Genomic DNA, 144,179 nt, shown 5'->3' on the forward strand with positions numbered 1-144,179 from the left:
ACGCCCTCACCTGCTTTCAACCTGGACCATCAGGCGTCTGAGAACCAAACGGACTCATTTCTATCACTTCCTTCTGTTATTGTGAATTGTGTTCCCTTTCAACTGAAGTCTCTCCTGAAGTAAACTTATAATATATGAATGTAGAGGCTGCAACAAATTTCAATTTGCAAATTGCTTTCTTTGAATGTTACTTTTGCAAACAACAATTTCAGTTCCAATTATTAAGGAAAAAAATATCACATCATCCCCGAATTAAACTCACTTTATTGTAGAAAAACAACAACCAATATTTCCCTAATCTTGAACTGACAATGTTTTCTTTTTTTAAACATTCAGTGATGCAACCCATTTAAGGACATTTTCCAGATCCCTGAAACACACACACACTCATATTCTGGTGAAAACAATATAAATAATTTCATGCTAAAATCTACCTATGGACTTTAACACCTTTTAGTAAGCTATTTACAGTTTGCTGGAGAAATTGACTGAAAATGTAACAGTAAGTTGAACCTTCATGTATGTTAGGAGATGGCAGGGAAAAAAAACAATGAATGAAAAACAGAGAGAAAAGCGTTGGAATTACTTCATCACACAAGCGAATGGAAACTATCAGTGACATAATTTCAGACGCCTCGGTCACAATAGCTGTGCAGCTGTTTATCGTCATCATGTCAAGTCTTGACAACTGGTGCCAAAACAATTTGAAAGTGACAAACTTGACTGGATGTCCATTTAACAGTGCACGGCATAAAAAAAAAAATGAAAAGAATGCTTCAACACCAGAGGACAAACAGTGCAGGACGTTAATGACACCATTCAAAGAAACACAGAAGCTACAGCGAAGCTAAAAGCTTTCCTGCTTTCACACACGGTTACGTTACTTTATCCTCCTTCCTTTTAATAAATAACTATCTCAACTGCCACCTTCCTGTCTCAACTATGGGATTTGTGGATCCTGAGACTGGAAAATCGTATGGCTTGCTTAACTATAGCCTAGTTTGAGGGATGATGTATGCTATATACAGGATATTGCCTCTACCATGGAAACAAAACACTAGTGTGGATAAGTCTCTTAAATGAAAGTTTGTTGTCACACTAAAAGAGTGAATGAGGAGGGTTCGAACAGACAATTACTACATTAATGTTCCCTTTGTTGGAATAGCAAGAAAAGTCTTAAAATAAATACTTTTGTTAATATATATTGAATAATTAAATATTGTAAAGAATGGAGCTTTAATAGGGCAAAGACAGTTGCTAAAAATAATGAAAAGAAATGACAGAAATGTCTTGGTACTGTATAGCAACAAATATATTGTCAGAGCCAGGTAGGCTGTCATAAGTCATTGTTTAACTAAATGATTAAAATCTACAGTTGCACTATTTGAATGTTGATCCTGATTCCAGTCCTGGTGTTATGGATATGATAAACCACTTAAAGGTCTTAATGCAACCAAGATATACAAATCCAAAAGTAGCGAAGGCTTCATTTCAGACACACTTTTTGTTTTGAGTCAGACGTTGAGAAATAAAATGTTAAAAAACAACAGATGTTCAACATAATGCCCTAAAGACTGTATAAAGTCATGATGAATGGCCATGAACAACGTGTGCGATATCAGCATCTGCCATTTCACTCATGAAAACAATGACGACAGCTCACATTACTGTAACAAAGAGATTGCTCGATATAATGAATGTCTTACTTTGCTTTGTACCGTCACTAAATGACGCAAACAGCACTAACAAGCAGATTTAAGCAAAGATCACAGACAAATGTTATGTAAATGTTCTGTACCTGACTAAAGAAAAACACAACGTATAAAATCCTGATTCACGTCAAGAAAAAGGAATCAGAAGCTGAACAGGTTTCATCTTGTGTCATGCTGACTGCAGAGATTATGCTTGTGAAGGTTTACTACTTAGATAAAAGTAAAACTGTGAGTCTCTATGATGGCAGGAATTAGTTCATGATTTGCTGAGACCCTTTTGTATCACTTACAGCACCTACTGAATGTTTTTAACAGTGTGGTATGACACAAAGAAAACTTAACCCAGAGAAAGAAACCGTCCATATTATCCATCACTGTTGATTATATGGGTCCTTTCCGTGGTTTCCCTTGTTATCAAACATGTTTTTTTAACAAATTCACTGACACCAACTCCTCCAGCTATTCTGGACTTGCGTTTAGAGTGGCCGTTGAATTGAAAATGTATTTATACTCAACTTAAAAAGATCTTTGAAAATAACAGTTGCAGAACATGTAGTGATTCCTGCCACAAGCATTTAATAACCAGTACTCGACTTCAAACCATTTGAAAGAAAAAAAAATGAACAGTGAACACAGTACATAGGATGAACGTGTTTGCCCTGAGGCACTTGGTAGTGGCTGATAAAAGAATTAAAAACACTACCTTTCCAGTAAAAGAAGCTCTGAAGATGGTCACAAAAGTACTCATACTTGCATTCAAATTGTCAATTTGAAAATAATGCACACGTGTGAGAGACCACCTACACTGACAATCGTGATCATTCTAGTGTTCGTCTAGAGTCGTAGTGTCTATTACAGTAACAATGTTGAATAGTAAAAATGCTACAGAGAAGGGTATAAGCACAATGTAGGGAATGAGTGAGAGGCAACTAAGACTTATGTATGTTATGTTTTTTGGGTCGGGAGATAAGAAAGAGACCAGAACAGATGGCCAGAAGGCTAGAGGAGGGGAGGAGGAGAGACATGGGAGCTGGACATCAACATGGGAAAATCCTACTGGGGATAGTTGTTCTGTTGCCGGCGCTTCGCCGACCTCATTTTCTCAAAGCGGGACTCCATTTCCTCGAGGACTTTGGGGGTGTACCTTACTACCAGCTTCACTGTGCCCTGAGCTGCTTTGAGGAGTTCCACAGCTTTCTCATGGTGCTCGCCTTCAACACTCTGGGGGAAAAAAAACAGATATACTGTAATACAAGACACAGACATACAAGATTATTTTATGACTTTATAATCAAAAAGATATATACCATGGGTAATTGTTTATCTCACGATGCACTCAATATGTAGGAAGCAACAGTATTGCCTCAGTATTTTACAGGTACTGGGTATAGATGAACTGAATTGGATCAGTGCATCCCCAATGAGCTGTACACAAACTGAAAATGAAATGCATGCCACACTTTGTATGTAGTGATTCTGTGAATTCAACGTACCACCCCATTAACAGAGAGAAGCTGGTCGCCTCTCTTCAGGCCGCCATGACGGTCAGCGATGCCTCCTGGGATGATCCGTGAGATGTAAATAGGGGAATTTTGCTCCTTTCCACCCATGATGTTGAAACCAAGACCTTCTTCCGTCTTCGGCAGTTCCACCACACGTGGATGTGAGTGACCCTCACTCGCTGCAAAAGCTGCCACAGTAGCCTACGAATGAACAAGTAGTGATGTTAAAAAACAAATAGTTTGAAATTAAGAGTAGTTAAAAGGCCAGCTCAAGTCAAATGCTTGTATGGGAGATGACAACTTGGATGACGAGGGTCTACCTTGGCTGTTGCGTTGGCCCTGACCTCAGGACTGCTGTTGATGTCCACCGTTTCATACACATGTTCATACACCTGAGGAGACATTGTTGGGACAATATGTCATCACCACATCTCAAAGCAATCACATCAAATTCAGCCTTTCAAGTTTAACATCACAAGAGAAAACAGGAGGTAAGTGTTGTAAGAACAGCAAAGACCACGTCTCACTTCTCTGACAGCGTTACAGAATTCACTCTGTAAGACCCTCTGCAGCGCCTGCAGCTTCTGGGGGGGCACTTCCCCCGTCCTCTGGAGCTTATCAAGCAGTTCAATGGCACGGTTGATGTCTGTCAACGAGAGCAGAAATAGCACCATCAAGGTTTTCACTACTCTGCAAATAGAAACATTTAACACTGGACACACACACACACAACACTGGAAACTATCTATTAAAAGCAAAACTGGAATAAGCTTGTTGTCAATTAACACGTTTTTAATTAGTTGGAGACTAAATTTATCTTTTCCTTCAAAACACATGCTCTGATTAAAAGGGATTTGTCCCTGTGGAGAGAGTTGTCTTGACTTGGATAAAACAGTGTTGTTATTGCTGGGTGACATGGACCAAAATTCTATCTAAATAAAAATTGACCTAACAGTTAATATTGATGATTATCACATTAATATTTATTACAAGTTTAAAGATGGATTTTTGCTTCGGAGTGAAGGTTGTGGTTTAATCTCTTCCCAAAGAGCAGAGAATGACAAACACTTGATACACAGCAGAACCTTTTTAATTGTATCACTATACAATGAACCTGTGTTATATATTATCAATTAAAATTATAATGCAATAATTTTGTATACGACTTTATTTCCCAGCCCTAATTGTTATGAAGCAACCCACAACATATCACGCTTCATATTTCATTTCAGACGAATCATTAAGTCATTTTCCTCAAATTTTCTGTCTGTATTTTAATCTATATTCCATTTGTGTCCCTTGTGTCTGCGAATTGCTAATGAGATCAACCTTCCTCAATATTTCCGTAGATCCAGAGACTCGCAGATGATTATTAAACGTATGTATGTTTGTGTAAATCTGGGTTTTCTCTGCTGTGTTAGCAGACGCAGCAGATGCTAATGTCAGTGTTGCGTTATAAGATCGACTCAGGTTGAATAAACAATGCACTGAATTCCTCCTGCTCATCATCGCTGCTAACGACGATGGAGGCGGTGGAACTAAGTGAATGGAGCTCAGTGTGTTCGCTGCTGACTCTCATCGACCCTTTAACAAACCAGCTCGGTTCACTCCCTGTTTTAACTCATATTAGCCAGTTAGCTGCTGCGCAAAGTGAAGCGATATAACAGCAGAAACTGACGATAAAAATAGTTCGTTGCCAAAAAATACACGCAATTGACCAAAGCCGTTAAGTTGTCAGTAAGACATTGTTAGTGCAGTAAAATGTGGCTAAATAATAACGTATGCAGCCCGAAAGAACAACAATCAGCTGCATTAAGCGAATGGTGGCTAAGCTAGGCTAACGCCTCCCTGCTATCACAACAAATATTCCTGAGCTAACTCTAGCTAGCGCATTAACTTTACCTCTTTCCAGCCGCACAGGCTCCCCGAGCGATGCCATCCTGATGAGGTGAGGCTGTTTGGTGTCAGGTAGACGTTGCGTTAAACGCTAGATGTGGGGAAACTAAAGTTGGTAATCCTGGCTAACCTTACGCGTGCTTAACTCGGGCGATAAATCAGATAAGCCAAGTTAGCCGGCTAGGCTAGCTGCCAGTGTCACGGTGCGTTCACTAATCCTCGGAAAGGGGATGATAACCCCCGAGCTCAGCGTGTTATTTATGGCAGGAGCTGGATGTTCACGAGAGGACACTGAATGCATCTTTTGTAATTACTGTGAATCAGTGTTTAAACTATTGGTTCAGAATATTTTTTTAAATAAATCATAACGCTAATAAGAAAACGTATTTATACTATTAATACAAAAGTAAAGGTTAAGTATGTAAGATTTAGCTGAAAGGTATCTTTGGCAGAAATTGACAATAAAATAATCCTTGTGATGTTTTCACGAGAGTGTTTCATCTCAATTGTACGAATTGTTGTTTTCCTTACTATAGAATGAGCCCTTTATATTTAAATACTTTATATTTACATCAGGAGCGGGTTCTCTCTACGGAGGCTGCCATGGTTTTTACAGTAGCCTTGACTAGACAAACTAAACATCTTTTGAGTCTTTATGAGAACTGAAGACCACCATAGGTTCTCTTTCATGTTTGGAGGGGAAAGGTGATTTGAGGAGTATTCAGCTGCAACATGTTTAGATATCTCTAAATTATACACACTGAACCTTTAATATATAATACATATCCCTATATGATAGTTTCACCCATATGGCCTTGTGTAGTCGACAAATCAAAGTTATTTCTATTCTTGATGATATATATGTAAATCCCCACACACACACGGGACATGGGGTGGTATGTCTATCTCAAGCGGGTCCTTTACCAGAGGCCTGGGAGTTTGAGGGTTCTGCGCAGTATGTTTGCAGTTCCTATGCCTGAGCTTTAGATGTTGTAACTGTGATCTACTGGCTGGAGCCACTCTCCTAGTTTGGGGCTCATTGCCTCTAATGCACCTACAACCACATGTATCACATTGAATTTCACCCTCCACATCTGTTGTAGCAGTTTTTTCAGCCCTTGGTACTTCTCGATCTTCTCGTGCTGCTTTTTCCTGATGTTACTGTCCGCTGGGATTGTGACATCTATCCATGGCCTTGTGTAGTCGACAAATCAAAGTTATTTCTATGCTTGATGATATATAGTTTATTCTCTATACTATACTATACTATACTATACTATACTATACTGATACTGTTTATAAGTATAAATATAATATAATAATAACCTTTCATATTAAAAGTTGGATATTTCTGTGACTTGGGTGTACATTCGGTTTACTGAAGACATTGAACCTGGAGAATGTGGAAAGCTCATCCTTGTGTTTTGTGTTCAGTTCACTCAGTGTTCTCATTGACCAGCATCCAGGAAAAATATGTCATCGGGTGTGTGATCCCAGTCTTGAGTCACTATTCAACAATCAATAAACCCAACAATATGATGTGTGTTAGAGGATCATTCATTCAGCAGCTGCTCTCATCCTCCTCAGGAATTGTTCCTTTATGTATTATGTGTATTGGTGACCAGGAAGCAGTAAGAAGCTTCTCTCCTGTCACCTGGGACGTTCAACCTCTCTACTGCTCTCTGCTGGTTGGCTGCTGCACATCTGGAGGCTGTAGCAATTTGCTGCTGCACTGCTCTGTGTGGCCTGAATCATTCAAACTATACAGAATCACTTCTGTTCTGACCACACCCAGTTGGTGAGGACTCTCTGGAGCCTCTTGACGGCTGATGAAATATACCTGCTGGGACGTCACTGACTGGGGTGTGGCCGGACGCAGCAGCCATATTTGCCCTAAAAGGCCCAATGCTTGTTTGCTCAAGTTTTTATTTCCTTTCTTCCTGTTTTTGTCTTCAAGTTTCAGTTGTAGGCTTGAGGAATTACTGAATGATAGTTGATTTATGATTATAAGAGACAATATGGTCTGGCCTGTAAACATAGACTTCACCCTGGCTCAAATACAGATGGTGATTTCACCAGTCACTGTTCCTCTCTTAAGTAATTGGAAGATAAAGTTTTCTATTACTTAAGCTTTGTTCAACAAAAACACCCCAATATGTCTGCTCATGATAAATGGGGCAGCTCAGAGAACCTCGTCTAAAATGCGTCCCAGAAGGTTTGATTTATTGTTCTGTATTTTGAGGAGGAAGGAATTATGGCTGCTTCTCTTCCCATAGGATAATAAAATGACTTAGGGTAATCTTCTTTCTTATTTGGCTTGTGCGGCCATGATGAGAAACCTAAGTACCCTTTGTTTGGAGATTTATGAGAGTGGGTCATCTGAGATACTGCGTGCTCGTCATCTTCCTCCGACTCTGTGTTTATCCTCCACTTTTGTATAATAAAAGTAACTCGCAGCATCTTCGTCTCGGGCTTCTCAGGAGGATCCAGATAAAACAGAGGAGAAAGTGGAGCATCTTTTTCTTCACTCACAAAAAAAGATTCCTCTATTCAGCAATCTGTTTCCCCCAAATCTCCCAAAGTGCCAGATCTGGTTCTCCGCAGAGGTCACACTTACCTTCAGGTTGATGAAGGAGAAGTAAAATGAGGCGGTTGGATCAGACGAACCACAAACACAGCAGTAACGGAAGGTCTTGTTTCTGCATTTTCATATATCACCGCTGAAATATGTGATATTTTGAGTAAGTGTGGAAGTGAAGTCAAGCAGATTTTATTGTTGTCTTGATGCAACTTCAAACTGTGGAATGTAGACTTGGCAAGCACGGGGCTCTGTCTACGTAATGATGTAATGCAATAAGTTATAGTGTGCTGGAGGCAGTATTGATATGAGGCCGAGTCAGTGTTTTATAACCCCGACGCCAAACCGGTTACCTGGAATGGCTTCTCCTCGGGATCACAGTGAATGTTCTGCCGCGTAAAACCTGTGATGATAGTTCTTTTGTAAGAGATTTAGAAATGGGATTATCGTGCACTTATAACAGAAAAGGTGGGTGTATATGTTTTTAATGTACGCTAACGTGTGTGGGGGGGAAGTCCACCACTGTCAAAACTCAGGCATAATTCATGTGCAACGCTAGCCTACTGGTACCTGTCCATGCTTGTATGTGTAGGTGTTTTTCTTGTGACTCTGAATTCTTGTATTGCAGCTGGAGTCATGATATTAATAATAGATCAATAAAGCTGTGAACAGCTGTGTGTAAATACCTAAGAATCAAACTACATAAGTCTGTCGTCAAGCGATGTGCTGGTGGGAGCAATGAGTGGTTTGATGGCATTTTCTACTTTGTTCCTCCTTAACATAACAGTAAAAGCTCCTGCATATACGACGTCCCCACCCACAATGCCGTCTGTATTGTTTTCCCTGCATATTACCCAATAGAGTCAGTCCCTTGCTATAATATATTATTTGCTTACCGTGAGAACGATGTGAAACAACTTTTTCATGGAGCAGAGTTTGTGCACGTTCATGCGTGTGTATGTGTGTGCCAGGCCTCCTCGTCCCTGCCTGCCTTTCTGTATAATAAAGTTTATCCTACCTAAAAATGCACTGTTGAAACTTTATCGACATTGATTTTGTTTTTCAGTTGCCTATAGTCATTTTTATTTCTTCAAATATTTCAGTTTAATATTGCAAACAACTTCACAACATACAAAATGAATAATATTAACCCAGAAACATGTCAATGAATAAATTTTATATATATATATATATATATAATTTTTTTATATATATCTTGTCCTCTGGTGGGGATAAAAAAATAAACAGCAAAGCTTTGACAACAGCACCTTGACATAGTATGTAATTTCAACATTACCTTGAGAAGTTTAGAACAGTAAACAGATAAATTACTTGAGAGGAAAGTTGTTTTCTGCTGAATATGTAAACGGAATGTTTTTTTTGGTCAGCATCATATCCTTTTTTTTTTTTGTTAGTGGAGAATTTCTCGATTCACAATTGAAGCAGCATGCAAGCTTTTGAAGATGGAACCGTCCTCTCTCATTCCTTGCCTGTTTTTTTTTTTTTCCTTCATTTTTTCTAATTCTTGGCAACGTAAACAAATCACAATGTCTTGAGGAATGTGATATAGTAATTTAAACTGGGCGCAAATGACTGATCAGATTTTTTTTAATTGTTTACAAGGTCATGAATATGTTCAATAAATAGACTGTAGTATCACTTTTACTGTATAAACTTCATCTTTTTTTACATGCAGTCCATAAAATTTTCATTTGACGGAATAATTTACCCTGTTATGTATATATACAAATAGATATTTTCTCTTTATTCTCTTTTTTAAACTCTTCAATAAAATCTATACATTTTATACACTATCTCCCTCTTTTAATGGTCAATGTGCATACACATGAAGTGTCTATCCTTATAAACCGCCAGCCAATCTTCTTTTTGCTATCCATGGTAAGCGCTCGCACGTAGGACTGGGTTGTCCTGCATTGGGAATTATAATGCCGCTTGTCTATTCCTCTGCAGCCCTCCTTTGTGTACCCCATGGGGTTGCATTTGGTCTCATAAAAGTACTGCTTCAGTTGGCCATTGGGGACAGGGACCTTTTCCATTACGGTAACTGGCTGCCCAGACATGTCTATTGCCGTCTTTTTATCCACAGCTGTCACCCACTGGCTAATACTGTCACACACACTGAGCTCTCCACGCCGTGAGGGATCGGAGTGTCGCCGCACCCTCATGGACATATTAGCGGCATCCAGATAGTTTTTGTATTCCTCCAGGAGAAAGAGCAAGGGCGGCTCCAAAGGCACTTGGTTGCTGATCATCACCCGTGAGTCGTACAGGTCGACATCCTTGCTCTCCGCGTTGACCACAGAGGACGGGCCCCCACCTCCCTGGCTCTTATCAGGCCCCTGTCCCAGCTGTGCCGCCTCGCCCTCCACCTCCAGCAGCTCCTCTATCACTTGCTCAAACGTGTCTGTGAGCGAGGGCAGTTCCCCACGCTGGCCTGGCCCACCACCACTCTGTGGAGTCCCATGGCCTCGTGCGGCCGTCGCAGCAGCGCCCAAGTAGCCTTCCGTCCGATGGCCCCGCATGCCCGGGGCGTCTCTCAGGGGCGCAGCTCTCATGCAACTGAAGTATGAAATAACCATAGTAAGGAACAGGATGGTCATCACTCTTCTAACCTGGTGGAACTGGAGGAGGAGACAAAGACAGAGAACAAGAGGGGAGGAGAGGGGGAGAGAGAGAACAAGACAGTTAGTCAAAGAGCATCTTCAATGAAGTTAGCTTATACTTGATCAATAATGCAGCATGTGAGCCTCTCCTCTTATTTACACCCTCTCATCTTTCTTTGAAACCCCAAAAGAGAGCCAGTAGCTTTGAAAAAAAAGAAATCACAAAATGTTTTTATTAAACTGATATTGGCGCAGTGTCATCGGTGTTTGCAAACTGTTTGCAAACTGTAATCGTTCTGTTCCTATGTGAGGTCTGGCTTAGATTTTCTTTCGTTGGCAGCGACGCACGAAAAGCTGGTTGGAGCATCAGAGAGATTGTTTATTACAAAAGATAAAAATCACACGAATAGATCCTCACAGGCTTGATGTTATTTATGAGCCTCTTTTTACTGGTGTGTTAAACTGTAAACTGTGTGGTTTATTTCTACAGGGTGAAAGGATGTGTAGTTTTATAGTCAGGACAAATTTCCTTCTTATCTTATCTTATCTTACCCTATCCTATCTTATCTTATCCTATCCTATCCTATCTTATCTTATCTTACCCTATCTTATTTTATCTTATCTTATCTTATCTTATCTTATCTTATCTTATCCTATCCTATCTTATCTTGTCTTATGTTATCTTATCTTAGCCAAACTTCTTCCATCTCTCACACTCTGAACCATTGAATTGTCAGTTTTGAAGGCTTTCCCCTCAATTTTTTTTTTCACCTTATTTACGACATGTTGGATTTCCATAGTCTTAGACTTCCTGTATATTAGGGCAAGCAGTTACATGCATTCTTACTTGGTATTTTGATTTTAAAAATGGACAGGTGGGAAATAAAAGATGTGTTTTGGGCTTCCAACCATGTGAGGGTGAGCTGTGAGCTGCCTGTATTCAGACATGTGTTTGCATAGGGTTAAGTTGGTATTCCTGTTTGTTCTGCTTGTTTGAAGAGCTCAGGTTTTATCTTTTGTCTTTCACTTTACCCCACGAACCAAATCGCCATTAGCATCACACAGTGAACCTGCAGCACTCACACACTGCCTGAGTGGGAGATGTTGTGTTCAAGTCAGCTCAGACAAACGGTGCTGCAGTATTATTTCTGGAAAAAAAAAAATTAATAATAAATATATATATATATATATATATATCGCTCTGTGCTCGAAAATAAACCTCAGAGTCGTGAATGGGAAGCAGGAGGTTCGCTGAGGGACACTGTTTGTGTGTTTTTTTGGCAGGTGGATGGCGAGAGCACCGCAGGATGAACTAGAAAGGATGTCAGGAAGGGAAGTGAATGACAGAAAGATGTGTCACACTCTCCCCGCACTGTAAAGTACCAGTCTCGAGCAGCTCACAAGATCAGCACAGCACCGCCAAGGAGAAGCAGGAGGAGGAGGAGGAGGAAGGTGGGGGGGAATGAAAAGAAAAGGATGAGCCAGGTGGAACCGAAACACTGAACATACATCCTTAACCAGCGAGTCGCCTGAGCACATATACGCATCCCTTACCTTTGTGGAGCTCTAGGATTCACAGAAGTCAGTGAATCGGTAGACATCCAACGGCCAGAGATATAAAAGCAACCATAATGAAAAAGAAAATCTAGATCTCGCTTTCCACTGAGGCTCATGTAAAAATAGCCCGGCCGAGGCTTTGACTGCACTCTGCATATCCCAACCTGATACAGGAAAACACACCCAGCAGAAAACACACACACACTCGCACACACACTCTCCTGCCCCCACTCAGAATGGACCTTTACAGTACAGGGAGGAGCGTAAAACCCCTGCACCTTAAAATGCATTTGTTTCGCTCTTAATTGGTATCTGGGGCCGTGGCTGCAATTAACCAACACCACGGCGACTGCCATAGAGATATCTGCTCTAAAAATAGATGTGCTGGGAGTCTCGCAGTCTCTATTCAAAATATCACATCCTTCTTCTTAATGAGCCACTCATTCCCCGAGCTCGGTGACGCGCTGCTCCGTGAGTGTGAGAGTGTGCGTGTTATGAGGGTTGGGGGGGGGGGGGGGGGGGGGGGGGTGCATGGGGAGGGGCTGGCTTGTGTGTGTTTGCAGGGGAGATGTTGTGAGGAGGAAGGTGTGTGTGTCACCAACTAACACAACAATGAGGACAAAGCAGTGAATTAGTAGCTGATTATATGTATTTTTAATTAAATATTGTCAATAAAAAAGCCCATTTTCACTGCAAAAAATTGAGACCCCCGCAGTGCTGCTGAGGTTTTGCTTCCATGCACGAGGATTTTCTGTGCAGGCTTCCCAGCACACACACAGACACACACACACACACACAAAGAAAAGGTGTGTAGGTTTACGGGATGAGAGGCCCCCAGTCACGAGCTTTTACGCGTAGGATGCATTTAGGGCTGATATTATTATCAGCATCAAATGGTTCCACTTCCACACGAGGGAGATGAAGGCAAAGAGGGCTGATTACTGTCAGGCGTCAAACTTCATGCTGGAAATGGTGCAGACGAGGAGTGCTGCATCTTCCGTAACAGACCACAGGGGTAATATTGCAGTAGCAGGGGGTGGAGAGAGAGTGCCAGCGTCATTTCGCAGCATAACAACCACAGATGACGTCTCTTCCAGGTCTCCATAGGGGAGAGGGATGGAGGGGTGGATGGGGTGGAGGGGGGGTAATGCCACTCAACGGTGTGCAATTGCATGCCATTCCCCCGGGTATCCTCACACCGGGAACAACAAATGATTTTATTTCTATCTCTGTGATTTCCTGTTTCCATCAGGACAATCAATATGGCTTATGCTCTCAATCAACATCCTGTTAAAATGCGATAAAGCCAATGAATCATTTAATTGCTATGGGACCGGCGGAGAGGCTCTGGCTTATATATCTACCACGGGCTAAATGTGACAACCGATTGGTTTGCTCTTTGTTTTATACATCCAGCGAAGAGAGAGAGAGAGTTTATGTGCACTGCTGGATTTCGCAGTTAATAAAAAAAAATAAAGTGAGTTAACACAATGAGCAGGAATATGGAAGCAGGAGAGGGGGGCAACATATGGAGGAATGTCTGCAGCAGAATCGACTCCTTTGGAGTTTGCGCACCATCTCGACCCGCTTGTGAAAGCGTCCAACGCGAGGAGGTGGTGGTAGATTGTTCAGAATGTGCATTTCGGAAATGAAAGTCGGCTTCATAACAACTATCAAAACCTGTCGCATAAAAGAGCTCACTCTAAACACACATCCATCCCCTCAGCCATGAATACTGCGCTGATAACCTGGAGTGGAGATGAAAAGAGGCCCTGCCGCTTCTCAAATACGCCTTTCATTCATGACAACACACCTAGAGCCCGGCAACAATAGGAGCAGGTGAGTGAGTGTGTGTCTACTGTTTGACGTCTCTGGATGACCACCTGTTCATCTGCTTTGAGAGCGCGCCTGTATGGCACGGATCTGTAACGTACCCTGCGCGTTTACTCTGTGCGCCAGGTGGGGATTAAAGTGATAAATGTCTCCTTTTGACAGACGCTGAAAAGTTCCTCTAAAGGATGAAAGGACAGGCAGGGCCCGTGTTGTTACACACTCACTAATGTTCCCCCGGTCTCCCTCCACATGTCCGCGCACTTTATGGCTTCATCATCACCAACGACGTCTTAGAAACAGTTAGAGGGCGAAATAAACATCAGACGAGGGGGGGAGGTGGAGGATGGAGAAATGCTCTAGCCTCGTTTTAATAGAAATGTGTGACCTGCAGGAACATTTGTTCTCCTGCCTCCACCACTTCTCCCGGGTGGGCATGCGTCTTTGTTTGATTCCTGCACAATGTGCAGTCGGGCCCGAGTTATTTACCTAGCAACGAGTTTTGTCATGTCCAACGTGTGCCAAATACTCAGCTTGAAAGAAACACATGCGGCACATGATATGAAACATTTTCTTCTCCCCGAGGACCCCCCTGTGCGCCACAATGTGCAGCACTTAACTAAGGCATTCGGATTTGTCTGCAGTATAATGGCTGACACATGTGGAAGCTTGCGTCTTCTCCGAGATCTGTTTTCAATCTGACACCGGTTCAGAGCACGTTTAGTAATAGATGAGCATTACTGAGGGATTATACCTGCAGCCTCTAGGCCGAGCACAGCCACCGCCACAGAAAGCCCAGGGTTCAGCCGGCTGCTGAGTGATTTATGCTTCCCACACTGAGTCCCTCCCAGCACTGTGCACAATGGAAACACATGCAGCTTGGTAAGATTCACAACTGATGCTAATGTAAGGCCTTTTATGTGCAAAACTCCACACTACATTGCATTAATGTGGAATTTTGTTATTCCCCCGTGTCCAATTGAACCCACGGATCACTAAATCTAAAAAAACCTGACAACTGAAGTCACACCAGCAGACCTGCAGCTGCAAATCCACGGCGCTGCAGTCCCCCCACATATCCACTAGATGCCGTGTGAGACCGTGGAATAATGAGAGCTCCTTCTTTTTTTCTGCCTTCCACCCATCTCCCTTTCCCTCCCTCCTGGAGATAGAGAGACAGAATGATAGATAGATATCTAGACAGGCACACAGGCAGACAGACAGAGAGACAGACAGATAGACAGACAGACAGATAGATGGATAGAAAAACATATCCTACGTTGTTTTCCAGGACGCACAAGCATTTTGTTGTTGTGCGTAATTGTAAATTGGCCATAAACTTGACTTATATGGTATTTAGTCACAACTCAGAGGAGGAATTTGGCTCCAATTTGCATTTTTCGGAAAGAACATCATTAACTCATCATTACACCACCATTCATCCAGTCTTCGTGCATGCAGCTGGTTCTTGGACAAGATATTCTCAAACTAAAGCTGCTATACATGAGCCAGTTTTTTTTTTTTTCGTCTCCCACCGATCTATAAATGGGACTTTGTTTTAATCCACGTTTCATTCTGTCCAGTGGTGTGAAGTTATTCAGTGCGAGGAGTGTGTGTGTGTGTGTGTGTGTGTGTGTGTGTGTTGGCCGACGTCGCTGGGCGTTTAGGTCTCAGGTTTCCTATAAAGTCTTAATGAGTTCATCAAAGTTTTTCCCCCCTCCTCTCCAAAACAACAATGCAAAAAAACTGTCTGCAGTGTGTGTGTGTGTGTGTGTGTGTGTGTGTGTGTGTGTGTGTGTGTGTGTGTGTGTGTGTGTGTGGAGGTTAGATGAGCACATATATAGACTAACACCCTAAACAAAGAGTTTGTTCATGAGCATAAAGTTAAATGTTGAAACGTGGCTGACGCATGACGCAGGGACACGCTGGATTGTCTCCAGTTCGCTACTTATACGAGAAAATACTAATAACCACAAGTCACATTTGCTGCAGGCTGCACTAATCATGATGAAACAACTGTGTGTATGTGTGTGTGTGTGTGTGTGTATGTGTGTGTGTGTGTGTGTGTGTGTTCCACCAGATTACATCTGCTGAGCCTGTGCTCTCCACTGGAAACCCAATCAACATAATAACTCCCGTTTTTTATTAATGAACGGGAGGATAAGGTTACGCATATCCCCTCTCGGGCTGCGGCGCTGTCTGCTCGCTGGATAACCAGACTTGATCGAGGTACTTTTAGACACCCCCCCACCCCCACCACCATCCTCACCCCCTCCCAACACCTCACACACACACACACACACATATAGTCTATACACACACATACACATCTTTATATTTTCCCCCCAAACAGCAGCAAACCGCCAAAGTGCTTGAAACAAACATTTAAAAAATCGTGCGTAAAACAAACAAACAAACGAACAAACAAAAACGAACGAAACCGAACACATACCTCTCACTGCCCAGTCGTAAAACAGACCATTCAACAGGACAGTAGTGTCATCTGGGATGTTTTGGACAACTCCCCGAGTAATTTAACTTAAGCGATATTTTCCTCCCCGTGCGCCCTCCCGACCAGCTTCAGGATATCTCTTCAGCTTTGGAGCAAATAGATTAAATTATTGATGGTGGAAATTGCATGGCTGAGGTAATGCACTCCCATGGCTGCGCGGCTCCTTTGGAGATCATCGTCTGAAGCTGAAGTTGTCGCATGCTGGAACGCCTCAGCAGCAGCAGCAGCTCCACGGGACCACAGACCTCTGGAGCTGGAATGAGGAGCCTCTTTGCAACTACAGTAACTTTACTACACAATGACGCTGCAACATGTGACCCGCCGCTGGCTGACTGGTCGCCACCAAACTCCTGTTTAAACAGCCCCGAGGCGGAACTATTAATGCGCGTCCAGTGTGCGTTATGCGCTTTGGTTTGTCCGCATACCGCGCAGCCTGCATCAACACCACAGTGTCTCACGGTATATAAAGCAGTCTGAGCTCTTCCGTATTTCGCTCCCTGAAGTCAAAGAGGTGGCATATTCTGTCTTCTTTCTTTTTTTGGAAGGTTTTGCGTAACAGCGCGTCTCCGGCAAGTCGTGATCCACCGCCTGCCATTTAGAGATGCCCTATTTGTGTAAAATTAGATGTTCAGGGAAATAAAAATACGCGTTTCTTGTGCTGGTCTGCAGATAGTGAGGAGCCGAGGTGATTTATATCAAAATGAGCCACAGGGAAGAGACAAAAGTAGGTTATAGATTTGTGTTTGAACACCTTCGCTATTTCATCATTTTGGGCAGTATGAGTCTTCCTACATCTATTTTATAGATCCTTCATATAGCCCAGTAAAATCTCATCCTATATACACTGTATACTGTGTATAATGTATTCTGATATGTGTATGATGTACTTTGTATACAGTGTATAATGTACTATATGTATAATGTACTCTGTATACTGTGAATAATGTGCTCTATGTATAATTTACTTTGTGTATAACGTGCTGTGTATACTGCTTACACTGTGTATCACGTAGCCTATACGGTGTACACTGTGTATAATGTACTGTGTATACTGTGTACACTGTGTATAAAGTATCTTAATGAGTAATGTGTGTACATTTCTATCAAATCCAAACCATCTGAATATGAGCTCAGAGGAGGTGTTATCATTTTGCTGCTGTAACATGTGAGTGGTGCTAAAACATTTGGATGCCAACGGGCACTGGAGACGAACAGAGACGTGAACTTACTGGAAACAATTGTGCGTCTCCTTGTTTTTAAAGTGAGCCATCTCCACAACAGATGGATGACTCCCCTGCAAGTGCTCTGCAATGTAGTAACCAGCTTTCACAGGTTATTATTACCAAATGTCAGCCAAACAAACGCGTTCAAATTACGTACACAGAGCTCACTCAGAGAACCAAACTGCTCTGCTTGTTGACACTCAGTTCCCCCTCACCGGGGACGAACCGGGGACAATTAAATCCCCATATAATGTAGAATTCAAATAAAGATGTCAGTGGAGCCACAACCTTTCAATAGGTGATGAACGTTAGGAAAGTCCACCTCTGATGAATACAAGAGTGAGCATAATGGGGAAATAGCGGCTCATTATCCTTGTGACTTGGCCCTGGTCCAGAGCAAAGATTTATTGTGAAGTGTTTGCGTTATTGCCATCATGATTCTTCCCTGCACGAGCTTATGAGCTGGAGAGCTCTTGTTTGGCATGTAGCAGTATGGGAGTGGATGCACACACCTGCTTAATGAGTCACTCCCACCTCCAACACACCCGGGGATATGCCAAGATAGATATAGCCCTCCCCGAAGGCCCACAGGAGGTGAGGGCAAACTCTGGATGACAAAGAGTTGCATCAGCAATCACTGAGCGACATGACTCCAAAGAGGATAGAAAAAAATGCACACTGCACAAGGGGGCTGTTCCAAACAAGTAATTCATAAATAAATCACTTGGCATCTCATTAGAAGAGCAAAAACAACAACATGGTCCCTCTCATTTCTGCAAATACTGCACAACTGAAGGTGGTGTATCAAGAGGACTCTTTGGGCTGGCACGTGTCTGAGGCCTGACGGACTGAATTTGTGAATGAAATTAGTAAAACGTCCAAGCACAAAGGAGTTGTGAGCAGTGTGAGGATCTTTCAGACTCAACTGAATCCAACCAAGGGTCAAGCAGAGGCATGACGGCCCCGGCCTGGCAACCAGGAGTCTTTCTGAAAACTGCTAAAGCACTAGGTCATCGGAACTGAGGTGTACGATTTCTTTAGGTTTAAGATTTCTCAATACGGCGCCGGTGACAATGACTTCAAACCATCTGAGGTGTTCGGTTGAAACCTTTTGTCTTTTCATGTTGTGTGGCAAATTTCTACAGATTTTCATCACCTGGTTCACGGCCACACACATATAAATCACATGTGTGCTGTAGGAGTCGGGTCGGTCTCCTCTCACATCTTCCCTGCTCACAACCTTTTCTCCGTTTGTGCTGCAGAAAGAAAGAAACCTCCACAGGAGCTGACAACACGACACACTTGTATAACCTTTCAAGGCTTCCTCTTGCCAAATGCAGCACGATGCTGACAGGTCCGCACTGCCGAAAGCTTCACTTAACAAGTGGAATTATGCCTCCTTGTGCAAGAGAGGAGCCATGTAACTTTGGCGAAATGACATTTTGTGAAATGTCATTTTCACTGGGGATAAAGGAAGGCGACGAGGGTATTTTGATGAAAGTGAAATTGCATTCCTCCCCGAGAGGAAAACACGTCAACTGAGAAAACATTTTGTATGAGGTGGGATGACGTCAAACAAAAGACGAGGCGCGAGCTGGAGAACAGTTGAGAAAACTCCAGACTGGGGAACGTAAACGTAAACTTCTTCTCTAATCAGATGCTGGAAGGACGAGTTAATACCATCCCTCCTGTGATGACTATAACCTTTATTGTAATCATCAGGCAGACACAGAAGACCAGTCTGCTAAGCTTCATACATATACGCACTGCTCCTTCCACATCCTCACACAGATGATACATTATTTCTACAGTGGCACAGATTGAAAATCACTCCACGGGCTATTAATCCTCTCTCTGTCTCTTTTCTTGGCTTATACCCCCCCCTCAACCACCTCACACTCTCACCTCTTCCTCCCCCCCACAATCCAATATCCCCACAGCATCAATAACCTTTGCATGGTTATTGAACGCTGCTGAATGAAAACACACTAATCACGCCGCAAAATTACTTGGAAACGCTGAAATGTTTGTCCAAGTCCAAGTCACAAAAAGAAAAAGGCATTTTTTTCTTTCATTCGCTATGTACAAGGAGGCTGCAGGAAACTGAACCAATGGTTTCATGTGACAGATCCTGCCACCATGTGCTAATATACAGACACTACAGATATGTGTTTTAAAGGGAAATGAGGGAAATGACACATTGGACCAAGTTCTAACTCAATCTGAACCTGAGTCACTTTCTGAAGAGCTAAATTCATGAATATATTGATACACACATGATTTCTGGAAGTTGCTTGTATTCAGTGGTGTGCTGTAAATTCACATGCCGAGAGACACTTGAATGGTTTGTCGGCATGACCGAACATTTCCTCACACACACATGCGTGCAAACGTGCGCGTGCACACACACACACGCGCGCACGCAGAGCATCATGAATGCTTGTGGTCCCGCAGTGGTCGGACACATAAAAAGTCTTTCCAGTCAGATGAACTCCATCACACTGTCACTGCTTATTAATAACTCATCGTGGGATCCATCACTGTAAAACCTCAGTCACGTCACTGTGACGAATAACTGATAATTTAAGGTTAAGGAGGGAAAAAAAAGGTTCAAGGCTTCGCCTCCTGCCAGAACTTGTTTAAGCAAGCCTGTTAATTGGATGAAGGTGTCGGTGATGAAGATGATGGTGGTGACTAAAGTAGCAGCGGTGAAGGTATAAGCCTACATCTCCATGATGATGAAGATGATTAATATTCGCTCTAAATATATCGTGACGTGCACCTCGCTGTGAGTCCACATTTCCACCATCTATAGCCCCCTAAATAATCAATAGCCTATATTTATCAGTTCTATCAGACACCAGCCTGGATAAATAGTTATTATTACATTTCATGTGGGCACAGCGCGATCCGAAATCGACATTTATTAAAAACAAATAGACGATTTATAATAAAACGAGCTTAATTGAAAACCTGATTTTTACCAAATCCATTTAGCTCCCAAAGTGCAGGGATTGATCGCAACGGGAAAATGAGACACAAAGGCCATTTACAGAGAAAACACACGTTAGCTTTTTCAAGAAAAACCTCGCATATTATTACTGTTATCTTTATTAGTGCTAAATTAAATATTTTTCGTTAAAGAAATAGGCCTACCGACAGAATTTCATCTTTTTTTGCAGAGAAACCTACCATCAGGTTTGTTATTGACGCCCACCCCAACTCTGCAGAGCTGAGAGTGCAGAGACAGAGAGAGAGAGAGAGAAAGAGAGGGAGAGAGAGAGTGCAGAGACATAGACAGAGAGTGAGAGAGAGAGAGAGAGAGAGAGGGGGGAGATTCTCGGTAAAGATAACACACGCGGAGACGCACGCACACAGGCGCGGGCGCACGCAGACGCACGCCCGCACACAAACGCGCGCAGCCCCATTTAAGGACTGATCCGCTGACGTACATTGCAGAAAAGTGCTATAAAAAAACCTTCATACATACAAAGTGTGTCGTGCCACCCCACAGACCCCTCCTAAACCGCCTCCGCTCATCCCTCCTCCTCCACCCAACACGCCCACGCCCACACCATAATCCCACGTCTCAGTCGAGAGAAATAAATAATAATAATAATGATAATAACAAAAATACAGCCAGAAAACCGGCGATCTGCAGAGAAAATACCACGTTTATCAACAGATTCAGCGAGAAATCTCCTATTCTATCTATGAACAAACAGGATAATTATTTTCTTGACGTTTTTTTTTACCTTATAATAACGAAAACCTTCCTCGTTTCGTTGTAGAAATTATTCATCGCCTATAATTTGAGCCATAAACGGGTTTGTTGCTTTTAAAAGGCAGAAACGTGTCTTATTACGGAGGTTATTGCGACGCAGCAGCGCTTTTATTATTAAAGGATGTTTTTTATGAATGTCGGGCAGCCTGGTGTAAGTAATATGATCTATTTTGGTTTCACTGTCATATAAAATGAGGGCTAATAGGCTGTAATGTGCAGAAAGCGATCTGGGTTAGGTTTTAAAAACAAATGACGGCAGAGATAATTTCAACGTAATTCCAGGATTTACTGGACACGTATTTTTTTGGGGGGGGAGAATTTATTAGAGGACGCAGCGTGTAAGAGGAGACCTGATTAAAAACAGTGGGCGTTATAGGGGCTTTTCTCTCTCTCCTCCTGCAGCCGCTTCGTCTTGGATGAGAAATCTGAAATCTTTGACCAGAGGAGAGAGAGACAGGGAAAAAGAAGACGAGAGAGAGAGAGAGAGAGAGAGAGACAGACACAGAGGGAGAGAGAGAGAGAGGAAATAGACAATATCCAGCGCTTCTGCATCGGTGCAGGACGATTTTTTTTAAGGCTACAAGTCCTTCAGGAGAGCGCAGAGAATAAAATCCCACAGCAGATCCGCGTGATCATCATGTACATCTATATAACAAGCATCACGTGACAGGTTTTTTTTTAAACAAGAAAGGGAGAAATAAAGAAAGACCAGAATCGATGCCACCCGCGCAACTGCATATCAAGCCATCTCATCTCTCTCCATCACATTCAGCCATAACATCTGTCAGTGGATGCACTTTGACCACGCCCATCTTTATTGTAATTTTACACAGGAATAACACACACACACGCGCGCGCACACACACGAACACACACACACACAGCTGTTCGTATGTTTCCTCTTAAGCAACACAGGCTCCACACATGACAATGAGCTGCAGCGGAATTAATAATCAATGAATCTTATTATTATCAATATTATTATTTTTATCATCATTATCACATATGCGATGTGCGCGTTTTACAGGTCGACACACGCGCGTACACACACACAGCAGCAGGAGCCGTGCATCATGGACAAAAAAGAGAGAGAGAGGGGTAGGGTAGCAGGTGAAGTGAAAAGCACCTTATGAATGAAACCGTGGAGCGGTCGTAGTAAAAACACAAGTGATTTGATGGCGATGACGGGAGGTGGGGGGGCGATGGAGAGAGGGAGAGAGGGAGAGAGAGAGGGAGAGGGAGAGAGAGAGAGAGGTAAAGAGTATGTATAGGGCTATTTTTGGTCGATACCTAAAAAAATAAAACAAAAATCAAGAGGGTTTGATATGAAGACAGAACATGAAACATACAGCACAGGAAAGATGGAAAAATAACGATGGATAGATGGAAAGATAGATAGATAGATAGATAGATAGATAGAAAGATAGATAGATAGATAGATAGATAGATAGATAGATGGATAGAAGCACCAGTTTAGTCCAGTTCGTGCACGCGTGGAAGGATCACTGCAGCGTCTTTAAGTCCCATATTGCGAGCATGATTAGGCACAACGCAACGATTACGCAAATTATATTGCAGCAGACACTGTTCGGAAACTCCAGAAAGAAACAGAAAAAAAAGGGAAACGCAAAATAAATCCCAAGCACGAAAAACACGAGTCCCAGTTTCTCACAAACCCTGAATGAATGAATGAATGTGTCACGCATCCATATTTATTTTTCAAATGAATCTAGGTTATTAATCCATTTTTTAGAAAACAAGGAATACAAAATATCTACGGGATCACCTGGATCGGGTTTCATTCCGGTTATTTCGCTCACCGGTGCCCCACGTTTTGACGCTGTGCCGGGGCGAGGAGGCTGCATGCACGCTGCCTGCTGTGGTTCTAATAAGTTGATTTTTTGCGAGAGGAGCCAGAAAGAAAAAAAGGGGAGAAAAAAAAGCCCCCAGCGGATAAAAAAAGACGACAGGAACCAAAAAGAATGACATGGAAACAATGGGATTGTGCTCTTACCTTCACAAGCGCTGACAACCACTACGCAGCGTGGTTAGATCTCCGCGGCCAAGACTTGCATGTCCAAAAGTTTAACGCAGTGTGGGGGGGCTTATAGGTTAGTGCACCGAGGATGTGCCGCGCGCAAACAGCACCAGACCTCACATTTAAACTTTGGCACTGCTTTTTACAAAAAAAAAAAAAACCTAAACAAGCTCCTAATGTCTTTGCTTTTTCTATTTTGTATTATTCTCTCTTTGAAAAAAAAAACCCACTTTTATTTCCCACCACAGGCTTCCTTTAGAATAAGCTTACCAAAAGTTGAAAACAAAAACAATCCCAAGGCTTTTTCTTTAAGTCAAACTGGGGGACTGGGAAGGAAAAAAAGGAGCGAGGAAGAGAGTTGGCGTCCACTCGGTGTTTTTTTAGTCCACGCACGACTCCGGTGCCTCTGTCCAACGTGCTGAAAGCATCACACACACATGCAGCCGGGGGAACTCAAAAAAGAGGGGGCCACGAAAATATCTATATAGCCTACTTTTGTTTGAGTGCCCACTTTGTGATTGTGCTGCCGATTCCCCGCGTCTCGTCACGTGTATTATTCGCCCCCTTGCCAAACCGAGTCCTGTTAATATTTGATCACATGTTAGTCGGACATTTCCTTCCAGATAACAGCACCTATATCACCAAACGCCGGCTCAATCCAGCGTATAGTCGGTGCCAAATTACAACCCGGCACCGCTGGAGAACACACCGATCCCCATTGTTCCTTACATTGCCACGCGTATACGGCAAGTGTCACGGCAGAGTGGCACATGTTGCTTTTTTTCTCTGTACAAAATAAAGAACATACATACATACATGCATAAAATATAAAGCCATCACTGCTTACACACACGCACAGCCCTCCTATAGCCTCCATTCCCAGTATCCACACATTGCGCACAGACACAATGTAATATTTCCTTACCTCTCTCTCACTGTACCGGCATATCCTCAGCCCAGAAATGCCTCACAATCGTTTTCCCCCCTCACACCAGCCTTGTCAACATCAGCCTCAACCAGACACGGGTCTCGATCACTGACTTTCTCAAGTAGCCACTGAGTCCAACCCTTCCAGCAATGCGTTGCCAGACTAAACAGCATCCACGACTATTTACCGGCATAATCATCACCCCGCTTTCTTTTTTAAATACGCCGTGTGTTCCCATTGCTTACTTACCATTTTCCCCCTGCGCTGTCCTGGAGATACAAGTGTCTTAATATCCACTCACTCCAACAGATGCTGGTAGGTAATGTGTCTTGTTTGAAGTCATCATATGAGAACTTCTGCTGTGCTCAGTAGATCGCCCACCACTTCGCCTGACTTATGAATCTAATAACCCTTTGCAATATCGGCCGTGCTTAAAACTCTGCTCAGTGCAAGGCAACACCTCGGCGGCTCTACAGTAAGGAGACAAATATCAACAAGGCTGCGTTGTCAGAAAAGAGCTTCAACACATATACGTAACACCCTCGCCCGGACAACGCCATTAGGGGTCTTACGTGATTGAAATAAGCGACGGCAAGTCCAAGTTTGCGGGGATACGCGAGTCCCCGCGACTGATGGCTGCGCTCAGCGGCTCAGAGCTTTAAATCGGCACCGAGCAACAACGACAAGAGACATACAAACTTCTGAGACTGATCCGTATTCACGTGTTTGTGCAGAAAAAACCCGACTCCCTCTTTGGCGAAGGGCCATATAGGCCTATTACGCATTCGCACAGCTGGTCATTTAGATGCCTCCATATTACGCGCGCAATGCACAGCCCGGGTCGCCCTTTTTTACCCAGACAAATAGCACATTATAACAGCGCCCCTGTGTTCGCCTGTCAAGTTCTCCAGGAACTTGTTGCTGCTCAAAAATGACCCCCCACCCTCCAGCAACCCCCCCCCCCCCCCCCCATGCGCCCTTTTGTTTGAATTGGCTGCACCACATATACATACACATGTATACTTACGTAGTCAAATTCTGTTAAAGTGTTGCGTTCTTTCCCCACCAAAAAACAGACACAGCCGAAATCACACAGAAAAAAGTTAATCCACGTCCTCCAGAGCCGCAATCACACAGCGAGCAGCAGCAGAGCCAGGGACTGTATATACTTTTTTTCGAACAAGAATATCTGGAAGTTCAAAGGCGAAATCTGTTTTCAGTAAAATTCCATCAGTTGCTCTGCCAACACTCAGCCATCTGATTGTTATGCAGTGACGAAGCGCTGTGCTTGCAAGTGAAGCCCCAAATGTACTAAGTAACATGAGTAATAGGTGATATTTGCCTGACTCTTTGCCAGCATCCCCAAAAACTTTCTCGAGTGTTTGAGAGGAGGGACAAGGGAAAAAAAACAACCGAGTGTCATTCTCGTGGTATAAATGACTTTTTGGTCATAGTTTATGGAAATCACGCTGCGTGGGCAGGCGCGTTATTGGAACCTGGAGGCGTGCGTCTGCAAGGAGACAATAGCTGACAAATCCTTGGACTTTCTCTGGCAAACACAAAAAAGCTGCTCGTGGAAGTGTTTTGGGCAACTCTGGCATTCAGACCCCACTGCTCTGCATGAGGCACAGTTTGCCTCCTGCCTCTGTATATGTGAATCACGCGTGAAAACACTCCCTTTGTCACCATACATACACTGATGGATGCACTTGTGTAATTAAAGACAAAAAAAAAAAAAAAAACTCCATCAGAGGGAGAAGATTCAAGTTGTTGTCAGTGTCACTCATCAATATTGTGGCAAAACTTCCAACACATTCAAAAGTCTTTCCTTGGCAAATTAAGTTGGTTCTAATTTGGTCTGACTACGCATGTACTCTGTCATCTTATGCCTGTAGAGGCAGTGGCAAGAAAAACTTCATTTCTTTGCAGTCTGCGTCGACACATTTCTGCCGTAAAGACACAAGATGGCATAATCAGATAAAATTAGAAGCGTGTATTTATCATATGGTTATCACTTGCCAGAAAAAGATGCACTTTCCCATGTACCATACAGTCAACAAGTGCTGCTGAGCCGGAGAGAGTCACACATGGCTTATTATCCTTGAAATCCCTCCTCTTCTAAATGTAGGCTTTTCACACGGTTGCCACTCAGTACAGGCTATACTAATAAAAAACGGCGTGACGTAGAGAGAGAGGTAACACGTATCAGCTGGGCTACACAGCATGCCGTGGATGAACAGTCCCACTTCATTTGCCTCACACGATTAAACGCTCAGGATGTGCGTGTCCCCATCACCTCTCGGACTCCTACCATCGTCCTACTCTCGGTCCTTTCTGCCTCCTGACGTGGTTACTTGACTTGCTCCTACTTGTGATGTTGTTAACACTTCCTCTGCTCCCACAGCTTTTCGCAGACTCTGTTACTGACTCATGCTCGTCCCTTTTCCACTATCCATGCCCTCCCCCGCACTCTCCACCACAATATCTTATGGCTGACTCCCGAGGTCACAGATCAATCACTACATCCCCTGGGCTGCATATGATTGCATGGCATTTTGCTCTGTGGTGTGCCAAGATACTTCACCTCTTGTTGAGCGTATACTCTCAGAACTTTTTTCGTGTTGAGTGGACTGTATTTTGGCACGGGGAGTGTGACGCCGACGGGGTTGCACTGCGGGGCAAAGTCGGAGAGGAAAGTGCACGACTGAAGATCTATGTGGCCTGTGAAAAGAGACTGGGATTGATATAGATATTGATGATCAGTAAGCACAGCAAAGTAGAAGTGTGACGTAAGAGAAAGCTCTTCGTCGTTACTTCCATGTTCGCAACCTGCCTTTAAGATCCTGTGTGATTTTATCCAACCTCTCCCGAGTCTGAAAATTAATCCAGACTCCATCCTTTCAAATGACAACTGCACAAAATCACTCACTAAAAAGCCATTTCTACGCTGCAGCCACCATAGCTCCATGTTTACATCTGCTAATCACATTTGTGCCCTGCCTGGTCTCTGGAATCATTACTAAAATGCAGAGAGCCAGCCTAAAATTTTGAGTCTATCAGCACTTTCCTCCCCCTCGCCGTAATGACAACTATTAGGCGAGGATGGATCCAGTCGGGGCGGTGTGTATCATTACTCTGTCTTAATCTTTGTTCCATAAATATTGATAACAAGAGCCCCACGTCATGTGCTACTAGCACCTGCTGTTAAAAATAGAAGGCCCACTGATGGCAGGTTATCTCTTACTGTCAGATCCCAGTGTATCTTCCCCCTCTCATACCTCTTGTATCTACAGGAAGTTGAGCTCTGGGACAAACAAAAGAGCAGACAGAAAACAACAAATACTCTGATTACACAGCAGCAAATCAATCTACTGCACCTCTTGTCTCTCCTAAGTGTAGATCGTAGAAAAAAAAGAAGAAAAAGAGAAACGGCCTCCTCTGCAAAGTCTTGATTCACTGACAGAAAAACATAATTTCTTTAAAAAAATCTAATGAAGGAGTCACAACAGCTTAATCCAGTTACCCTGTTGACAACGTGCTTCATGCTGTCCATCTGTCATTCTGTCGAACGGCTTCATAATATTTCTGCGGAGTGTGGAATTAATTATCAGGTTCGGCCGGTGACTCAGAGCTCAGGTCTTCAGAAAGTAATGCAGCCCCGTAAATAATCGCCCGGCGCCGCCATACTTCACGATGATGGCGAGTGCTGCATTTGTGCTAATTTTGCCGTTCTATGTATAGAGTGACGGACAGTGTCGGGATGGATGATATCTGGGCGGCCCCGGTGGCTTAGAGCAGGGGCTGAAATTGAAGCCAATGTGCTGGCGTGATATTGAGGGGTTTCTATCTGTCTTTTCCGCGTACAGTGTGATCCGTCCTCTCCCGGCCATCTTTCACCAGTTAAACACCCAGCCACTATGTAAACACTGTCTTTTAGTGCCTGAGGGGAGAAATCTAGAGCTCTGGGTGTGACATGTAAGTGCATTGATCTCCTAACTTTGACTAACCTCCTGACAGCCCGGAGTGGCGGATGCTGCCTGTCTGCCATTAGCTTTATGATTGCCTGGGTGAGACAGGTAATCTGGGCCTGCCACTGGGCTGAGAGGCTGCCAAACAGCATTGGTCAACAAGGTGAGTAAACATAAAAAATGAGATTTTAATTATGTAGAATACCTTGGATATGTTTCGAACACAGGAATATGGATCCCAACTGGTCTCGGATCAAATATCGCCCCAGGAAAGCGACTTATTCACGCCATGAATGAATGCTGTGCACTGTAATTGTGCAGCGCGGTGCAGCGAGATGGGATTGTTGTGTGAGTGTTTGTGTGAACTCAAATGTGTATGGAGTGGTGCGAATTTGAATAGACGTATTTGCATCTTGTTGCTTAGCCAAAGGCATTATTAGTTCCCAGAAGTGGTGACCTGAAATTTTGCATGCATGGCAACTCTGCGAATGGTGGCCCCTTCATGATCGGCCAAATACTGCACAGTAGAAGTGTGAGGCACTGACCTTCAATGCAGCACATATATGTAACACACGCTGGCAGAGATGTTCACATTGCATGATTGTCTCTGCTTCCCAGATTCTCTGCTGAACTCTACGAGGAAAAGGAGAGACAATAAAAATGAATTTATTTCTGAATTTAGAGTTTGATGGCTCAGTGCCTTTGGTCATAAATATTCAAACCATAGACTAGACTGTATAAAAAGATGGACGACATGACGGTTTCCAAAAATGAAGCCGCAGCATGTAAATCGCCCCCTTGTGGCCGGCTGCAATATAGTTTTCAAACCCTGCCTCCTCTGTGTTAGTGGATGCGACATGAATTAAACTAAAAAGTCAAGGTAAACCTCAAATGAAAGATGTCATTTGAGGTAGTTCTTATCACACTGATGTATGTTCAGGTGATCATGTGTCTCATTATTTGATGCTATAAAAATGGGGTGAAAAATATGAAGGACAGCTGAGACTGACTCACGATTGGTCGAGCAGGTGTATTGCTGGAGATGCGTAGTCGATCTTTATATACAGTCACCATCAAACCATAGACTGTATTTAAAGTCTGTGTCGTGTCTCCACTTCCTCCCACTACGCAGGCAGCAAGCCAAAATATCTGGGATACGAACGCTGTAATCTCGCACGGGTTACATCATTTTAACCAATGTCTGCGAAGTAGCCATTGGGGGATGTAGCCCCGTATGTTCAACTAATCGCGATCAGCTACCTAAAAACTACCTAAAAATAATAGAAATTTTGGTCTCTGACCAAAAATTATTTTACGTGTACTTTGACTTTTTAGTCTCGCCCATTTTCCATCCACTAACATGGAGGAGGCCAGGTTTGTGTCCTATACTGCAGCCAGCCACCAGTGGGCAATCAAGATGCTTTGGCTCCACTTGTGGGGGAGCTGTCATGTCTTCCATCTTCATATACAGTCTATGTTTAAACCCATTTGCCTAAAACACTGCCTCCCACTGCAATGTAACAAATAAATGACTGAAAACAGACATGACGGCGGTGAACCCTGTCATGGTTTTCTCCACTGGACAATAAGATCACAAGCTCCTTTCACTTTGCAGGTAAAAAAAAAAGGGCTCCCCTCTTATCTTCAAATTGGACAGAATATTTTGTCCCAATGTACATTTGTAGCACCACCACCCACCATTGTAAACACCTTGCTGTCAAAGCCAGTGTAAGTTAACTTAAAATATAGTCAAGGACCACAACCCAGAAACCTCATATCGGCACTGCTCAGGCTTTAAAACTAAATCAATGTTTTTATGTAAAAGCCCTATTTTCTGACCCCCATAAAATGCCTATGTGATTAAAATAATCTTTATCGGCTTAAGCACTTGTCGGCGCCCAGGAATGAACAGGTCAAGTGTATGAGCTGTTTTACTGTCATCTGATATAAAGGACATCAACAGCGGTAGCAGCAGAGGAGGCGGAGGATTGTGACTTGGAGGCTGGCAGTTCAAATCCCTGGACTGGCTGACGAAAACTGTGTGGGGAAGTAACACTGTGCTCGGCCTCAACAGCAACTGTCAAAATGCTGTTGGACAGAGTCACTGAAGTCCCAACTGTTCAATAACACCAGTGTAAGACTGTGACAGTTCACTGGGCAGCTCCCAGGAGCGTGAAGTCTCCTCACCTCGTCTTGTTAAATGGATGATTTTAGGGCGTTTCACAGCTTGAAGCCTGGATCAAGGTTCACGTCTTTGTTGCATTTGATCCAGTTAGTTTGGGTTTCACATTGCAATTCAGCTTGAGGACTACAGGCTTTTGTATGACATACGCACGGTACGTCTGGTCAGCATCCCCTGGGCTGCGTCTGCCTACACTTGATGTTGATTGTTGGTGTGTTGTCAATTCAGCGGGTTGTAGTCTTTCCCTCTCAATTGAGAAAATGAATTAGCCGATTCATTTTGTTCATTTCAAATATTATGTCGTTGGAGGTGAAGACCACAAGCAATCCTTCAAGCCACTTCCTGACCGAGACAACCTCTCTTGTCGTTGGTCTGAGGAGTCGTCTGAGGCACCTTCACACCTGTTATTGTGGTTTGGACTGAACTGGTTAGTTTGAAAGTTAAGACTAAACAAGGCAGGAGTGAAAGAGTTGTGTTGTCTATATTTGGAACAATGGTTAATGTCTATAGTTTGCTAATCAAACATGGATCAGTCAGTTTTTATCTACAGGCACCTAAACAGATTGTTCTTCTGGAAGTAAAACTTTAAAGTTTAAGGTTAAAAGTATTCAAACTCTCTAATGATAATATTAAGGACAGCCACAGTATTGATGTGGTTATGGAGTTTTCACATAATATTATTCAAACTGAATGTCAATAAGTGAAAGTAAGGTAATATCCTAAAATACACTGTAAAAAGTTTAAAATAAAAAAATTTAACATCAAGACATAAAGTGACAATTAGATAACTTTGGATGTTCTGGTGAGTGGATTTTGTAACTTTTAACTTAACTCCGCTAAGCTAGGTTAGCTAGCTGCTGACTGTGGCATTGAATTTACAGATATGAGAACGTTAGACAAAACAAGTAAGTGAGTATACAGCCCCAAATGGTGCTCTATTCTTTTAAAAATTCAAATTTTAACCACTACAATTTTGTAATATGTCTAAAAGCTCCAGAAACGCTACTTTGTAATGAGACGTTTTTGTAGTTTTTACAACTCTCGACTAAAAACGTCAAACTTCGTCACTAGGTCAGGTGATATTTTTTCATATCTGAACTACATGGCCCCAAAACTCCACTTCCCCTTGCTACCCGAACCCCTTCCCGGTACAATATATTCAAACGAGATTCCTCCATTACAGTTGACAGACAGACAGTAGGCACAAAGTTTAAAATAAAGGTCTTAAAGGGAATAAAAGCTTTGCCGTGAATGGTGAGGGGATTGTTAAGGATAATACAAAGGAGTGGGATTTCTGGTGCATTTGTCTGCGAGGGATACCCCAGCCAAAGTTTCTCTAAACATCAAAGGGCCGCTGCAAATAAAAGCACACTTGTCAGGGGCGAACAAACTGCCTCCTTTGTGCCTTCTACCAGCCAAATTCAGACGCACAAAGCCTTTGGATGTACAACACTGCAAAGAAGACATACTATTCACATGACATGCTTTGCTCTCTGGTGGTTTGCTGTGCGCTTTTGTCTGCCCTGACCAGAACAGATATATAATATCACTGGATCAAAATCCTTTCAGACCCTTTTACTCCCCGTTAAAGACTCCCATTACACTCCCTCCCCCATACACTCCTCCACCATTCTTTCTTTTCTTAAACAAAGTAAACTTGATGCAGCCAGATAACACTTGCAGCCCTCAGGCCTAATGCCCAAAAATGAGTCTCAGGTTCATTCAGGTTTTTTTTTCTTTCCCCCTCGTACAAACTGCGGTCAGACTGGACACGTTTCACCGTTGCCTCAGGAAATCTTTGTCCTTTTCGGTTTTTCCATTTCTATAAACATCTGTCACCTGCATCTTTTACATGTCTGTGAAATAAATCACTATCACTTTGGAAGTTTCTCCGCATGCCAAGGAATAAATATACGGAGAAAGTAGTTTTACTGCCCACACACACTGACTCACAATTACACACACCTGAATCACAAACAACTGTGCGGCTCCTTTTTTCGTCATCCAACTACAAACTGAAAAAAACTAAAAAAAAATGTAATTTATTTTTATTATGTTTTTTTGCAACTAATGGTTATTTTTATTATCATTTCATTTAATTGATTGCTGTCTCAGGTAATGATTTGTGAAATTTATATGAAATGAGAAATGTCCATTCAGTTTCCGGTAGAGACAAGTTGATGTTTTCAGATCGTTTTTTTTTTGTCTGATCAAAATTTCAAAATGCAGACATTCACTTAATATCTGAAAAAATCTGCCAATCAATGAATCAATCATCTAATTGTTTCATATCTAATTTTAATATTTTATTTCAAGATGTTTATTTCAGTGTATTTGCCCCAAACGTGGTTTGTCTTAGTAATGATTTTATTATATTTTGTATGATTTTTTGAGAAAAGTATATTATGTCTTTTACAGACATTTCTCTAATCTTTGGTTGATGTAATCTGGATGGTTTTACAGATTCAAAGCTCCACATCAGCCTATCGTTAATAACTAACTAAATGAAAATGTAAAAAAAAACAAAAAACATGTTAAAATACAGCAGAAGCCAATAAATTATTTACCGAGATAATCTGTAATTTATAAATCCGACACATAATACATTTGCTTTAGTTAAGTTATGAAAATGCATAATGAATAATACCGTTTTCACCATAACTATTATCACAGCGGGTTCTAGCTGCCTTACAGAGCAATTACACTTCCTGCCAGTCTTTATTATTGACTCCTTTCATAATAACTACACATTTACACCTTAAAAACTAATTTCTAAGGAACACTTAACTATTGATTGGCTGCAAATATTAGTAAAAGCCCAGTATGGTCACTGGAGAAGGGAGCTCTTTTTAATTGTTATGTGTGTGTGACTAAGAGTGTGGTCTGATTTCAATGGATTTTAGTGACACTGAGCTATTTTTGCCTCTTCTTCTTCTTCTTTAAATCTGAGAATAACGTCAAGGAACACCTGAGGCACCATGGCGAGAACCACTGCCTCACTTTGCCTTAAGAGATTTCAGTGTATTGAATAAAGCGAGTCTGTGAGTGAATGCAATGACTCATCACCAGGGTCATTTGCCTTTCACTGCAAATGAGTGTGGGTGTCTGACTAACTTGCAGTTATAAGCTGGATATGTTTTTTTAATCATTGGAGAGAGAGAGAGAGAGAGAGAGAGAGAGAGAGAGAGAGAGAGAGAGAGAGAGAGAGAGAGAGAGAGAGAGAGAGAGACCTATGTACAGTGAGTATATGGAAGAGAGTGAGAGAGTGTGTGTGTGTGTGTGTGTGTGTGTGTGTGCCATGAGAGACAAAGACTGAGGGCCACATTTGGAGTCTGGAGCCACGTGTTTTACTTATCAAACTGGCGCGTCAGCCTGGAAGTGCAGTTTCCTGTCATCTGGCAGCGAAGCCCCTCTGTGTGTCAGCAGTGAAGCATGCCTCGCTCCCACATGCAGTTGAGGGAGAAGCGTGCACATAGTGGGAGGAGATATTATAAGTGCGGTTATTTGTGCTTTCTGACGGATTCCTTAAAGTTGAACTACACGACTGTGGATGACTGTTATCATTAGAGTCATTTAAAGTTAAATGGTCTGTATTTATATAGAGCTTTTCTAGTCTTGATGACCACTCAGAGTGCTTTTACAGTACAGGTTATTGCCATTCACTATGGGCAGCACTTTCTCTATGAGGGGCATCCCGGGGTTCAGTATCTTGCCCAAGGACACTTCATCAGGCAGATGGGGCATTTGCCCTTGCTAGATTTTCCAGGATTACCAAGCCGAGCTTTAACACACAAAGGTGTTGTCGAACACTGAAAAGAAGCTGTCAAATTATTGATGCTTTCAGAAGAGTTGTCATATTGACATGTAATAAAGTGTTGTATCACATTGTCATTTCCACATATGTCAGTAGTGTTAAAATGTACAATAACACTCAAGTTTTTTTTTTTAACCAAGAGATATTAGAGCAAACAAACTTTACAATTTCCACTAAAGTTATTGTTGGACCCTTCTGGTAAGCCTGTGAAAAGATGTGATGTTAACACTATGCAGGTACACACACTATCACATCCTGTATGATAGAAACTGCTTCACTTCTCCTTCAACCACAAGTGCAGTCTTTTTTTTTTTCACACTTCACCAGAAATATCCAATAAATTGTCAGCTAAGTGTAGACTGGAGAAGAGACTCAAAATTAATTTCCTATTGATGTATTGATCCCAAAATGCAATCCCTGCTCTCCCTCAAGTGTTTGAGTCTGTCCCACCAAGAACAATGACGGCAATAGTTGTTTCAGCGAGTGCTCCGAAAACAGTTGTTTCTGTTCAAGTGGCAAAGTCCTGCAGTGGCCGACACAAGTGCCATTTACACCGAGGACGAGTCCTCCTCACTTTTAAAAATGGACACTTTTGTGTCCATTTTTAAAAGCATAATTTGATAAACAGCTTGCATCATGAAATGTCAGCTAACTGATTATCAAGAGGCATTCTCAATGGTTCTACATTTGAAATAAAAGGCTGCCATACCGTACCAATATTCCCCATGGATCCATTCAGTAGCTGTGTCTCGACTCAGGGGCCACATCCTTCAGGGGCTACATTTGAAAACCCTTTCAATTTGAAAGAATGAGACGCTTTGCCAAGAAAGAAGAGTAGGCTCTGCTGTTAAACTGAGCTTTTTGAAGGGCAATATCCTCTGATGGTACTTCAGAAAGTCCAAGAACAGAACAGGTAATTCTGAATGGAATTCAAATATAGAGCTGTCTTCTCACATGGGCTCACTCGGACATTTGTTTAGTACGGGTACTAGGAGTTTTTAGTAGGGGCTGGGAGGAGAAACTCTGGAGAATCTCGTCAGAAAATGTCCCGAGCAACTGACTTGGACATTTGCGTCATCACACACACACACCTCTGGATAATTTCAGGAGATTATCTGGAGTTCAGCTTCACCTTTCTCACTCACATTCACACCTTTAGAGTTTTCCTTTGGCCTGTTGGAAGAATCCGGAGTACCCGGAGAAGACCCATGAACACACAGGGGAGAACATGTAAACTCCACACGGGAAGACCCCAGGCAAACCGGCATCTGAACTAGGAACCGTCTTCCAAAAAGGAAACACAGCTCTACTCCTATTATTCACCTAAAGACAAGACACAGTCTTAGGTTATGGCCACTGGTAGTTAGGATCGGAGAAGGACATAAAGGACACATTTTGCCACAGGGATTAATAGAGTCCAATTTAAATCAAAGAAATCTCTACATAGAGTAGCAGTCACGGAAGCGTCACTTAAGCTACATCATCATCGGGTGGAGAATCCTCCCCAATGGTGACAAACTTCAGAATACAAACGGCACAGAGACAAAGCACAGAACAACAGGATGCTGCGAGCTGAATGAAGAACGAGTGAGTATTCAGCGGGCGTTGGGAGCACGCAGGTGTGAAGGGCTCCCGGGAAAGAGAGATCATTTGAATGTCTGCATATTCCCAAACCATACTAAAGAGGTGGAGTCATCCATCCACTGGGCGTGCAGCGTTTCCTGGAAGTTGCGGTAAAGGGTAATGAGCATACACTCATGCACTGTATAATACCAGTAGGTTTGGGACTTAACCCTGTCTCCATGGCAATTGCTGCAATGATGACAAATTTTCTTATTCAATAACATTAACACGGGAGGATCTCTTACACCGTGTGCCTCACAGTCAGAACACAACAGGAGCGGTTTGTCAGAGTTTGCAGTCGGTGGGTTCAGACTGGAAGTCAGCCGAGTACTTCAGTGGACTCTGCGAATGGTGAAATGTTTATTTGCAAGGCTACCTGCGCCGTACAGCTCATTCTCCCGAGGATGAGTCATCCACAGGCTACATACGGCACATTTGAGGTGGGCTTTGGCTAAGCTCCTGAAGGAGAATGTAGAGGGGCAAAGAACACTGCTGAGCCATCACAGCTGTACTGATTTTCTGTCACATTGTTTCACAACTGGAGACATTACCTGGTAAAGGAAACTGTAAATCTCACCCATCCCCCCACGGTAACCACTGCACAGGGTCCTGTCAACAGTCAGGTCCTGTGTGTGTATTGATAAAAGCGGAGCCGGGTATTTGCTGCCACATTTTGTTTTTGCTACTAAAAATTTGTTTGCCGAGACAGATTACAACGTACAAACTGCAACAAACGAGGATGCAAAACAAAGGCAAAGCAAACTTCTGTTGTAAAGCATCATGGAAAATAAAGCATCATGGAAAATAAAGCATTGTTTGGTCACATTTGACTGATCTTAAGAAACATTTAGTGATTTTCTCTTTCTCTTCTTTTCTGTACATGACAGACTGTAAACATACAATGTCCTTGAGGAGTGATGTCTGACATTTTCTCAAATGAAACTCACTTCTCCGTTTCTTTATCTTTTTTCTTTCTGTTCTTTCCTTAAAGACAAAAGTGAGCACACTTTACAATATGGCATGTTTTTGTGAAGGATCATCCGAGGCTCCTGCTGCTCACGGAATCTGCTCCAACAACCTATTAACGAACTTGTTTTCAGTGAAGATTAAGCCAATTGATTCAATATTTGCTTGATTGATTAAGTGTTTGGTTCATAAAATGGCAAGAAAATGCCAAACACCATCACAGTAAGAAGCCTGACACAACCTCTGCAATTAATCCGAAAGACCAAAAATCTGAGAATAGCAGCGCATGAAATCAAAACTAATAAATTTGCCTTCATTTTACGAAGACAGACCAGGTGATTGATCGGCCAGCTCCAGATTTAATCTCTGTAAAGTTGTAAACTATCCAGGCTTACCTTATCCAGAATCAGTTTGTTTGCCTTTTGAGCTCGAGTATATCCAACAAACGTGCTCCAATTAAAGTTCGTTTTTCTCTTCCTTTTGTTTCCCTCAGTCAGATTTACTGGAAACAAATGGACGTGGTGTAAACAACGATCTTCCCGTCCCTGCTTTAAATGACAAATCCAGTGTGCATCCCAGGAATTTCCATAACCCCCATTTAAATATTTGCATTAAGCATCACGGGACGGGACGATGAGCAGGAGCCTGTGTCTCGCTTATGATGCCGTTTCCTGCTAAATTCGACATTAACCTTTCAAATGTTTTCTATTTTTTTTATCTTCTTGTTTTTTCATTGAACAGAACTATCTACTAACGCATAAAGTCTGAGTCCAAAAAAGGAAGCGTGGAGGAGCATAAAATAATAAATACCGAAGCTGCTCTTGACAAATATTTAAAGCACTACTTGAATCTGAAATATTCATCTTCATTTTTCTGCATGTTCACACCAACATTACACAGTGGGCGCATCCGGCCTGTGCATACCTATCGTCAGGTGACATTTACATGCAATTTTAAGGCTAACAGAGGGAAAAGAAAAGGCAAAAAGCGACACTATTAGTGGTGAAAGGACAGACAGTACTGGAGGTCAGCTCTGTGCGAGTCATTCCACCGTGACATATTGCTTTAAGATATCAGGTCATCTAATTAGACAGGGGACGAAAAGTTCACAGCTGTGACGTGCTGCCTTGTGGGAGTCGGGAACATTGTAGGAGGGATCGCATGCGTATATTTGTATGTGATTATCTGGGTCTCTCTTACCGGAGAGAACAAATGTAAAGGCCCTTTTCAAACGCTGGATCTACAAAAAGGAACGCTCTAAATTTCATGTAGGTCAACACGAGAGGTGTCTTGAATAAGAGTCGTTTTTTTAAAGAATAAAATTCCAAGTAATTACATCTGTGCTTTTTTCCACATGTGCCTTAGTGTGATGGTGTGTGGTAGGGTGAAGGTTTTATTTACATGTAGAATCAATGTTTTCAATCAATCTTATCTGTTGTCTATGTTTATTGCCACTCATCTGTGACGCTGCATGAGATTCAGTAAAGGCCATTTCCCCTGTAATCAGAAGAGAACAACACAACTGTAAAATCTAAACTCCTGTGATTGTAGTAACCCGATGACAATGAATTCAAATCGCTCTGTCTTCAGGGTGAAATGCCATCAAAGTCTGTGTGATCTTTGTTTAACAATACAGAAATAGAGTTAACAACTTTGTGACGCATTAGCACAGAGGTGTTTTTTTTTTTTTTTTTACTAACAAATCACAACACATAGCATGTAATGTCTCTCATGGAGGCAAGATAAAACAATGGGTCCGACATGATCTGAGATTCTACCTGCAGTTGCTAAGCAACACCCACCTCCAACCTCTCGATCTGTCCCATTGGTCAGCAGGAAAAACGCACAAGGCGCCCCATTGGCTAATAGAAAGTTAATAAACTTTAGCCAAGACCTGCCTCCCTGTGTGCGCACACACTCTCCCCCTCTCCATCCCTCCCTCTCTCCCTCTCCCTCTCTCTCTCTCTCTCTCTCTCTCTCACACACACACACAAAATGAAGAGATTCTTGTGAATGAGAGCATGAGAGGGTGTCAGTGCTTGCGCAGTACAGTGCTGATATATGCATTGAGCTCCTGAGCTAAAAATAAAGATCACACTGAACGCTGTGCCACTGAAAGTTGCAAGACTGAATTCAAAGTGACAAGTCTGGTTCTCTCCAGACAGAGCAATGAGGTCCCACCCTCATCATAGATACATGCAGGAGGTATTTTTTGACATTTGTTTTTTAAGTCCTGGAGTTCTAATAAAAGCTCGTTCACAGCTATTCACATTTGATCTGGCTAAAAATGCATCGTCGGAAAGCCTGCGATGTTTTTGAAAATACGATTTAAAAGTGTTGTTCAGCTGTGGTTCCTGAACCTTTTTACCAGCTGCGTCAGCATATGGCTGCTGTTGTTTTTTTATGTTGCGAGTCTGCGTGTGTCATCACGGCAAAATGAGGTCCTGGAGACACCCACTGTAGCAGGAACTACCCCGGAGGTGGGTTTTCAGTGCTTTGGAGGGTGTTTGTCTACGGACAGATTTTGTCACCACATCGTCACAACCATAAAAGATGCCGTCACAAAACATCCCAGGTGTGCAGTTCAGATCGTAATAAAGGCCGTGATCAATTGTGGGTAGCTCAGCTGAGCTGGTTAAGCTTTGTGTGAACAATGCTCGAGTGTGGGTTTGAATCTCATCTTCACCTGTCCTGAATTTCCCACAGGATCAATTAGGCTTTTTATCGATCTGTGATGGGCGTGGTGTGACCCATGACTATTGAGTAAAATATAGTACTACTGAATACTCATGGGTGAGAACGTCAACATGTTGACGGGAACGTAGCTTGCGTGTGTGAACCCATCACAAGACGATCTCTAACGTTTCCCTAAAGCCACATCAGATGAGCAGTAACCCCTCACTGACAACCCAGTCATGTGCTTATGAATGGTTCTTAAACTGGTGTGATGTTGTTTAACACCATTTATCACATAAAAGTGGACATTGTTATATTTTTTCTTACATTTGAATTGTCGTTTGTCATTTCTTGACCCCACCCCCCCAGGTTTTAAAGACCATAATGATTGAAATTCAAGACCTAAGTCAAGTACGACAGATATAAAGGAACATTGGATCAATTACTTACACTTTCCAACAATTACTTCGTTTACCTCAGAAACATGACAGAGACTGAAGGTATCCATAGTCTTTCCCACAGATAAGCTGAGCGTACTATGATAAATTCTGACCAGGGTGTTTGTAAGCTTTCAGTTACCAGTTTGTATTTTATTTAAATTTCTCAATATAAATAACCCCTGTCAACAAAACAAAAAGCCACAACAACAAACCATAAACAACACAAGGGGGAAAAACAACATAGGTCCCCACAACAAACAGAGCAACTACAATTCAAAGTGTGACAGAAGAAGTGTTAATTGAATGTTGACATAAATAGGACCTACCGATAGATAAGACTTTAAAGGCCTAAAATTCTGATGTTTTTATACTTTTTAAGACACTGTGGAAACCCTGTTCATGGAACCACGGCTTGTGAACATTTTAGCAGTATTTGTTAATTAATACATTAGTAAAAATAAAATTTGAATAATACATAAATATGAGTAATTATTAATATTTAAACCCACCTAATGACTAAGCAAGAAATGAAAAGACTAATTGGAAATTGTTATTTTTTCTTAATGTGAATCTTTGAGATTTTGAAGTAATGACAGCACCTGTTTCAGGACTGAATGTTGGATGTCTCCATACCAATCTCTCCTCAATACAAATCAAATGTTTGCCTTTTTGATAAGAAAACTAAAAAGTGATCAATGTGAGATGTGCTTCAAGTCACAGTGAGTCATAAAAAGCAACTTTACTTTTTGACTCTGTTTTTCCATCTTCCCTGAGCCTGTCCCGACGTCACTTATGTCTAGTGTTGGCACATCTTGAAATGCAAACTTAATTTAAGACCACAATCACACTTACAGTAACAGCAACTAAAAGTGGATTTATTTGTTGAAAAACATTGATTCAGTTACAACCAGTTTCATTGTGGATTATCTATAACCCCCATGTTGTGCAACTGTACAAGAATAAAAATACAATGACAAATAAAGACACAAACTTCTCAGTGCAAAGCTGATTCCTTCTTTTTTTCAGCCATATCTGCATTTGAAGTCATGTACAGTCTACCTCTGATAATAGCTGCCCTGTGAAATATCGTCACCTACGAGGCAGATCACTGTTGAAGAGAATAGCTGCAGTAGGTAAGTACAAGTAAAACATCCGGAATCCACAGGACATGTTTTATTTCTCGCAGTCTGTACATGAGTATTTAAAATTATATCTTAAAATCTATGGGTAGGCTTAGAAATAAAAGACTGCAAAAACAGATGACAACAACTATACATTTATATACAGTGAAATAACATTTTACTGTGGTGTGATGCTGAAGTTAAGAGTGAGAAAACAATACAACTTACACATTCCATGTTACTATGTTAGTACTTATGCTGGAGAAACCTACACAATAGATGGCTTCTTTAGGTTTTCAGAGGAAAAGGACTAGAGAAGATTCATTGGGATGGAAGAGAGTGGAGAGATGGTGGGAGTGTCCATAAAGACTGAGTTTGAAAAGTTTGACCATGTTGCTTCACATCCGCCTGGCCACTTTTTTTATCTGTTGGGAAGTTCTGTAGAAAAGGGACTTGGATTTCTGAGGTTCGAGGAGGTTGAGATTTCCCTCAGAAACGCTCCTCACAACTCTACCTGGCTTGTTTTCTTCTGAACCTGAGAACAGACACCAAACAGCTTCAGAAAATACTCAGACCCCTTCACTTTATGTTGTGGATGTAATTGTAAATGACTAAAATGTACATCTTTACCCATCAATCTACACTCTGTAACCCACGATGACAACGTGTATTTTTTTTGCCAATGTTATAAAAATAAAGTATTCACACCATTATTTCAGTACTTAACAGAAACAATTTTAGCTGTGATTATGGCTTGGAGTCTTAAAACATTTGATTTAGTGGATCATGGTCTTTTTCTTTAAAGTCTCAAACATATGGGCTTTAGCGATTCTGTGATTAACTGACTGGAAGAACTGTGTGTTTAGAGAGAACTACAACTCTATCTATCTTTGATAGTAAAGGCAGGTGTTCCCCAAGGATCTAATTTGGGACAAATTTTATTTTCTATGGACTTAATGATGTTGCTGTACGATTAGGAAAAAAGTAAACATAAACCATTATGCAAACGATACAGTGCTCTTCCATGGCTAGTAAATTCAGTTCACCACAGGTGAGCTCTGATCAACTTCCACGCACATCTCATGGGAAATTAAAGCCAAAAGGATGAGGTGCCACAGCAAAGGGTCTAAATGTGTTTATCAGAGTTATCAGTTTTTGAATTTTAACACATTTTTTGTAATGTTTTTAAAAGTGCGTTTTCACGTTTTGATAGTTCGAGGGTAGATAGATGGTCAAAAATCTCAGTTTCATCCATGTACAATAAAACATAAGGTATGACTGCATTTTTAAGATATTTATTTGATTTTCAAATTTTAGGGTAAAAAAATACAGTTTTAATCTCACTATCTCACAAAGTGATGAATTAAAAACATAATACATTATGGATTATGAGACATAAAAAACATAATTATGGTCGCAATAAAAAAAACATACATTTGTGCTCTTGATGATAGTCTACAGTGTTAATTATAAACACTGTGTGAGGATGTCTTCTTCAGCTCAGTTGTCCTGTGTTGACACTTACCAGCAAACCGATGCACTCTGAGGGGTCTCTGGGCCACCGAGGGGTCTTTCTTTATACGCTTTGGTGCAGAGAGATCCTGAGTTATCTCCTCTCTGATGCCGTTTCATTGAATAAAAGAGAGGGAAAATAGAAAAAGTTATTAGATCTCAACCAGCATCAAAAGTTCATCATCATCTAAACTATCAACTTGATGTAGCTATTAATTTTGGTAATCTTTTATATTTTGTAGTCATAAAATGTGCCTAAGCAGAGTGAGTAATCCACCGCCAGCACCTTCAATGACATTATTTACACGAATCTAGGAAAACTTACCGATTAAATTTACGCTTTCCTTGCGCAGCAGACGTCAATGCCATGTATGTCGGCTTGACTCGTCTGATCTCTTGTAAAGACGGAATCTGCTGTCTATGGAGCAAAGGTTCATGTTACCACGACATTTCAAGTGTTTTCAAAAATAACAAGTAAAAAAAACAACAATAAACAGCTTTTAACTATAGCATTTTGTTTCTGTTGTATTGCAAAAGCTACGTGTATTGAACTTTTTTATATTAGATTCCTCATTACAGTAAACTGGCATTCAGAAATTTGGATATGAAAAATGTGTTCGTCTCTCAAATGAATTTGACACAGGTATAAAATATGTAAACCCGTGTTTTAGTGTTGCTTGCATGTGTTTGTCTTGCGTATGGATTTGACAAGTTGCATAAGGCGTCTCCCTGAATTATCAGTTTGTAGGTAAAAATCCTTTAGCAGCTTCATACTTCTTGATGTTCAAATCACTTTTACAAGAACAATAAGTGGATAGGTTCAAGCACGAAGGCCAAACCCAAAGTGAACACATTCTATTGCAGGACACAGTCACACAACACCAGCAATTTCGAGACCAAACATGTGATGGAGTCCTACGAGCTGAAGGTGGCATCTAAAAACACAACGTAATGGATTGTTTGGAAAAACGTGGTGAAATCTGTATAACCTGAAATTGCCATATGTAATTAACCCTCCACAGGTCTATACATTTGTTTTACTGGAGTTTCTGCCCCTAATCTCCCTGCTCACCACCGTAAACTTGTTCTGCTTCTGCTGTCCCTGTCTGCTGCACTTTGCTTGAACTCTGCCAGGGAACTGCCACTCACCCACCTTGCAGTTTTAAAAATTCATTTTCTACATTAGCCAGGGTAAAATGGACTCACCGAGTTTAAAAAAAGATATTGAGTCTCTTACTCTAAATTTGTCGTCTTCTTTACAGCGCCCTCTACATAGCCTGTGTATTGGTCTTAATATTTACAAAAGGTTTTGTTTTGTCTTGATAAAAGAGTTTCCCTTTGGGATTTGACTTGTCTGTTGCAGACCAGCTTATCAACCAGATGCTCTCATAAAGTCTGATTATCCCCGAGCTTTAGTCTCTGAGGAAAACATGTCCTGAATGTTTGTGGGGTAGCACAGATATTGTCCAACAAATAAAATGATCCACACTCAACATCTTAATGTGAAGCCTCCTCTGCTGGGAACGTCAATCACCAACACAAAGCCTTTCTGCTGCAGTAGCTCCAAACGTTCCCTGTTTTGTTTCCCACTTCCAGCTGAAGACACCAAGGAGCTGCTCAGCTGACTTAAACCTCTTGACCCAGTGTTCCAGTCTGGAAACATGCCACTGGTGAGAATAAATACTATTTGCACTGCAGTCTGTGTCTTGTTTTGAATACCGTTTAGGGGATTTACCACTTCTGAATGGTTTAGTCACCAACAAGACTGTCACACAGGATCCTCCAGTTACATTGAAACTTTACAGGGAAAAGTTTTGAGTCAAGAGAGACCTGAATGAGTTCTGAACCATTAAAATGACTCAATAGATATTTTTCTTTTACTTAAATAAATAATTTCTTCGATACATTTATTAAATACTTCTATGTACTGTACAGACGAGTACAGTGTGGTACAGGAACTGTCCAGATTAAAAAAGGCATTAACACTGAACCATTCAATCATTGTGCTTTTTTTCCAATCATTCCTTTTAGAAGGAATAGTGGTTTAATTTATTTAGTGACATGTTAGTCTCTGACCTTTAAAAGCAAACAGCCGGTAACAAAAAATTTAAGTGTAGAGGATTTCCTGCATCTTTTATGCCATTTAAATTTTCCTACTCTAACATTTCTCTCTTATTCCTTTGTCTGTACAAGTGCAGCCCAGAGAAAATGATAAGAAGTAGATAAAAACCTAAGAAACACAAAAACATGAGTACTACATCAATTAGTAATTTACGTTTGGAAAACATCCAAGAAAAGGCTTTGTTTCAAACTGTAATCATGCTTATCTTGCTCACTGATCGTTCTGCATCGCTCTCCCTGGTTAACTCTCCAGTGCTGAAAAGTGCATGTTGAGATAAATTGTTTGGTGAACAAGAAAGTGAGACAGTTGGTTCTGATAGATTGTGGCATCTGTTACAGTTTATCTCCCTGAACTAACCATATCAAAATCTATGTCTGCAGCTAAATTGTGATGTTATATCAGTTTTGGGTTTTTGTTGTGACAGCAGTATTTTCTATGGCGTTTCCCAAAGTGTTCTCAGTTACCATGGGTGTTTCGTATGGACTTTCCTGTTTATGCAGAAAGAAGTATACAGTTCTGTAGCAGTAAATTGTGGCGTAACCACAGGAGTGCAGTAGGCAGTATGCCCATGTAGCAATGCATTCAATGTGAAAAAAAAAGAAAAGAAAAGGCTGCACCATATGGACCAGCAAGAGAACCAATGAACTGTGTAGAGTCAAGAGAACTGTAATCCACATTACAGGCCAGCCTGGAAACGGATGTGTACGGTTATATAACTGACTTTAGGAGGGGATCAAATATATTCTGAGATCATGAGAAGTGTGTCGGACGGAAAGTTTTAGGTCAAAGATTTCCGTTTTGCTAAGTGTTTCGCATTGGGCTCTATTTTTGGACCAGTCAAAGTAGTATGAGTAAATAATATTTATATTTTCTAGATTTATATGGCATCTTTACACATGTGAACAGTTGTTTTTTTAATGTACTGGTATTGTCTGCTACGCAAAGTCCGGGCATAGGAATGGGGGGGGGAGCAAAATGGTAGTGGAACATCTCCAGTTATGTGATTTTAAATGGTAAAGCTCAGAAACATCTAAAAGTGTTGCTTTAAAATATGAGACAAATCCCCTGAAATCATAGAGAAAAGCAAAGACATGAATATTTTCTGACCTTTTAGTCACAATCTGCTTCCCCTCATTGGCCTTAGGAGGTTGGTGTAGTCGGCTGTGACCCGAGAAGTCAAAGGACTTGGATGGTTGACCGGTACTTCCACCGCTTAATATGATGGTTTCATTATTTGCAGTCTGATCATCATTGCCCAGAACTTCGAAGGTCATGTTGGGATCCATATCCGTGGAGGAGCTCAGCGGCAGCGCCTCAACGGTTGTTCGAGCAGGTTCTGGTGTGCACTGGAGCGGAAACATGCCCTCCTCAAACACTTGGACCTTGGCAACGGACTCAGGACTTTGTGGTGGCAGTGACGCAGACAGATTTCTCCTGATGGGCATTCTGGGATGTGGTTCTTGTTTCATGTTGGCCTGATTTCCTCTACCTAAAAATCCAAACCGTCAAAAGTTAATAAACCTAAATGAATTCTACCCAACTGACAAAAAAAAACAAAACCTTTGAAGAATGAGCGTTGTAATAAAAGAGAGTTTTCACCATAAACCGGAGGACATGCAGTATGTTCTCAATTAGCTTCTTACTCTGTGGTGGGAATCCGGCATTAACATAAACTTGTCTGCCAAAGCTACAACAGTTTTGGACATTTGAGATTTCTGTATTTGTGTCTTTTCTGTGCTTTTCTCACAGCGGTGATGTACCACACACTATCTACATACAAATCTGTTAAAAGTTTGGGTCTGTTGCTTATGCCTGGCACCATCAATCCCTGTTATACCTCCTCACTGTGCTTATACAATGCATAAGCTTTATATCAATATATATATATAGATGAAAATTATTTTGCCATATCTATTGATATTGTTTTTGCCCTATTGACAGCTGCACTTACTTCAGACAATGAGTAAATGAATTAGCCTGAAGCAGTCCTTATGTTTGATTGTACTGTCAGCAGACCAGTGGTCAGACTTTGTCTTTGACGTCCTTTATATTTGGTCCAAATCATCAAGTCAAAATGTTACATCATCTCAAGCCTCATTTGTATCTGTAACAAGCAATCTTTAAAAAACACTTATCAATTCATTGTTTAAAACGTAGGACCACATCAATCCACTTTATAAAAGAAGCAGGCCCACATCGCTCCCATAATCATTCTGTTTCTCATTCTCAATCAGTAATCAGTAAAAAGTGCCAGCTTCAGGCTAAACAGTGCAATTTAAAAATATGTCATGCCAGAGAAATGAGATGGATCATGCCCTTAAGTTACAGTGTGATCAGTAGGCTTGGATTTGTTTTGCACAGCACAAGGTAATTAAAAACTAAAGCCTCTCCTCACACAAGTTTACTAAGCCACAATGGAACTGAGAAAAAAAGAAAAGTACTGTATTTTATCAAGAAACCAGTACTTGAGGGTTTTATCTATCAGTCTGGATGTTTGTTTTTATAAATGGTGTTGTTTTAAGAAGAAAATGTATTTATGTGCAGTTATACGTGCCAATATAAGCCACTAGTTCTGTGAGATTTAACTGCATTACTGGGACCCAACACAGCAAGTATCTTTCATGTTGTCTTTTGTGGCTATGTAACTTATTCTGTTGGACTCTAATTTTACTTTTCTCTTGCACTGCTTTCTAACAGTAGGTTACCATTTAATGGCTGTAACTATAGCTATGACTAGCCAGGAACTTTTTGAGGTTTGATTCATTTTTATTGGTGCACATAACAGTGGTTGTAAATTAAACCATTTGTGAGGAACATGGGACGGCAACTGGGGAAAAAAACATTTAAGCATTCTTTCAATTAAGATTTTTTCTGTGCTACTTTGAGACTCTGATAAAAAGTCAAAAACTTCCAAGAGTTTGCACTTGAATTTAATGTTGTGAAAATGACCACTATTAAACATAAAATGTTCCATCACTCCGACCACCCTAGAACCGGCTGTTCTCCATCGAGTCAAAGGCACAATCAGAAGTGTAATTGTCCTTCTATTCATTACATTATAAGTTGTATAAACATTTATTGAAAGAATTAGCCAAGCCCCAAAATGAGTCTGCAAACAGCTTTTAAAGACGGTTTGTTAGCGGGTGAAATACCACTGTACTGTTATAAGATATCTACAACGCTGGCAAGAACATTAACAACGTAATGTTGAATTTAAAGTATGACATTTAATTGAAATGATAATGAACTACTTATTAATTTTAAACACTAAAACAGAAGTGCCAAATTATACATGGATATGTGAAATTTTATCCAGTGAGTGCTTTTGCTGTGTTCTATGTCTTCATTTAAAAGCGACAGCTGCAGAGCAGAACGGGGTTAAATCGTGGTGTCTGCATCGCATTAGGAACACGATTACACGTGTGGCATTTCCTGCAGAGGTATGGGGGTTATGAATGGGGCTAAAAGGGAAAATGCCAGCACGTAAAGGAAGTGAGAACACTTAATAGAAGAGTGAATGACTGATTTAGACATTACCCTAAATATCAAAATGCAATATTTAGAAAATGTGGGTTGGCCAGCACGTCGAGTGATAAATAGCCCTTTTCTGTGGCAGAGGAGTTGTCCCTAGCAATAAATGGCAGCAGAGTTCCTTCTATCACATATTTTTGGCTTGTAGGGGATTAATACATGCATGAGTTGCTATTTCTGGTGGAGGCTGCACTGAATTAGGGTCGCCTGGTTGCTGCTGCCAGTTTTTTATAGTGCGCCTTTTCTGGTTGGTGGAGCAGGGGAGTTTACGTCTGTTGACGTTTTTTCCTGCCCTGCTGTGGATCTGCATTTTCATGAATGAAGCTCAAGAGGGATTGGGAGGGTTAGATGCTAGACAGACAGAAAAAAGGAGGAAAAGAGGAAAAGGAAAAAGCCAGGCTAACAGACGTTTCAAGCAGAAGGGACAGAAAAAAATATATGGGAGAAAAAATAGAAAAGAGAGAGGTGAGGGTGGGGGGTTGAATAGGAATATAAAAATAACTGTAAGGAGGGGGCCGTGGGAGAAAGCTGAATGAAAAATCCGGGAGCTATTTATAAATGCATGTGTGGACATGTGATAATCAACAATGAGTTGTGGAATGAACAAATGGTCCTTCAAATAGATCCCTTTTGTGTGGTTTGCCATTATTAAGCAGTCCACAAAGAGTTAATGCTCTTTCAAAACCCCAACCCTCTCTAAAACCGATGAAATTTGATTGGCTTGGCAAGCTGCAGGGTGGAGCCATTTCTCATAACATGCTGCAGTGACTACCATTAAGAGCTGAGGAGGCAGTAAGGGACTAACAAACAGCACCAGGATAAGATCAGAGCAGTTTGTCTGAATGCTAAGTTAAAACCTTATTTATTAAAACATCCGTGCTGTTTCTCTACATAATTCAGAATCTATCAGTAATTGAGCAATACCTGATTATGCTGAACAACATGTGCAAAGCTGTAGCTCCAGACTGTAGTTAAGATGGACAGGGTGGTTTTCAAGGATGCAGGTGTGAGTCAGTGAATGCATAATTGAGGAGGGATGCACAGGAGTTATGATTTATTAGAGAGATGAACCTGAAGCTAAAATAGTGATGCAAAAACAGTTATTTAAAGACTGAATAAATGACACTGATTACACATAAATGATAATTTAGTGTTAAGCTATCGTTAAGCCTCTAAAACTAAAATGTATGTCGCATGAAGATGGGATCCGTGCCTGGGCAATGAAATATTTATATAAGGCGTTGATTCTGGATGAGCTGTGACGATTTAATAATCTTTCTACTCCTTTTATTTATTTATTTTTTACATTATTGTGATGTTTACATAAATCTTTTTGTGTCAAGCACTTTGTTTAAGGAGGGTTATGGATTGCCACAAAATGTTTAAGGCATTAATCAATGTTGTTAATAAAAATGATAATACTAATTGTTATTTCTATTATTACCACAAGTACTATTCTATTGTTTGAAAAATATTAATGAGATTTTTCAAATAGCAGATCCAGTTTTATTGCGGGTGAGTCAAATTCTGCATTTAAACTCAATTTATAAACACAAAATTATCACCACACTATTACATTTAAAGTGTGTGAAGGTTTTGCCTCTGGCGATTAGCTGACCACAAACAAATTGGCGAAGAAAAGCACAATTATGGTTGAATAACAACAAATGAAGGAATGGAAAAAAGAAACTAAAACAACTGGCTTGACTTGTAGGGTATAAAGATGGGTAGGACTGACAGACCATACAGAAAAAGTAGGGCTTCTTATTTCAGAGAGAAATAAATCATAATTAAATACTCGATCAGAGTTGACTTATCAAAATAAGTTGTGAGGAAATTTAATAGCAGTGGTGACAAATTCCCTGGTGCTTTCATATTTAATTCCCATTCAAGGAACCCGTCATCTGGAAGAAGTATTTTCTTCAAAAGTTATATTTCCCACAATATGTTTCAGTGAAATCTAGACCACCTGCAGTAAATATCATTACAGCCAATTTGAACTGCAATATTTCACAAAGGCTTATGTATTATATTTCCCCAAAGGTTCCACATGCACAGTTTTGCCTCTATTAAACCGGTTGTGAGTATTCACATAATTTTATTATTCAAGTTTTGGCCGGGACAGAATGTCTGCAGCAGAGCTATAAATCAAATTATATTACATGTCTGATTTTTATTGTGTACTTTACTGCTCTGAAGAAGTCGTTTTAGCAAAAATGCTACAAACGTGTTCAGCAAATAAAAAGCAAAACGGCAAAGTGAAAATTTAGGCTTACACAGAACCTTTTCAAATATATATAGCACAGTAAAAACAAATTTGATCCGTGCGCTCTGCTTTAATAAAAAAAACGCAGCATTGTCTCTTGAAGTATGTTTGTGTAAGGGTGATGGATGGAGTGAGTGAAAGGTGACAGGGAGATAGAAAATAAGTGAAGGATTGAGGGGTGGGAGGGATTAACAGGTATGCAGGGGGTATAGATTAATGACTACAGGATGTCAGCAAGACAGGGGGGGCAGAGGAGAGCAGATTTACCTTTTGGGGATGGAGCAGCTTTGCAAATTGATGCTCTTTTTGTCTGCCCCTCTGCACCTGAGAAAATCGTAATGAGATTCGAGGAGGAGCAACATTAGCATCTCATCAATACAACACTAAGGCTAGAAAAGCTTCTGTAGCCCTTATTAGGATTATGTAAATGTTAAATGATGACAATGTTTTACCGGTCGAGTGGAGATTTAAAGTCCACAACGTTAAATCCTTTCGTTCATCCAATTGTCATTTAATACTTTGTATAACTGACAACAAATTTAATTGAAAGTAGTAAATGTGATGTGATTTAAAACAAGCCAGCAGTGACGGAGAGGAACAGGTGTTGTTGACACCATCACAGTACATGAGTATTGTTGGCCAGCTTTGGCTCGTGCTCCACTGTCTGTCTTGGCTTATATGAAATGAGCGAACTGGTGCTGCTGGGTCATGCAGAGATGACGGTTAAAAAAAGTTCCTGGATTTTGCCTATGAGAGAGAAGAACGGCCAAGTGACATTTTCTCTCAGACTGGAAAATAATTGATATGTAATTACTGAGGTGACCTGCCTCCTCAAAAAAATGATCCGTTCTCTTTATTTTTTCACAGGAACATAGTTCTGTTCTTGTTTGAATCCTTTAAGCACAAGTGGGCGCAGTATTGGTCAGACAAAATAGGAAACATTAAAGTGGGCACCGGGACAGTGTGATGGACATTTTTCACTTCTTCGGATATTTTATGAGCTAAACCTAATTTTGCGATGCAATTAATCCCCCCCCCAAAATCTTTTAAATGCATGCTAAATAAACAAAATAAATTGGAGAAGGGTGATGACTTACTGCAGGGGCTACTCTGGTGGTATTTCAAATGTGAGAAAGACAGGACAGGAGCCAACTCGCCGTGGAGCCCAATGCTTCCCACCTCATTTGTCTTCTGTGATTCCACTCCAGTCCTTTCACCTTTCTGCCCCACCCCCTCCTGGTCTGCCCAGACCACACCTCTCTCCCTCAACACAAGGTGCTCCAGTTCGTCGTTCGCCGTCTCATCTGCTGCAGTGACCAGCCCAGCCCCCTGCAACGCAGAGTAGTGCCGACTGTATGCGGGCAACAAGATTTCCATCATTCTGAAACACAACAGAAAAATTATAGTGAGATGTGTTTTAGTTTATTCACCTGCAAAATAGCATTAATTAACTTAACCCAATGGAAATTGATTCTAGGTTTTGTCAACCTACTTCTGAATCCGCTTGTTCTCCTGATCCTGCAGTGTAGTGAGCTCGACGATCTGCTTGATGTATTGTTGGAGGTCATTTACCTGCAGCTCCAATCTGTGGCAATGGAGTTCCTTCTCTAACACCTAAAGAAGCAGAAGAAGTGAGGTCAGACAGTAAATTATATCAGCATATTAAATTAGAGGAAACTAAATAATTGTCGGGGGTCAGGATAGTAGAGGTAAGATGTTAAGTTCTGTTTTCATCGCTGTTTCATCAGACAAGCTGGCTGCTCAGGGTAAGGGAGGGGAGAAAAAAAAAAACTCTGACGTAAAGAAACCATGAAACAACAGCAGAGAGAACATTTGACCGGTGGGTGCGTCATAGTTCTGGGTCAGTTCCTGGAAGAAAGGATAAAGAAGAAAAAATAACATGGACATGGTTTTAGGTAACTGGCTGCTGTGTGAGGGATGAGTAAATGGTATTGATTTATTCTCTTCAGTGATCCATGAGTGAGCTGGAGAAATAAAATGAGCACGGTTCTAATTACTGGGAGAACAGATGGGAAGAAAACAAAGACAGTCACGACTTCAGTAGAGACACAGCCTACTTCCAAAAACAAACAAACAAAAACAAAGGACAAGCAATGAGTTTAGATGTAACTGACATTGTAACGTTTTTCTCTTGATCTAATTAGGCTGATTTGTCTTCTAACATCAACTCTAACAATTTCATCCTGTCTACAAGTTATGTAATTAAGCATCTAGCTTTACTCTCTGTTCCCTTCGCTATATCTATTGTCCAAAGTCTTACAAGAATTTATGAACCCGTGTAAGTGTGGCCACAACAATGTCAGTTAGGTAAAATAATTAGAAATTTAAATAGAATTTTAAATAACTTCTGCATGCAATTGTTACGAGTTGAAAAGTTAAAATGTCAATGTACTGTCACAACAAAAACACAAGTCTTTCAGGCCGATGTGAAAGAGTCGATAGGATCTACTTACCTCTGAAGTCTGATCATTCAACTTCACCAACTTCATCTCATTCTCGACACGATGAAGCCAGCCGTCGTTTTCCTGGAAACGTGTTTCTGACTCCCTCAGACGCTTGCAAATGTGTTGCTGCTGAGTGCGTAAGCTGGCAATCTTCCGCTCATGCTTACAAGTGGCCTAGTGAAGGCAACAACAACAAAAAAAAGGGAACTTAAGGAATATTATGAATGGACTGTATAATATTAGTATTGCATACTATTAAATCACAATAATTACAGACACAAGCAGCTATATGACAATCAGGCTTGAGTCTAGCAGCACAGATTCATTAAAAATCTTTAGTGTTCATTTGTTAAATGCAGGCAGATGCACCACTCTGAGAAAAACTCCCACACTTTGGTTTATTGTGGATAAGAGTGGACCGTTCTGCAGAGTTTGGGACCAGGATTTTTGAGGATTCACTTTTTTTTTTGAGGATTCAAGTGGCATTGGGCCTAATGCTCAAACAGCAGAGAACAGCCAGGACCTGGGGAGCAGTGACCCTGTCCTGTAGTGGCATAAATGAAAGGCTAACAACTGTAGAGAACAGAGATGTGAAATGATGACTCAGCAGCTGCTTTTCTGCGGGGTTGATGGAATCTGTGGATAGCAGTGTAAGCATCAGCTACCTTCTCCGTCTTTTCTTTGGCACAGAAAGTTTGGACCTGCAGGTTGTCCTCCTCACTGTAGCGCTGGCGCAGCTCGTTCTCCTTCAGTCGTCTCTCCAGATCCAGCTGTTCTCTCCTGATTTGGGTCCGACTTGAGAAGATTTGCTGCAGAGCTTCTGACACCCTAGAGAGAGAGAGAGAGAGAGAAAATTACACTCTTTTTCCTTTAAAAAGGGCTGTATTAGGGAATTTACATTTTTCAGGCTATACAAATTCTCTAAAAAATTATATTTGGCTGTCAGACATAATGACAATAAAAAATGTGGACAAATAGGTCAGTATGTATTTGTAACTCCTGAGGGAAAAACAATCAGCAGGCACATATGCGTAATCCATTAAAATATCTTGCTGGTGCTGTCAAAAGCATTCAGTCATTCATTAATGATAATTTTTAGCGTTGCACTTGTGTTGTTTTGGACTAAATATACTGAGAAGTGTTTTTTGCTGTCCTCTCTGATGCGCATACATGAGGGGGGCAAAATAGCCGAAGCACCTCTCAAAGTGCAATCCAATAGAACATCACAGGGATTCAAGCTAGATGTGATAAGATGTTGCTGTGCCACATGTGAGGAGCAAATTTAATTAATTACTGTGCCAGGAGTTCTTATAAACCACTTGCTCACTATGTTATCTATTGTGACAGAGTTGAGGTAATTTCCAGATTGAATGCAAGTGGATATCTAACTGAGCTAAAACAGGAGGAGAGACAGGAGAGAAATGCAGGTAAATAAGACCAGAGAGCTGTCTCTGAAATGTGACTGCACTCTTCAATGTAACTCCAGTGACGTAGGAGACGTTGTGGCCTTGCTAGACTGCTGAATTTTTAATAGTGCGAGACACGTGCAGCCTCTATTCAGAGCCTCTCACTGTGCAAGTTGTGAATTCTGATGCCAGTGAATGAAATGTGTGGGAGTGAGACTCATTCAGCTTTTCCATGTCCCCCGCCCCAACCCAAATACCCCAACCGATGCCATAGTATGTTTTTAAGACGTCTGGATGGGATGTGGTTGATCTGATTGACGTTACAGTAGGCGAATATATATATATATATATATATATATATAAAATTTCAAATCATATATATATGATTTGAAATTAAAGTGAAGGTGCTAAACACCTGTCATTATTAAAATGAAATAGTTAAACAAATGTTGACTGATACAGAGTCTTATGACTTATATACATAAGGATATGGGATAGTGGAGATTAAATTGGCATTTCTTGTCTTTGACCGACTGTTTGGAATCTAAAGCAAAACCTGATAATTTACTGAATTGGAAATCAGTAAAAAAAAAAAAAAGAGCCTTGGAAATACTGCAATATCAATTACCAGCCATATCACCCAGTCCCGCACACGCATATATACAGTTAAATATCAATGTTCAAATAGCTAATTAGGCTCTGAAATGATTTTACAGTTTTACTTCCAAAACAATAACACCAACACATAAAAGCATGAAATCATTAAAGAAAGAACCTCTTGCACTCTCTGACACCCCATGAAACGGTATGAAACTGAAGGAAAACACTACAGCAGCACAGTAGACCGATATAGATCATCTTTAGTGGAAACCAATGGGCCATCAGCTTTGGCGAAAATGGCCGTTTATTTTGACAGAAAGATGGGATTCCGAAAAACATTTATGATGAGTTTTTGATGGGACTTTTGTTATATGCACTAGTGCAGCATGAGGTCATTACTAAAGATTCAGTTTTCCAGCTAATAACAGTTTCCTTCTAGAAGGTCCAAGTACTGATTTCATGGGACAACAACTCAATGAAAGTAAAACAAACAGCAGTAAAACAAACAAGAAAGCAATCTGGTAAACCAGGGATTGAGTGAGCTGAACACCCGCTTGTATTAGCAATTTAGCTGCATTTTGCTGACAGTCCACTCTGGGAAGGTTGGCTGTCAAAAATTAAGTTTGGTGTTGTCAGCCTGTGTATACCCTCGACTACTGCAGAGTCATGTGACCAAGGAACAAATGCAGATTCTACCCTTTCACACTGAAGACAAAAAAACAGATGTTTGGTATCAACATCTGTCCTGGATGATCTGATCAAAAGTGGTCAGCGCTAAATTCCTTCTGTGTCCTCAATGCTTCTTGAGATCTGGTCTCTCAGACCACATTTGGAGGTGGTCAGACGTATGTGGCCATAATCTTTTTTCACTGTGTGAACGCAAATGTGCCCTGGGCCACATAGAGCTGCGTGCAGTGCATTCATTCACTCACTCACTCAGCCCCTCCTGACTTCTCCCGCCATCTCTGTCTCGCGCTTGAACCGACACTTTGACATCAGACTAATTCTTAAACTCAGACTAGAAATCCGAGCAGAAATTAGGATTATGTGCAGATAAAGAGTGTAAGTGAGATCCGATCATAAGTGGTCACAGGAGACACATTCAGGGTGCATCTTAATGGCAGTTGTGAACAGACAAACTTGGAGCTGTCCACTTGTAATTGGATTTCTCAGGTAGGATGTTAATAACATGTCTGAACAGGTTTTTCATCAGTAGTTTTTGTCCGTTGAGAAAGGGGCTTTAGGGACACGGTGAGATATTCAAAGATCCAGACAGAGACTGGAGTAGAACTGCTGATCCTTCACATGAGCCACTTCACCAGGAGATAATGTTTTTCTTTTTTGCGCCTGTCACGTGTTCACACATCGACTTCTCCTGGATTTCTACGGACTATATACTAGGAGGCCAGGCGGATAAAGTCCGTAGAAACTGCAGAGCTTCTCACTCGGAATTCGCGTTCACACATGCACCTACTCCAGAGTCCAGTGCATGTCTGAAAGCAGCTATGGACAGGAGCCAGTCGAGGAGGTTGGGGTGTCTGATAAGGATGCGCCATAGATGGCTCCCTGTGGAGGTATTTCAGGCATGTTCAGCTGGTAGTAGACCCAGAGGCAGACCCGGAGAACACTGAAGGGATTATATATCCCATTTGGACTGGGAATGCCTTGGGAACCCTCCAGGAAGAGATGGAGACAGTGGGCAGGGAGCGGAGTTAATTTCATAAAGTATTTTTAGATTTCGTCTTAGACCCGAGATAAAAGTCTGGAAAGAGGCAATAACATGATCTAGCGAAGCTCTGAACAACTACTACTGACCAACAGACGTTCCAGCTACAAATAATCCTCTATATTATGTAATATGCATTTTAAAAACAAGTGCACCTCATCGGGTATCAAGTGGTCAAGTCGTGTGTGCTTTAACATTTAATGAAATGTTACTGGCATACTGTACATGTATGTGTGAATCAATAACAACATTGAGCTCTTATTACTTTATTAAGCCATATGTTTGTTATAAACACTTAATTTAAGAACTAAATGCAATTTCATAGTGATGACAGTACTGCTTATCCCATTGAGAATCAACACCCCAGACTTAAATGATTTTCCCTGCATGGTTTATTCATAAGAGCTCTCTAAAAATGTGCCATATAAAACAGTTTTGCTGCCACTGTCAGGGTGTAAGCACATGTGTGCCTCTGTATTGTAGAAAATTATGAAATAATAACGTTATTAAACGAACCAGTAGAAACAAGACAAAGCTGTTATAGGCTCAAACAAAAATGGCAAATAAAAGTTGTCTATTTGAATATAATACTTGATTCCTTCAACCAATATCACCATATCTAATTACACCTCATACAGCCTGGGCCACTTCAATATAAATTGTAAGGGATAAGGCCACCAGAACCACTAACAAAACCACAGGTCCCATGAATGTGCCACTGGACAATTAACTGACAATCACCGGCTATGTGCTGTGTCGGTCTGCAACCAGTGCCTGTATTCCAATTACACTGTTTACAATTTAACTGGTTTGAATAAAGACACAACCACTGTCTCAAGCAACACTCTGGTTCACACTCATGTGTTCGCTTACCCTTTGAGCTCAGCTGGTTTCTGAGAAGAGATTGTGTTGGAAGTCCCAGGCACCATGTTGTTCTCCTCGTATTCTTTTAGTTTTTTCTTCAACTGGAGAATCTTTCGAAATGAAAAATACAAAGAAATAAAAGTCAGAAATGAATATTAAGTATTACAACTTTCCACTGGATTTTGTGGATTTGTTTTACTATGCAATGGTTGTTTCATATTACCTCTTGCCGTTGCTTCTCACATATCACTGCATACTGGCCAATGTGACTGTCCAGGCTTACAACATTACTCTTGAGCTGATAGGTAATGATAAAGAGAACGATGTCGTGGTTTAAGAGAAATTCATCAATTTACAGTCCATGATTCACATCAGTATTATTACAGTTGACAACTATGAAACAATACAACAACCTAAATACTAACCGTTGACTTTATCTCCTTGGCCCTGTTGGCATATTTAAGTGTGTTGTGGGTGTCATCATATGACTTGGATGAGGGGCCAACATTGGCAATCATGACCGTTCTGCAGTTGCCTCCCAGGGAGTCCTTCAGTATCCGTGTCAGCTTGCTGTCCCTGTACGGTATGTGAGCTTTCTTGCTCTGAAACAAATGAGAACAATGCACATAAGCCACAGAAATAAGACAATTTTTAACGATTTAGGTTCAATTGAAGTATAAACAAACAGGTAACTCAAAAATTATGGGAAATCACAAAAACGCATCAGATAATTTGAGAGAAATAAAGATAAAAGCACAACTGAAACTTGGTTAACAATGCAAGTAGCAAAAACATTAGTTACATATATAATTGACATGTCAGCAAATTAGGGTGGGAATCATTAGGCAACTCACGATTTGATTCTGATTCAGAGGGCTTCTATTCAATGATAAAATGATAATTGATGCATTTCGATGCATCAAAGAATTGTATTTTTAGAGATGACTTTTTTTTTTTTTTATCCCTGTGTGACTATTAGAGGTGTGCATCTTCACAGGCCTCGTGATTTTTCGCTTTAACAAGTATTAGACTGACAAGTGGGCTGTAAGTTACAAAATAATGAAAATAATTTTCAATAAAAAAATAAATCATACTACATACAGTGGTCAGTGCTCTCCACATAGATTTGACATTCATTCAGTTTAGACTTGTGTGCTGCATCTTTAGCCTTTACTGCATCTTGGCAGCATCGAGGCGCATTACTCCGCCGGTCAACAAGAGATTCTTCTCCTCTGCTCTTTTCTAATCACTCACACTTAGAGCTGATCTTTATATAAACCTGCTGAATTCATATTTAGGCTCCTGGATAAATAGGACGTCACTTGCTCTGCAACAATGAAGTTAAAAAAAACTGATAACCACATGTATTTAGTTATTAATCGATGGCATTGGATCATGAATCTGGATCTTTCCGGTCCCTTTAACCCTGCCGTTCCTGGCTGGGCTCGTATTGTGTTATGTGGAGCAGATGAACTACATGTGCACGTGTTTAAATATGTGCCTCATAAACTCTGGAGGTACTTTTCAGGTCCTAATAACTTCTGATTAGTGTCTGTGATTATTGTTAAAGTGTAAAGTGAGAGCAGGTCAGCAGGAGAGTGGAGGGAGGACACTCAAACCGGAGACTCCGACACGGTAAAAGACGCCCGGACCTTAAATGTTTGTTTGTCCTGGTCCTGAGGCAATGGTGGTCATAATTATACAGCGGTGGGACATTCCAAAAAAATGTACGCAACGGAAAACATGAATCGATTATGTTCTGTCTCTGCATTGATGCAGAGTTGTCTATGTCCGCAAGAATCGAGAATTTCCCCCACCTCTACAGCCAAAATATGTATTCTAGAGTGCTGCAATTTTCTGTCCAAACTCGTCCAAGCACGAGAGGAAACAAACCCGACAATCATTCTTATTTTTATGTCCAAACCCAACCTAAGACGGGGGTTTTCCTAAGCTACAGGCAATTGGAATGTAAAAAAATCACGTAGCTAGCCAAGCTAACGTGATCAAACCTGACCCGATAATGAATACAATTTCATCATTTTTGTTCGTCCCGATGGGCAACATTTCTACATTTACTATAACTATGTAAAATTTTACTGTGAGGTAGATACAGATTTGGTGATTATGGGCAAAATCTAGTGTGTCCACTTTATACAACATTTTCAGAAAGCCCAATTTTTGAAGGTGAGAAACAATGGCCATGTGTCGATGGAAGATCAACAAGGAGAGAAGTGATGTGTCGTAAAATGTATCTGCATTGGCTTGGACATCGCCTAAGGCAAACAACTTTCAACAAAAAAAAACTCTGCAGCATAGCATGAGGATGACATACTGAACAGCGCAGACAGAAGGAGCAGACTTTCTCCTCACTCATCGAAAGGCATGTCAGCCCAGACACAAGTGGGGACATTCTTTCCTGTAAACAATGGTCACAACATGAATTCCTTGTCTGCCAACAGTGTTCACTGGACCACCAATAACCATGTGGATTGGGTGGGGGAGCAGCGGGGATCAGTGGTTGGCCTTGTAGCCAGAACAGATCAAACTATTCCAAGACTGCAACACTCAAAAAGAGTGAGTAGGGTAAAACAATAACAAGTGGACAGTGTGTATGAAAGAGCACAGTTTTACCCCAAGAATGAAGTAACCTGTTGAGGAGGGATCACATTTCAACATGGCTGTGTTACATTTGCAAAGCACTTTCTAAATGCATGTGGCCCGCATGCGCCTCATCCCTGGAGAGTGGTGTGTAAAATGAGAAGACTGCTTGACAGGTTAATGTATGCAACTGGAATGAATTAATACCCAAATACTGAGTTGACTCTCAACTTCCCAGGCGCTCTGTTTTATATGGAGGTCAGTGAATCATGTCCTAAACCTATAACCATAATAATCTTAAGACCATGATGGAAATCCACCTGTTCGCTGAGGATTTGCTGAACAAATACTAGCATAGAAATGTAATATAGAAAGATATAACTTTTACTCTGCTAATAGTTTGTGATCTGTGTAAAACTCTGCACATTCACTGTACTTGAGCACCGTGTTTGCAATGCAATGTAATCAGTGTCCATCTCTGGACCCAGTATAGAGTATATGTAGGTTTACATAAACTCACTTTTGGGTCAGCAAGGGCGTTGATAACATTTCCAAGGGCAAGGAGTGAGCGATTGATGTTAGCACCTTCCCGCATGCGTGCCCCTTTGGTGTTGGTGGCACTGGCTCTCTCCGAGCCTGCCAGATCAATCAGGCTCATCTTGGCAACACAGGCGTTTGGGTTGAGGCTGGCAGTTTTGTCCTGCTGTCTCAAATATATCTGGAAAAAGAACAACAGTCAATTAAAGACAATTAAAAGGCCAAAACTGTGATGCATTGTTAGACAACGTTCCCACAGCTTCTCAAGCATCAAGTTCAAGGCATTTTCAAGGGTTATTCAGGGCCATTCCCCTCAATTTAAGGATCCAATGAGGCATAGTTTGAGACAGAGATTAATTACTGGTTAATTACGGTTAATAAGATTTTTATGGGAGCTAGCAGGCTTTACAGATGCTCACAGATAACACTTAAAAAGAGAGAGGCTTGAATATGTGAACACTTCTCAATTGTGCTGTGATGGCAGACTAGGTGTCTGGCTTTTCTTACACAGCACAGCAAAATACTAATATTGTGTAAGCTTGTGGACAGAGACAAAGACATACTAATGAGCTGAAGAGTAGACAGACATGTAGACTTTTTACTTATGCTAAGGAAAAGGATATCAAAATACATTCAATTTCTATTATTGCACGAAACATGTAAATAGAACCACTTTCAATGTTCCATGTTTATCTATGTCTTTTTTCAACCCCCCCCCCCCCCCCCAAATTCATAAACTTTAAAGGGTTTAAATTTGGGATAATTTAAATACTAATTATCTTTAAGCCAAATATATGAATAGTTTGCAGTCAAGCTTTTGAATGCAAGTTTCTTCTCTCCTGGCTTTTATTTCATGACACCATGATTTCTTTAGGATGGGATTGAAATACCTGAAACACAGCATGGGACCGAGAAGAGGTGGCATTCATATCAGTGGGGTGCTGTGTTCTGTTTCGATTGCCAGAATCCAAAGCTTCAAGAATGTGCTCTGCAGTTTTAGGCTGTAAAAAGAGAATAGATGGTGTGAGTCAGTGAAAGGAACCATCACAGAGCATCCGAAAAAGACACCACCAACAGAATGTCAAAAAAACAGTAATTGTTTGTAAAGGTAACCTACTTGTATACAACAGTAATTGGATTGTACTTTTAGAAATAACTTTATTGGCAGATTTGATCAATTTCTCTGTTACTTGAGAAAACAGCCAGCATAACATCTTACAGACTACCTGCATAATTGATGCCACCACAAAGGTCAAGTTTCAGTTCAAAAAGTTCACACAACCTTTAGTTATTAAGAGAAAGACAATCGCTAGAGAACATTTGCTTCCTGAATACCATCTCCTTTTTTGTCTGAACACATGACATGCATTTTTAGACATTGGTGCTTGTCTTTCTTGACGAGACAAATAGTTTTCTAGTTTAAAAATGACATTATATATTGCAAAGGTAACTGAGAGGGCCTGTGATAAATTGATGTTGTAGCAACAGCAGTATTTACAGTGAATAAGCCCTATGATAAAGCAGTGTGTTACTACTAACCTGATGCAATGTAAGGCCCTGAACAACCACTCCCTTAGTACCGTCGTCTCTAACTGCAAGGGGGCCTACGTTAGCCAACAGGTCTCGGATCTGTTCATTGTAAACCTGTAAACGGACAACAAATATAACAGCAAATTCATTAAAACCATCCCAAGAAATTACTCAGGACACAAATTGTTAAGTTAAGACTCTGTACAGGATTGAGTAAACACATAAAATGTTTTAAAGCTATTAAAACAACATAACTGCTGCAGTGCCTGAAGGCAAAACCAATGTGGTTCACTTTCCAAATAGAACCACTGAAACCCTTCAGTTAGGGTCCAACACAAAAGTAAAGGTGATGCTCTAATACAGAGAAGAAAAAGAACCAAACAGACGGACAAACTATAATAAAAATAAAAAAAACACTTATATTCACCTCAAGATATGAGAATGCAACAGCAAACTCCTTCTCCTCCTTGGCATCATCCATGCGTTTGAACAGCTCTTTCATGGTGCGGTACATGACCCCAGGGTTATTTTGCGAGCCTAACATGGTGTGGGTCTTTCCTGCTCCAGTAGCACCATAGGCAAACACTATAATTTAAAAAAATGTCAATTAAAAGACAAATTCATACATCTGAATCCTAACCACAACATTACACTTGCTTTGAATTGAACGCAACCACAAACTGATGTGAAAACATGAAATGTGAGCAATTAAAGCATCAAATAGCCTGGACCGATTTATCTTTTGACCAATAAAAATTGGCCGATATGAGCCTTTCACAGACATATTGGTAGCTGTGTTAATTTTGCTGTTATGAAAACTGTTATTTTACAGAATAAACAATGCAGAAAGGATTTTTATTCATGTTTACTTTAAAAATAATATTTTCTCACTTCAACAACATGACTGGGCTTTGATTATGGCTGCTTGGCTTATGTTGTTATGAGAAGCAAAGAGTAGTCACAGCTTACTACAGCTAATGAACAACATCCATAGCACCATCAATACAAATACAAGTGCAGCAATAACCATAACACAGCCAGTGCTTCACCCACTACACTCAGACAGAGCAGCTCCAGCTGTTGTGTTACAAAAGGAGTAATGTGCAATACATAACATGAAGTGTCACATCATCTCCCCTCTCAGATGCATCTGCAGAGCATTTCCTTTAACTGTTCCTATGGATGAGGGGGTATGCAAAAATATTGTGATGGAATGCAAATCTCAATGTGAGGTAACGTAAAAGGTAAAGCAAAGGTTAATTAAGGTAACACAAAAAGTGTTGTAAGATAAAGCAAAAGTATTGCAAGGTGACAAGTACTGTGAGGAAACTGAAGTAATTAAGAAGAAAAAATCCCACCATGACCCTTTTGTGCTTCATAAACTATAAAAGAGAAGCAAGAGGTGAGGTGTTTACTCTTATTATCTTAACACAGAGTCATCAGTTGCTAATTGTAATAGTGTCACATAAGCCAACATTAGACTTGGAGCTTTAATTGCAGCTGTAACATTTTACCTGCAATAACAGATTTGTTTTTGGGAGCAGAAGAAACAAGTTGTCAACACAACATTAACCTATCATCACATTTAATAAGTGCTGCCAAACAGTTTGCCAACAAGCTTGGCAGCAAGCAGCAGCTTTGGCTGTGTTCAGACCTGGTATTAACATCTGTCCCGTGAGATCTGATCAGAAGTGGACAGCTCCAAGTACGTCAGTTCACACCTGGCATTAGAATGCATCCTGGATGAGTCTCCAGTGACCACTTGTGATCAGATCTCGCTTCCCTGCTCTATATGCAAATCAACACTTACGTCATTTGTGTTCGCAAAGACCAAATTATGTTGTTTTTAGCCAGTCTGACTATACAGATGGGTCCGTTGTCAATGTGTTTGTGTGTTGGTGTGAGAGGGAGAGATGGAGCTAGTGGAGCCAGGAGGGGCTGGGCCAATCAATGTACTGCCTTGAGGTTTACAATGAATTAACATTTAACTCATTTGGAGAAAATCTGTGTCAGTCAGAGTCAATGTAGTGGCAAAGACAAATAATTCAGTCTACGGAAAATGGTAAATATATTTTCCAATTCATTATGAAATTGTAGCAGGTCAAAAGATGTTATTTGAGTTGGCAGTCCTTCAATGTGGCCTGGGACGCATTTGTGTTTGCAATGCTCAAGAAACGTGGCCACATGCACATCAGACCATGTGGTCGGATCTGAAATGCGTCTTCAAAACATCTTGGATGCATTCACACTTGTACTTAGAGCCGTCCACTTGTGATCATATCACTCAAGGCAAACGTTAATATCAGGTCTGAAAGCGGTGTTCAATGCACCAACTGTATTTATCAATTTGTTACCTGTGCAATTGAATCCATTCATCACACCATCCAATATTCCTTTAGTGGTGCTCTGAAATATGTCGTCTTGAGTAGAGTTCTCGTCGAAGACGTGGTCAAAAACAAACTTCAGGTCCTTGTTGGCCCTCTTATTGATGTTTCTGTTTCGTAGTCTTTGAGCCCCAAAACATGATGTGTCCTGCTCTTTGGGGTCAAAGATGAGCATGTGGTTATCAACCACCTGGACCACATTTCGGCAGTTCTCACGCTTCTCGCTGTCATTGGTTGGCCTCACCCGAATGACCACCTTGACATGGCTACACACGTCACTTGCCATCCTGGTCACTCTGAATCAACTTCAATGTTGCTGCGAAAGAGCAAAAACAAACTTACATTTCTCACATTTCAAATTGAGAACAGCAAAGTTACATTTGAACATTATTCTGGTTACATCACTGGAATACTGCAATGTTACTCATGTTACATAAATACAAAATTTCAATCCATCATATCATTTTGGAAGTATAGAGAAGAAAACCTCATCTTTCAGCTTGTATTAAATTGCCGTGTTTTTAGCCAGGTGTACCCACTAAAGTGGCAACAGGCAAAGACTGGGAGTGCGATGTTTATGTGTTGTATTTCTGCAACGATGATTCTAACGCTTTATTTCTACTCATTACAGGGAAACTGATGCACTAATGTTATAGCAGCTTGGAGGCAGTTTATCTCCTCCAAAATTTCACTTAGATTAAAGAGTAAACAGAGAATCTATTCTCATCTCAGTTGGCTCAAAATTCAACTCAACTTAAAACTAAATAATCATAAAATCTATCTATGCCCTTCCTCACAAGCTGGTAGTCACGGTAACAGATAAACATGATACTGTAGTACGGCAATAAAACAACATGAATCATTACTGTGATTTAATTTTCATCAATAGAAACATAACAAATGTTTATATGTCAATATAACGCTTATGAATAGTGCAAGCACAGTGTGGAGGTTTAACACACAGTGGATCTACCTCAGATTTGAGAAAGGTTTTGCTGTTTATCAAGTGTTTGTCATTCTCTGCACATAAAGAAGATTTTTAAAACCACAACCTTGACAGGAGCAAAAATTGTTTATGTTTAAAAGGTAAATACTTGAATGATGCAATACAACGTTTTTTTAAAAGGCAAGCGATTGAATATGGAGGCCAGCTTCATGGTGTCATCACAAATCTTTGTTGTGCAGCTCAACAAAGTCAAAGCACATTGACTCTACATGCATTCAACAAACAAAACCTAAAGTTTGAAACATAACAAAACATGTTATATTTTGAGGAAGCGTATAAAAATACAAAGGAATGGAAACTTAGCATTATATGGATATGAATAGAAACGATGAATGTAGCTCTGTGTGAACATTACAACAATTCAGGGAAGACCAAGACAAAGCTGCTGTAGAGGATAAAGTTGTCAAGTCATGTAGAAACAGCTAAATGAAGAAGAAATGGTGGACGTGTTACCGTGGCACGGTCGGCTAACGCCTGCTAGCTTAGCCCTCATACAAAGTCCAACGGTGAGTTAGCATTGTTGTGTTCATGTCGGCTACACTGTCTCTGAGTGTTACACGCACACACGACTTACCTCTTTACCAGCAGCCGTTATCTCCCGTTTCATCGCCCCGGTAACGCGTAATGGTGCAAAACAACGCGTGTGTGTTGGGATTAAAAACAATGCAGCCGCTAGCAACGCGGACAGAGCGTCATGGCGAACACGACCAAGCGCCAATAAATTCAAAAAACAAGCCCTCTTCCTCTGTCGCAGCGGATTGGCTGGCGAGCCGCTGGTCACGGGGCGGGTCGCGGTGACGCGGCCGCCATGCTGCCGCGCTGGAAGGCGGAGCTACGGCCCCCCCGGTCTACTACGGTAAGCTCCAGCCGACTTCCCCGAGGTGAACACACGGTTGTCCGGCACAGTTCATCCGGGCGAACCGTCCTTAAGTGTGTACGAAGGTGCTGCTTTGCTCCACACGCATCGTTGGTAGTGAGGGTAGCTAGCTAACTGTGCTAACAAACATGTCGGGTGTTAAAATGCCACTGCTCATAAATACCGTTACAGCCACCACACACTGTCATGATTCAGGGTAAGAAACCTAATGTTCGCAATTTGCTAACACAATAACATGTGCATGTGCTGCTCCACACGTCCATTTGTGTACAGCTGCTCCATGCTAGCTCTGGTGTTAGATTTGTTTTTTTAGCAAGGTAGGTAGGTAGGTTAGCTAATCTGCTCCACACCAACACAGGGCTTTTGTTTATGTGTAGTATTATTGAATATGTCAGCATAGCACGATGTCACGTGTTTTTGGTTAAATTACATAAGCCAGCAACAACCCAGTGCTGTAAAGTCATGCTAACCTCCTACCCACACCTAGCTTCGTGGCTAGCAGAGAAGTAGCTATGGCAATGAGAGGACATGTGGGCGTTGCTACTATCACAGGCCCTTGGAAAACAAACCACCTTAAAATAGATAATATTATTATTATTATGACTTTTTATTATCCACTTCATCCATTCACTCAACGTATTGCTCTGGTAAAGAAAACAACAGATTAAATAAACTTAATTATCATGAGAAAACAATTAGGGTCTACTCATATGACAATTAAAGTAAATAACCTGCATCACTAATCACAAAAAGATTAGTAAGTGATAAAAGTGATAACAATAAAGCTATGGCTGGGTGATGTGGCCAAAAATTTAAATTATAACCCTGTTCATATCAGTTGATATTGATAATGATCACGATAAATGTCATTATTTCTTTAGTGCTCTTCTGGTTAGGGATAATCCCGCCCCACCTTCAAGATGTCATGTTTCATTTACGTGTATGAATGTAAAAAGTTGATTTTGATTCTTGTACTGTCGCTATGGCCAGCAATCTGACACCTATTCAAATAATGTGTAACTCTGCTGCCATTAAACATTTCCACTGTGTTAACCAATGTCGTGAGCCAACGTGTTTGTGCCTTCAGCTTGTGAACATAATTCTATTTTGTTGGAATCATGCATCTCAACTGAGCCCTTATTTTCAATACATATGGTTGCCAGGAAACACCTGAATACCTTTTCAACCATGTGGCTGACTTTGGTGCTTGGTGCGGGTGGTATTGTTCACGTACTATGTTAAACGAATCGGCCATATAATGACTTTCTCTTATTGTAGTTGTGGTGGTGAAGCAGTATATGATCCAGAGATAGGTATTTTGTAATGGGTGCAACCCTTAAGAGGGTTTTGAACTGGCTTAAAGCTGTGATGTCCTCTTGTTTTGATTGAGCATCCCCAGGTGGAAACCATCTGCTTTGTACAATTAAAATGTATTTGCACATTACACACAGCCTTAGTTCATGTAACCAGTAAACCAGATAACATCATTAAAACGTAATAGTATCTGTAATCACCTGCTACTTGACTCCATCACCATCTTACTTCGAGCTTCAAAATACCAGCCATATTCAGCAGTATTACTATTTCCCACGCCTTGTAATCAGTATTAACACTCAATGACATTGCTTTTATTTTCTTCATAGATCATTGTAAGGACCATGATTTACCACATGTTTCTGCGCTCCAACCCAGTGCTACGGAAAACCCGTCTGGCTGTGTGGAGATCGTGGAGGTCATGGAAATTAAGCCTGCACTCTTCTACAGTTGCTGCATCATCTGGTCCTGGCCACAGTGACAGATCTGAAGAACTGTCTTCTCCTTCCTCTGAAAAGCCCCCTCACACGCCTGTTATGCTCAAAGAGGTGCTTCACAACTTAGACATCCAACCTGGTCAGGTACGTTTGCAACTTTGCTATTTTTGCTGGCTTTAAGAAAGTTTAAGTCTGTTTGTTCAAATGACATTTATTCAGACCCAATCGGGGTCATGTGAAAGTATTCAAACAAAATCAATGTTCTAATTTTACCACCTCCTTATTAGCATTATCGACAATAGAATGTATTCAACGGTAAAAAGTTCTTAGAATATGTTTAGACTGGCAAATCTGATGTGTGCCTAAAATTAATCCCCCACACTGTCCACACTGATATTTGCAAGTGATTAGTTTGTATTTGTATTTCAGGCATTGTGATCTGGTCTGCCTTGGTTGCCGTGGTAATGGCATAGACATGCAAACTCATACTGAGAGATGTTTCGTATGTTCTGTCCATCTAATGTGTGTCGGAACTTATTGAACACCTACCAGTGTCATACATGTCAATGCAGCTCGATACTTACATGATTCTTGCTGTTTTGAGTTTGTTCCCTCATGGTTGAATGCACTCATTGTGAGTCGCTTTGGATAAAAGCGTTAGCCTAATGATATGTGTAATTTAAAAAAGAAATGCCAATGGTAAGAAGTAAATTTCAAAATGCTTGTAGTATTATTCCTCTAATTGCAATTTGAAGATAATGTAGTGGAAGTGGAAATAACTACTTTACTGATACTTGTTGTCTTTATTGAGATGTTAGTTTCTAAGGTAAAAAAAAATCACTTCACACACTATATAATGGCTCGTTATAAAGGCACAGAGGAAATTTTACAGGGTGCCAGCATCTTGGCTTTCCCTTAATGTATGTACTATGAGGACAGATGGGCATGAGTCAAAAGCCTTCTGGTGTGGCAGGCAGCATAGGAGGGGAAGTGATGCCCCCTCCAATATAATGCATAGTCAAGGCAGGTGGGGGCCATGGGTCAACAACTTAGTCAGGAATTGCGCCACTGTAAGTCTGTTGGCAGTACACAGGGTGCTGCGTCGCTCCTGCCTGAACTTTAGCACCTCTAAACTCCTCCGCTGCCCGCCCATTTGCCAACTGTCCCAAGACAGCTTGCCAATCAGATGCTATTAAAAAAACAGTTTGATAGATTTTGCTTTTTTGTACAGTTCATGCTGTTGCACACAATCAGTTGACGTTCTGTGGAAATGTTATCTGATTACATTCAGATGTTTTAAGTCTTATCTGTTGATTTATTTATTTATGTGATACATATTATTGCAGTCTCACTGATTATTTTATAGCCACAGCAACATTACAAAGATATTAGGGTTCTTGAACGTTGTCATGTTACACATTCATATGACTAATTTATAATTCTGTAGGGACAGCCTCATGCTCTGTAAGCTGTAGGGACAGCTAAATGCTCTGTCAGTCTTAGTCAGGCAATTAGAAATCTGCAGTCTGACATAACTCTCTGACACAGGCAAGTATGTGGTGGTGAAGTGTTTGTGTCACTGCTGTGAAGAGGAAACCCTTTGCTAATATCAGACAAATGTCCACTATAATCACTGAGGGCAGTGATATTAGTAGTATGAATGGCCAAAATAATCATCAATATGTAATTGCTCTTGTCAGCTGAAGCAGAGTACATATGAATGGAGTACTTAAGCGATGATCGGTGTCAGAGCAAATACTGCAGTTAAACTAAAGTGTGTAAATGGAGCCTTTCAGTGTCCTGCTGCCTCCCACACAGGACAGCTGGCTGTAAATGTGTTTGCAGGTAGGCAATTTGCACTGGTAGCCCATAATATATTTTGATACTTTTACAACCAACATGCTTTTGTACAATGCTTCAAGGTCCAATGTATATAAATATATATATGTGGATACAATATTTATAATAATTATTTTTTCTCATTAGTTAATAATCATCTGACACAAAGAATCCTTTTAGAATGGGCCCTTTACATCTACATGGGGGGTGCTTCTTCTTCTCCAGAGTCCACCATGTTTCTACAGTAGCCCAGAACAGACAAACCAAACACTGTCTCAAGAGAACCTGAAGGCCACCATAGTTTCTTCTATAGCAGTGGTCGCCAACCCGTCGATCACGATCTACCGGTCGATCTCGCAGTCTTCACTGTCCATCCCCGAACTCTCTGGACTCACTGGCGGTCGTCACGCTGCAGATCAGCTGTGTGTCTGTTGTCGGTTTTTCACACGCGCTGTGTGTGCGCTACTTTTGGGTGTACCATGCAATTAACCAATCGAGTGCCCTCCCCCACTCCCTTTAAAAGCCGGGTGCACCTGTTTATATAATGCTGTTATAATGCTTTTATGAAACCTCCTCTTAAACTCAGTAATAGTCACTCTCAGGAAGAAGCATGAGGAATCCTTCACTGGCGCAGACTGCTTGAGCAGGGGACCTCCTCTAGAATAGATTAATGAGCCATCAGCTGATAGTCCAGGGGAGAAACCCTGTGCTGCTGTAGAAGTAGAAACAAGCTGCCTACACTTACATTTCAGTCTCAACACACTCCCCCTTGTGGAATTAATGAGGCCATAAATGTTAAACCTACTTTTGTATCAATCTCAGCCTTTCAACAGTCAAGTTATTTTTGAGCAGGCAAAAGTGGATAGTTACATATGACACCCTGTACTTTTTATGTCAGGCAATGTAGAGAGGGATCGCTGACATTTGCTGGCGCAAAAGCAGATTTATTATTCCTTACAAACAATTACAAATAAATTGGAAGATAGAGTATGTTATGTTGACATTGTTTCATAATTAAGAATTCAAGTGTAGTTTCGGAAATGTGAGTATCAGCCATGGCATTGGGCCAGTCTCATAAATGTCCACATACGTAATTCACAGTCGGTATTGTTTTCTGTCTGTTCTGTTTCTACGTGTGAATATATATTTATATGTAACATGAATATTAAAAGCTGATACGCTTTACCAATTCAAAGACAACGGCAGAGTAAAGAACCTAAAGTGTAAATTAAAGTAATGAAAAGTTACAGAACTATTAATGCCAGCTTATGAGAGAGAGAGAGAGCAGGTGGCCACAAGTGTTGAGCTTGCACATCATAAATAGCATGAACCAGGTTTGACTCATGATGACAATAGAAATGTAGCACAAAAAATACAGCAGAACAGACGAACCACAAATCACAGGTGTTGTAGCTTGTTAAAGCCCTGAACCGCAGCAGTGGACGAGTGCTGCATTTTTCACTTTCCCTGTTATTTGGGTTATTTGGCCGCCTGCAATCCGGACACTTGAAGAGGCACTCGGTGCTATGGATAGATGACCACAGAACCCTCCACCAGCTGCTACTGCTCAATGTCTTATTTCTCTTTTTGCATTTTTAGATGCAAGATGGAACATAGAGTAGGAAAGGTGGTGTGCAGCAGTCGGACATGGACTTAAGCAGTTACCATCTGGTTTATCTCTCATTTTTACATTGAATGTGGGTTTGTTGAATATAGAGTATGGAGGTTTTCTGGATGGGCTGCACAATATGACCAAATATATCAAAACAAAAAAAATTATATCAGTTTTTATTGATAATTATCACAATAAGTGTCGCATTATTATTTATTTTAGGTTTAAAGACTGATGTTTGCTCAGAGTGAAGGTTGTGGTTCTTCTTTGTGAGCAGATAATGACTTTATCAAACAGTAAGATATTTTACAAATCTGAGGTAAATAAGTTACGAGTTGTATCTCTTCACTGTGGTAATATTGAGATATATATCACACCTTTGTTATATCGCTATTGATTACAGTTATATTGCAATAATTACAATTGTTTTACTGCCCAGGTCTAGTACATTTTGGACCAGTGTACAGTGAGTGTAAAGTATTTTTGTCTGAGACAATATAGAAGCATAATATAAAATTGGTTACACATCTATTGTTAAAGCAGACAGCAATTTTCTTCGTCAGCAAGTGAGCTGCTGCATTTTAAATGTACTCAATTTCAGATAAAAGATCCTTATTGTGTGACTTTGTCTGAGTTTCCTTACATTCCCAGCATCAGCCAGGTGAAGCGCTGCTGTGAGTACAAGCAAAGGTGTAATATGATCTTGTCTCTTCAAATTAGTTAAAAGCCTTGCAGTTGCTGTATGGCCCATGCAGCTGAAGTCTAGAAATGGCTGTAAGAGTAAATGGGAATTACAGGGAGTCACAAAAGTTGCATCCTTAAGATGTTTTGCATCCTTTTGTGAAGAATCAGCATTGTTAAGACAGATGATTTATAAATTAAGTATGGCTGTGTTATGTATTTAAAGTTTTGTAAGTGAACATTCTCATTATGAATATGTCAGGAATTATTTTACTTATTTTTATTAACTATGTCTAGTATTATATTTTGTTACTAAAATAAGATTTTTTAATTTTAGAAAGTTATATAAGCTTTAAAACAACGTTTTGTGTATTTTGATCTGACAATACATGTAGAAGTTGTTGTATAGCTCAGATACAGAATATAAACACTATGCGTATTATCCTGAACAAGCATTATAGTGTCTTCTCTGTGCTAAATTTGCCCCAACAACTTCTCCTGGGTCATGCCAAAGTTTTTCTTTTTTTTTTCTTTACACTCCTTTTTTGGGAGCACTGAGTAGTGAAAGAGGAGGCCGGTAAATAATTGATCCTTGTAATTAAACACTCCAGCCAGGGATGCTGGAGCTGATTGACGGCCAGATATTAGGCCCTTGTCTCGTAAGGTTGCAAGTTTAGTCTGAGGTTATCAGTGGCCAGAAGAGTCTTTCTCCCTCCCTGCCTCATTACTTTCATGAGTAGAACATTTCATAGTGGAGCGGTGGGTGGGGGTGTGGTGTGAAGACAGTCTGGGACTTCATTAGCCAAATGGGGTGCCTCGGTCTACAGAGCGCCAAATCGTTCAGCCTTGCTGAGCAGACAACCCCTCTGTGGGTGCCTCACCACACTGTCCCGTAGAGTTGTTTTAGCCCTTTCATCTTACACATTCTCCAGCCTCAGGTTCACTTAAGCAACAACTTAAACAAACATAGCAAGCTTTCCTGTGCCTACCTGAGCAGGTGCCAACCCTCCAAACTACATCGACTCACCATTCAGTTTAACTGCATTGCCGACAAAGCTGTATCTCACACCTCACAGCACAGTATATGGTTCAATAAAGTTTCTGTGGCCCTCTAAAAGTAAATAATTTCTCAAATGTTGCACTTTATTAATGTTTGATTGAATTTGTCACCACACCATTGACTGTGAGTGTGAGAGAGCGAGACAGAGGAAGAGAGAGAGTGAGACAGCAAAGGAGATAGAGAGAGCTCCCTTTACAACTGATGCATCCACATATCATCAAGTAACAGTTCATGTTATTGTAAAGGGGGGAAGAATGTGCTGGTATTAACAGCTATTACTGAAAGTTGGAGTTTCATTTAGATTCAAAGCAACATTATGCAACTATTTTACCTTAAAATAGCAGCCTCATAATCATTTTTATGATACACTTACCTGAAATATTGAGAATGGACCTTAATTTCTCACTTCGTGCCACAAACACCTGTTCTTGCTCTTCATACCTTTGGTGAGAAGGTACGATCTTGCATTAGAAGTCCCTAACTGAATAATAGTCTGTCCCTTAAACTGCCAGAATGAGGTCCAGCAAGTTTAAGAGTAATGCCAAACCGATGATTTGTCAAAAATACTTAGAAGTGTGGCACCTGCTTGCTCACCTTGTACCACAGGAGCCCGGCATATGGCTTGAGTCCTCAAGCAGTGTTTACAGGCTTGGTTCCGACCGGGCCCTTTGCTGCAAAAAAGACTTTCTTAAAATCAGTGTTCATCTCCAATATTCAGGGAGGGAACTTTTAAAATACCACGGTTTGCAAAAGCAGTTTGGCGTATTTGTTATGGCAACAGCTCTTCAGGTTCCTGTAGCCTGGGATCATGAGGAAAATGTACTGTTCGTAAGCCAGTCAGTCTGTTTGGTGAAGCGATTGATAGTCTGTTTTCTTTGTGACCTGAAAACCGCTTAATTGCTCAGACTCGGAGCCCAATAAATTACCACATGTGGCTGCAGAGACGGCTGTTGCGCAGCAGAAGTTACATAACGTCGCTTAAATAACAATCATTGAAGTCATATATCACTATGCTCACAGGCGTCCAATGTTGCCAAACTTGGTAAAAATAAAGTGGAACGGCTCCTTGATCCTCAATTGATACTATTACAGGAGACCTCATTGCAATATTTACATCTGATCCTGGTGTGAGTGTGGGTATGCTAATCAGATACATGCCCTGTGGACAGCTGGATTGAGATGACTCATTCCTGCAACACATTATCTGGGTGGTCTTTCTTTTGAATATGTTCAGAATAATTATATAACAAAACATCTATCACTTAATCCAATTTTTACTCATTACTGTTAAGGAATCATTTAAATATTTTATACATATACATATACATATGTATATATTTTTTCCATCATTTGACTATGACAATGAGCTTAAAGCAGAAAAGGTGATTTATCATGCTTAGATATTTTGGTGTCCTTAGCATTAACTGGGGCATTTGTGTACTTTGAAGTGATAAAGGATTTGTCATAGACAGGCTTCCTCTCTTGCATGAAATTTAGTTTTAACAGTGATCTCATTTTGCTTTATCACTATTTATTGTAAGACCTAGCCACACGTATCTGTGTTACAACAGACTGTCTTATTGTAAACACAGCTAGCACACAGTTGGCTTCTGTGCAGTGTCATATAAGTCGTGGCACATATCAACAAATCAGTATCAAAGAGCACTGGGTTCACACCGGTAACAAATAGAATTATTCTACTTTTTACCTGATTGACGAGAAGCAGTAGATAATGATTGTTTTTCTGTAATCATAGGCCAATTGAAACTGAAGGTATAGTTCTTAACAGGTGCAATGGATCCTCTGACTGATCTTCCTCAGCTAACGTACCTGCACCTAATTTATTTTTGCTGTTGTAACTGCTGTTGCACCTTTGCTAATAAAAGTAAGTTGCACTGACCTTATGTGTATAGCCAACATTATTTATATTCTCAGCAGCAACCAGAAGAAGTTCTGTTGCTCTCAGCTGGGGTGCCCCCACTCCTCTCCTACTCTGTTTCCAGATTAATTTGGCAGGGAAGAGCATGTCCGCTCGACACTCCATGGCACTGCTGACCTTAACAAATAACAGAAGTTTTCTTGCTTCCCTCTCATTGTTCCTACACCGTCTTTACCTCCAGGTTGACCGATTATATTAGACCCCCAATTTAAAATTAAATTGCCAAAATATGGGCACTTTAATGCTTCAGTGGCCAGATGTGCTTGAATAATATTCATAATTGAGGAAGTGGGGAGAGGACTGCTTTGTGTGTTTACTGATTAATGGCTGCTTTCTGCTACCTTGCTGGTTTGGAACAGTTGCACATGATTATGTATTTCTGCCCACATTGGTTTTGTTTGGGATTTACAGCACAATTGTATTTATACTTACAGATCTGTGCTCAATTTTGTGCCAAATGGATCACAGTCCATGGTCCGCTCTACATCTAACCTGTACTTATTTCCACCTTTACAAATTATAGTCTGTTCTAGCACTTTAAGCTTAGGGCTGGACAAGGTGACCAAAGAAATATTTGAAAACCATTGAATGTTGATACTGTGATAGCCTGGTTGCAGATCTCTGATTTCCCACATTTCTAATTTTGTATCTTCCTGTTGAAGAGTCATTAACAGTCCAATGGTTATTTGTTACCCACAAAAATAACAAGAGGAGCAGACGAGACGCACCTATGCAGGTTTTAATCAATATATTTCCTAAGTCCACAAGACATTTGTGATCGTTCCACCAACCACAGCTTCCACTTTGACTGTAAGTGAAATCAGTTGCTATAAATTGGTTACGGTAATAATTCTCCCTCACAAATCGGAAACTGCTAACGTGATCATGATGTCAGAATGGATAATGAAGTGAAACTAAAGGGCAATTCTGACTGATAGTTTATGGTCATCTGTTGACACCGAGGCAGTCAATAAGCAAATTATAAAACAATTCTAGATGTTGTGGTTTACAGAAAACAGTTGTACTCTCTTTCTGTAGCTATAACTGTTCAACACTCTTTGGCCTTAACAGTACCTCTGCGTCCTTTTTAGCAGGTACTGTAAATCCAAAACATTGGTGGACTGATGATGGTGCCCGTCATGTTAAGGCTTAGGGCAACTCTATCAAAAATCCGCACATAACGCTGCGCTACAAAGCCTCCCTCTGAGCCTCCCCCCTCCCCCAAGACCTCTCCAATGCCCCCACCCCATTCCCCAGTTCCTTTCATTGCATATTGTGTTGTCAACCCAGTCTTCAAACTACTGGAAGCATCTTCATAAATGCCTTGAGATGTCTTTTCCCTATTACCATGCCTTCCACCACAAGGCCTTCATTTAGCTTGACTCCTTTTTGCACTCCTTAATGGACTTGGCCCTGTTCTTCTTTTGTCTTCCTTTAGTACCATGAAATTCACCTTCAGGAGAGAAAACCATCCTTTCTGTTGCTTCTTTACATTTTGTGAATATAGTTAGATGATTCCACCCCCTCTTTTCAGTTTCGCGTCCGTTTCCTCTTTGGCTTTATATAGTTTGTATTGTTTCCTTGGTGCACTGTATTGACAGTAATGTCACACTTAAGAGAAATCTTTCAGAGCAGGCACCAATGAAGCACGTAATCATTTTGAGTAGATCCACTGCATCATATTTGACCTTATTTCGTGTTTCCTGTTAAAACAAAGAAATAGCCTTTTGACATTTCTCTGTTTCCTTTCCACTATATTTTAGCAACCACAATATATGCCAAAATAACAGCACATTATATATTCTTGAACTACATAATATTGTTGTACGTCATTTCTAGTCTAAGCGTTGCATCTCAACATGTTGTGTCTATTGATGCTTGCAGTGCACACCGTTTACTTTTGAAATAAGTCAAGGTACAAATCAGTAAATGCTTATTCAGGGAGCAAATGTGAAAGTCTTAGCTTTTTGCAACAACTGACTCTTTGATGCTAGGAAATGGGACAGTATCCCAATTTGTATTTATCTATAATAGCGTACGTCAAGACTCCACCATTGTCAGGATTACACAAAAATTAAAGCCATTTTCAGACATGAACTCCTGGTCTGGACATTTTCTGATGTTTGCCTTTTACATATGAAGAACGCAGCAGGATGTTGTCAAGATGAGACAGGAACAGAAACAGGAAAATGTGCGGAGCATTCAGGTGAGGAATGACGTCTGATCATGCAGGAAGAATAACCTAATGTATAAGTTCCGCTGCGGAAATCACGTGACTCCAGCGTCAGTCCTTTCTCGAATCTTCTTGTCTTTCCAAGTTGACATCTACGTCTGCATCTTCTACGTGTATGGCACCTCCTATTGATCCTGAGATATTTGTATTATTTTAGTATTTTTCACTTTTGCGTCTGTCAGGTTTAAGGAATTATCACATCCACTTGCTTGCTATGACTTTTCCTGCTGTGTTCTCACATGGGCTCACTCTGACATTTGCGAGACATTTTATTAAAATGCTGGGGGGAAAAGTTAGGTAAATTGTCCGGTGCAAAATTGCGGGAAACTTTCTGGACTTCAGCGCATGTCTGAGAGTAGTGTTTTGGTACATATCATGTGCTGACCATTTATGTTGTCCTATAAAGACAAGACCGCTTTCCTGCACCTTCGTTTGTATTCGTCCAGGTTACTGGCTGGCATCAAGGGAAATTTATTTGTGATGCGCGCAGCGTAAGGGTCGTCTTGAAGATCCCCTCCAGACATAAAATACTCTGCTTGGAGTAATGATTTGTATCTGATTAATCCACAGAAAGTACAATTACTTTAGTAAAATTCCTGAACTGTGATTGGCTTCCTCACCAGTAGTAATGACATAAAATTGTATGCGTGTCTGCATGTGCTGAACTCAGATTTAAGGTGAGCACAGAGAAACATTTTGCCTTCAGCAGATGAATGTGAAAACAACCTTCTAGTGCACATGCATCATTCTGCACAGCGAAGGTCGCAAACCCAAACAAAAGCAAAACACAATGTTTAGTGGATAACGACAATATTGCAGCAATAATTTTGTCAATGCTCTAGAGCCATATAACTCTCAAAGTGAACGAATAATAATATTGGAGTTTGTTAATAGTCTTGTGGAAATTGAGTTGAATGGACCAATCAAAAATAATGAGGATTTCACTCACAGCAACCCTCCTCCCATTGTTTTCAACCCCAAACTAACCTGTTTGACTGTGGGAAACATAAATTCAATTATCATGAATGGCTGCCTCCCACAGCTACATAGCACTGAGGTGAGGCTGAAGTCTTTGCTGATATTAAGAATCAGTATCCTGGAGCCACTTTGCTGAGTTTTCAGAAAAATCTCCTTTACAGATAAGGTAGTTATGATTTTTCATGAATTTCAAGGCATTAAATCCTGTTCCAGTAACATTTTGAAAATGTATCCTAGTCCAACTGTGTTTAAGCAGACTGATGAATGAAAAGGTAATACATGTGTAATCTGTTTCTGTTCAGGATATCTTAGTACTAACTGTAAATAGATTTTTAGCAGCTACTGGACCTTTGTTGTTAAACCTCCTGCAGATTTGACTCATGATATCACTCACTATAATTTGCTTGTTATGGTCTGCGTTCAGTTTTATGTGAAATTGAATGTTTCCTGCAAAGAAAATGTAGCTCAGTAAATCTCCAACCTGCAAGACAAAAACAGGCAGTTTGGGGGGGGTGGGGGTGGAGAGTGATGACTCATGCTCACAGTAGAGGTCCCTCCCTTCCATTTCTTTCAGTGTCCAATCAGTTTTTCCCCAGCTGTCACTCATTGCCTCCAAATCAGATCCCCACAATGCTTTCCTCTGCCCTATAAATCAGTTTATTTGCAAAGATTTAGAACATGCAAGGTAAATAAAAATGCCGCCGCTCTTGTCATTTTGACACACAGATTGTGATTGTGTTTAATAATGTGATTACCTTGCAGTGCAGATGATAATCCTCCATGATGTTTCAGTCATATACTGGCCCCGAATTCAACCAAAACACACATGATCGATGAATACATGTTTCAGAATCAACTTTAAAGTTGCTGCTTGAACCAAATTGTGCTATGTTTTAATTTGATAGAAAGAAGTCAAATACTAACAGTCAAATAACAGTTCTCTGAGCAGCTAAATTAACTCATCATTTTTAAATGAAATTACTTTTAGATTACTTTTTCAGAACGCAAGCAGCAGAAGGAATGTGGTAGAAAGACTAATCGTTGCCTTGGATTGCCCACGTACAGTAAATATTGAGTTATTGGCTCATAGTTTCAGAGAAGATGCAAGTGCCGGCTATCCCTGCTTCTCCAGGGATCTCCTCGGCACCACTGTGGTGTAAGATCCAGTCTCAGGACTCCTTGAAGTGGGCGGATGCTTGACATGGGCTTTATGAGCTTTATGAAGAGGAGGAGAGGGACCAGGGTTTTCCTCTTTGCAGTCAGATTTTTATTGAAAAATGTAAAAAATGTAAAAAATGTAACTGTAGAATAAAGGCATGGCTGGTATGAATTATATGAAAGTGGTGATGAGAAAAAAAGAGTGTACATAAAGGAGAGGAAGGGAGGAAGGAAGGGATCATACCGAGGAAGATGTTCGAGAGGCACTGAGGTTTTTATGGCCCTGGTAAGATCTAGGCAGAACTTTAGGGTAGCAGTATATCTTCATGTCATCCTCCATGCTCCAGGATGAGTAAACTAGTGAGTCATTCCTTCTCCTAACGTGGCATCCTACTTCAATGACTGGGACCTTAAATGGTGATACAGTTTTTACGTCTTGAGATTTGTAACCGATTGTGCTTATTTAATAACTTCAAGACATGGTTTTAAATGTATAAATTCAAAACAGCTTGATGCATCCAAGTTCCTTTGATGACTCTTTGACAGCATTCTCTGTAGATGAGGCATTCAGAATTTTGTAAGAAACTGGCTCCCCGATTGATTAGTTTCACTTTCACTTAAAAAATATTTTTTAAGTGAAAATGTATGAGGAAGAAAGAACTATAGGCCGAACCACTTTTGAAAATGTATACGTTATTTTTGTACAGCGCCACCTTGAGGCCAATTAGTGTAATTTTAGTACCTGAGTTGTTAGCGGAATTTGCCACCAACCTGCTGATTTCCCTGTTTCAATTTTTGCCGCATGAACAGTTTTTGCTGAGAAGACAGACAGACAGACTGAAGCTGCTGGATCCGAAAACAAGTCAATAAAACAAAATAAAATTAACTCATGGTATAAAAATAAACAGACTAAGGTTGTGACATGACTTCAAATTAAAAGCCACTTTAAAAGGGCTACGTCTTCTGGTTCCTTTTAAAAATACCAATCAAACCACTGTAATATCCAGAGGCAGCGTGTTACATAGTTTAAAGGCATAAAAATAGGTACACCTTCTTCTGTACTTGTATGGGACGCATACGGAAAACAACAAAGTGTGTGGAAGACCTTAATTATCCAAGCTCCATTCCTCAACTTTGTCCAACATTCGTGGACAATTGTGATAAAACTGAAATCTTAGAAGACGGTCATATTTTTTGCAACTGCAATGTTTCTTGGGTCATTTACAACTTTCCTTAGGGCTGACTCAGGCTGTGGTTTGATTGCTAACCAGATTGGAGCTTTTTGAAAATGATGTTATTGTAAATCAGCAAAAAGTTTATATAAAACCATTATCTCTCTATGTACCAAGGAATGGTAAGACATGGGTCTGTAAATAATGAGTCCTGAGTGATCATAGATTGTATATCTGGAGGAGAGGTTTTACCATTGATGTCTTGAAAACTGTGGGAAAGAGGCCAACATTTTGAAAGAAGTTTCTTGTAAACTGGGATTACACTTTGAAACAGTTTGTTAGGAATGGGCTCTTCTTGGATATTTATCAAATTTACCGACCTCTTCATCAGACCCCCAGTTCTCTTTTCTCCAACACAGCCTTTATCCTGTCTGTGTGTTAGAGGTGTCTTAAGGTAGAAAATATCAGACGTAGTGGAGGTGTCTCCTCACCTTATTTTATTATTGTATATTTTCATATTATTTTATTTTATTGTATATTTTATTGTATTTTATTTACATAGTGTGATGTCTGTTTGACCTCGACATACAGATGTTTGCTGTTGCATTGTGTGTCTGTGCAGTACTTTACCTTATAACCAAGTATTTTATGCCACAGAGATGTAGATGAAACAATATTTTACTGAGGAAATTACCATATAGAGACTCATCCATGCATGTGTTTCATAACAGCCCGGATTGTGTCTGAAATTGGCTATATATGGTGTGGGGACACACCGTGACAAACAGACTAGACAGCTTCCTGAAATTGTTTAGATAGTTGTCTAGTATGTCTTCTGCCTTGTGCTACACTGAGAACTACACACATCTTTGGACCAGTAGGCAAAAGTTCTCCTGCAGCCAATCCAAAAAAGGGATGTCTCTAGAAAAATGACCAAAGAATGCTAGTCACTCAGTGTTCGTGACTATGTCAACAATTTTGCCAACAAAGGAAGGAAGAAACAACAACATTTAGCAGCTGAATATATTATAATCAAAGTTATGTGCATAGAAAACTTAAATATTGGCCAATACTCAAGGATACCTTTAAGTTCCAGTGACTGACATTAAAAGTTGCAGTTTCCCATTCCTACAGCATATACATTGTGTTCAAGGTTCAAGGTTTCTTCATTAGTAGCCAAAGTTACTGGGAAACAAAAGAAAACAACATTAGTTAAAAAGAGGACATCAAACCTTGTCAATTCATCAGTTTTAACTATAGCATCTCTTCTAGGCTAAAAACCTTTCTTGATTGGCAGAAGGAAATAAATAATGTTCAGACTTCCCTTGTGGTTTGGTATCTTCTCGGGAGCCTGCATCATCAAACCAAATTTAGTGGGAACTCAGAAACGTGTGATTTATATAGTAGCCATGTAGCATCACATCCTCAGACTTGGACTTTGTTTGATCCTCAGTAATGTAAACTCTTGTCAGCTTTTGTTACACACTTATATAATTGGTGTGGTAACAGTTCCAGAAAAACAACCTCTGTTAACCACTTGTTTAGAATATATAAATATTGCAGGTAACAGAAGTGAGCAAATGGGCACAGATAACAAACTTTTGTGATTTAGGTGCTGGAAGGAACAGCTCTAATGGGATCAAATTAAAATTTTTACATCATTAGATAATACCTGTAGGTGGACTTAAGTGAGGCTTCAATAACATTTAGTGAGTTAGTTAGTTCCCCTCGACCTCTTTTAGAAGAAGCAGATCATTTATTAAGGACCTTGAGGAGAATCCATGTCCTGGGTGCAACAAGTGTGACCAATCCTTTATGTATTATAGACTTATGTAGCTATGGTTCATGACTAGATTCAAAAAGATGATTAAACAATTAATGCTTTCTTCAATTCCACTACAAAAGAAATGACACGTGACATCTCTCTTTTACCTGTTCCTTTCATCTTTTAACTACCTGTCTTATTTGCTTCACAACACTTTCACCAAAGTAGAACTTATTCCAACCACATTTCATTGCAGTAATACATGATATTAACAATGAGCTTAATTGTTGGACCAACTGACTAGATTAGAAAGGTCACTTCATATATTTAGCAAGGTGCTTCTAATCGCTTTGAATAGAACCCATCTTCTTTTACACCAGGTGTGTTTACATCAAATGTTAAAACATGTTACCAAATCAACATGTCCTGTTCCCATAACTAAGCCCCCCCTTCCCTTCACAGGAGGGAAGTTTTGAACTAATGACACTCAGGTGGAGACTCTCCAAGTAAATAACATCACTGGAAAATGTAGGTTTGGAAATGGCCTAGATCAGACATACTTCAGATGGGTGTTGTTGGAGGCGAATGAGCAAATGCTCCTGTTACGCGTGTAGACGTGTCTTGTCCTACCTAACTCAAATACCTCCTCAGGTGCCTTTATTTAAACTCATGCCAACAGACTGCAAATAGCAGTGAATAGATGAGGAAAGAAAGTATTTGTTGTAACTCTGCAGCATTCCTTTGACAAAAGAGAGATTAGCTTAACATACAGAGAGGCATTTGGAAGGAGCCCTCTGGCAAAGAGTTTTGTCAACATTTTAGTGCTCCTGTATCACTTGTTCACGCGCTCACTTGTTCACTGACTTCCCTTTCGCTCTCAGACACAGGCTGTATGTTTAGTACACGTTACGTTTGGGCCACACGCACCTCAGACATCACTGGTCACCATCAACATAATCTCTTGACAGAGTAATTGCAGGAAGCTTTCATGCCTTTTGAGTTTGTCTGCGCTCACTGACCATCTGTTTGTTGCACCCCCACCTTCAGCCCCTATTTGCACGAACAATGAACACACCTATTACATTTGTTTAAATGATGGAAAAAGTTATTTACATCCTTTTTAATGTAAGTTAAAAAAATAAAAAATAAATGAGGAGGTAAGCTGTGGAGACTGACTCTATAATAAGGGGGTTCAGACATGAGGTATGAGCAAATTTATTACATGTTAATCTTCGAATAATTCGTACATTGGTGCTATTTCAAGTGCAAGATTTATATCCACAGTCCACAAAGGCTCAACGGCCAGGTTAGTCAACACATAACTTCTCTCTGCAGTCGACACAACCACCATCGAGCACAACCTGCTCCTTCATCTATTCATACCAGACTCTCATGCTGCAAACCTGACAAATTCTTGCACATTTGTGTCTCGCCATGAACTTTGTGTGACAGAGAAAGAAATGCAAACCGGTTACCTCCACTCTTGCCATGGCAACGGACGCGACAAGAAAAGCGATCCTGTACCTGTGTATCTGTCTCCCTAATGGTCTGTGTGTTAGTGTAACAAGATCTGTAAAAACTCCCCTCAATGACATTTTAGATCCCCCACTGTAACTGACCTGGGCTGGGGAGTCACAAGTAGGATTTAGGTGAGTACTCAGGCTTCTCTCAGGTTCCTCTTCCCCTTTTCCTAATGAATTCAACCATAAGAAGACTTGAGTTGAGGCCCCTTTTTTCCATATGGCCAGGATATTATTTACGGTTGTATGAGCCGTATGTTTGCAAAATCTCAATGCCAAAATGAGACTTTTCCCATCAAACATGTTTTTAAAACTCTCAGTCGATGCTCTTCCTCATTTTTCGATGCAACTTATCAATTGAGATACAGTGTTTTTACCTTTTCCTTTTGGGTAGAGAAGTTCTCATTAACAATGCTGTTGGGTGACTGCTGAAGTGTCCTGCATTATAGCACCTTGCAGCTTCTCTGTTGGACTGCACCACTTGGACCACTCCTAACTCTCCTATTCCCTCTGCTGGGAAAGGCAGATATTACACACCCTAAACAGAGTAACAAAACACGGGACTACAGTAATTACTTTTATTTTAAGCACCGACTCTGCATTTAGAGACTGCGAGGACCCACGTTGAGTGCTGGCTTCATTCCAGTCTGGTGCTTTCTCTGGGCAGGCCCAGTCTAGGTGAGAGCCTCGCTGACACCCCGCTGTATGAAATATCAATGTGAATGACTCACTCCCAAGTTCGGTGTCAATCATCATCGCAAATGCCAAGCCCATTATCACAAAATCTTTTCAAGAAGTTGTTTTGCCCATCTGGTGGTAGAAGTAGATGGCTCGCTGAAAAATAGGGGAGATTTTCACAGCAGCATTCAGGGCTTTTGAAGAAGCTTGTTTTCCCTCAGGGCGAGGAACTAGATTTTCAATTTACCTTATAAATGACCTTGTAGACATGCAGTTCTCAATTTTGTGTTGCATGCACTTAATTATTATTTTTTGCTTAGTTTACTTGGTGTGTGTGTGTGTGTGTTTGATACTATTAAACCTCCCAAAGATGGATAGTGTCAATGCTCATTGAAGCAAATGTGAATAAATATAGTATTTAGGTTTCCAACCAACTGCCTCTAACACTGGTGGGAATCTGCTGGCAGTCTGAAATAAATAGGCTTTACCTTTGTTCTTTTGGCCACAGCTTCCTCAGGATGTGACAAAAGATTGTTGTGACAAGTGCAACACTCTCCAGTAGAGGACCAGTTTGTCTCCTGGTTGCTTGTGTCGACTGTTTCGATAAAAGCCAGCCTACTTTGCTGTTTGTGTTTCTGTTTTCCTTTTCCTTTTTTGTATTGAATAGCACAACAGGCAAGTTCATTATGCGTGTGACTCATCCCACTAGCCCACACCCCCTCCCCATCTGCTGCTGTGCGCTGGAAAGGAGAGGGAACCGCCATTGATCACTTCTTCCCTCACACATGCACGCACACACCCCACCTTCAACGTCACTATCGATCGACAGGTTTAATGTTTTTGTGGGGAATAGCTTGCATTTCCTTTTGTGTCATTTTACATCTGTTCCCCACCATTTGCTGACATTATAATAAATCACAGAACAGAAACATAAAAAAGTAAAAAGTAAAGCATAATCCAGTCAGTTATTCATGCAATCTCAGACTGTTCACTCAGAACAGGGCTGGGATTTTTATTTTGTTGTGTAGCAGTGGTAGTCAACAAATGTAGAAGGTATGAGGATATGTGGGGACAGGAGATGTTTTCTGCTTTGCAAGTCTTACGCCGTGGATACAGCTGAACGAACAGCTACCTGACTAAGATGCAGCAGAATGGTTGGGAGGTTTTTCGACATTTCCCTGGTAAAACATTTTCCCATTTCTTGCCCCTCATGATATGATCGATAAATTCTGTTTCCCGGTTAAACGTTTAGATTGAAAGACTGGTATTTACAATTGATAACATCCTGAAGTAGATATTTACACATTTTTAAGCATGTTTGATTTAAACACAGTTTTTAACCTAATCACTTTTATGTCAGTGTTCTCTATTGATTGGATCCTCATACGTCTCTTTTAGGGCAAATGAAAAGCTACTTCAGGAGATATCCAATGGCATTTGGATAAATAAAAATAAAAATTTGGACAAATAAAAGTTTGTAATATTCACACTTCTCAATAAGATTTTCTCCACACAACATATTATTTTCATTACACAGTAGAGAACTGTCATTGTCCAATTTGAGAATTATTTTTAAAGTTATAAATAATTTCTGTTTTTAAAATGTCAACATTCACAGCCAAAAATCTATGTGTCTAGCAGCAAAATCCTATTATAGTGTAGGAATTATTTACTTTCTTGTTTTCAAAATATTCAGTTAGTGGAGGTGTCTAGCTGGCATATTACAGCATAGTGATTAGCATCATTTCTATGGTGTCATGTGGTGGTAGAGTAAACCATTTAGCTGTTTTGTGGCTGATCGGTCTTCATAAATACATTTATACACCGAAACTAGCAGTTTAGTCTTTGTTTTTATTGATGACTTTCGGTCTACGTGATATTTTTGGGTTAGCGTAAGAACAAGGGACAAAGCCTAAAAGCCAATGTGTCCCACTATAAGCATAAGGTAGGTAGCATACTATCGTATCACATTATACATTCACCCTCACATAATTAATCAGAGCAGCATGTGGCAGTATGAGGACAAAAGGAAGGGAAAATTTAAGCTAACATCTCAGTCCATCACAGGAGGGGATGTGAAAGAAAAAACATCACTGTACCGCAGTGTTTCAAATCAGCAAGTGTTCCCATTAACTGGTGAACATATATAGGCTGAATTTGTTAACGGTTTCAAATAAGGACATGGCTGGCAGAGCTTATGCCACCTTTATGTTGAGTTGGATGTAATACAACATTCATTTAATCAGGTATTCTCATTGATTAAACTGATAAAGGTTTATATATAGGCGAGTAGCAGAGATGGGGAAGATTCCCATGGTAACGACTTGAAAGTTTTCATTCCATCTTATTAAACAATGATCTCTGGCAGATGTGAGGCATCATGTTTGTTGATGAAAAAATCCATTGGCCAAGCACATATTTCACTGGTCAAAAATATAAACGTCCTCTTGTGTGATTGTTTGCTTAATACTACATATTGATCAGCAGTTGATTAACCAAATTCAAATAGAAATATGAAAGCTAGAATACAACTCAAGAAGTCTCGACTTCAAAATTCGACTGAACATTTTTTCAGGCGCCGACTGAGTCTGAGACGCAGACATGCCGGATACATGCTGTGTTCATGATCATAAATGTTCTCCGGTTCAATGTTTTATTTCTGGTGACAAATTAGCAACAGGAAAAACAACACATCACTACAGCCTTTGCATCACATTGGAGCCAGTTATCTGTTGCAGGGGGTTCAACTCCCTCCTCCTCTGTGACTGTTTATGCTTAAGTATCATAGACTGTATAGAAAGATGAACACTACCAATTTGGACAGTAGCGAATGTGGGGATGGAGCCGCTGTCGTGAGGTTCTGTTGATGCACATGCTTGACCAATTGCATTTAAGTCTCATCTGTCAGTCATGATCTTTCCCTTAATTTGTATAATAGCTAATTAAAGCCAAACTTACTGGAAAAGTTTGCACTTAAATTAACATCAGTGGGACAAGAGCTACCAAAAAATGACAGAAAACATCTTTGAGAAACGTTTATTTGACATGACGTCCAAGTCCCGCACACTAACATGGAGGATGCAGGAATTATGAACCTCGCTTTTGTGGAGCTGTCTTTCATCCATATTTATATACAGTGGAAGTGGATGTGCTATTTACAACTTGGAAAATCGTAATTACGAAAACGTGACCATAACAAGGCAACACCCACCATGCCTAAAATGTCCTTGGTTGAAACCATGAATAGAAACAGCTGCCTATACTGCGGTAAGTCAAAGTGATGAGAAGTGTTGAAGGCTCGCTAAAGTTGTTGACATTAAAACCAAAACAATGAGCTGCAGAATTTAAAATGCTCCACAGAGCTGAGGGGGACATGAAGAGTTGCGGCACCATTCACATTACACCCAGTCATTTCCGTCACTGTTAATATTAGGTTAGATCTGATTAGACCCAATTCAACTGCGATATTGATTCTTGAATAATAAAAATGTTTTGTGAAGGTTGAAGCTGTCAAACATCAGTCTTGTTTTAGGGTGTTTTTGGTTACTGAAGGGGAGAATAAATAACGGTTTAGTTGGTCGTACAGAAACACTACTGTGGGACTTCAAAATAAATCAAGAAAAATAATCGACGTTTGCCAGAACTTGCAAGACATCATAGCTAATTTAAAGAATGATTAAACAAGTACTGGCCCAGACATATTTATTTTGTATCATTGTTTTTTTTTTTTTCAGATCAACTGTTCCCACAATAAATTTTTAATCTACCTTGGCCTTTTAAAATGCAAAAGGCAGAACAAAATAACAGGATTTTGAACCTCACTGTTTGCACCTTATACAGGATGTGAAATATGTTGATTGAAAATTTTACATTACATTGTGAGCTGAAAATCGATTTTAACATCAGTTCAGTCCCGATACGAGATACATAGATTTTGCTCAGAAACTTAGCTAGTAAAAATTTGATGAAATAAAAGAAAATATTTTTTTGGGACAAAGACATCAGTCTTATTCAGTTTAATCTATTCTGTATATATGTGTGTGTGTGTTTATGTGTATGTATACTATACACACACACACACACACACACACACACACACACACACACACACACACAGACACACACAGACACACATTCTTTATCTATACCACTTATCCTTTAAGGGTTGCAGTGGGGCTGGAGCCAATACCAGCTGACATTGGGTAAGGGGCACATCCTGGACAGGTCGCCAGTGTATCACTGGGCCAACATACAGAGACAAACAACCATTCACACTCACATTCACACTTGTGTTCAATTTATAGTCTCCAAATAACCTAACAGAGGGAGACATTGAAGTCACGTTTAGTACACCAAGATGAGACAAATTCAGAAAAATCAGATTCAAGTTGCACTTGTCTGTCCTCCACTGTGAACACTTAAATGAAGAACTAACATTGTGATGATAAGATGATGAATCATGTTTACGGAGTCCTGTTGTGAGAAGAACGTGTTGTTTTTTTTCTTGCTTTCTCGCATGTAGGTGGTCCTGGACATGACATTTGGAGGTGGTGGTCATGCCAAAGCGATTCTGAACACGGTTCCTGATGTCACAGTCCTGGCCTTAGACCGAGATCCTACAGCAAATTCTCTGGCCCAGCAGTTGGCCACGGAACACTCGTAAGTGATTTAATGAAAAATATCAGCCAGACCAAAACACAAGTTAAAACTACAAGCTGCCAAGACAAATGTTTATCCTATATCATGGCTCATGTTTAACTGTAAGTCTTCACTGTCACAGTTGACAGCTTGACTATTTTGAGCAGTGTTTATAATTCAGTCATTATTTCTCAAAACATACTGTCGGTGTGATATAGTATTGCAGCTCTCGCTGTGTTTCTCCCACTTCTTACCTGGTCCCAATCAAATGCTGCTCACTAAGATACAGCCCCTGAGTTTCACCATCCAATCAAATCCATTCCTCCTTCTTAACTTAAAGCTTTTCTCCCCCCACGCAAAGCTGGTGGGCTCGGCATGTCATTTGTCAGAGTAAGGGCCCACGCCTGCAGTGTGAGGGAGATGCTGCCTCCCACGGAGGATCTATAAGATATGGGGGGGCAGAGAGAAGCCTAGAGAAGTTAGAAAATTGAGAGATAGAGAGAGAGAACAGGGAGACATGAGGACACAATGCCAGGGTGTGAGGGAGTGTGTGTGTATGTGCATGTGTGTACGAGCAAGGCGCGGGAGGATGAAAATGAGATGTTCCTAAGACCATGGCGTGGGAAGGAATCCTTTTACGTAGATTCTGGGGAAACCTCTCTCAAGGGAATCTGCCAGAGAAATGTGCCTGTGAGCAGGGAATGACAATTAAAAGAGAGAGAATGAGAACACTGTATTCTGTCAGCAGCAATATACCCCTGCTGTAAACTCTTCCACGCCTACTCGTGATGCAAGTTGAGAGAAGCCCGAGAAATCCAGCAATTAACCAATATTATTGGAAGCCTGAGTAAAAGACCCTGTCAGCCCACGCAGTGCATCCACACAACAGGGTTAGAGGATTTTCTCTCTCTTCTCTACTCCCATGTCTTGAGGAAAGTATAACCTTCTCTCTGCAAACTGTGGAGTGTGAGTGTGAATCTGAACCCAGTTTTAATGTGCATTATACTTAAAAGCAATCACTTATGAAAGTGACCCTCTGTTCCTTAATGATATTCACCAATGTCTTCAAGGGAATCTTTCTCCTGCGTGTTTAGCCTCGCTATTCTCTGCTTTTCACCACTCTTGTTGTTGCTATGACTTCCCTGCTCTTGACGCACCGCAGCAGTTGTGCCCACAATAACTGTTATAAATATGAAAAGGCACCAAGAATAATTGGAAAGTCAAGTCAGGCAGACATTGGATTTACATGTGTGCATGTGCGGGTCACACAGACAGATATAGCATAAGAAATGATACGAACTGTTTTGCATGCACTGTGCACTTTGTTGGTTTTAGTAGAAAAGTTTGGCACATAAAGCTGAGTTATAATTTACCTCTACATATTGTGTGTCTTCATTTTCCCTTCGGCTTATTTAATAATGGCAGTTTGTCTATCTTAAGGCTGTAACTATATTTGAATTAAAATGTTTATTTTTTAATTATTATACTTGAACAATGCAAGAAGTGTGCGAGTGTAGTTTATAAAATAATACTTTCATTTAATGATCCATTTTTAAGCAATAAAAACAAAGTGCTCTCCAGTGGTAGGAAAAATTGAAAGCAGAATTAAAACAAATCTTGATAAATCAGGTTGGTCCAAAAATGCTGCTTTCGTTCATGCAACGAACTCTGCACTTTGTCCTGAAATCTTCTGGAGGAGCTGCATGTGATAAGGTACTTGAAGTGCTCCCCCAATTTGTAGGGGAGGATTTCAACCACTCCCCCTTGTAACTTCGTTTTAATGTGGCAAGATAAGCCTCGGAAACAAGGGGTAGGGAGAAGGGGTGAAATGGGATTGAGCCTTAGAGTAGCAGACTAATGGTTAAATAATTATAAGATGCCGAAACACACTCAGACCGGATTTAGTTACGCAACAGTTGCAGCTCACATTACAATACACAATACACCAGCATAATGCATTTGTGTGTGTGTGATAGATATTATTACAACTACCCACTTGTACAACACACAAGACAGCCATTCTCTCTCATAACCAGCTGATTAATAACCTCAATCAATCGAACAGACTTCATAGACAACATGTCGATTTCCATTTTGGGAAATGTTCCTCACCTGCGGCACAACATTTCCTAAGTGTTCCGAAACAAGCTTTCGAATCAGCCCTTTGAATGAAGATGATAACAGTAAACTGGGGAACCAGTGGGAAAGCATTTAACAGATATTGATGGCTTTTCTTGGAGACGTTGGTAAAGCCACCAACGAGAGCGCAGCCATATAGTCACAAATTCACACATTTCCTTTAGCTTTATTACCAAATGAATAAGTCACAAGGAGTGTTTTTTAATAGACTTTCTGAGGTCAACTGAGGTAGAACAAATTGAACTCCTGAACAAAATGCATTATAAAGACCAACCTGTGTGTTTGTACTGTGTGTGTGTTTTTTTTTCTCTTTTTCTTTTTTTCTTCACGGGACTGTAGATATTTTCATCACCGCTCCCCTGCTGAAAGCAATCAATCAGCATCTTGTCTTAGGCTTCAGTGACGCAGGTAAAGGAACTGAGCAGGTCAACACAAGGGAATATTCCAGGCTTGATATGTGAAGAGGCAGCATCATGTTGAATGAGCATGCACTCAAACTGAGGCTGCTGTGGAGGTTCTTGATGTCCCCACTGAGTGTGCTCTTATTCCAGACGGACAAGTTCATGCCAGGGCACATTCAGTGTGAGGAATATATAAAGGCGTAGCAGAATGTAATGTTATGGGCAAATGTGAATTTTATTTTATGTTTTATGCTAAAATGTATTAAAATACCGTCAAAATAATCTTTGAACAAGGTGACCTGGAATTTTTTTTTGTTAAAAGACTGCTCACTTTTTGTCGACATGTCTTAAATTATTTCATGAGGACACTCAAAGTGTAAATTTGGCGAGTTAATAACAACTTGTGGTTTTGGGGCTTTTAAAACGTATTGTATTTGTTAAGTGCTTTGGCAGGTTTAAAGGAGGCTGTAGTCTCAGGGGGACTGGGGTGGGAAAAATCTTTATGCACCATCAAATTGCCGGATATCCTTCCTTTTTCCGGGTATCTAACAATTGATAACATGCTAATATGTTTCCAGTCAACACGTTCACAACAACAGGAAAATATAAATCGGAACATAATGTATAGATTCTGCTGTGAAATGCACAGTTTTTTTGTTTTGTTTTGTTTTTACTGGACAACACCACTGGCATCGGCCTGTATCCTCAAAAGATCTCAAATCATTCCAAAAGAACACCTTTGTCTTCAATCTGTTGGCACCTCTTTTTCATCCTGAGAGATTTGTATTCTTCCAGTTTCGCGTCCATCATTTTAGAAATGTCATCAACACGTCCACTCGATCATTGTGAATTTTTTCGGACATTTTCCTTCTGTAAGCTCACATGGGCTCGTTTGGATATCTTATAGACATTTTGCTCGGGTGCTTGCAGAAAAAGTACTGAAAAACGTCCAGAGCAACTCACTCGGACATTTGTGTTCTCCTCTGGAAAATTTCAGGAAAATGTCTGAACTTCAGCGCATGTCTGAAAGCAGCCTCTGTGTACTGTGGAACAACAGACACCTTCCCCTTTAGTCGTAGATACAGATACAAAACAAGAGCAAGAGAGATAGATTTCAGACCATATGACAGACGTGAAATGCTAACATGATAATATCTGGAACGTGATTTAAACAAGACTCACTGTTTGTTCAGACAGGATGCAACAGGAGTTCAGAGGCGGCTCGGCTGCATACAAAGCAGAGTGGAAAGACACAGTTAGACACAAATTTGCATGAGGCACTGCCACCTGACACAAAGACATGTCCCTGCAAGTCGAAAATGTTTCAACGCGGAAAAAACACTTGTGCTTTTAATGGATCAACGTTCAGACGAGAAGAAAGTTTCGGAAATGACAGAACTCAAGTGTAGTGGTGAGTTTGAAGATCTTTAAGAACCTGGGCTTGAACACAAAAACACATTCACTCCCCCTCTGCGTGTGTGTTTTTAGCTAGTTTACAACTGTCGTCTCTATAGCCGTTTTCAGACATGATCTCTGGAGGATGACTGAAAAATTGGGTTGGGATTTGGTGAATCCTACGGAGAATGTCCTGCGTTTTTCTCACATCAGCTCCTTCAGACATTCTGTGGACTTTTTCATTGGGGCCTGGATGGATAGGGTCTGCAGAAAGTCTGCAGGCTCTGATTGGGTCATTTGCACTCCCACATACACGTTCCCCTATGGAGAATGTCCGAGGGATCTCTGGAGTTCACTGCATGTCTGAAAGCAGCTTAAGGTATATTGGCTATAAAAATGTCAAAGTCTTTATGTCTAAAAACACTGTGATAGTTATTTCACAGCTGAGTGCAGCTGAGGACGTGTGAAATACCATTGTTGTGGTATTGGGTTAAAAACATATGCATTGAAAGTTCTTTATTTATTTGTGACCTGTTAATGGCACTTTACAGGAAATTCAGGAATCACCAAACTTCTTACAGTCCATAGAGGGGAGTATAAATGTCCCAGTATCAAATCTCATGGTAATTCAAAGTGAATAGCAAAGACATTTGACATCAAACCACCCTTGTCCTGGACTTGTGTTGGTGACACCTGCTTGTAACATTATCACAGATATTTCACATATTCTGTAATTTAATATAAAGGCCTCTGTGTGAGATGCCAGAATAACAGAAATTTGCATCATGTCAATGTTGTGGGGTGCTACAACTATAAATAGTGCAGATCTCTTAAGCAATTATGAGCCCACACTTGGACCTCAGCACATACACCACTGAAACTTGTCCTCTTTAATAATATAAGACCTTACATAAGGCATTTATATCTCCAACTCTGTGTCTAAGCCACATAAAGAAGTTAATAATTTAGAAATGTTATGTAACTGTTTTGCATATTTTTAAATACTTCTGTGGCTTACAAAAACACATTGTAAGACGTTGCAGTGTGTAGTGGAAGGTACGTCCATCACCTGCGTGTGGGCGGTCACAGACTTGAGAATTTTATTTCTAAGTAATTAAAAAGTGGAAACATTCCAATATAATAGGAATGCAGCCGTGATAGCACTTTCATTAATGATACAAACTTGTGTGACTGTAAAGGAAAAAACAAACCGCCTTTGAATTGTTATTGCAGCATGGTTGTGTGGTGGTGAGCACTGTTCCTTCAGAAGATAACTGGTTCCAATCTGATTTGTCTGGGGTCTTTCTCTGTGGAGTTTGCACGTTTTCCTGTGTTTGGGTGGGTTTTCTCCAAGTACTCCTGCTTCCTCCAATAGTCCAGTCTGTCTTTTGGCCCAGGGATACGCTGGCGACCTGTCCAGGGTGCCCTATGTCAGCTGGGATTGGCTCCAGCTCCCCCCACAACCCTAAGGTTAAGCAGTATAGATAATGGATGGATGATTAAATAAAAGACACAAAATGATTCATACTATTATAATAATAAGGCAGAAGGTTGTGTTAGACTGAGTCGTTTTCACCTTTTCCCATTCACGCATATCATTTGTGCAGGGTTGATGATATAGAGTAGAAATGCTTAACATAAACTCTGTCCATATCAGTCTGAAGCTAAAGTCTTTTCTAACTCCCAGCACTCAACCCTCTTATACCAGTTAGTATGCTGGCTGGCCCTGACAGCACCACAAGGACGTGGCCTGTCTGCAGTTGCACAGAGAAGGAACAGCCCTTCATAGACCAGCTCACATTCTTTCTGTTCCTCAAGACAAATAGCATTAGGGAGTCAGCTTTAGTTTTATGTAATGTTTATACCCGAGCATTGAAAAGCTCCTGGTTAAGTTAGCTGCCAACGTCCACCAGTCAGCAGAGCTCTGCCCCTTCTTCCTCTCCCTGTCTTCAGTCTCTGCCTCTGCTGACATCTTCAGTCACCACCAGATGAGGCACTCATTCAGTGTAGGTGGATTATTATTAGCTGTTGGTTACAATGCTATCTGTTTTAAGAGTCATTAGACTACAATTAGAATCCAGAGTGGCTAAAATTTCTAAAATTATATAATAAAAAGATATTAACTCTCACCAAAAAGTTTATATTGCAACTTTGAACAATAAAGAGAAAAATAGAAATTTGGGAGGATGGCCAGAGTGCTGTTGAAGACGCAGTAAGGGGTTGTGCATGAGATGGGAGAGAAAAACAAAGCCTTTACTATAGATTTTTCAACAAATTAATCACTGCACATGATGGTGGAAAAGAACAGCAAAGCAGTGAAAGGCCCTGGCTGTGTGGGCGAGATGCTCCCTTGCCATTTTGTCTTCTGTGGGCTTTGAAATGGAGGACCTGGCAATTTGTGTACTTCCCTGAATACCCCCAGTGACGCTTGAGGAAGGTGGAGTCATGAAACATAAAACAGACAAGCTTTAAATTTAGTTAACTTTCAGAGAAGTGCCGGAGCCAATCCCAGTTGATATTGACATTGGGCGAGAAGCAGGATACACCGTGGAAAGGTTGCAAGCGTATCATCGGGCCAACATACATAGACAAACAACCATCTATTCTCACATTCATACCTATGATCGATTTAGAGTCTCCAATTGACCTAACCTCAGACTGCATGTCTTTGGACAGTGGGAGGACGCTTTAGTCCCCCGAGAAAACCCAAGCAAACAGGGAAAGACCCTCGAGATCACAGAGTCGTGTCAGCATATCCCTCAGAGGTCATGACGACCAGAGCAAGACTTCCCTTTTTGGGCATATATTGAATAGGACTCGGCAACAAACAATAGCAATAATTTTCATCAATAGCATTATACTGTATTTTGGAAGCACAGTGAAGTATTATAAGGTATAACATTATGTTATCGACTTAAAGAAGAGTTTAAGACCACAACCTTCACACAGGAACAGAAATTAAGATTTATGCTTTACAGAAATAATAATGTGACATTTATAGTGATAATTATTGATATTGACTGACAATTTCTATTTCTATAACATTTATGGCCATATTGCCCAGCCCAAACATTGAGTCCTTAAAACATATATCCTTAACTTTAAAAAAAAAATGGAGGTTATAGACAACGTGTGCTGCCTAGCTTTTGCAGTGGGTTATCATTTAGAGACGTCAATCCGATATGTTTGGCCTCATAACTTGACTGGAGAGGTTTTTCCATATCTTGGAACCACATGGGCGGAGAAGGCTGCAGAGGACCCTCTGCGCCTAATCTATAGATTGTAACTCCTCTTGCTGTCTTCTGCCATCATCTTTGTTCACACAATGTTAAAAGGTCACATGAAATATTCATGAATGTGGCTGGAGGATCTCACTACTCTCGCATGAGGAAGTGACTGAGTACATAGCTCTGTCATAGGCAAGCAAGGATCACAATAGGCTAGCGTAGACATCTTGTTGGCTTCCATCGAAATACATGATTTCTTTAAAAAAGGACGACTGGGAAGCTTCTCATCCTACTAAGAGGTTTCCTTTGGATTGAATATCTTGTCCATGAACATTAGGATAAAAATTACCTTGATTGTCAGATTTTTTGTGTTTTTTCCCGACAGTGTTTGATGCTGTAAACATAAAATATAGAAAGGATTCAGCCTTTCCTATGCACAGACGACTTACCATTCCCATTCAGTAGTATCTGTGACCTAAAGATTAGAGAACGTGAAAGAGCAGAGCTTCCCCCGCCCTCATTACTGAAGTCTCGTGGCACAGACTAAGGTGCCCTTGACCACGGCACCCAACCCCCAAACCGTTCCAGTGGAGATTAGACTCTGATTGTACAAAGCCGCCTACAGGATGTTCACTGGCTCCTATTAATTTACTAGGAAATAAAGCAATTCTTTTTTTCTCTCAAACTTAATTTAAAACATGTCAGAAGATGACAAAATCAAACCAATCATGCATATAATTGTTAGTAAACAAGAATAGCACATAGTAACATAATATGGATTAGATTAATAACGATGATAGTTATTTTTTTACAATATATACTAATATATTTGTCTTTCAGTTCAATTGACTGGTTAAAGAAATCCATCGGTTTTCTCTTACATATTGTTCTATATCAGAATTTATAAAATATTATGAATGTTTTATTCTACATCTTTACAAAAAAGATGTAGGTGTCACTCAGGGAACCATACTTGGTCCACTACTCTTCCTACTGCACAAGAATGATTAACTATTCATAAGGGCATCATGTAACTGTTCATGTTAACTCTTAAATCTGATAAAACAACAATATCTTGTATGTTTAGGGTTGAACTGTAAATATTAAGATTCAATTACATGTCTTTGTTATCCAGGTTTCGTAGTAACATCATAGGAATCACACATATATAACAGTTAGTCGGGTCAGGACACATCTTGATCAATTCTTAAGATTCATACATTAATGAAAACAATCCTGCCGTCTGCCAGCGGTTTTAATCTCTTTCCGTCACAGAACGCATTGAACAGTAAAACTTAGTAGAACAATTAACTGTAAAATGTTCTGAAACTCTCCCCCTGGACTGACGGACGTGTAGCTTTATCACAGTGTAAAGAAAAGGGAGCTGCTTTGAATTATAAACTACACAACTCCCTTCTGTATTATTTATATCAGGGAATAATCCAGCAAAACTTGTGTTGTAACCAGAGCAGCACAAAGTAACTCAACTCATCATCACTGAATATAATAAGGCCTTAAGATGTTTTTTGTGAATATGGAACAAAATTCACTGCAATATTAGAAATAAAAATAATCCTCCTCTTCGCAATATATATAACTTCAGAGTAAAAAATGATCACTATTCTAATCAATTATCACAGCTGTTTTGTATTTTTAAGAAATATAATTGTCATTAATTGTCTGTTCATTTTCATTTTGTTCTTATGTCTCATCCAAACTGTTGTTTCTATTTTATCTGAACCTCTATTGTGCAATTTTGGTCATATCTTTTATTCCCGTCCCTGTATTGTTATTTTCCTCTATTTATTTTATTCCCAAAAAATGAAGAAGGTGACCAAAGTTAGATATCTTTCTTTCTTGTATATTCTCTTTTTGTTTCTAGTTTCAAACCTTATTCACCTTGCTTTCTGAAAGTATTTTTGACAATGAACTGAATAACAATACATTTTTACTGTTTTTTTCTCAGCAAAATAATAAAGACTTCCATTGACTAATTCCATTCATATGAGGCCAGTGTTGTCACAGCCATTGTGCCATACTCATTGATAAACAAATGTTTATTTGTGCTGTGTTTCTTTCTCTAATCCTTTCTCCAGTGGTCGTGTGAAACCATTGCTTGGACGATTCAGTGAGCTTGAGGTCCTGCTGTCAAATACGAACATTCAGCCAGGCAGCATTGATGCTGTCCTGTTGGATGCTGGCTGCTCCTCCATGCAAATGGACCAGGCAGAGAGAGGCTTCTCCCTCAGCAAAGATGGGCCCTTGGATATGAGGATGGATGGAGAGAGGTAGGTCTGGAGGGGCTGGGTATCCAGAGTCAAATTGCACCAGCACCCATTGGAGCAGTAATGTCAAAGTGCAGTTAATAAAAAGGGGGAGTTATCACACTGAGCTACCAACTACATAGGGTAGAATACTTGAATGATCTCTGCTCTTATTTTGTTGTGACTAGGGTAAATATACAACTAAACCAGTTGTAGTGCCATTTGTAATTTTCTTTTCTAATAATAATTTCACATATATACATAACATGGCAAACTCCTTATTTTATGACATATTGAAATACAGTAATACACTGCTCTCTCTCAGAATTATATACTTTATATATAGGCTATATTGTACATATAATGTATAACTTGATTGTAGTAGCCATAAAAATACATTAAAATTAATGAATAAAATCATTTTAATTATCTCATGAATAATTGCAGGATTGTAACTGGTGTGTGATTCTAACACACATTCTAACACATTGTGGACATGTTATGTACCTTCATTTCTGCCTCTGATGTTTATTAATCCTATGTGTGTGTCTGTGTGTCTGTGTGCGTGTAATTTAATGATTCCTATTTTCAGAAATATAGACAGATAATTTTACTTTGTCAGCATTTTGTGCAAAGAAACCATTTAAGATAACTCACTTATGAGCGTTTGCACAAGCTGCATTTCTCTTTTCATTCCCTCATATTGGATCTATTCATAACTGTCAAACATAAAGCTTTTCGGCTGTATCTCAGAGTTGTCAGGATTCGCCACTGTCACCAAGGACGTGACGTCAAGCAGCTTAATTGGGCTTCTCTTTGTGCGTAGGTACCTCGACATGCCCTGCGCTGCTGACGTTGTGAATACCTTAGATCAACAGGCTCTTGCATCCATCCTCACTGCATATGGGGAAGAAAAACGCGCCTGGAAAATAGCTTCAGCCATGGTGAAGGCACGCCGTGTCAACCCCATCACCCGGACACAGCAGCTGGCCAGCGTGGTGGCAGGTAGCTACACACTATCCTGATTAATTCCCTGCAGCATTGTGGAGGCTGTAAGGGAAAATAAAACACGAGTGGAGTCATTAAGGCTGTCTCCCGGTGGGATGTATTTCTCAGAAAATTACGTAGACTGTGATCTCAAACATCATTCTGTTTCCTGCCTCTCTTTTGGGTGCCTGTCTTGCACACCTTCCCTTTGAGAGATAAGGATGAGACAAAGATGGAGCTGGATGTGACTGGAACAGAATGTGGCTAATGCCTTGAAAACAAACAGCATCTCACATGCAGCTCATCTCCCTCCTTCTCCACATTGCATTTTTGCTTTCCTTTCCCCCCCGCTTTTCAGTTCCTTTTCCAAGCTCACAAATATGCAGACACACCTGACACAAATGCAAACACCCACATATGCTCACACACGACACATTTGTGCATAAAGCCAGGATTACATTGTTTGTCTTCACTGATTGTTTTTTTTTTTTTTTTTGGGGGGGGGCTGTATGCCTCAAGATTTGAGCTGCTGAACAAGTGAGATGTCATTTCAGTAGTTATTGCACAGAGCAGTGTGCGCGTCAGTGTCACCCTGGGAGAACAGGTGTGAGTAAGAGCAGGGGTTTGATCTTTTTTGAAGAGCAAAACGAGTCACCACCGATGTTTATTTGGAACAATCCAAGAGTTCTTTATTTAGGAAAGTTCCAGGTGTTGCGCTGTTACGTGTCATAGTGATACTGACAAGAAAAATGTCCAGTCACAGGAGGAGTGATGGGGACTTATGTGTCAGAGGGATGGAGCGACTGCACTTGGTGGTATTAAGACACAGGAGAGTTTCAAGGGACTTCGGCGGCCCAGGGCAAAAACCTGGGGGTCCCTAAATCGAACCAAACCGAACACATTTAAGACATTCTACTCTTTAAACAAACCTCTAAAGCTCATTCCCCACTGGTCAAAAAACCCACTAACACCCACTAACATCTGCCTATTTTAACATGTTTACTCACGTTTAGAAAACCTGCATATAGCTGCTAATTTTAGTGTTAAAAAGGTATTAAATTATGAAGCTTTTGCCTGAAAATTACTGGCACGGGGCCTCATAAGAGGTTTTCTATCCATTGTCCTATACAAAGTCGATCGCTGTGGACTAACCTAATCAGCCGTTCTTGGGGGCCCCCTCTCCGCTCAGAGCCCCGGGGTAATTGCCTGTTTTATACCCCGTTGCAACGCCTCTGTTAAGATTAAAAAGTTACTTTAGTCACGCTTCGCTCTCCTCTCATTTCATTATTTTTTACACTTGAGGTTTTAATGTTAGACATTTCACAACCTGAATTATTTTTGTCGAAGTCCTTTTCACTGGGTAACCTTGGTATGTGATTCATTATTTGAATTAAATTGAAAAGTTATATAAAACGTGGTAAATGACGTAAATGTAAAAAAAAAATGAAAAAAGGCCATGGATTCGCCATTTCCCACACATGAACTGGTCAGATCTAATTGTGCTACGACAATGTATGCAGCTCACACATCCTCTCACCAAGCACACCGGGGGTTTTCTCTGGGCCAGGTGATGTGAATATGAAGGTGATAACAATGTGGAGATGTAAAGGTGAAGTGAGGGAGGATTTAAAAATAAAACGCCATTAATTTAAGTTGTTAAGCAATTTTTCTGATTGTGTTTTGAAACACTTTGTTAAAGTCGCGTGCAGCAGGGGAGGATCGGTGCAGTTTTAAAGTCAAAGGTGCGTCACATTCACTGGACTTTGCAGGAAGATAACTGATGAGTAAAAACTATTTATAGCATCATCTTCTTCAAACCACCCCTCACTGTGTTTTATAACCTGAAACTTTTGCAGCATACTGAATGAGTTGTAAAACATTTTTTTCTCCTGATCTGTCTTTGAGCAGCAAAATGTCCAAGTATGAGTCATTGTGTTTTGTAAATAAATTTCAAACCATCCTGTATCTGTATAATTTCAACAATTCCTATAGTCCCATATCTGTCTCCAGCTGGGATTTATGTATATTTGGCAGAATTGCTCTTCAGCTGTTTATCCAGTATGTTGCAACCAGCCTAGTCTCCCGAGGAGGTTCGCTGATATTGGCCGATTCTGCAGGACAAAATGTGCGTCCGCTGCCAACGTTTATTGTCAACATGAAAGGCTTGTGATGTTCATGTTGTAATGGGAGGGAAGATTAGGGTGGTTGTGTATTACATTTATGAACCTAACCATAGTTAATTACCTTTGTGAGTTCCCTGTGCTTGTGTTCTTTTCAGGTTTGTTTCAGTATGAGCTTAGTAAGTCACCGAAAGCTTTTGTGACGTTTAATGATAATGAGCAAGATATTCCTGCCTGATGCTTGATGGATAGATGTGAATATAAATTAATGTGTTTTTGCAGCACATCAACTCGTCGGTTCTCATCACTAAAAGCTCACGAATCTCATTGTCTTTCCAAGTTGACGTCTTTGTTGGCGTCTTCTACGTGTGTGGCACTTCTTTTTCCTGGTTATAATATTATTTTAGTTTTTTTCAGTTTCGCGTCTGGCGACATGCTGGCAGTGATTCCTGCGGACATTATCCCACTGTATTCTCACATGGGCCCTCTCAGACATTTACTTGGAGGCTGGCGGGAAAAACCCCAGAGAATATTGGAAGCAACTGACACGGGCATTTGCATTCCCACATACAGCCCTTCCAGATAATTTCAGGAAGATGTCCAGACTTCATTGTATGTCTGAAAGCAGCAGCAGATGTCTCTGCCACTGAAAAATCCATTTTAGAAAACTCAAGTAGTTGCAAAGTTCTGCAAAATGGCAATAAAATGAGCCTGTTTATAAAGATTTATGGTTCTTTGATCACTGGCTGAAATATTTATATATTTATGAATATAAATGTTATAAAAAGTAGCAACTAGCTCCACAATCAGTTATTAGATCATCAAACTTCCAGCGCAACTTCTTTTGTGAGGACTTGCAAATTAATTACTGTGCAATTTTGTCATTCATCCCTGATGTGAGATTTTTATTCTCAATAGTGTTTCAGTTCATTTGTGGCTCAGCTCAACTTCACATACAAAATTCTCTCGTCTATTGTGCTACAGCAAACAAAGTTGTGTCCATGTTTCCCTGCTCCGTTTACTTATTTGTTGTTGTGAACAAACTCTGTCAGACCGTTTGCTCAGCCACTAAAACACAGGAGCATGAAACACTGTTGTTGTCCTAATAGCCTCTCGTGACACAGGGGTAGAGCACAAGGGCTTTGTGATGTTAATTCTATACGTTAATACCATCGCAAAGTCGCGTCTCCTTCTTAACTACTTGATTTCCTCTTTATGTACACATCGTAATCTCTTCTTTTCTCCACGGATCTGTCTGCAGGACCTTTGAAAGATGAATTAGAGAGAGAGCGCACGGCTTGGCGAGACCAGAACAGTGGTGGTCCGTGCTGTGCAGGCATCGTATTGATTGCAGTGTGACTCACACCTTAGGCTGTTTAGTGCAGGAGGAGAGAAATGCCACATCACTCACTTCTCTATTTATTGCAGTTTCTCTTTAGGTCTATACAAGTGTCTAATTGTTCCTTGGTCTTCTGTGCGGTGGTTATGACTTGGTCAAGCCGGACCCTGGACTTATTCATATAAATCTAATGTTTTCCTAACTTCACTGCATATTTGAATCAATTCTCAGTCAGTGTTTTGGCCCTTAACGCTTACATCTCATTCATTCTCTAACCTGCATGTCGTTTTCTTTCAAACTGCTTCACACTCTTGTAAGTTCAGTTTTCCTGTCTTCTGAAGCATTCTCTACATTTTTCTTGTACATACATTCGGAGGGGGAATCTCTCAAATAACAAGCGGAGATATTAAAGGTTTTGCATGAAAAATTCTCCACGCACAATTGGTCAGGAGTCTTAAAGAGAGAGGTTGTGGTGAGGGGGGGAAACATAAATCACCCTTCATTTTACAGAGCGCGGGTCATGACCGAGTGCACCAGCCAGAGAGCAATAACTAAAAATAACTCAATATTTTAGTTTTCCTTTCTTTTTTTAACAGTAACCAGGGTGTGGAGAGAAGTTGTTTTCAGCTGAGACAGATTTAAACATTAACTCTGAATCCTGTGAACTGACAGATCACAAGAGATATTCGGCTGCTTTTACCTCAGTATTTTATTGAGACACCATCTCCACCCAGAATCTGCTCCCCAGTCTCTGATGGGCCTGCCGCTCCGTCCTGCTGCAGCTCGCTCTGCACTGCTTCTGTTGTGCTTCATCTTGCTTTGTCAATCCATCTCTTCAATTAATGATATAAACACCAGGGTTTTTTTTATACAGAAGCATAACTACAAGTCAAAGGCGACTAAATAATTGTTTTCATTCAGGATGTTTCATTACTGTCCTGACCAGTGAAGTTTACAGTTATTTGAATCTGTTTGTGTGAACCACACACACCACACAGTGAACAGTGAACAAGTGCTGAAATCACATAAAAGTCTTTGCATGTCTTCGGGCAAACGACGCATGATGAAGTTAAAATCGCGCTGCTAGCCGATTAGTCAGTCGGACGTTTTTTTCCTTCCACTGTTTATCGGTCACTCATAATGGATCATGATTATTCATTGCTGTTTATTGCATAACTTGAATAAAACACGACCTTTGTGAACATTTTGCACCTGAGTCGTGTCAGGTAGATTTTCATCTGCAATGATGGTGAAGACAACAACTCCCATGATCCCAAGCAGATTCACAATGTCATCAAACTGGGTCTTTTTTTATTGTTTTCATTGAGAGACCCCCTGACAGCTGAAGTCGCTTATCGTACATTTAAATGTTTCAATTTTTTCGCTCTTACAACAGCCAAACTTTTGTTATGTTCTTTCTACAATGTAATTAAAATGTTCAGTAAGATTTTCTTAGGATGCTAATGCTAACATGCTAGTGATGCACAAATCAGTTTTTTTTTTTAATACTCATTAACCCGCAAATTACACAGAATGAAATATATATGTATAGTAATAGAAAATGTTGAGCATCAGATTGCATCCCCGTTTTACAGGATTAACTCAGTCTTTGACCATTTTTCTGTCTCTAGGATCGTTTCCTCCCGCTGTTATCTATGCTCGTAAAGACCGACTCCACCGACCTGCACATGTGGCGACTAAAACCTTCCAAGCTTTGCGAATCTTTGTGAACGACGAGCTGAACGAACTCCACGCAGGCCTGCGTGCTGCCCAGGCAATCCTGAGACCCGGAGGACGTTTCTGCATAATCACCTTTCACTCACTAGAAGACAGACTGGTCAAACGTTTCCTCCAGGGAGATGATTTGTCTAATCTAGATCAGTATCACTTCAGCCCGAGGAAACAAGCTACCAGGACGGCAAAACTGGGGGAGGAAAAAAGAGATGGTGGAAGTGTTCACTGGCTTCCTCTGCGGAGAAAAGTGATCACCCCAGAAAAGGATGATGTGAATGAAAATCCTCGAGGACGCTCGGCTAAACTCAGGGCAGCGCTCAGACGGTGATTACGTGACGTCTCTCTCATTTCAGCTAAATGTTTGAGGAGAGTTACTCTTTACTGTTAATAATTAAAGCAAGTTCACCAAAGAGTGTCATGCAGTAACGTAGTAATTCTGCACTGCATTTGTCTGCTGTTTCTTATAATCTTCTCTGTAAATGCAATTTTTTTTCTGCAAAAAATCTTATTTTTACAGTTTCTAGCTTAAGCCTTATACAGAAGAGCGATTTAATCCTGGCAGAGGCATGAGTAGCTTGGTTGTTCGTTCCAATGAACACACCTGGTGGGTTTTGTTTGTGGGAAGCCAGTGAATGTTGTCGTCCTTGATGCTGCATTAGTGACTTCTTCTGGTTGGTTGAGGCACTGATGGGGTCGGGGGGACTAAAGGAAAGAACGAACCTCCCACACAATATGGCCACCAGTAGCAGCTCAGAGTTTTTATTTTTAAGTTGCATGTTATAACAGAAATAACTGGCGACATCATGTGTCTTTCTCTTACTCCTGCTCAGGTTAACAGTAAATGTAGAGCAGTGACAATTACTGTTGGATATGGAAAACTGGGCTTTCCACTTTGGTGTAGTCCAGGCAAAATCAAAATAATAAACAAAATATAGATCTAAACTCAATACATGATATCATGTTCAAGAGGCTAAAAATGTGCTTTCTGAGGCCACCATGACCTCTGACCACCAAAATATAATTAATTAGTTAATCAGTAAGTCTAATTGAACATTTGGGCCCTTTAATACCCAACCTTTTAATACCCAAATTAAAGTATGACTGTTTTTGTATTGGCTGCCCTTGTTATTTGCCTTTTATATGAATAAATATGCATAAAATAACAAATGTTTCTTACAATTCTGTTCATGTATCAAAGCTGTTTTCCGCTATCACATCGAGAACTGTAACGATCCCGCACAATACCCGGCAACAAATAATATTTACTGCATAATTACTTTATTTTGCTGTAACTATTATTATTATTACCATTATTATTATTGTTTGTTACTTTAATATATTTTAAATGTTTTTTTCATTCATAGGCTTAGTCTGCTTGATTTCTGTGTGTTCTTTTGTTTTGTTTGTTTTTTATTTATAATTTGTATTGCTACACATCCAAGCTGCTTAGGTTACCTGATTTATTTAAAATTTTAAGTTTGTCTGCTCTTTCTACATTGTATGTCTGTATTGTGTTTTTACGTTCAGGACCCTATAGACTAGATGCACAACCATGTGCTTCTTACGGGGCTCCTTTAATAAACTAAACCAAACTGTGTTTGAAGTGACAAATTTGAGTTTACACCGTCAAGAGTTCAATGAAAAAAGGGACATTTGTACGTCTGTGTGCTGCTCTGACACATTTCTTGCACAGCTCATGTTTGACATCACATCAGACGTGGATAAATAGCTGAGCAAATAAGACCGAAACCACTTTATTCATTGACGTCTCTATTTCTCCTGAACGTAGGTTGATGAGTAGCTCAAGTGAAGCCTCTACTGTACCATGTGAATCAGCAAGTGTCAGAAGTGGTGCTGATGAATGAGCTGGATGCTTGTTCCTGAGCATTCTCTCACCTTCAACTGTAAGCAGATGAGGTGTTTAGATCTTTACTATTTGACTTTGACTAATTGTAATTGCTTCATCAAGATTATTAACACTTTTTTCTTGCGTCTCAGTTTAGTACTCTAAATATACCCTCCTTGTTACCTTGGAAACTAAATGGCGCAAGTAACATTTAACTGTGTCTAAAATTATATGCTGTTTTAATTTAATATGAAGTGAAGCCATATCGTGAGTTTAAACGCCCCCCTCCCTTCTGACATGAGTGGATGTTGGTGGTTGCAAATCGCCGGCCCTGTTGACGAAAGAAATCGTGACTCTGATCTTTTGAAAACCTTGATTATATTTTACTGCTGAGATCTTTACTGAATTGCACCGTTTACCAAGCAAGACGTGAACCTGGTAAGAAAATAAAGTAAATGTCACACATGCATCCATCCATCCATTATCTATACATCTTATCCTTTCAAGGGTTGTAAGGGGGCTGGAGCCAATCACAGCTGACTTTGGGCGATAGGTGGGATATATATATTTTTTTAAAGATTCAACCTTCACATTTTTAATTAGTCTTTTGCGCTGCCACCACTTTACCTCTTATGAAGAATGTGATGTGTGTGTGTGTGTGTGTGTTTCTGTGTGTGAGAGATGGAGAGTTATTGTCTCTGTTAAATGTTTATTATAGTGTTAATTTTAATGAGTCATTAAGAAGGTCAAGTGCTGTCAGTGCATTAAATGGGGTACTGTCACACGTTCATGGAATACGTACTCTGGTTGGTGCAGCATCGATTCCACACATCATGGCCTGTTTTCATGTCTTGGGGAGAACAACTACATGTGTGAAAAGTTGTATGAAGTCATTTGTCCGATAAAGACAAAGGAAAGTAATCACTTGAGGCAAAGATCAGACTTTTAATGTTATCGCCTGTTTCCATATAGGTTTATGGAAGGGATGGACATGGCCCGAGGAAGAACCCACAAAATTTCGGAGCGGATCCAAATAAATGGGCAGATCACTCACTTTGGATTGTTTCCAACAGAATTGAACCAATGGCAGTAGCAGGGGTGCATGTGCACGCTCACGCCAACAGATTCCAAGTGACAGGTAGGCAGCTAAAGAGTGAAAGAGAAGCTACACGTGAGAGAGGGAACCGAATAGCATTCTACTTACTGAAACTGAGGTCTGACTGCACGTGTGGACAGTAAAAACTTTATGGGCGATACTGTGAGTGCACGATGGCACGATAGCTACTTTCTGACACAATCCAGTTTGAAGCCGAAATCCCAGACGATAGAGGTAGATTAAAACCTGGTCGTATTAATACGTATAAGTATATGCAACATACATACGCATTTTTGGTTTCTTTTTTTCTTTGTGATGCTACTACTACGATGATATTTATTTTGAAAATAGTTTCAGATACAACTCAACATTTTCTCAGCCACACTGCTGTTTGTTGCTCAGCGTAGGAGAAGATCATTTGATATTGAAATGAATTAATTAATGAATTGTTATACGACTGCAAATTTTCCAGCACCATGGAAACGGTGACCTCAGATAACAGTCAATATACAGTAAGACAATGATGCTGTTATTGTAGACTTGGATCGATCCACAAATTGTTGACCAGATACTTAACTAATAGCCACTCTTGTTAAATCATTGTGGACAGACGCACTGAGCTTCATCTACCTGCTGAGAACAAACCTGTAAACACAGGATGAGTCTTCATTCAATACAGGAACAAACAAACAAAACCAAATCTTTATTTCACTGTCGGCTTTCTTTATTTAATTTAAACAAAAGACTATACAACTATAAGCCCATTTCTTTATTTTAGAGATCTCTATTGCACGTGAGTGTGGAGAAAAGCTTCCTGTAAAAAGGCTTTTACTGCAATATTTTTTACTATTTTAATAATTAAATTTAAATCAGTATTTTTCCATCATTTATGCTAATCGTAGCCTCAACGTACAAAAACTATTATTACAGACGTTTCTAAGTCGAGAGGCTCACCTCAGGACCAGATGCCTTGTAATTACATTATGTTTGCAGCTACGACTTCCTACAATAATTGACTGAATCTCAGCAGGGCTCAGTAAGTGTAAAGCTTTACACGAATATAAGAGCGAGGAAATAGCACATTTTGTGTGGAGGGAGTTTTATATTGGTGTTGGATTGTAATGTTAATCTATTTGTTTCTCATATGACAAATATCACCATCTCATTTCAAAACTTATTTGGTGACTGGAAACTTATACAAATGAAATGTTTACTTACAAAACACATGATGCACCATGAATGACTTGAAATGAGCTCCACTTTAAAAACAGGACAGTGTGTCTTATGTCTCACTGCATTGCCATTAATGATCTACTAATATAATGTGTAGCAGTCACAGGGGCCATTATTTATTATTATTATATATACTATGTAAAGTGCCTTGAGATAATGTATGTTATGATTTGGCGCTATACAAATAAAATGGAATTGAAGTATTCAGCATTGAGTACTTTAAATTGAGTGACATCTTCAGTGCAGGAATTTAACATAAAAATTGCTTCATTTTACAGTGTGATATTATATTGTTGTGTTTTAGTTAAGTTAATGATCTGAGTACTCTCTTCTCTATGGAATTAGTCAAATGTTAAGAAAACACGAAGCTAATGTTAATGATATTAGCTGGCATACAACAGCACGTAGATTTAAAGCCTAGGAAATAACACACCAAAAAAAATATCTCTACTCAGTAATCTCCACCGTCAGGGCATATGGTTGAATGAAGAATATCATACAACAAGGACGCAGTTGAAACACAGTTTTCAAGCCCTGGTGTGTCCTCACATGGCCGAGCGAAGACGTTCTGGGCAACACAAGTGCAGCCGCAGCAGAATAACACCACAGGTCAAACACGGTCAAAAGCTGCTAAATGTAAGGTACCAAGAAATACCAGTGATGGTGTCTATCTGCTTTCAGATAGAAGAGTGTTGGGAGAACAGTTTTTGATCGGTATCTGAAGTATAAACAATTCATTGATTCATCGGTGAATCGATCAACAGAATACTCGATCAACTATTCTGATCATTGTCATTATCTCCGTCAAGGAGGTTATGTTTTCACCCCTGTGTTTGTTTGTTTGTTTGTCAGCAGGATTCCGAAAAAATACTGATTGGATTTTCACAATATTTGGAGGAAAGATGAGACGTGGGCCAAGAAAGACAATATTAAATGAAAAAAATTGATTAAAAAAAATCTTTATAGCGAGATGTTTAAAAAAAAAAAAAAATTCCATGAGTGGGTGAAATTTGGTGCATCTTTATTCAATTTAAAGGGACTTGGTGGAGGTATGTGTTCTACAGAGGGCTTTTCTTGTTTGTGTAATTTTTAGTTTTTAAACATGTTCAATTTCTCCAGCTCTCAAATGTTTCATTGTATTTTTTCTTTGTCTCATGCGATAGAAAATATATTATTTATTGTTTGTTGATCAGACAACATGGATTTTTGAAGGTAAGATGTGTGTGGACTTGTTGTTACTGTCGGTTTTCACTGATTTATGAGATTTTGAAGTAAATAGTCAATAAATATGAAGAGAGAGAGTTGACTTTTTAATACATGTGAAACAAAACACTTGTGTAACTAGTGTAACTGCTAACAGATAAAACAACATCAGTCGTCAACAACTGAACCTCACTTTTAAATGTTTGTTCAACTTGTAGTGGACACGATTCTGCAGAAAAGACAAAGAGAAACAAATAAGAGAAGAGGAGGAGAACGGGAAAGGGAGAGAGGGGAAATTAAGGGATCACAGATAAAATGAATTTGTGGTAGTGCTGAAAAATTAAACAGCAGCAACAACAGAGAATAAATCAATAAACAATTTTGATAATTGATGAGTAAGCCAAGTAATTAATCTAACAAGAATACCAAACAGTTGCTGCTCACAGCTTCTCAAATATACATAGGCCTACTTAGCGACTGAATACATACGGATACAGATATCGATAACACCTTTTCCGATGGGAAGCAGAAATGCTTTAGGGAGATATAGAGCCATGTTGATTCAGAATCTTTCAGTATATCACATTGTGTGTACCTGAAAATCCTTTCTTTGAAATTGTGTATATATTATATAGATATATTCCTTCAGCATCCGTGCAAGTCAAGGCCTTGCTTTTCAAAAGCCCACACAGTCAACACGCAGCTAACAAATGCACATTATAGAAAATGTTCAACAGTGGCCGATGTGCCTCGTGTAAGACTTTTATTTTTCATTTAGATACCTGAAGGCAGAACATTTAGATCTCCAGAACATTTTTATAAATGTGACAAAAAAATGTAAGGTACATTCTGCTTTTTTCTAAGACTCTTCTACTCGCAGTAAGTTGGTATTGAGACATTTATCATCCTGCTCAGGGACAGACAGAGAAACAGTGGAGATTTACAAACATTGTCTAAAGACAACCCTTTTTCAAATTTCAGCTATTTAGAGCATCAGTCTGCTCCAGTGCACATTTCCTGAAGTATTAAATTCAACTAATTATCATTTTAGCAAGATAAATGAAAATCTCTCCGCTTTTTGCAGCAGAGGATTTGATGATTTTCTGTAATACAATAATAATAATCAATAAAGTGCTGTAAACTGTGTTATGGACATTTGTTCAATCAAAGCAAGATGTTTGAAGACATCCCCTTGGACTCTTGTGAAGGACGTTTTTATACAATTCTCTTATGTTTTACATTAAACAAACAATTAATACAAAAGAAATGTCTGCAGACCAGGATCATAAAAACATTCTATTTGAAATTTGTACTTCAAAATATTCAAATGTCCCTTGTAATGGAACTTTACTCGAACTATTATTATTAGTAGTAGTAGGAGCATTAGTAGTACAGGTGGTATTGGAGGGCATCCATATGTGAAAGTAAATTCTGTATTCTGCAGAGCAGCATGTGAAAACAACATTTACAAAAGATACAAGGACAAAAACAAGTGATAGAAGAAGAAAAATCTGCTTTCAAGCATGAAGCAATACGTCAATCTTTCTTCCCCCCTAAAATGAATGACTGTGCACTACCTCTGGATATTCATCTGCCCCGATCTGTCTGTTCTTCCTCCATGTCTGGTGGAGAGAAGTGAGCCAGGTGCTGTGACCATTAACTCTGTGTGAGGAGAGAGACATGCGTCAGCCTGTGGCTCCCCCTCTGACAGACTGAAGAATGTATGAGTTTCACAGCATTAGAAAACAGATTGAAACAGCCACAGAAAAAAACTCATTCTATCCACATCTTTTCTCCCTCCCTCCTACTCTTGCTCCCCGCCCATCTCTGCCGCTCCGCCTGCTATAAAAAGATTTCTCAGTGAAAAACACTGAGGTCAAAGCTGTTTTGAATAATTTTTGTGATTGACGCAGGCCCTGCAGGTCTCATGGGAAGCAGATCCAAATGTAAAAGAAGACTGCCATGTTGGATAACAGCGCAAGTGAGCAGCCAGGGGCTGCCGCTGCGTTTTTCTTACTAACCATCTGAAACTTAGTTCAAGGGATTAAAAATCTGACATTAAAAACATTAATTGCAGGTGCTTGTGTCAAATTCATCACCTCTGAGCAGCCACAAATTAATCTGAGGTGTTTGGTGGATCCCGGAGCTTAAGCTGATCACAGCCTCTTCGTTATGTGTCACCCATCATCGGAGCAGCACTCGCTGTGTCAGGTGGTGTACAGGGTGACCTGATGTCAGCTCACTTACCCGACAGTCTCAAGCTGAAGGACACAACACCAACTTTCTTTCCTTCTATAATGGCCAATTGCATTTTTGCTCCTTATTTCTGCCTGGCTGTGTAACAAACTCTACCACAGCAGAGGGGGGAGTCCCAGAATGTAGAAATGATGATCAATGTCACTTCAAATCTACTGGACGGTAAAAAATAATCAGGCAGCTCAACCTTTCTGAGGAGTTCCAGACAGTTTAAGTAAAAGTTCAGACACTGAATTGTCAGTTTGATTGAGATGTATGATGACAGTCAGTTAGAGCGTCTTAAGAGTCTTTAACGTGACGTACTGTATTTATGAGACAAAATAACGTGCGAGCAGGGAATCATTTCAGATTTAATCAAACTGTTCTCAGATTTGATTTGATCACTTCGGAGTGGATGTGACTCAGCGAGGATGGAGCTGTAGAGGACCGTTCACCTCCACCTACACCTTCCACAACCACGTTGTTCCTTCAGGAAGCTGAGGACGAGGGAGATGTGAATAAATTGACTCTCCTCTGAAAATGTACAAGTTGTTTCTACGAACAGTCGTGCCCAACCAATGACGTCACACCGCTAGCTACTGCCACCCACACGCCATCGCAGCCATGTGTGGTTTTATCATAGACTGTATATAAAGATGGACTGGTGCCTAAAAGTGAGGCCCAAGCCTCTCGATCACCACCTGGTGGCTGGCTGCTGTACAGGTCATAAATCCTGCCTCCTCCATGTTAGTGGATGGTGATGAACCAAGTCAAAGTATATTTTAATATAAATTATTAATATATAAACTATTTCAGGTCGTTTTTATATAAAAATGTTGATGTTAAACAGGAAAAATAGAAGGATTTGATTGCCTATATGAATTCACAAAATGCCTCCAACATATTTTTTACATACACAAAGACATAACAGAAAAATTAGCCAGTAAACAAAATATTTTTTTCTTCCCTTTCTTCCCATATTATTGTTCACAAAGGATCATTCTTGATTTCTTTCATTACGTTTTATGATGACAGAAGCTTAATCGATGTGTAAAAATGTGCTTGTCACAAAAAGCGATGAAACCTAAGACCAGACTGGAGCCTATAAAATAAAGATATTCTTTATGAAGCTGCTTGAGAATGGAAGCTGATGATCTGTGGTCCGCTTTGTGCTCTCCTAAATTTAGTCTAAGCCGTGTCACCAAAACATGTTTCATTTCATAGCTGTTCTGAGAAAGCCTTACTGGGAAAACAACTGGCATTTCTCCTGTATAGGTGGTAAAATAACAAAATAATAGAGAGATTAAATAACACCGGAAAAAAACAACTACCTTCCAATGAGGTTGTAGGAGGGGAGATGGCAAAACCTAGAAACCAGGAGGCTTCTTTAATCAACACCAATGAGGCGATATATTGGCTGGTGGCAGCGGAATAAAATCACCACCCTCCAAGTAGGTGTATAGTATATGACTAAATCTCAGCACCCCCCACTTACTGCCATTATCCCACCGTGGGGAAAATTGCCCGTCTGGGTACAAGCCTGCAATATTCCCAGCAGTCGTCCATTTGGCTCTTACAGAAGCAGCGCTCCGTAGAATGACAGTGAAAGTGAGGTCACACACTCCACAGTCACCCTGGGGTTAAAATGATAGAGTTTGTACGAGTGTAAATTACTTTATAACACAGGGCACCTTCACTCCAGCCTGTAATGGCTACCTTCCTGGTTATGTTTGGTGGTTATCTTATCAGTGGGAGCTCGTGGAAATCGTTCCTACAATACAAACACACCACCTTGTTATGCGTCGCGCATCGGAGACTGTGATCCACTCGGACATCTTGGTTATTTTCTCCCCTGGCAATTCACAATATTTGTAAATATGTTCTGTGGTAATGCTGCTTTTATGGTTTCCCCATTTTCAGGCCACGTGAGCATCTGCAGCTGCTCGCAAGGAAAATTGTCGAATTTTAAAGTGTCGTTCTTCAACGTTCATTTTAAATCACTGCTGTCGACCCCGTGAATGAAAAATAGAGACAAATATTTAGCTAAATATCAAGTTAATGGATAAATTACTTTATAATAAATTTGATTGGAGCTTTCAACCACTTCTCCTGGTTTAAAGATCTGGAAAATTATATGAATTAGAAAATGATTTGGGTTAAAGCAATATGTTTGGGTTGGAGACAAAAAATTAAAAAATTTAAAATTAATTTCCTTGACTTTCTAAATTTGTATTAAATATACTCTATCATGTTTTTTAGCCCTTGTTCAGTCAAAAAATTATCAATTCATTGTTTTCATCCAAAAATCCTCTTATTAAACAAGTGATTGTCTAATTTAAAACAAAACGGATGATGTGACAAAACTATGACGAAATGATTTTGGTTTGGATAATCTTAACTCGGTCAGGTCCAGGGAAACATCACAGTTTGTGTTCAAATGAAAGTGGAGAGCTTTATCGTCATGGTTACGTGATGTGACTACGAGGTTAAGGTTCAGGGAAAGATCGTAGTCATGCTTCAGGAAAAACAAGTTCACTGTCAGCTGGATATGAGAAGCTAATGTTGAGCTGGCTCTGTGGTGACGTCCTCTCGTCACAGACTGTTGCTCGCTGCTTGTTCCTCCTTTGCTTCCTTCATGTTTACTACGACCACTCCAGGGGTTTTATCACTTGGGACTTACATTTGGGGCATTTGTCAAAAAAGACTGATGCTGATGCTCTTTCTTGGAGGACGATTTTGAGGAAATTAGTTGATTTGCCGGCGTGTATGAATTACTCGACTTTTATGCAGGGTGGAACTTTAAATATTGTCCAACCTTAGTGGCTAAAAGTTAAACTGTTTTTTTTCTTCCTTGAAATACTTGGCCATGATTAGACTTACTTTAGCATTTAATCCTTATGAGTTCTGCTTTTGGGTTTTAACACTGACACCACTGCAGTGCATGAATTATTTGATTTAGCCTGAGGTGTGAACTGAATGAGTGTGTGGTCTGTTTGGGACCAGGTCCTTTCAGGTGAGTGTTTCACTCTGAGAAACAACATTTGGCTTCTGGCTTGTGTCTGTGCACACTGTAAGAAGATGCATGTGTCTACGTTGCACTAGGAATAGACCTATGTACTCGAGTGTGTTATGTTATGTTATGTTGGTTCGCCCTCCAACCCACCGCTCCCCAGACCCGCCCCTATCTCCACTTTCTGCTCTGCAGCGAGGCTGAAGGAGAAGAGGTGCGTCCTCCTCATGGTCAGTGCTGCTCACGGCTAAACTCCACAGCAACAGATGAGAACAGCTCACTCTTCTATTCATGTCATTCCCATGCCAGACACATAATGTGGCCAGATCCTGTCTGCCTTGTTACTGTGTTCAGTTCCCAAATGTACATGAACTAAATGTATTTTTTATGCACTATGATTAACAAGTCATCGATTGGATTAATATATTATACCTGGTTAAAAGGAAAGACATGAACTTTGCTCATTCAGTCATTAAACAGTTGGAAAGTCATGTTTTTGCTTTAGGAGGAAGAATATATTAATGTACATGTTCTATTTGTTAAAATGAAAAATATTACATTTTCCATGTATTGTTTTTTTAATCAGGTCTTCAGGTCTTAAACAATATCAGTGATTGTCACTCTGGTAACTGCAGCAATATAAAACTGCATCTCTGAGTATTGACAAAAGTCTGAAAACGTTTCTATGCAGATGACTTTGCTCTTATTATAATCAACTCATAATGTACGTCTGGTAAATCCTGTCAGTGTGCAGAGCAGACTGCTTTGCTTTTCGGTTGTGATTGATGTAAAGAAACACATGATACAGGCCAGTATAATAAACAGGAAAATCTGTTATAAGAGCAGTAATGAGTTTCTTTCCTCTTCTTTCTTGTCAACTCTGAGGAACAAAATTAAAACAAACAAACGTAAGACATGACTTATAATTACTGTGCTACAGCACATTACCATTGGAAATAGTTTAGACTTCTTTGTAACTTTTGCATCTACAAAAGTTTCTCTGTTCAACTGCAGGATTTGTTCTTTCTCTCGCCTTCTGAAATAAAGTTAAGAGCACTTTAATAACTGGCTGGAGCGAGGCGGGTTTCATCTGCACCTCAGTGATCTAACTGCCAACAGGACTTCATGTACATTGGAAAGGTGAGACAGAACAGAGCAGAGGTGTACGTACTGCAGTCCCCACTTATGTAGAAACCATGGCTTTTCATTTGTTCCCCATTTTCACATGGAACAGAAGCATAAAGAACATTTCTGTGACTGAATAAGTTATTTTTGACCAATATGGTTCCAAGCAACAACTGCTCCATTATTCACACCATGATGGATATGAATGTACTCCTTAGTACGTGGCATTATTTACACCAGTATTTTCATTTCATTTTCATGTATTGACAATATGTATTTTTATTTATTAATCTCATTGTATGTCCGTCATACCTCGCTTTTTACTCCACCAAGGCTAACTGCAATCAGACACACAGACAGACAGACATACACAAGCAGACAGAGAGACAGACAAACACAGACACACAAAAAGACAGACAGACAGACACACACACACACACACACACACACACACACACACACACACAAATACACAGATAGACAGACAGACAGACATGGAGACAGAGAGACAGACACACACACACACACAGACACACACACAAATACATAAATAGACAGACACACACACACACACACACACACACAAAAAGACGGAGATAGACAGACAGACAGACATGGAGACAGACAGACAGATGGTAATGAAAACATGACCTCTCCCTCCTCGGAGGTAATGAATTTTCCTGGTGGTTATATTTTCATCTGCCCCACCCACCCCTCTGTGTGTTCATTGTCTAAGATTCGTCATTAGGTGTTGAAATAAATATAACTCAGATGCGTCAACATTGTGAGAATTCTCGGTTAGTATTGAAAATGTACAGAGTGATAATCTGTTTTCTTTTCAAGTGCAGCGAGCCACACCTTTGCTCGACAATGGTAGATAGACAAAGAACTGCACAACAAAGCTGTGGTAGAGACTTCAGACAGATAGATAGATAGATAGATAGATAGATAGATAGATAGATGGATAGTACACTTGGACACATGCACACTTTCATAGTCTCTCAGATGTGAGAAAGGCTCAAGTGTGGCTGCTGCTCACAAAGAAGTTGAAGCAGAGAAATGCCACAGTGCACGCTGAGTGACGTCAACCAGGAGGCCCCGTGGGGATGAGGTGAGTCAGAGCCAGGGCCGCGGCCTCGCCAGCTCTCCGCAGCCATGAGCGCGTCATCACCAGTCTCACTGACACCCTCTCACATTTCTCTGCATCTGCTTCAATGTGCCTCTGCCTCCCTCCATCCCTCCGCCTCCTCAAGAGGATCTTTTCACATCCATGGCATACGCCAGTCCTAGCTGTGCTTGTCTGTCTTTGTCTCTCTTTTGGGTGGGTACCCATCAAGCATGAAATGTTTTATATGTAATGGAGATGAAAAGCTTTCTTTCTCTTGGTACGTAGTCAAAGAAAGATCCTAAAAAAACAAAACAGGATTAACATACAAGAGACGCTCCGTGGTTTGACATTAGGTGTTAGGTGAGAATGTATTTTTATAGACACACTGACATGGTGAAAATTATAGCTCTGTATTGACAATGTACAATAGCAGAGTTTGGTGGTTGGAGTTCAGTGAGTCACACCTTTGATCGACACATCTTCCACACTGAACCACGTACAGGTTAAGAGAGCAAACGCTTCTGGATCGCAGCAGTGTAGGTTTATTCTGATAAGGAACTCATTAAAGCAGGATATACTGTTAGTGATGGATCGGAGCTGGCAGATCGGAGCTGTGATGATTCATCCATCACTAGCAGAGCAGCACTTTGAATATTTTTGAGGACACGCTCAGACACAAAGTGCCCTGTAAACGTTCATCACCTTACCCACCGCAGGGCTTCTCCTAACAGTCGTAGTCTAGCCAGCAGGGATCAGTAATAAAATATAAAAAGGATAAATAGAACCTCAACATAAGAAATACTGATGTTCATGATCACATTTCGTAATCTTTCCAAGGTTAACTGATCAACACCGGTTATTCACTCCCTTGTTTTTCAAAGAAAGTGTTTACAATAAAAAGTTTCACGATAAAGGTTATGTTTTGTTGCATGTGTCTTTCGGTTTTGGACTGTTGCCAAAACAGTACAAGACATTTTTGGTTGTTAATTCATTAATGATTAAATGAGACAATAATTAGATTGACTGAAATCAAAAGAAATTGTGAATTGGAGTTCTAATCCCGTTAATGTATTTTATTGTAGAAGATGCAAATGACCAATTAAATAAATCCAGGTGTTAGGTTGCAACATTTGATTATTTTAAATATATTTGACAGAAGTTATTCCGTGTTTTCTTGCCCTTACTATTTTCTGTACATTTAACGATATAGAGCAGAACAAAAAGACTATTAATAGAACTACAACTCTTTTTTCTACTATGGATAAAAACCAGACTTGTTAATGCATTGTTGCTGAAACAATGATAAATAATGATAAACGCTAACTTTCACTGCATCTTTTTCAAAACTGAGCTTGTAAACAACCCAGGACTTCTACACACCCCAGCTTTTTGTGAGATGAAATCTACCAGAGACCAGTTGCTCCACATAGTGGCAGTGCTCCGGTGCCATGGCACAGACAAGCCTCTAGTGGGGAGGATTGCAGTGGATGCAAGGGAGGGGTGGCGGATGCAGAGACACAGGCTTACATTTTTGTATTAACCTGCCTCCAATTGGTTGACACCTGTCTGCAAGCTGCCTGCAACGTGTTTAGGCTCCATTCATGCCAGCTGGAGGCATCAGCTGGGGGGAGCGTGAGGGCGTCTGCTGGGGGAGGGGTGGTGGCGGTGGCGGTGGTGGTGGTGATGGCGGTGGCAGCGGCGGCGGCAGTGGGGTTGCTGTTGGGTTGAGAGCAGGGTGGGGGAAGTAGCTCGCCCGGAGAAAGAGGTCTGCACCACATACAACATTCAAGCGGACATCTGACGTCAGAGCATCAATAATTAAAGTGTTTTATTCATAGCCTGAGAGAAAAAGAATCAATTGACAAATCACATATTCACTTTGAGTTACTTCAAACGGTAAGACAATTGAAATGCACAACATGTCTTTGTTGAATGTGTGTTTCTGTGTGATGGCATTTATACCTTTATCTATTTATAGCTTCCATGTTATTTAGGATGCATCCTGTTATATATATGGACAAAGCAGGTGTGGACACCATGACTCACTTCTTTTCACCCACTGGTCTGTGTTTGCCTTTCAGATTTTTTTCAAGGAGCATGCACCCATTGTGTTTATCATGCTTTCCTATTTGTGTTCCAGTTATTGCTCTTCCTTTCTAAAAATACTCACATTATATGTTTGGTTTTTGAGGATACATTGACAAAAGTTTTTAGGTTATAACCATATTTGCGGATAAAGAATATATAATTAAAATATAAAATAAAATATATACATACAGAGCTCAGAGTTGTCAACATTAACTCTTCACGTGGAAACTTTCTTCTTATGGAGCCCAATAAATGTGTCTATGTCCTGCTGCTGGCAGTTTTAATTTTTTATATATATATTTTAATTTTATTTAAATGTTTATTTGATAGGGACAGATACAATACAGAGAATTGAACAGCAACAATGCAATGCAATGCATCACACAATTTGTAGCAACTGTGCCCAACCAAAGGGCCTTAAAACAACAAACATAAAACATCAGTAGCATCAGACAGTATCTACCATACAGACAGTGGGTAGGATCTCTAACTCTTTTCCAAAACTATTTCATTAGTACTACTACTACTACTACTACTACTAATAATAATAATAATAATATTAATAAAAAGAATAATAACAACAGCAGCAGCAATAATAATACCTTTGTTTACATAGCACCTTTCAAAACACTAACGAAAATAATAACATCATTTAAAATTGAAATAGCAATGATATAATACAAAATCTAGATCAAATACAACAAATAAAATACTACAATATAATTTACAAGTAACATAACTAAACGAATAGCTAAAAAAAATTCAGTGTCTCTAATTATTTTATTTTTTTTATATTTAAATCCCACCAAACAGAAATCAAAGGGGGAAAAAAAACAGCTTACATATCAATACATGTCACATGTCAACAACAAACCATAGCAACCTTTTTCAGTGATTTTTTATGAGACTTTTTTACCAAGTGGAATAAAACCTGACCCATCAACCCAATATGAATGTTGACTTCATTAACTTGCCAAGCATGTCCCCTGTTTTCCCTCTCTGACTGTCTGTGCCCTGCGCGCTGGCCCGCCCCTGACCTAACCTGACCTCCACTCTGTCTTCGCCAGTCGCTGCATCCCGGCCTTCGACCTTTGAACCTCCCAGGACACTTCTTCTGGGGACTTAGAGCATGTTATTATTATGGTCGAAGTCTGGTCATAGGCTTTATCTTAAAAGAGAACATCAGTGGAACCACAACACGAATCAAACAGACGTCCTCACAGTTAAAGACAACAGTAAACACCGGTGAAGTATCTCTCTGATAAACCCAACTGTACTCTGAGCTACAAAGAGCTGAGCGAAAGCTACTAAATAAACTCGTCGACTCCATATTTTATCTTTATCATTTTCTCTCCCTCTGTTTACCTGCCTTTGGTGTTTCCTCATTTCAAATTTATGAGATTTACGACAGCGTTTCATCAGTTCCTGTTAATATTGTTTTGCTTTGTGCAAGAATGAGAGTGGGGGGTATTGTTTTATTGCCTTTTTCTGTGAAACACTTTGTGATACATTGTTTGTATGGAAGGTGATGTAAAGTCAGATTGATCGATCGATTGACTGATTGATAATCATGACTTTTGGCAACTTTGTAAACTATTTCTAGTGTATTTAGATTTTTGCATCCATCTTGTCAAACCCTTTGGTCCAAACAATCGACTTCAGATACTTTGTTTCTTAACATTCCAGGAATTCAAAAGAATATGCATGATTTTACACTTGTATATCTTCTCTTCTAGAAATTATTTTTCAATGCAACTTAACTGTTTTGCTATTTTGCCAAACATGATTTTGCCAAAGTGTGCAACTTGAAGGAAATGTTTTTTTCTGCATTAAAGTCATACAGGAAAGTGGTGTGGCGGATGGTGAGTGTAATTAAGTTCATTCAACAATAGCACTCAATGTTAAAGTCACTTTTCACTTTCTGGATAGTTAGATGTTAAAAAAGTTTCAGTTATTTCAGATGATAGCGTAGTGACTCAGACACAGATGTTGTGTTTTGTCGTGATTCACCGGCGTGTATCACTTTCTGTTTCGATTGACATTCGGCACATGTGCTGTGATTGAATTAAACTTAGTGCTCTGCTCTTTCACTCAGCGTCACGTTTTATTAATAACCAGAAGGTTCTCTGACACGGTGAGCCCACTCCTGAAAGGAAATATTCACACACTATTACATCTCCAATCTTACTCCGTGATCTATATAATGTGACAACTTCTTTATTCACATGTGAGGCTCAGTGACACTAAGACTCGGGCGTTTTCACACTTGATTCTGAACAAAGTTCATGTCTGTTACATTGTTTACATTTAATCAGGTGAGATTTGGTTTCACACTTTAATTTGTGTCGTCATCACCTACGTGGGCTGCGGCTAGTTATACAAAGACAATGATTGGTTTAGAGACGTGCGTGCGTCTTACATTGGTGTGTTGTTCCGCTGTTGTATTTGCTAACTTATTCTAGAAAGTGCATAGAACAAAACAAGTATTGCCGTTTGAATGGATAAAATAGATGAACCAGTTCTCTTTGTTGATTTCGTTGCCACAGTAACATCATTATGGTTTTACTATCAGCAAAATGAACGTCAGTGTCGTTCAAACATTACATTGTCAGAGAAGAAGACTACAAGCCATCCTGAAAGCTGCCTCTGAGCGTTTTCTTCTTCTTTTAATCAATGCTGTCTCAACTTCCTGCAACTTTTCCCCCAAAAAATGGTTCATGTGATCTGGACCAGCTCTTTTGGTCTGCTCCATCCAGACGTGGCCCATTTCACAACTGTTATTTTGGTTCAAACCAAACAAGGTGGTCTGTGAAAGTGCCCTCAGACACTGGGATTGCAGACTGAAGGAATTATGTGGAAGCTCTGTGACCGGCAGGTTGCTGGTTTGATTCTCGGCATTGGCTAAAAGAATCATTTCAACTCTTGACCAGCGTATCAAAGCATCTGATTTTAAACCGTGGCAGCTTCCACGTTGTGTTTCAAAACAATAAATCTGTTTTTGAGTAATGACGGTTTCCGAAGGTTTGTTCAGTCTACGACTTAAACTTCTCCAGAAATTCATATATTCACAAAATCTGGATAGTGAAATAAAGTCCAGGCTGTATCTTTGACTCTGTGTGAGTCTGGCCATGCCACTGGTGTCAATGTGCCACTCTCTGATTCATAGTGCTGCCCACAGTGGGGGAGGGAGAGAGAGAGAGAGAGAGAGGATACCAAGAGTGGGATGAAGGCTTTTCTCCCCCTACTGACTGAAAAGCTCTGTGGTGTTTTTCATTGGATTTTTCACACAGATGCATTCAAAGACCCATATTCATTCATTCATATTTACTATTTACCCCTCTTTGAATTAAAGATCTTAAACCATCAAAGGTCAGTGGAAGATTTATTTTGAAAACATTTTAGTGAACAGTAAATATAAATACCTTTCATGTTTTTAAAAGTATAATAACTTGACCAGACCTATTACATATATGTTGTTGAGTTGTGTATATATCGGAAATGTTTCCATATATGTTTTTTTAACCTGAGCTGCTTTCAGCCTTGCACTGATGTACGGACATTTTCCTGTAATTTTCCTTCCATCCCACTTGAAAAATGTCAACAAAAGGTGACAATTAAATGTTCTTGTTGTAGTGAACGCGTCTTCCTGTGAACATCTGAACCTGACAATCTCCTGATGCATTCTTCATTTGTGAAAGATAAACTCCGGAAAATATTCAGGCACAATTTTTGATCGCCTGTCATATTCCATATTAATGACTTAATCAAACCTTAAAGATCTGAAATCTGCAGTCACTCATTTGTTGGGTCGAGATGACATCAACGGAAAAGCTATAGTTTTCAGTGGAAACCTAATCACAGGTTGCAGGTACAGACTAAAACTGAAGTGACATTATAATGTGAAATGATGAATGAATATCTGACCTATAAGGAAAGCAGGTGTAGCCTTCTTACCTTAGCAGACATTATTTTTTATGAGCTACTTGCTCCAAGCACAAAAAGTCATAATTCATATTAATGCTGCTCTGTCACAGCTGAATGTGTAGATGTGAACATTAGTAAGTGTTGGTTATTGGATGTCAGTGATTTCCTCACGTATTGTTTCTGCTGCACATATTTTGGTGTTTTCTCAAATACCATACAGCATTTAGGTTAATTCGCTATAGCGGGAAAAAATCACTATTTTCTATACCCTCTTTTGCTCATATAACAAAAGAGTGAGGACAGATAAAAGATTGATGGGAGATTTGTTAACAAATCTGAGAATCTTATCGATCTACAACCAAATCCAAATTTAAACCGCAGCTAAACTGTGACAGATCTCAACTGAATTATTCAATTGTTATACTTGAAAATGTTGAAAGCCGCAGGAACCCACAGGACCTTATTACACTTGTTTTTAAAACTGACAGAGTTTTAAAGGTCAAATTTCAACTTCACATCAGTCGAGACACAAAATGCAAATTAAAAGTCTTGGGCTTCCACACCAACACAACCACACGTAACACATCACCAGCTCTCTGCTTCAGCCTGGATTCAATATAACCCCCTGTAAAAGTAGTAGTGAAATTTCACTACATTTTAAAGTTTAAATTATTAATTCAAATGCGTGCTCACAGTATTAGAGGTAACTGAGAGTGAAAACATATATCGTACAATTTTTGTCAGATGAAATTATCCCACAGTACTATTTTTCTTCCATTTATGGTGTATATATTAAAAAAATATCAAATATGATATAGGGAAAATGCAATAGTTCTATAAAGAAGAAAGCTTGAAATACTAAACTTTATAATTAATATAATCCCTCTCATTAAATGAACAACAAATAGACAGAAAGACATTTCCTAAGGGTCCCATGGTTTTTCATTTTGAATTTCATGTTAGCTGACGAACAACATTGATAAAAATGATCACGCTGCTGTCAAGGGACTGTGGGAAATTAGCTTTTAGCTCAAATATTTTCCTGATAAAACACAGCAAGTACAAAATATGAATAAGAAACTATCATCATTCATTCATCTACAGTGTCAACAAACAATGAGAGTTTATTTTTTTCATTTGAATGTTTCCAGCTTCCCATCCCACTATTAGCCACTGCATTTATAAAGGATTCATGATTTTAGCTGCATATTGTTTAGAATGTTCTATATTATTCCAATGAGAAACCTTCCAAAACAATATCTGTTTCATACCTTGATTTGAGAAACATTTATATTTTTCTGTAAAACCCAGTTTACCAATCAACAACCTTATCAAACATGAGATATTTTCTCAACTCAAACAGCCACAAAAAAAACATTGTCAAAATAAAATACAGAAAAAAGATTGTATAAATATGTTTGTATGACAACAAAGTCACAAATCGGAGCTGATATTGAATACTATCAGTAAATGACCGGTTATGATACACACACAACCTCTTGATATTCAGACCTATCCACAAGACTGTTAGGTATTTTGTCCACTGGCTATGCGTTGCCATAATTTTGTATTCATTTTCACTGTATGGAGCATGTTGTAACTGTTGTTTTGAAAAGTTCTGTACAAATCGAGTTGTGTAAAATTAGACTGTATTGAGACAAGACAATATGAAATCTGTCTTACATGTTTCCCTCCAACCACATATCTACATATATGTTCTTATGAACAGTTTATAAGAGCATCTTGCCACAAACGCCCATATCAACTCAGATTTCCCATTTACCTCCAGAGATAGTCAGAGATCTACTGTGACCATATACAACACAAGTGTAAATGCAAATGAGTTCTCAACACCCAACAACTACATGGGCGGATATGACATGTGACTGTTCTAAACCAGCAAGGTAGCAGGAGCTGGGGAGCAGGCAGCCATTAGCCATTCAGCACACAAAGCAAACCATATAGACCAATCAGAAGCAAGCAAACCCCATGACACAACTTCCCGTTTGGCTACCATCTGTTTTATCATCTTTCTTTTGTTCTTTGTTGTTTTCGTGGACCTGCGTGAACGAGAGGAGGAGGAAGTGATGTTCGCTGGACAGAGCCACCAGATCTCAATCGCATCTCACTCGAGACATATGTTAATACCAGGTGTGAATGTAGTCATGTTAAAATCATATCTATGTACAATCTGGATACAAAACACGTTTTTATTGCCACGGGGTAAATGGGGTCAGAGATCTAGATGACAGTGATGAAGCAGGAGTCAACAGGACAATCAGAACACCACAGTGAGGAGGTTACAGGTGAGAGGCAAAAACAAACTTGAGATCCATCCCTGTCCACTGCAGTTCAAAACGTGTCCATGTTTAAAGTCTTGTGATGTTTCTGTAGAGCTGAACATAAACATATGAAGCCTTTGAGTCTGTGCCTCATCAGCAGGTGTGAATGTGTATTATTAGAAAGATCTCATATGATAATCTGTAGATACAGAGTTTGTGTTCGCAAGATTGTCTTTAAACACACACACACACACTCTGACACACACACACACGTGATTGTCTGACAGTGTGCGCATGGCTGCACCAGTGTGTGTGTGCTATGTGTTTGTATTTTGATTCTAACATGAAAAGGCACTTCCACACCCATATATTACCTTCTAAAAATAAAGCCATGACGTCAAACGACAGTTATTTCAGTTGATCAGCTAGCGTCCCCCCCTCCCCTCTCAAAACCCACTCAATAACAGAACAACTTTCAGGCTTCCAGAATAGAAGTATAAAACTATTTATCAGCAAACAGTTAACACAGAGGGTAAAAGCATGACATTTTATCTAATATTAATTAACTAAAGTGCAATGAATGATAATGAATATAACATTTCATTACACTTCTCTCTGTACACCATTAAAAACGGGATGTAAATGGATATTCAGAGAACAATCTGTTGTTCAGGTGTGATGCAGCTTCATGCTCAGCTGTTAATATACATATTAAAAGCAAACATTACGCGCTCCTGCCCCAATGATTGGCTCATAAAAGATTGAAATGTTTCTGCGAGGCTAAAGTGTAGAAACAACTTTAGGACTGTTGCCTTGATAAGTATTCACATCACATATAACTCTCTGCAGTGAGGCTTAGATATGAGTCATAGTCTAGAATGGTAGGAGGGCACATTAACAGACTGCCTTTTTATTACCACTCAGTCGAAAACAAATATATTCAACAACCAGCTCCATGACTGTGGACCAATAATTAGGGAGTGACTAATTAAAGAAAATATTAGGGTGCTCATATACATATAGTATGACTATGAAATGTGGGCTTCGGCTGTAGGTGGTGCTGTGACCGAACAAGTCGGTGAAGGTTTTATAGAGACAAGCACATTCAAAAAATAACTTTAAAATTATGTAATCAGGTAAATCAGCACTTTTTCCATTTCAAGTAAACATGGTAAAAAAAAAATTGATATCGATGTCACCATGAAACTTTCCGAGCTGATTACTTATGGCTTATGTTTAAACATGCAAATGGGGCATTGTCTAATTTTTACTGAATGGATTTCCACAAAACTTGGTGGAAGGATGAGAGCCAGACTAAGAAAGAACATCCAGTACTTTTTTCACATTGTGAGAAGGGGCATATTTTCTAATGCATTTAAAAAATCTGGCATATTGAGGGGACTGATATCTGTGAGTGTGTAATTTGGTGGATTTTGATTAACTAAGCATTGGTGGAGTTATGAGCAGTACTCCGTGCTAGTTTAATATTAGCACTAATATGTTTACATTTACACAATGGAAATCTGAACCTGTGATAAAGCCACGATGAAAAACTTAGGAGTGTCTGGATATCTCTCGCCTTAAAAATACATTTCCATTTAGTTTTGAGGAATAAAATGTTAAAAATCATTATTTGTTATAAACCAGGCTATGAATGATACATGAACTGTTTAAGTAGATAATAGATCAAAGTAAGACTGAAGTGATTTTCAAGTGTTTGTTACAACCAATTTGGTTGTAAATAGTTTTTCGAAAATTTGGCCTTTAAAGATGCGGTAGCCATGTGTTGTAGAATTCAATACCTTTTTGTTTGGAAACCGATTTGTAGAGACATCAGATACAAAGGAAATGACGACCATGTTTGGATCTGTTCACATTCGAGGACAAGGTGCATACTGCGATCACAGTTATTGTGTTAGAATGAAAACATTCTATGAATTTAGGAGAAATTAAGAAAGACAAATTCATGAATTTCAGTAGAATAAACATAGAAATATATATTTTAGATATTTATTATATATATATATATATATATAATATTTATTCACAAGTCTGAATGAAGATGTATTATGGAAACAAAATACCTGATAATTGATTTTTTTATTCAGTTGATAAATCAATAATGACAAGAATCCAGATTTCCCACCCTAAAGTAATATTTACAACAAAAAACAATAAAAAAGAAACCGGGAAAGGCAGAGCAGGTATTTGAAAACTGTAGCACGAAGCCGACTCTCAACACTTACAATCACTGACATTTACAAGACAGAGCCTGTAAATGCCTCAGATTCCATGGAGAGAGTCCAAGTGACGGCACCTCAGATATTCTGAGGATGAGGAGCTGTTTCCGTTTGGAGAACAAAGCAACAGCTCTGCTCCATATTTACCCTTGTTTTTGTTAAACCCGCTTCATTTTGATGCCACAGAAAAATGTAAATATTGAAACTTGTCATGAACGGCGCTGCGAGCCGGACTCCAAGTCGGTCGGCAAATGGCAGTTTACATACTCGAGTTGTGAGAAGCGTATTTCTGAATGAGTCTCACATAAATAACTCACATCAGGAGGGACTCGTCAACAGCCGAGCATCTTCAGTTCAGTGTTTAACGGTCTTCAATAAAACAGGGAGCCAGGCTGGTTTCAGTAAGTCTGGAATTCTTTCCAGTAACTTCTGAATGAATGACAGGTATGTTCACAAACTCCTCCTGGTACGTCTACGACTTTAACACGCAGCAGTCAACAACATGTGACCCGCGACACCTGGAATATTTCCCCCTCAGATTCATCACTACAAGTCCATTGTGAATCCTTGTTCTGATTTACACTGTAAAAATAAAACGGTTATAAAACCTCAGAATTTCAGGGCAACTCACCAAAAGAGATTTTTTGAATTTTGATATATTTAGTTAAAGCAAATACTGTGCTGTATTTATGTAGCCATGAAATACTTTTTTGTTCATTTTATTCAAATAACCTATAGAAAAATTAAGTTTCCATTTTTACAGTGTACTTAATTTTTCATTTTTTCCCCTGTATTTTCCATTAAACTACATCAATCTAACCGTTTTGTGAAAATCGAAACTGTGCCCATGGTGAATAAATAAATCTGACAGCAAAGATACACAAACAAGGAGTCACTGGTAAAACCTGAGTAAGAGATGATGTATTTGAACCGGTGTGGCGTTCTGTGCCTGGAGCTGGTGATGCTGGTGGTAATATGCCAGCATCAGACGCACAGCTCAAACCAACCAAGTGTTGGTAGACGCAGCCCACGTAGGAGATGATAAGGAGATTATAGTGCGATGACAAAGCAACAGTGAGCGATGCTTTAACGCAATTAAAGAATCACATTATCGCAAAGGAAGCTCTCTTTACAAACAGGGGATCCTCTAAAAGATGCAAGTAGTGTCAGAGTCACGATGTATGTAGCTTCACCACTGAACGAACTGATTTCATTAATTGATGAGATCCCTCAGTTTAGTTTAGTCTAGTAAAGTAGCTAGAGGGAATTCAGCCATGATGACGTCATGGATTTATATATAGAGAGAGATAAAGAGGGTTGTTAGGGTTCAGATCTGTTTGTTTAAGTTAGAGGTTTTATTACACAAAGATTTTACCTTGTGAAAAATCTATAGAATTCAAGATGTGCGTTTGTGAGATATGTGAGCAGGCTTCCCTTTAAGCTGGATGCGGGGAAGGCTTTGTTTCATAAACCTGAGATGTAAGCAGTGACGTTACAAATGATAAACCTGCTCCCAAAAGTACAAAACGCAGCTTTAGTAGCTTGTGCGTACATGCGCGTCTTTATGTATGCAATGAGAGCCATTGTACCGAGGCTGTGAATGAAACAAGGTGCTTGTAGCTACAGCAGGAGAGGAAGTAATAATTCTTAATGTTGGGCACTTGGGAGATGCACGAGGCCTCATTATCTCCCTAAACGCCTCAGGCTTCCCGATGTTCTCACCTTACACCCACTGTTGACCTATGACTCACCAGCCCCTTTATCCTCAGAGTAAACCTTTATTACATTACCTTAATCATGAAGCATCATTTTGGAGGGTTGGAGGGCAAACCCCCCGATCCTCGTCATTTATCATCTTACTCACTTTTCCTACAAGTGACGTTTACATGACTTGGACCGCGTCCATCCAGGAAAATACTGTGCATACATTCTTTTGTACTGATGTACACAAAGTACCAGTTTACTTTTATTTGGATTGAGCAGAGAGCTTTTGGCCGACGTCCCTGCATGACACAACACAGAGCTGTTTGGAGCCTGACGTCACTTCATTGAGACAGTCAGTGGAGGGACTTTTGTCACAGCACTGGTACAGGATGTCTCAGCACATAATGTATCATCAACTGTTTGAGTTGATGTGAATTTGTTTTCTTTTAATCAGTGCAACATTGACAGAAATCAGCCATGACAGAAACTTTCAAATCAACTTTCAGTTTCATACTTTACATTCTGGAAGCTCCGTGAAGAAAAAGATGAGTTCGCTTTCTTTTGGTTTCAGCTACCAGTTTTAATTTTTTGGGGTAGTTTTTCCTCAAGGGTTTTGGGCAGAGGATGTCGCACTTTGTTAATCCCTATACGAGGCCAATTTTAATTTGTGAATATGGGCTTTGATAATTAAATTTGATTGATTGATTGATTGAAGATTAAAGCCGTCAACTATCCTTTTAGGTTAAATCTTTGAAAATGTCATAAAATGCCCTCTCTCGCACAGATAAAGAGAGTCATAAAAACATTCTGGAATCCACCCCTTTTTCTGGACCTACGATAAAATTAAATGGCTTCTTTCTTGGCCCATGTTCCATCCTGAAACCACGTTTTGTTGAAACCTATTCAAACAGTCGTTGGTGAAAACATAAGTTTCTGAAACACTGGTTCGTGACGTTGAAAAAGACAAACTCCTTTACCAGCAATTGGAAAGGAGGCTTTCTGCCTTTTGGCGAGTTTCCACGTGTTTATACAAGCTGCTTATTCCTGCTAAAATTGGAGTGAAAAGATATAAGATAAGGGTGCATGCACTCACTTTTCTCCAAAGGGCAGGTTATTGAATCCTCCAGGTTCATTTTAACAGGGATGCTCATTGACAGGATTGTTATAACACATTTTCTACAGTTTGGTAAAACGTTAGTTTCATTTGTGAATGTAACTTTAAAGAGTGTCTTAAGAGTATTTCCCCAATTTATATTTCATGTGATAATCACTAAGAAACCCCATTACTGCTTTAAAAATATATATTTTACAATTTCCAGAAAGGTAAAAATTACCAGAAAAAATGAAAAAGAAGGAGACCTGAGTTACCAATTTCCAGAGGAAATGGGATTTCACCAATTCACTGACTGAAGCTGCTTTATCTGACTGCCTAATCTCATGAAGTGAGATTAAGTGAATAATTAATTTAAATATTACATGAACAGAGAAGTAAAATAACACTCTGATGTTAGATTGAAGTTGCCGTGTTCAGAATAACACCATTTAAATGCAAAGCTAAGTCCTCCAAACGTTCTTGTTTATAATCCTTCATCAGAACTTTCATCCTCTGACTGTGTTAAGTAATAGAGAGCACGACTCCACACCATCGTGAGAATTTATAGCAAGCACTGGTATGATGTCTGTAATTCTTGTTACATAAGTCCGGCAATTACTTATGTAGTGTGTTCCCCTGCATGCACTTCTTTCATCTATTTTTTTTAAGCACACAGAATATATATGTATATCTCCCTCCATATATAGATATACATATGTCAAATACAATCAATAAACATTGAGTCACATGGCCAATTACAAAACTGGATCAATTCCACAATGTTCCTTCATGTTGCTGTAACCATCATGCAATTGTACAGCAAGCGCACTCTCCTGACGAAGTAAAGCGTCAGGCAGATACTAGGAAACAATATATCCCTAACATAAAACAACTTTACAGAAAGTGATACAAATACAGATACAATATGATGGACAAAACCTGCCAGCTAACAAATCAATTTGTTTCATTTGAGTTGAGTCACTAAGTGAATTGTCTGTAATTTATGAGACCTTGACAACCTACGTCAGTCTTTTGTCTAGAATCCTCGACATGTAGTCTGTAAGTCGTAAATATTGTCTTTTAATCAAAGGATGTCAAATATCATTTAGCCTCTCTTTATAAAAGGTATAAAAGATGGGCAAAATGACAGCTCCCATGAAGTGAAGCCAAATCATCTAGATTGACAGCCCACACTGACTCCTGATTGGTTGAACATTTGTATGTACTGGCAGGACATCAATACCACAGCTCGACTATACCATCACTACCATGGCTCCAAATGATTTCAATAGCGCAAAAGAGGGGGGCGTTCGTATTTCGGCTTCATTTTCGTACAATGCGATGAAGTGGAGATACATCGTCCAACTTTATATCCAGTTTATTGTCCAACCTCATAAAGGGAGAGTCTTTTCAGGGCCATTACACACATGTCTTGTTGACTTGAAATGATGTCATCATTGATGGAGAACTGTGGCTATGGTCACCTTGAGCTCAATCAAAATCACATTGTGTGTCGTGACTGAATGTTCCACTTTTTTACTTGTTTTAAATGATTGTTTAGAGAAACATACACAACATAACCAGATTAACATTTTACAGACTCAGTTTTTCAAATAATTTATACCAGTATATATAGCTGGTAAACGAGTGGAGGTTCACTGATACAACAAGAGATACAGCGATTGTTGTGCACGAGTGTGTCTGTGTTTTAGAACCAGAGGTTTTCATCTCAGCCAGAGGCCACAGTCTCCACATTCCTTATTTCCAAGCCTCACTTCTGCTGATGACTCATCTCCCCTGCCTTATTACAGGGAGCAGCACTCACTCTCCATCGTCGGACTACAGGATTACTTTACTGCTCACACCTTATAATGAAATGGAGAGGTCGATGCAAAAGGTAGTGAGGGGCGACAAATTGATTGTAAACTGTTTCTGACTATCTGTTTATAGGGAGGGATTCAGGTGTCACAAGGAGGTGCATTTTCTGAATTATAAGGAAAAAGACATTTACCCTGGGACAAGGAGAATATGCTAAGTACATCACACAGATGACATGAGAAACAGTGATTTTAAATCTCACTAAAGCAGATCCTTGAATCAGTGTTCCAAAAACATGGTAATGTATGGGAGCTGCTATTTTGGGGAGGTTATATGTTATATAAAACAAAATGAAGACACAACAATGTGAAAAGCCTGAGGTGTCCATGAATCAATGTGTGTGTGTGTGTGTGAGACAGCCAGACTAAAGAGGCTGTTGGCAATTCATACCATTAGTTTTCATTTGGAGTTGAATTGTGTTTAAGGTCAATTAAGATTTATCTCAGTGGATGAAGACGAGCTCAGACAAGGTGTCAAGTGGCTCCTGCATCATCTCCATCTCCTCCCGGTTCAGCTTCAGACTCTCTCTTACTAGTCCCTTTATTGTGAAACCAGATAATGGAATAATAATGGAAATTCCCAGCTCCTGTTATGCTGCACTATTCAATGACTCGACCGTCTCACAAGCTGCCCGTAAACAACAGATAGAGAGAACAGACACCTCATCGCTGAAGAGTCCAACATCTACCAAACTAAAGAACTAGATATTTTTTCTCAGGAGTTGATGGAGACCAAATCAGAATTAAAAAACAGATTCAGTTAATCAAGCGGCAAGAAACAAGACTAACATCCTTCAAAACGCAATGATGGCATCATTCATGTCAGTAAGTTGCAAACTGTAAACAGTAGACTGAAGCTCATGGAAACAAGCAGAAACAAGTTGTGAATGTAACAATGACCATCGTCTTTTAAGTTTATACAGTGAACTTGTTAGGGAACATTTCTGTTTCTGTCCACTGATGAAGGTAAATCCAAATTCTCTTTTAGCTCCATATTTGGTCTCCACCTGCTTTTGAGTGAAATATCAGGCACTTAAGCTGCCGTTAAGGCACTATGTTTCCGAACTAGTCAGGGAAGCTGAGAGTAAGTCAGAAGTAGATTTGAGATAAAGGTTTACATCATGATGTCATATTAATTGCAGCAGTGCAATATTTGGGATTTTAGCATTACTTTTATCAGCCGACAAAATTTTACACCAGAATTTTTACAGTTTATATAAGAACAAAAATCAAACTTGAACACCAACCCACCGTCAGACGTTGTGACTAATGTTATCTACATCATGTTCTACATTTATCCATCAGACAGGCTACTTAGAAAATACACAGAATAAAAAAAAAAATGTCATCAAATATTGTAAAAGAAAAAGCCTCTATGCTACTCCTAAATTTTTACTTTCATAAACAAAGTAAAAAAAATTTCAAAGCAAACATTTTGCCTTGCAGTTACACCCCTTGCAAGTAGGGGTCAGCATCTGAAAAAGACGCCATGAGAGCAGTGATCGGAGTGATCAGAAGCAGTAAAGTTGCAAACCACACAGCTAAACAATGAAATGAATCTCCCTATGAAGTTCTGTAAAGCCGCGGGGAGTCATTTGACACACTGTTACTATAAAAATGTTTATTATAGCTTCATTCACTGTAGCGTTGTCGTGTCTGACTGCAGATTTATTCTCCAGCAGTGGTTTGTAACGAGTGTGGAAGTCTCCGACAAACGATGTGGTCCTGCCGATTGGGACGTCATATTAGAAACTGTGTTTTGTTGTTTCATTTGGAAGACTTACTGCCAGATATACGACTCCAACGGGATGATAATATTGCTCAGTGTCGGCTGGATGTGTAATTAGGCATCACACGTCTGCCATGTTCATCAGCTTCATTAGGTGTGATAACAATTTTAAAACACAAAAGCACCTAGCTGATTGTTTTGGTGCTCTTCTGCCCTCTACTGGCCAAAAATTGATTATTGCATCTTTAAGTGTAGAGCTCATCATCTCCATTGTCACTGGGTAAATAACACTGCTGAGACTCCACAATCTGAGAATTTGTACTCTGCGGTGTGTACATCTATTATTCATGTTGTATACTAAGAAGACGTGGGAGAATTTAAATTCTCAAAAATGCTTTAAATATACTGTTGATTGCTGCCTGTGCTGGCTTCATCACCCTGTTTACGATATCCTCTTTATTTATCACTGGCACATGCATCGGGCTCAGTATGTTCAATAACCCTCATTTTCTCTTCCTTTATGATTTAATCAGTGAATGTTGGCAGGAGCCTAATGGCAAGGCCAGTGATGAGTCAGCCAGGCTGCAGTTTTGGGAGCTGGAGGTGAGAATAACACTGAGGGGAGGAGGAAGGCAGGGACACGGAGAAAACACAAACAGAAAGCAGGGCAGGGAATGAGGGATACTGTTGTGAATTGAACAACATTGAATTTGTAGACAGGATATATTTTTTTCCCTCTGGTAGTCACGCAGCTAAAGAATTGTTGGAATGCAAAAGGTCTGCTCCGGCTGAAACACCCCATTAATTGTGCTCTTTGAAATGTTTAACATCGTGATGACCACAAATCTTTGAAATGAGCAGATTTGTTCCGTGCATGGATCTCATTCCAGCCCGAGGATGCCTTTCCTTAATCAGGAGTCTAGGTCTGACCTGCCCTCGTATTCGCTGGCTGTCATTGAAGCAGCTGCACTTGGTTAGGATAACACAAACATCAATGTTGTTGAAAATGTTTCCTCCATGTTAGGCTCACTTATATACCTCCTATCAAGCTGAATGATGAGCCAGACTTGTAGTACAGGCTTCAGCATTCCTTCCATATCCAACCAAATACCACTGTGACAGGAGAGTTCCATGCCTGTGTTTAGTCCACGGCCCAACGTCTTTATTTTCAAACATTACAGTAAATGGGATGTTAGTTATGGACCCATTTAATAGTTGACTGTATTTTCACTGCCAGAGGAATCTAGTGACATTTTTTGGGCATGATACAACGCAGTTCCGACAGTGTGGTATTTTCATTAATAACACTCAAGCTGTTCCTGTTCCTGTTATTGAACCATAGACATTAAATATGTTAGAAAGTATCCTTCAGCTGTTGAAGTTTATGAGAGCTCATTTTATTTTATTTCACTCTCAACCCAACGTTATTGTATATTCATATGTATATATTTGTATGTATATATTGACGTTGTTTTTTAAATTTGTACACTACAACAAATTGGCAAAGTAGTGTCTTTAAATAAGAACATGGATTTTTGAGAACTTTGTTTCCTCACTGATTCAAACATTTTTACAGTGTAAATAAATTTGTGAATAGGATACAAAGGTGCGAGGGCTACATATAACAACCAACTGAATGTCCCTCCCCCTCCCCTGTTTGTGTGTGTGTGTGTGTGTGTGTGTGTGTGTGTGTGTGTGTGTGTGTGTGTGTGTAGGAGTATCTATGGTGGCCTAAAGGTGACATAAAAACACAAAAGGCTCACTCAGGAGCCATTGTTTGGTTTTTCCCTCCTGGGCTCCTGTAGAAATATGGTGGTGCAACATGGTTGACATGGAAGAGTAGGACCAGCTCCTGACATAGATTTAAAGGGGTCATTCTGAGGTAACAAAAACTATAACAATTCTTAGTTTCAGGTGAATGTACACAAATAACAACATCATTATGAATATTATCTCCCAGTTTTGCCAGTAGATCCCACTAAATTCCCCCCAAAAATATTTTTTTTACAGTGTAAGGTTTTCGAACTTAATATTTCATAGCCTGATGAGAATCCAGACTTAAAGGAACAGTTTAAGTTAGAGTTATATGAGAAGATTCATACTCCTGTCTGAGTATGTGGCTGAAATCAGGCAATAATTAGCTTAGCTTAGCATTAAGAATGGAAACAGAAGCTAGTCTTGGACTTGAAAGTCCACCTACTAACATCTTTAAAGCTCTGTAATTATTAGATTTAATCTCAATTGTGCTAACTCTAAACAAATAGAAACATGTAAACAACATGTTGTTGTTTGAACCAAAAGAAACAGTTTCTTGGCTGGCTATAGAGACTTTCTGAGGTGAAGTTTCCCGTCATCTTTGAGGTGATGACAAGACTCTTTTAAGATTTAAACAAACACGATATTACATGTTGACTATTTAAATTTTGTTACAAGCCATGTCCCTTATTTTCTTGGCTTTTCGCTAAGGTTAGCCAATTAGCTGCTTGCTCTGACTTCATGTTTAGCATATGGACATCGTGTCGAGCTTCTAATCTAATGCTCTGCAAGCAAATGAATAAAACGACAATAATTTCCCTGCATGTACACTACCGTTCAAAAGTTTGGGGTCACCCAGACAATTTCGTGTTTTCCATGAAAACTCACACTTTTATTCATCAAATGAGTTGCAAAATGAATAGAAAATATAGTCAAGACATTGACAAGGTTAGAAATAATGATTTTTATTTGAAATATTAATTTTGTTCTTCAAACTTTGCTTTTGTCAAAGAATGCTCCATTTGCAGCAATTCCAGCATTGCAGACCTTTGGCATTCTAGCTGTTAATTTGTTGAGGTAATCTGTAGAGATGTCACCCCACGCTTCCTGAAGCACCTCCCACAAGTTGGATTGGCTTGATGGGCACTTCTTGCGTACCATACGGTCAAGCTGCTCCCACAACAGCTCAATGGAGTTGAGATCTGGTGACTGCGCTGGCCACTCCATTACAGACAGCATACCAGCTGCCTGCTTCTTCCCTAAATAGTTCTTGCATAATTTGGAGGTGTGCTTTGGGTCATTGTCCGGTTGTAGGAGGAAATTGGCTCCAATCAAGCGCTGTCCACAGGGTATGGCATGGCGTTGCAAAATGGAGTGATAGCCTTCCTTATTTAAAATCCCTTTTACCTTGTACAAATCTCCCACTTTACCAGCACCAAAGCAGCCCCAGACCATCACATTACCTCCACCATGCTTGACAGATGGCGTCAGGCACTCTTCCAGCATCTTTTCACCTGTTCTGCGTCTCACAAATGTTCTTCTGTGTGATCCAAACACCTCAAACTTTGATTCGTCTGTCCATAACACTTTTTTCCAATCTTCCTCTGTCCAATGTCTGTGTTCTTTTGCCCATATCAATCTTTTCTTTTTATTGGCCAGTCTCAGATATGGCTTTTTCTTTGCCACTCTGCCTAGAAGGCCAGCATCCCGGAGTCGCCTCTTCCCTGTAGACGTTGACACTGGCGTTTTGCAGGTACCATTTAAAGAAGCTGCCAGTTGAGGAACTGTGAGGCGTCTATTTCTCAAACTAGAGACTCTAATATACTTGTCTTCTTGCTGAGTTGTGCACCGGGGCCTCCCACTTCTCTTTCTACTCTGGTTAGAGCCCGTTTGTGCTGTTCTCTGAAGGGAGTAGTACACACCGTTGTAGGAAATTTTCAGTTTCTTCGCAATTTCTCGCATGGAATAGCCTTCATTTCTAAGACCAAGAATAGACTGGCGAGTTTCACATGAAAGTTCTCTTTTTCTGGCCATTTTGAGAGTATAATCGAACCCACAAATGTGATGCTCCAGATACTCAACTAGCTCAAAGGAAGGCCAGTTTTATAGCTTCTCTCACCAGCAAAACAGTTTTCAGCTGTACTAACATAATTGCACAACGGTTTTCAAGGGTTTTCTAATCATCCATTAGTCTTCTAAGGCGATTAGCAAACACAATGTACCATTAGAACACTGGAGTGATAGTTGCTGGAAATGGGCCTCTATACACCTATGTAGATATTTCATTAAAAACCAGACGTTTCCACCTAGAATAGTCATTTACCACATTAACAATGTATATAGTGTATTTCTGATTAATTTAATGTTATCTTCATTGAGAAAAACAGTGCTTTTCTTTGAAAAAGAAGGAAATTTCTAAGTGACCCCAAACTTTTGAACGGTAGTGTATGTTCTCTACAAAGGCTCTGTTTTAATGATCTAAGGTTTAAAGTATAGGGCGCTAGCGCATTTTGGGTGTGCCCACTTTTGCTCGTTCAATTCAGTGGGGTTGTACTTAGTCTCTTAAATAATCATGGATGTGTACCAGCGCAGCTGTCCGGGGCAACTTGAGGCTCGGTATCTTGCCCATGGATAATTCAACGTGCTTACTGGAAGAGCCGGGGATCAAACCACCAACCCTCTTAATGGTGGATGACCCATTAAGAGGGTGGTTTAGGGGTTTTGTGTTATTCTGACTAGAGAAAAGAGCTGAGACACAGTGGGTAAAATAAGCGAAGTATCGTTAGTGGTCTTGTTTTGTTTATGCAGCTCAGAACCTGTTTCTTACTCAGCCTTCACATTTCAGCATAAAACTCAAGCAATGTTCTTGGTTTTTTTTCCCTCCTTCTCAGTGGCCACCTTGTAACAAGCCCTGTCGATAATGGTAAAGATTTTTTGCACTCATAATGAGCAGAGCTCAAAGGTGGCTCACACTCATTTTATCATTGCCAAAAAATGATTTATTCTATATTTCTGTCCATGCAGCCACAGTGTCCACAGGCACCTGAGTGAAGCACATGTTTGTAAACTGATACGACTCATATGGAATCGAGCTGGTTTCTGGTATAAATGTCCTCATAGAAAATGCCACTGTCACATAAAGGTGTTAAATTAGTGTAAAAATATGTGAATTTGAATTAATTATGTATTCAAGATCTTGATGAAATGTCATTGTGACATTGACAGTCTGTGAGCTGACTTTCAAAGAAAAGGAGGATGATGCGTGAGATTAGGTGTTGAATGATGGACAGAAGTACCAAGAAATGATGAGGTTCAGGAGAGAGTGTTCTGTTAATTATGCTGTAACATTGATAGCACTGGGTTTCTCTTATTTACTTTTACCACTGCAAAAAAACATTCATCTTGGGATGTGACCTGGTTTGAAGTTCAGCTTTAAAAACTGTCTTAAAACAATAACATATTCTCGCCCTTGCACCTCACTCTTGGAACCCTTGGCAGATGTTTTCCCAGTAATGTTAATAAAATAGGATTTATAGACTCCTAAATAGAAACTGACTTGTTAAAATTGACTTTTCGAAGTGTACGAACTCAGGTGCCACCTCTTTCAGAAGCTGGATATTTTGATGGAGGCGACTGACAAAGACGTGTCCTTCAGAGGATCCAGAGGCGAGGTGGAACAGGTGTGTTCGTGCAGCTCTTCTCGTCTCTGGAATTCAAAGATTTCTATCACCAGGATCCTGCCGTAAAACAGAAATATACCAGCAGTCAGCTGAGGACAACTCGTGCAGCATTTTAAGAAATAAGCAACTGGTAGAGTAGTTGAGGAATTAAACATAACATGGGCTGGAGGTGATAAGCAACATACAAATACAGAGCACAGTGTATGTGTGCACACCAATCAGCCACGACATTAAAACAGCTAAGTGGTATACAATAGTGTTTTTTTGTTGTTGATTAGGAAAATGGTTGTAGTGAAGATTGTGGTAATGTTGCTTTTTATGAATATGTTGATGTCACTTTAAGGCTTTCCTCTAATCGTATACTGCCTTGAATCAGGTAGGATTGTTTCATATTGTAGCGTATAGTCACGTATCGTATATATCGTATCACATCAAATTTGTACTTTATCGTAACATAACGTATAATTTTTCATCGTTCAATATCATATCATATTGCATTGTATAGGAACTATCGTATCACATAGTATTTTATCATATAGAAACATATCATATTGCATCATAATGTATTGTATCATAGGCACAGGGATAACATGTGAACTCCACACAGGAGCCATGGCCTTCTTTCTATGACCAGCCAACGACTGTGCTGCCCCCACAACAAATACGACACAAAGAATCTCTGACTGAACTCTCAATCCCACGACACTTGTGAAATAAACAGCCTGCCCACACAGGTGTCATGACCTGATTGGCCCTTTTCTCGGGGCTGCGTGGGTTAAGTGCACCGCTGACGTCTTTCTAACTCACCTGCTATTCTGTTGTACCTCTTAGGGCAATTCACACATCTTCGTGTGATCTCCCAAAATGTTCATCATAGCTCCACCTAATGCAGCTTGAGCAAAGGTCTTAATCAGCTCGAGCAACTGAAAAAAAAACCCTGTGTGGGTGTGCAGGGCCTCAAAAATTCAAACGAGAGCCAAGACCAGTTTATGTGAAAAAAACCACACATTCTGTCACTTAACTAAAAGTATCTGCATTCCGACCGGTTGCTCATACAGTGGTGTGAATGAATTTACCAAGCTGTCATAGACTTTTGTCATGTTTTATGTGGGTTCACTTGGCATCAGCTTGGTTTTTAATCATCCTCTGCACTTCTCGTCATTAGAGGGCAGAGAGAGTTGTGGGTCCAGAGAGGACATGGATTAAAAAAGTTTGTACTTTATGGGAGTTTTCTGGAACAGCTTGCTCACTCGTGATGATTCCTACTCCACTTATCTATCTTTGGTTTGCAGTTCTTGCGCACGATCCCCCAACAAATCATATCTATCTGTTGCCATCATGCTGGCTTTCCTTTTTAAAGTTTGTCAAAGTTGGAGCTACTTCACAGCCTTTAGGTGAACAAATCACAGCATTAACCTCAGCATTTGATGCATGTCTCCGTACAGATATGGGATTACAAATGCGTCTATCAGGCTGTCAGTTTATGTCAGGCTACAGCTGTTTTCAGACATGAACTCCGGAAAAGGTCTGGACTTGATTTGTTGGCCTTTCACATATAAAGAATGCAGCAGATGTCAGATGCGTTCACAACATCAGGATAGTGTCCGGAACATTCAGGCGACGTTAGGCGAGATATTTATATTCTTTTGGTTTTTTTCCCCACTTTTTTCACTTACGTGGACTTTTTTGGGGCTCAGACAGAATGAAGTCTCTTGTCTGTGTAGTTAATGCAAAACACTGTTTGTAATTCCTCTAAGTATTTTAAACTTATCTCAGCTGCCTACATACCTTTCCTGTGAGTCTTGAGGAAAAAAAACAAAGGACCAGGGTCCTGATCCTTTGCCACTTATCTTGCATGAAAACATATTCTACCATTAAAAACTGCCAAAATGTTTTAATGAAGTCCAGACTGTAGCAACAAATCATTTACCTCAGTTAATAAAGTTACTGCATTTCGGTCCAAGCGCTGCAAATACAGTCCATACTAACAATGTAAGTGCATTTCATAAAGTTTTATGATCAAATGAAATTGCCATCATAACATCCGAGAAATAGTGTGATGCTTAAACAAATATGATAATGTGGTTTGTGGCAAGAGTTGGATGAGATAATGGACTCAAATCTCAGTTCTCAGGTGTGAAGAATGAAGCTATACAGCACAAAAACTGGGACCATGACAGCTTTCTCGTCAACGGGTTATATCTTAGTTTGTTAAATCAAAACGAAAACTAAAGTGTAAAAACTACAAGGTCTTCGAGTTCTGAAAGAGTCAGTGGAGACACCGAGCCAAAGACCGATGAAACAAATATATCCCATGAAATCGCAAATTTCCAGTGGCCTTGGAATGTCAACTTGACCAGAGATGATATAGCAAGCAGGAATGATTTGATGGACCTCTCAGATCCACTTATCTGGCCTCCTGACATAATTATGTCTCTCTTGGACGCACAGAGCTGCCAAAGATATTACAGCTTAAAATCTTTGTAGCAGCCATGTACCCTCTTCTGATAACATTAAACATTAATCAAGTCACCCTTAAGCAGCAGACAGGTACCAGGAGGCCAGTAGGGCTGCAGCTTCTGCAGTCATGGAGTCGTGGAGTTCAGGGAGGCGATGGAGAAGGACATTCAGTTGGCTTCAAGTTAGATCTGGCAGTCGAACCAAAAACTCAGGAATAGAAAGCCGGGCTTGTCTGAGTCTGTGTTCAGGTGCGGAAGAGAATGGCCAATTCTTCCAATAATGACCAATTTGGAGACCGGGGTAGACCCAGAACCAGCTGGAGGATTATGTATCCAATCTGGCCTGGGAACACCTCGGGATCCCCCTAGAGGAGCCAGGAAGGGTTCACCCTTATGATCCAACTAACTAAATTGCTCTACATTTTCACAGGTTTGTTTTTTTTGCTCTTTCTGAAAAATTCAATATGTGTATTCAAATCCTCTCTAGATGTTAATGTCATATTTAGTAGAGAAAGCTCTTGCATTATCCACATGAAGCATTTAAATGTACCATGTTATTTATGTCCTGTGGACTGTCTGAAATTAATATAAGGAGACAAATTAAAATACTTACAGAATTGTTGTGGTTTAATAAAATGAAATAACTCTCACACAGCAGTATCTTGTATATACCAGCTAAGTGATATTTGTGATTTTATTTGCTCAAACATTTTACTGAAGCTTCTGTTCTCAGTGACTTTCCACTTCACCTACAGTAAACAAACCCTGTAAGCTTGGGTGAGAGAGCAGGCCAGATCTGGCTCACCAGCTGCCTGTTCTCGGCAGGAACTTGTTACATCTGTTGTCTGGGTGCTGTGACTTTTACTTTTCACTTTCCTCCACTTGTTCTTTGTCATATCAGCCATGTGGGCATTGAGCTCTTTATGCTTCTATAGACTCATTCCAAGGTAATTTGAACAAATTCTTAAATAAAGTCAAGCAAAAATATTAGTGGCTTTAAAAGCCTGAATTGCTATAGCTTCAACAGAAATGAGGAAATCGAAATGGACATAATCACTTTGAGCTGTTCTTCAATGGCTCACATTGAGATCATCCTTTGCTACAGAAATCTGCTGGAAGTGTCACTGATTAATTTTATTGCAAAAAAAGAGTTTTATTTTCTCTTTGATCCACATAAATAGAGCTCATGCATTTTCACTTGCCAGCTGGCTTGATTATTTACTGTTGCATAAAGTCGTCGTGGAAATAATCATTATATACAAATAATAGCAATAGACCACATGACTATGTTAATGAGAAAGGAATTGCTTGTTCTTCACAGCTTTAGTTCTGTTCTCAAAGTGTTGTTTTTAAGAGACATCTGTTTTCAGTGAAGAAGCTCTACCACCTGACTAAATAACGACTGATGACATGACAGCTCCCTCAAAGTAAAGCCAAAACATCCTGATAGCCCCCTGGTGGCTG

General features: G+C 40.0%; 4 protein-coding genes and 1 long non-coding RNA gene across 19 annotated transcripts; 2 read left to right on the top strand and 3 right to left on the bottom strand.

Annotated features, from left to right (window-relative positions):
* Nucleotides 1-244: 244 nt before the first annotated feature.
* Nucleotides 245-5,337, bottom strand: lin7c (lin-7 homolog C (C. elegans)). Its single transcript, XM_034580675.1, has 5 exons — nucleotides 5,117-5,337; nucleotides 3,742-3,860; nucleotides 3,535-3,606; nucleotides 3,206-3,415; nucleotides 245-2,933 (listed from the first exon to the last, which is right to left on the bottom strand). Exons 1-5 carry the CDS (start codon nucleotides 5,151-5,153, stop codon nucleotides 2,766-2,768), a joined length of 606 nt encoding a protein of 201 aa, XP_034436566.1. The 5' UTR covers nucleotides 5,154-5,337; the 3' UTR covers nucleotides 245-2,765.
* Nucleotides 5,338-8,850: 3,513 nt separating this feature from the next.
* bdnf (brain-derived neurotrophic factor) lies at nucleotides 8,851-37,272 on the bottom strand. Of its 14 annotated transcripts, XM_034580547.1 has the most exons (3): nucleotides 37,133-37,207; nucleotides 28,698-28,785; nucleotides 8,851-10,330 (listed from the first exon to the last, which is right to left on the bottom strand). In XM_034580547.1, exons 2-3 carry the CDS (start codon nucleotides 28,749-28,751, stop codon nucleotides 9,500-9,502), a joined length of 885 nt encoding a protein of 294 aa, XP_034436438.1. In that variant the 5' UTR covers nucleotides 28,752-28,785; nucleotides 37,133-37,207; the 3' UTR covers nucleotides 8,851-9,499. The 14 variants fall into 14 exon arrangements, with proteins under 14 accessions (XP_034436438.1, XP_034436553.1, XP_034436500.1 ...); XM_034580662.1 differs by lacking the exon at nucleotides 28,698-28,785 and having other exon boundaries at nucleotides 37,133-37,272; XM_034580609.1 differs by lacking the exons at nucleotides 28,698-28,785; nucleotides 37,133-37,207 and adding an exon at nucleotides 25,212-25,401.
* Nucleotides 37,273-40,709: 3,437 nt separating this feature from the next.
* Nucleotides 40,710-66,254, bottom strand: kif18a (kinesin family member 18A). Its single transcript, XM_034580337.1, has 18 exons — nucleotides 66,096-66,254; nucleotides 64,486-64,831; nucleotides 62,559-62,716; nucleotides 62,141-62,245; nucleotides 61,492-61,602; nucleotides 60,585-60,782; nucleotides 57,892-58,068; nucleotides 57,690-57,764; nucleotides 57,476-57,576; nucleotides 53,536-53,698; nucleotides 52,880-53,044; nucleotides 51,898-52,019; nucleotides 51,503-51,786; nucleotides 50,673-50,729; nucleotides 45,716-46,097; nucleotides 42,812-42,904; nucleotides 42,500-42,597; nucleotides 40,710-41,509 (listed from the first exon to the last, which is right to left on the bottom strand). The coding sequence occupies exons 2-18, from the start codon at nucleotides 64,799-64,801 to the stop codon at nucleotides 41,373-41,375; spliced, it is 2,742 nt and encodes a 913-aa protein (XP_034436228.1). The 5' UTR covers nucleotides 64,802-64,831; nucleotides 66,096-66,254; the 3' UTR covers nucleotides 40,710-41,372.
* A 20-nt stretch (nucleotides 66,255-66,274) lies between these two features.
* Nucleotides 66,275-106,625, top strand: mettl15 (methyltransferase like 15). Of its 2 annotated transcripts, none has more exons than XM_034580351.1 (6): nucleotides 66,275-66,377; nucleotides 68,042-68,293; nucleotides 89,307-89,443; nucleotides 98,681-98,872; nucleotides 99,675-99,853; nucleotides 104,926-106,625. In XM_034580351.1, the coding sequence occupies exons 1-6, from the start codon at nucleotides 66,330-66,332 to the stop codon at nucleotides 105,354-105,356; spliced, it is 1,239 nt and encodes a 412-aa protein (XP_034436242.1). In that variant the 5' UTR covers nucleotides 66,275-66,329; the 3' UTR covers nucleotides 105,357-106,625. The 2 variants fall into 2 exon arrangements, with proteins under 2 accessions (XP_034436242.1, XP_034436252.1); XM_034580361.1 differs by lacking the exon at nucleotides 66,275-66,377 and adding an exon at nucleotides 66,384-66,594.
* On the top strand, nucleotides 99,862-100,786 carry LOC117758575. The gene is made up of 2 exons (XR_004613313.1): nucleotides 99,862-100,379; nucleotides 100,476-100,786. It is a non-coding gene; the product is annotated as an uncharacterized LOC117758575 (long non-coding RNA).
* Nucleotides 106,626-144,179: the final 37,554 nt, after the last annotated feature.

Source organism: Hippoglossus hippoglossus, chromosome 3, assembly GCF_009819705.1.
Source record: "Hippoglossus hippoglossus isolate fHipHip1 chromosome 3, fHipHip1.pri, whole genome shotgun sequence".
NCBI classification, from domain to species: domain Eukaryota; kingdom Metazoa; phylum Chordata; class Actinopteri; order Pleuronectiformes; family Pleuronectidae; genus Hippoglossus; species Hippoglossus hippoglossus.

Excerpts from the sequence above, each read along its gene's own strand:
- bdnf (XM_034580547.1), bottom strand. The coding sequence starts at position 28,751 with ATGCAATGTGAACATCTCTGCCAGCGTGTGTTACATATATGTGCTGCA. Across the intron at positions 10,331-28,697 it reads ATATATGTGCTGCATTGAAG|TTCCACCAGGTTAGAAGAGT; the intron begins GTCAGTGCCTCA and ends CTCCTCCTCCAG.
- lin7c (XM_034580675.1), bottom strand. The coding sequence starts at position 5,153 with ATGGCATCGCTCGGGGAGCCTGTGCGGCTGGAAAGAG. Across the intron at positions 3,861-5,116 it reads GCCTGTGCGGCTGGAAAGAG|ACATCAACCGTGCCATTGAA; the intron begins GTAAAGTTAATG and ends TCTCGTTGACAG. Across the intron at positions 3,416-3,534 it reads GGGCCAACGCAACAGCCAAG|GCTACTGTGGCAGCTTTTGC; the intron begins GTAGACCCTCGT and ends GTTCATTCGTAG.
- kif18a (XM_034580337.1), bottom strand. The coding sequence starts at position 64,801 with ATGGCAAGTGACGTGTGTAGCCATGTCAAGGTGGTCATTCGGGTGAGG. Across the intron at positions 61,603-62,140 it reads AGGGCCTTACATTGCATCAG|CCTAAAACTGCAGAGCACAT; the intron begins GTTAGTAGTAAC and ends CTCTTTTTACAG. Across the intron at positions 53,045-53,535 it reads CCAAAGAAAAGACGGAGAAG|GCCACTTGTAAGCATGAGCG; the intron begins GTAGCTGATGCT and ends TGCCTTCACTAG.
- mettl15 (XM_034580351.1), top strand. The coding sequence starts at position 66,330 with ATGCTGCCGCGCTGGAAGGCGGAGCTACGGCCCCCCCGGTCTACTACG. Across the intron at positions 66,378-68,041 it reads GGCCCCCCCGGTCTACTACG|ATCATTGTAAGGACCATGAT; the intron begins GTAAGCTCCAGC and ends TTTTCTTCATAG. Across the intron at positions 98,873-99,674 it reads ATGAGGATGGATGGAGAGAG|GTACCTCGACATGCCCTGCG; the intron begins GTAGGTCTGGAG and ends CTTTGTGCGTAG.